Source organism: Globicephala melas, chromosome 12, assembly GCF_963455315.2.
Source record: "Globicephala melas chromosome 12, mGloMel1.2, whole genome shotgun sequence".
Classification (NCBI taxonomy): domain Eukaryota; kingdom Metazoa; phylum Chordata; class Mammalia; order Artiodactyla; family Delphinidae; genus Globicephala; species Globicephala melas.
The window spans coordinates 59,768,031-59,891,153 of record NC_083325.1 but is presented as its reverse complement, the minus strand read 5'-3'; the positions used below and the strand labels follow the sequence as shown (position 1 = coordinate 59,891,153).

Below are 123,123 nucleotides of genomic sequence, written 5' to 3'. Positions count from 1 at the left end.
GGTTTCTTCTTTCCAAGGAGCTTAATCCAGTTGAGGAAAAAAGAACTTACTGATACTGCTTTTCTCCATAGACAAAATAACAATGACCACCACCCTCCAAGATTCATCATGTTTTTTCTCTTCAGGAAGCAAAGGGTGTAAAATTAAGTACGTATGGTTTGGAAGGATAGATGCACGTTTCACAAGTATCATCCCCATAAAAGGGATTCAGAAGAATGTCTACCAGGATGTTGATATGTGTTTTCATCTCATCCTCCTCACAACCCTGAGAGGTAGGTATTATCTCCATTTTATAGATGAAGAAGGTGAGGCTCAGCTGTTACCTAAGCGTTTGCCCAAGTTCACAAAGCTTGGAAGTGGTGGTGCTGGGAACAAAGTTCCGTTTTAACTCCAAGGTCCATCTCCTTTTCCTGGAGTTGAAATTCAAGTATTCTTCCAGTTCTAGGTTACATAAGTGTTTACGGAGTCTTCACGTTTTGTGTTTGGGAAATCTAAACTATGCCATTTTAGATGACCTTTCTTGCTTGCTCTGTCAGTAGCTATAGACCCATTTTCCTCCACAATGACCGTGTTGTTTGCCATATAAACGTATTTGTCAGAAAGCTTAAAAATAACTTATTTAAATAACAGCCCAAATTACTCCCATGCCCCACCAAAAAAAAAAAAAAAAAAAAAAAATCGTTACGGACAAGCTTCAGGAAGTAGTTATCAGACAGACTATTGGCCAAATAGAGCCAGCAGATGGAGACTCAAGACAAGCAAAACTGAGTACAAATTTTCTATGCTACTTGCTTCTTTTCATATTTGATTCTCTCACCAATCCTGTGAGAGGGCAGGAATTGTCATAAAAAGTAAGGAAACTGTTAGCAGAGATCCAAGGTCTAGTGCTCTCTCCTCAAAACCCCTCTTACCCTCAGAAGGGTCAAAGCAACCATGTGAGCATTAAAGAATTACTTAATGGCCTAGAATGTCAGTTATATGAAAAAAATATATCACGTACAGGGTAATTCTATTTTTGTGTAAAATAAAAATTGAGTATGTTTTATGCAGTATAGTGACGTGTCAATAAGCACAGGGAAAGATTTCCACAGCACACACACCAAATATACGGTTACCTCTGGGGTGTATCAAAAGGACCGGAAGATTTTCACTTCTTGCCTCATGTGACTTGTGTTTTTAATGTAGTATTATGGGTAATTTTCACCTTGTTTCAGTATTAACAGAATCTTTTTTCTCCACATTTAGTACTTTTCAGAATGCAGCTAAGACAGAGCTTTGAGTTAGGAATGTTACTCATCTGTGTCTGAAACCTTCCACTGACTCAAACCCTTGGAGGTGTGGAGTTGCAGAATGCTGGTTTGCAAGCCTGAGATACCTGAGACACCTTTTTTGATAAAGTGGTTTCCTACCACACGACTGTTGTACAAAAAGTGCTAATGTATATTTAAGTGCTTGACTGAGCTATGCAAAGGCTATGATCCCCTCTTCTCCTAAGCTTTTTTACAATCTTTAGGCACTTTTGACCTGGTCAACTGCTAGCTTTGGCACTGAAGAATCGAAAACGTCACAAACCTAAAGAGAACATGATAGGAGCTGTATCGCACTCAAGTATGTCAAGGGTAGATCAATTCTTCAGCCTAAATTCCAGCAAACTGCAAATCTGGAGAGAAAAATTCCTAGGATCTGATAGAAGACTTAGGTAGAGAAGGTGGCATTTCTCTGTCCTGCTTGGGAAAGCTCTAATGTAGCTTTGTTTGCCCAAAAGCCAAGTGGAAGGATTCTCTCTGACAGAGGCTCCAGACTGAATCCAAGTAAGACAGTCATTTGATTAGTAAACTCTGGCCAAGTAAGATGGCTGCCTGGAACAGCTGCCAGCTCTCCAAGCTGGTTCTCACCATCACCCCACAACCAGGACACAAATGGAAAAACATTTAGGTGCACAGATCAATTATGGTCAAAGTACGGGAAAATTCAAGCCAGGAATGAAGCTGCTGAAACCTAAAAGTGTGTGCAACAGACCCAAGCAACCCGCACTAGCAGAGAAGCAGCTCATCAGAAAGCTTTCCGTAAGGCCGTTTGACCTCAGTGGACCACTAACAGCAACGTCAGTGTTTTCTGAAATTTCATGGTATATTTTAATAGGTTCTTAACCAAGTTAAGACCAAAAAACAATTTTTTTAATCCCACAATAATGAAACAATGTAACTAACACCAGCAGCACTCACGCCTACAGCAAGGTCAAGTCCCTAGTAGCTAGCCCAATTGTGGGAGTAAAATAACTAAAGGAAGCCCTGCTCAAAGTTCATCGAAAATATAACCCTCAAAAATTAAATACTGCTCTTCACCTTCACAAGTAGAATACGTTCAGTGAAGCAAGGATGACTAGCTATCTTCATGAGAGACATACAAGGCATACTCAATAGTAGGGTCACAAATGACTGTCCCTTCCACAAAAGTAAATTATTTATGTCTTAATTAGGAAGATAGACTGTTTGTTATTGGGTTTCTTTTTTAAAAACCTACCTTATAATATAAATTACTAAAAAATTATACCACAGAAAATATACTAACACAAAACTTATTTCAGCAAACAGTTTTGAGTTTGTCTTTATTCCCTTTTATTGCTTCCTGTGTAGCAATATTCAGAGTCTTCCAGCTGAAACCAAAGTACTTTCTTAGAATCCTTTATAGAATTGTATCTTTGGGGAAAACACTCTTTCCAACAAGAAATACTAAGAAATCCAATGGTTTAGATTTCACAGCACTTTTGCTTAAAAATAAATAAATAACCAACCTGTCTTTAATTTCAGAAGAATTGCTATTATACAACAAACTTTTTATTTTTTCCATTCATAAAAACAGTCTACGGCATTCATAAAACAGGGTGGTAAAAGAAATAAAAAGAGACACATTTCAGGTGGATTCTGTTTAAGAACAGATGAGTTGGTAGCAGTTTAATACAGATGGAAACAAATACAATCCATATAAAAACAGGATCTGAAGCAGGAGGCGGATATATCAACCAAAGTAAATTTAGAGCTTTCGGCCATGCAACTCAACATCTGAGTTCTCTTCACTTAAAAACCAAACTAGACGCTTTAATAGGTGTTCATAGAGAAGGCTACAAAAGTATTACAGAATGTTAGCCTTACGTACACCACAAAAAAGAGAGAAACAAAATTAATAAATCCCCTAGGCTAATCACAACAAGTTTTCCCTAACAGAGACAGACACAGAAAAATAACTTTTTACAAGCTTAGATTCGAGGTATGAGGTACGATACCTTACAGCTCTCACTTGGGTGTTTCCCACTCATGCTCTTTTCAGTATAAACAAATAGGTTTATGTAATGGAATACATATTTGAAGAATTCCTTAAAAAAAAAAAATCACAAGTTCCATTTTATATATACAAATTTTTAATTATGTACTGAAAATAAATTACAGGAAGGAACTTTAAAATGCAACAGAGGACAAAGTCACAATAAACATTCCCATTGAATTCCCCTGGGGGGAGGGGGTGGGGGGAGGGTGGTGAGACTGCAGTGCTCAAGAAGATAAATATCACAAATATATCAAAAACTTCAAATTGTCTATGCATTCACACACTGACATGAGCCACAAACATTCCTTCACAGGGACTGTACTCATTAGCCTACCACAGAACCAGATTTTGTCATAAACTACAAAACTTTTAATACAAAATCGTATTTATATATTTATAATTCATATACATGCCCTACCTGTGATTTTAGAAAATAAAAGCTACACACTGTATAGACACTCTTAACTCATAGCTGTAGGCAACATTTTTGGATGGAATTTCTCCCCCAATAAATTAACGGCATATTTTATGTACATGAAGGCTAAACTGCATAAAGACAGTTCAGTTTCCCAGATATGCATCTCCTTTTAGGGCAGGTTTATAAATTTAAAAAGGCAAGACAAATGTACACCTCAGAATCACTTTCTTAGCTACAAGAGTTGTCATGTAATTTCTGTGAAGTTTCTGATACATGCATTTATGTAATACTGGTATTGAAGGCAGTAAAGCAATATATACTTTTAATGTCGTGGCTCAATAAAGGCTTCATTGTCATTCCAATCTGATTCTTGATACAGTGATTCATAACTTCTCTAAAAATTAAAATTTCAATGGGACACTGTGTTAAAGAGACTCTAAATAGATTTCTTAAAATATTTCCCTGAAATATCCTTTACATAAGACAAATTTCACTAACATTAGATTAAGTAAAAAGGGGAAAAAAAGAATTAAACATGGTACAAGTGTGCATGAAAACTAATGCTCCTCAGCCAGTCTTCATGCCTTAGGAGCCATGAACAGAATGCTTAAAACCAACAAACAATTTCACACTCTGTGGCAGCCATCTGTGAAGCCAGTTATCTAAACTACTTCTACAGTTGATTGTAAACTTTGGTTTATTTTTATTTGAGTTCTCATTGTACAGCAAGCATGAAAAAAAGAAAGAGTGGAGTCCATGAGGAGATGAACTGTCAGTCTGTCTTTAATCTGGCATGATGAGACACCTGGTCAGTCAGGCCTGCTTTGATAGAGTTTGTTACAGACTGCCTTATGTTTTCCTCCATCAAATTATCACCCAGGGGCTTCAATACCTGTGGTATGAGAAATGTGCAAAACAAATAAAAACATGAGGTAAAAAAAGAGTTACATATAAAAATATATAAAAATTCAATTCAAAGCAATGAAGAAAATAACCAGGAATGTGGGAAATAAAAAGGTGCTTCTCCCAAAAAAAGTTATGATGCTACAAATAATGCAGTTAGACATTTTATAATGCAACAAAAATTACTTTCCTCCTATTCAAACCATTTACAATTCCTATGAGATGGATGTGCAATTCCATACCCTATATGCAGCATCAAATCTGGTATGTATACAGCATTTATGCAGACCGGCCCAGACGGTCCTGCTTATTGTCCTACATGTGTAAGTGTGAACACTTCGGATAGAGAAAAAAGTTAAAAATACTGTCTAATTTTTCTTCTTGTTATTGTTGGATGACAGTCTCTGTCGCTGTGCTGATGAAAGAGCACGATGAACCATTCGACGTCTAGTAACTTCAAACAGTTTGGAAAACACCTAAAACATGGAGTGATTCGTTAGGAGAATGACTCAGAGTGCCTTGAAGTTAAAGAACTTAAGACTACAAGAATTTGAGACTTTGTAGGTTTCTCACCTTCCTGGGACTCCTCTGAAGCAAAAGAAAAGAGAAATGCAAAAAAATTTAGACAAGTGTTGACACAGCACAGATCTTCTGACTAGTGATCATCTTACCTCAACTATACTGAAAATAATTTTACACACTTTAGATTCTTCCATTCACTTGTTTTGTAATAATGGCACTTCTAAACTCCTAGAATCAATGCTGCATGGGAGATGAGTGCTTTTCAAAAGAAGACAATGTACAACTATCGAAATTCATGTTGCACAAAATTAGTAATGGTCCAACATTTTTAAAGTAGGTAATATTTTAAGTGACATTGTGATAGCTTTTTTTTTTTTTGAGGTTGTGATAGCTTTTAATCCATCTTCGGTCAGAAGATATCAAAGGAATATAAAGAATGAGATTATTTTTGATATAAAAATTTAAATTTTACAAATATCCAGACACAAGCTTCCAAATCAGATCTGAATAAATAGAGCATTTCTATAAAGAAGAAATATAAAATCCAAATTAATATAGTGGGTCACTGTATAAAATAATAATGACATTATTAATAGAAAAGTCAACATCCAATCAACTTCAGTCTTTGAATTTAAAGCCAAACCAACATGGACCTGCATATCTTAGATCTTCAAATAAGCCCAATACTTCATCAGCCCAGAAATGGTATCTGAAAACACCTTTTATAACTGTCCATCGGTAATAACTGTAGTTTTCATTCTGGTCCTTGACATGATGCTCAAGTATTTCACGATGATCATTTTAATGACAACATCCTTAAATGAAATTTTCTGAACACAGGCAATTCCAGACAACAGTTGGCTGATATACAACAAGGCTTTCCTTAGTAGATACTTGTCAGGCCCAACTTTGAATTCTGGTTTGAGGTAAAAAATCATGATTTGAATTCTGGTTGAGATAACGGATTATGATTAAGAAAAGCTGGTTCTCTGTTTGTGGTGCTTTGCTTTGTTCATTAGTATTTCCACAGTATAGAGGTCAAACAAAGTTTCTTTGATGTAAAGAATTCCCTATAAGATTGTTCCTTGTAGTACATCAGTAAATCACTACTAACTTCATGGAAGGCAATGAAGACACAATATTTTTCCTGGAATATAAGCATGCCTTGGTTCTTGCCAATATTAGTAAGAAACTTCTTTTGCTTTCCTAAAGCAAAAGAATTACACTTCCAAACTTCTTTCCTTACCTTCATAACTCTTGCACTAATTATATTTTCTTTTCTTAAAAAAAAAATCCTTAAAGACTCTGGCCCTGCCCACTTGTCTAGTATAATCAGGCCTATGACTAAGAATCTATCCAAAGGATATTACAGATGTAAGCCAACCAAAGCACACTATAATTACAACTTTAAAGGGGAAAAAAAACCAGTTCATACTTTATATTCAAATTATGCATCTAAACAAAAAGGAAACTATCCTTTTACCATTCTCCAGATAAAGGAAAAGTAGGTGTGCAAATACTGGGGGTGGGGAATGGGGGACTGGAAGGAGGGGTGGGGAGTCACAGGGATAAGATTAGTCACTGAAAAACCAAAAGACAGATACCAACCTGTTCCCATAGTGTTTCAGCAATCTGATCAATCATTGTTCCAATTTCTCTGAACTCCCCAGAGTATTTAACATATGCCCAAGTACAAAGAGACGTCAGTGCTAACCCCATGACAAGGTTACACAAGACGGCTATAGAGTTTAGGCCAACGAAGCCAGTCAGTCCTGAGATTATATACATAGCAAACATGACTGCAAATAGTGTGGCAGGGGTACGAGCAGCATAGAAGATATTTTTGCCATCATTGTGCTTTATAAAATTTGCATAGGTTTCTTCTATTTCAGCCTCAAGCTGGTCCTGATAACGACGGCAGAATTCATCTCCACCCATTTTTTTTACTGAACAGAACTGTTTAATTGCCACTTCCTTGAGATTCAGGTGTCTTCGCTCCAGATCTGAAGGTGCAATGTAAGGCTTGTCCCCACCACATACCTGTAAAGGCAGGGTTACATTAGGACAGATTACATGCTGGAAATAATTCACACTTGAAAGAAATTCCCTGATCATAATTTTTAATCTCAAAAAGTCAAACCACCTACATGGTTTAGTTTTACATCTGTTCATAATACTTCACACATTATCATAACCTACTTATTTCTTATATGTTTAACTGACTCAAGCAAAATAAACTTTCCAAAATTAATTATATTGGTATTAATTATATACCAATAAAGACAAAAAGAATTACACTGCAATCTGTACCTGACTTCACCTGACCCAGCAATACACCAAAAGAGTACAAAAGACTGCTGGCAAGAAAGTGGGTAAAAGATAACATAAAAAAGGTACTTTAATGTTTGAGTTAGCAAGCTTAGCAAAGAAGCTGCTATTGCCCTTAAGCTGATGTTGCTTGCGTCAGAAGCTACTAATAACAGCACTCTGAATCATGTGTCGGAAAATATTTCAGTGTGGTCTATGTAATAACTTACTACCCATATCCTGCACTCTAACCATGGGAATTATATTCTTAGTTTATTTCCAGCAGAGATGATAAAGGGAAATTTGGGAATGATGTAACATGACAATGTAAAAGGAGCACAAATTGGTTCAATTATTTTAAATATAAAAATCTTCTATCTTACTCTAGTGTCAAATTTAGATTTTAGTTACAAACCTGCTCCATACTTTTGCAATAGATCTCTCTTGCTCCTGCTACTGCAGCAAGATTATTAGCTTCAGCTGTTGCCTAAGAAATAAAATAAAATGTGCCAATTTTATGTGAAATACCTGATAACTATAAATTCTGATTAAGACAATAAATTATGTACAATGACCAAGTCTGAAAATGAATCAGAGAAAATATTATCAACTTCCAGTTTCCCTTTCTAATTGAAGGAAACACCAGTATAAAGGACATAATAATTGCTTCTAATAGGACTACCTGCTTAATCTTGTTTTGCTTAGGTTTGTTAAAGTGGGTTTGTAGAAAATACCACATATGCCCAGGAAATTATAGAAAATTAAACATATACAACCCTAAAATGTGTCAAGTTCCCAGGTGCAAAGAATCAAGAATTACTCATATGGTCCTCTCTCTCATAATCAGTATTACACACAAGATACATTTTTAAATCCACAAAACTGCTTATTGGATGGGTTTTATGAAAAAACAGTTTAATCCACTATAAAACTGAGAAACTGCCCAAAGTAGCAAATTTTTTAAAAAATGAATTAGGTTGGGCTTCCCTGGTGGCGCAGTGGTTAAGAGTCCGCCTGCCAATGCAGGGGACACGGGTTCGAGCCTTGGTCTGGGAAGATCCCACATGCCACGGACCAACTAGGCCCGTGAGCCACAACTACTTAGCCTGCGCGTCTGGAGCCTGTGCTCCACAACAAGAGAGGCCACGATAGTGAGAGGCCCGTGCACCGCGATGAAGAGTGGTCTTCGCTTGCCACAACTAGAGAAAGCCCTCGCACAGAAACGAAGACCCAACACAGCCAAAAATAAATAAATAAATTAATTAATTTAAAAAAAATGAATTAGGTTAAAATAACATTGTCCCTAAAGAACACCTTTTTTAAAAAAATAAAAACAAAATCTATATTCACTAGAACCAGACGTGAATCATTAACATCAAGAGAAAATAAGCCTTATTTCAAACAACATTCATTGTCGAAGACTCAGAAAGCAGAAGCAAGGCTCTTGGTTTGGCAAGGCCCATATGAAGCTATCTTCTGAAGCAGAAATTCTCCTACACTTTTTGAGCAACTGAAGAGAAGGCACCGAGGACCCTCACTTCTGGTGTGCAAGGTGTGCAACCTGTAGTTACAAAAACCCATTAAAACTTCAGGACCCATGCCTTAAGTATCTAAAATGTATTCGCATGGAAAGAAACACTACCCCATTTCCAGCATTTATCTCTAAAGCAAAGATTTTTTTTTCTCCTTCGTAAATAAATGTATGTACAACACACACACTACCTGAAGCATGGACTTTGGATGTGGAAGTTCCTCTCCTTGATAAATTTTAATGTAAGCCTAAAAATACAGAAGACTCATTATATTCATAGGTTATGCAAGTTGGCTCCACATCCCCAAAGAAAGAAAAATCATTAAATAGAAAAATGATTCACACTATTATAAGAAAAGTCTAGGCTTTAAAAATCATATACTCTCATTCCAACAGAGTTAACCCTATTCTCAACATTATTAAGTGTGTATGTTGCTAAATAATATCCTAGAGAAATGTCTCTAAATATAACTCCAACTTGGCATAAAAATTATGTCTCATATTTAAAAGTTATATATAAAATGCCATCTACTTTATGAAAAGAAATCCATAATTCTCCCCTAATGCCAACATTTCAAATAAATATGTAAGAAAATATTTTAACTCAGTATTTTACTTTGACCAGCTTAAAATATACTTCAGTTCAAGGGAAAAAAAATTACTGAATTTGTGGTTTAAGAGTAAGAAAGAAAGATGAACGTTTTTAAGTAAGTTCTATATAGGAATCTTTCACCTCAACTTTCTACTGACTCTAAATTAATTCATAACTGAACAAAGATAGTATGAAAGTGATCAAGTGTCCATTAAATAATACAAAAATACACTCTTAGTTAACTGTATTTCCCTTCTGTCTATTTACAACTACAATGAATAAATACAAACCTCTACAATAGTCTTGCTCTGGCAAGCAAGCTATAAAGACTAGAGAACAGGGCTTCCCTGGTGGCGCAGTGGTTGAGAGTCCGCCTGCCGATGCAGGGGACACGGGTTTGTGCCCCAGTCCGGGAAGATCCCACATGCCACGGAGCAGCTGGGCCCGTGAGCCACAGCCACTAAGCCTGCGCATCCGGAGACTGTGCCCCGCAGCGGGAGAGGCCACAACGGTGAGAGGCCCGCGTACCGCAAAAAAAAAAAAAAAAAAAAAAAAAAAAGACTAGAGAACAGCAGAGGGGGAAAAAAAATCTATGCAAAATTTACTTGAGCTCAAACCCAGTCTGGATACTTTCAGCTGCTCTTATCAAGGCCCAGACTCTGAGAGAAGGCTTTTGCGAGAACTCAGGATACAGAATTATGCTCCCAATACCTATTATCATTCTCAAATGATAGAGTGGTATTGTAATATTATGGTGAATGGTTCTTCTTTCCATATCAGAGCTGGAGAAAAAGTAGGATAACTCTACAAAGAATAAAATCACTGTCTAGAAGATACATGTTGTCTGCTACAATCTTAAATATTCTTAAATACTGATACATCCAATTCAAGGCAAAAAAATATAAATTTTACTTTTTTGCTTTAAAATAAAGGTAAGAAATTTCTTGTACATACAAATGAGTTTTAAGTCAGCTATATTTCTAACTTAGACAAAGCCATTTAATGTAAGAATTTTCCTACCTTAAAGTATTCTACAAGATCTCTACAAGTGACTTTAGATCCACTTATCTCTTTTTCTACCAAATTTTCTGGGGCAAGCAGCAATGGAACCAGATTTCGAAGCTCTCGTTTAAACTCTTCATCAATATCTAGTGGACATGAAATTAGTCAATATGTTAGTAAAAAAAAAAAAAAGTAAAGTCCCCATTGGTAAGAGTTAATAAAATTCTATTTCATAAATTAAAAATATGCTACGTAAGTGTAGATTCATTTCAAAAAACTCATCCAAACACATCACACTGGCACATCTCCTAGGAAAAAATATAACCACCCCTCCACTCTACTACCCCACTTCCGTCATCTCCCAATAATTCTTTCAGCCCAAATAACAAATAAAACTGTGGCCTACCAGAACAAATTCCACATCAAGTATTTTAACTAAACTATCCTTTCCAAATGGCAAGCAATTCATGAAATTGTATTAAATTTTAATACTAAATTTTGTTTCTCCAGCCATACTGTTAAAAGTTTTGTCAATCCTCAAGCCTTTTGCCATCATGCTCAAAATAATCCTAAAACATACACAAAAAATTACACCATCACCCCCGAACAGACTTAAATCTAATTACATCAATATAATATATTGGTGATGCTTTTTAGCAGAGTGCAATCAGATGAAATACTGAAATGTTCTTAGCCTTCAGTATTTTTAGGACATCAGTGCTGAGCAACAGACCACCTTATAAAATGTTAATCAATATGCCAGGTGTTTGCAAGAAACCAATACATTACAATCACACCATTAATAATGCATTAAAACGTCCTCCAGTATAAAAGAAAAAATTTAAGGAACCATGTATTTTTTTTAACTTTCAGCCTCTAAAACTTAAGTTCTGATTTTAGCAAGAATGGGAATTCCCACCTTTCAATCTCCCATCAAAACTAGGATTAGTTGCAACTTTAAGACCAGGATGTGGCAAAAGGAAGCAACCAAGATTTGAGAAACAATTGTGAATGTGCTTCCTTACATTCTGTAGCTCTTCATGTTGATTTTGTTTTACCTGGGGACAGAAGGAGACAAGGTGAAGGTGCAAACAAGAGAAAAACACATTTTTTTAAGAAAACACACATACGTACTCACATGCACGCACATTAACTCAGATGCTAGTCTAGGTGTGTGTTTCTTGACAATAAAATTTTACTAAAGACCCATTTCTAACCATTTGATAAGACCCCACTCTGTCTTAAACCAAAAAAGACTTTTTTTTTCCCATGTTAGCTGCCAAGGATATGAATAAATACAAATAATAATTAATCATAATATCTAACACCAGAACAACAGATGTGGTTGTGATTTATAAACCAGTAAATAAATTAAGAATTTGCCTTTAAAGTACTTATAATGGCAAAGAGAAAAACAAAGTACTAATTTGCCTACGAATAAAAAGATCAGCCCCTGAGCAAAACAACAGATAAGGCGAAAAGCTCCAATGCAGTCCAAAGAGCCTTAAAAATTTATTAGGATTTTGGCACTTACTCCAAATGATTATTTATGATTTATGCTAGTTTACCAGTGTTTTGCAGAAGAGAGACTGCTATGTATTTTCTGGAAGGAAATCCTAATGTTAGATTTTTAATAACTACTTATCCCAATATAACTCACATATTCTCCCAAACTCGTCTCAAAAACCATTCTAAAAAACATGCACCATTCGTAATCAACAAAATCTGGAAACTACCTAAATCTCCATCAAAAGTAGAATGGAAAACCTGTTGCCTGTTCATACAATGGAAGACTGCATAGCAATGAGAATAAGTGAACTAAACTACATGCAACAATGTGGATTAATCTCAGAAATGTAATACTGGGCAAAAGAAGCTGGACACAAAAGAATACATACTGTATATGATTCCTTTCATAAAAAGTCCAAAAACCAAGCCTGTTGGAGGTCAAAAGAGTAATGAAGGGTTTGGCGGGGGGGGGGGGGGTGGGGGTGGGGGGGGGTGGGAGTTAGTGGATACAGGCAGTTGCTTCTGGGTGGTTACATGGCTATGTTCAATTTGTACAAACTCCTCAAGCTGCACACTTACGATCTGAGTACTTTTCTGTATGGCTTCAATAATATATTTAAAAACCTCCTTATCTTTGAAGTACATAATTCTGAATTTAGTTAATATGCCTGATGTGCTGTGGGTTAATTTCTTCTGAACAAACCAGAGAAAACGCTGATGAATGAAATTATCTCTGACAAGTCTAGAAATGCCTTTCAAATAATCCAAGAAATGAGGAGTTGGTTTTGATCTTATTTTAGGATTAAGAAAAATTACATTATACCCTAAGTCTTTGAATGTGGCTGCGAAATTAAATGCATTTTTTCATAGGAAACAAACAAAATTTTATTACCCCAAAGAGCTAAACCTCCTACTTATGAATAAAGGTATTTTTATGTATCTTTTGTGGACGTCAGTAGGTAGGTAGTATCTGACCTGAGGGTTTCCCAAAGTACTTCCATGTTATTTCCAGGAATGACTTGGTGTGGCATTTGCACAGGCCAGGCCAGGAGCTTGGACTTTTGGGTCCTACTCCCAGTTATCAATAATCAGTTAAGTGACCAAAGGCAAGTCACTTTTCTGGGTCCCAGTTTTGTGTGTGTGTGTGTGTGTGTGTGTGTAAAGGCTATACTAGATAATGTTTAAGATCCCTTTTTTCTCTATATGCTGCCACTCTACGAGATAGTATCCTTGGAAAGAGAGTCTCACATCATCTGTGCTCAATGCATCCACACTAGATTATCCAGCCTGTCCCAAATGCTCAGAAGCTCAGCTGGGCCAGAAAGAGAAATGCATGCAACCTGAGCAGATCAAAAAGTTAGTCTACTTCAAACTTTTATCCTTTGAATATTGATTTACTGAAGGGGCAGTTGGCTCTGGAGAGAAATATCCATTCCTTAACTTGTACTTGAGGGCATTTCTATTGTCCTCTTTCACAGGAGTGCTACCAATTTACTTCTCATCAATTATGTATGCAGTTATCTGGGTTAACTTGGGATACTCAATTTGTTCCAATGACACTCAGAGGTTGGTAGTCTAAGCAGCAGTCCAGACAGTCCACACCTTCACCTGGGGCTTGGTGCTTATGCTCTCTTCTCTAAGAAATGGGGGCTTACCTGCAATCTCTTTTCAAGGAATTGTTTTCCACCTTCCAAACCATATGAATGTTCATAAGGATAACTCCAGTCTCGAATCAAAAACATTAGTGTCTACAGAAAGAAGGGGAAAAAATTGAAATCATTTCTTATAAAACTTTACCAAAAATTACTACTTTAATAACTGAAGCACCCCTTACTCCCCAAAAACAATCCTTATCAAAAGTTATAGTAACCAAATGGCTTAATACTACTCATAGTTATAACAAGAGCCTACATAAGCCAACAATACTCCCAGCTCCTATACCAAGAAACTACCTCCATCTGAGAACCTCACTGTGTATAAGAGTCACCACAAGCAATAATACAGGATATTTTAAAAAGAAACAAAAGACATTATCAGGGTATACAGATCATAATTTTAAGTCAAGATTGTGTAACTAGAAGACCAACTAACCTAATTCTAGACCAATTAGTTCTTTTCATAGAATTTTTAATTCCTATATGCGTAAGTTCCTCAACTCAGCACTACTGACACTTCGGGTCAGATAATTCTTAGCTGTGCATGGCTGTCCTACATTTTGTAGGATGTTGAACAGCATGTCTGGCCTCTATAAACTAGATGCCAATGGCATGAACTTCCTCCCCAAAACTGTGACAACCAAAAATGTCTCCAGACACTGGTAAATGCCCTCTGGGTGGCAAAATTACCCCAGTTCAGAAAAACTGATAGAGGCCAAATAGAGTATATTTCATCATATACACAAAATAACACCATAACCTGCCCAAATATTTCATAAAAGTGATCACCTGAGCCAGACAAGACTGAGGCAGAATCAATGTAACCCACTAACAGAATCACCAGTGATGCTATCACACAGGAAGGACTTCACACACTGATGAGCAAACAGGGTGGAGTCATTCTCACCTACTATAACACAACTAACCAAATAGTACAATGTCCACTTACAAATTACACTTGTTTCAAAAAAGAATCTATCTGAAATTAGCTCTGCTTTTTTAAAAATCTCTAATGATAAGACTCCACAGAAGCAAGCAGAGCATATGCTTCTCAAATCAAGGTTAATTTCTGACTTAATATTCTGTACCTAGCATTTAAAAGTAATGAAAAAACACATGGGGGAGAGATATAATAAATTCTGAAACTCTTCTATTTGAAACAAAAATAAAGAATAATAGGTCTAACCTCAACTTGTAATATACCACACACACACACACACACACACGTACAACCAATAACATTTTCTAGTAGTTTATCACATATAAAAGAAATTTACATGACTATCTCAAGTTTTGGAAGTAATATCCAGTTAAAAGAAATGTTATTAACCTTTTAAGTAAAAGTATTAAGAACCAGTCTATATTCATTTGTTCTATTTCCTATCCTGTAAGCTGCTACTGATAAGATGGTGATGACATTACCATAAATTAGTTTCAATTCCACTAGATCTGTTGCTAAAAATGAGTTTCGCATAATGTCCTCATATCTCCAGAGATACAAGATGATAGCTTTTCATAGATAAAATTTTTTTTAATGATAAAATATTTATTTACCTGAAATGGCTTCTGGTAGATTTCTTCCATTGCAAGTCTGCCGTATTCTGTAAATAACTATTAAATCAAATTATTTAAAATAATGCCCCCGAAAAGGTTGAAAGAAGACCTCTGTAAAGCTATTCTATATCAGACGACTAGATGTCAGAGCCTTTAAAATCATTTGAAAGCCAAGCATTTAATTTTTTAAGACTGCATATACTTTAAAATTTCTTCTAGTTAAGAAGTCGTACATCTGTGTAAAACCATATAATAGTCAATCTTCTTACAATATTACAGGTTCTTGGTGTAAAGTCACAACAAAGTGGGAATTAAACTTTCAACACTTTGGCATACATTCTTTGAGACATACATACTTGCAAGTGTTGAAGATCATCTTCTTGAATATTTTGAGACAAATTATACACCTGTTAAAACAAATTTTTGTTTTTATTAGTGTTTTACTTTGAATACCCAGCTGTGTATAACTTTACTTGTGGAAACGAAGGCTATTTTACACCTGAGCACAAATGAATGACTCAGTCACTATCTTAACCAGTGGTCCATGAAAAGAAATTTCTTTTTTCCTAACAGTTAGGATAAAACATTAAGGGGGAAGCAGCGGTGGTAAACTGTGTAAAAATCATGAATATACACATATGGGGCCAAGAAGGCAGCAGACATTAAAAAAAAAAAAAAAGTATATTACATAGTAAGTTTCTTTAATGTTATGACATGATTTTTTTTTTAAGTGAAGAGTTCCCCCAACTACCCAACTGTTTTTCTAAGTCAATGAACGTGAAGGGCATAGTTCTATTGGTTTGGCCAAAAAGTTCGTTCGGGTTTTTCTCTGTAAGATGTTACAGAAAACCCAAACGAACTTTTTGGCCAACCCAATACAAAGATAAATTCCTCCCTGGAGCATTCATAGTATATAGTTTATGGTTTATTCAGTGGGTGCCTCAACTAACTTGACTGTAATATTATGGTTATCGTTTTACTTAAGCAAAGTCAGTCTAAATAACTTAACATGAACATTTTACCCCCCCACCCACCCACACAGTAGGTAACACTCTTCCACTTTCCAAGGCCCACAGACCAGAGCTGGTAACGCAAACTTCACTACTCTCAAGAAACAGTAATTGGAGAAAAGATTCGCTAGGTCCAATCCTTCTGAGTCAGGTCTTTAAAAGATGACCTGGACCACCAAAGGACAAAAGAGGATGTCCATAGTTGTCACCTCTGCTAGGAAATAACTTATATCTAAGAAAATAGGGTTACTCCAAATATAGAACAATTTGTTCTAACAGCAAATAAGTGATAATCTAACTTAATCACTTGGAGGTCAAGAATATAAACAGCCAATATAGCCTGGCAAACCTAAAATGATATTCTCAGTTGACTAATTCCAAACAGGTTCTTAAAAAGTAATTAATGATGAGGTGATTAAACTCTAGATTTAAACTTAAAAACTAAAAGAATAACCAACCTATTCTCACTCATATGGGCCTTAGCTTTTAGAAAATAGGACCAGATCCCTACATTGTCAGGGCCAGGTTGTAAATAGCAAACAGAAAAGATTTGTTTATTGTAGATCATTAGTACTTAGCATATTGTGTTGTACTTAATAGATGCTCAGTAATTATTTTTTGAAAGAATAAATGACAAAGGGATCAATTTGTTATTGATCCATCAGCCAGATAACTTATGTAAGGAAGGAGAGAAATCTAGCCTCAAGAATCAGGAAAGAAGCAATAATAAAAACTAATTTTAGGGACTTCCCTGGTGGTCCCTGTGGTTAAGACTCTGCATTCCTGGGACTTCCCTGGTGGCGCAGTTGTTAAGAATCCACCTGCCAACGCAGGAGACACAGGTTTGAGCCCTGGTCCGGGAAGATCCCACATGCCACGGAGCAACTAAGCCCGTGTGCCACAACTACTGAGCCTGCGCTCTAGAGCCCGTGCTCTGCAACGAGAAGCCAGAGAAAGAGAAGCCCGCGCACCACAACGAAGAATAGCCCCCACTCGCTGCAACTAGAGAAAAGCCCACGCACAGCAACACAGCCATAAATAAATAAATTTTAAAAAAGACTCCACACTTCCAATGCATGCAGGCATGGGTTCAATCCCTGGTTGGGAAACTAAGATCCCATATGTCGCACGATTCGGCCTTAAAAAAGAAAAAAAAAATTAATCTTCTTGATTATTTAGTTTACAAACCGCTTTCTTATGCATTATCTCATTTGTATCTCATTTCTGACTGCACGCAAAACCACATGTGAGATAGGCAAGATGGGCAAAATCTTTGTTTTACGATAAGAAAGTGGCTGAATGGCTTTACGTGGTTGTCCAAAACCAGTTCTCTTGCTATCATAAAGTTGAATAAACAAGAGAACACCATGGTATAAGTTTTAGGACAGAGAACTTATAATTTAATGCAAGCCACAGAGCCAGCTAATCTGAAGGGCTATAATGCGATAATATAAATACAAAGATGTGGCTTCTGCTCGCCTCAAGAAAATGGCAGTTGTGCTGCCCTGCAAGATCAGAGAAAAAGAGGTGGGACAAACTGAAAAAAAGAGACTCTGAGAGTCCCCAATAACATCACTTAGTTTGTAGTGACAGATATTCCCATCCCTATAATAAAAAGAAGCCACTTCTCTTTTATCTCATAATAATTCCAAAACTTGTTTCCACTCTGACAGCTAGATACTTCAAATTGAGGAAGAAAGGAAATGGGAACTTTAATAGAAACTGGTCACACATTCCAGATATTAATGGAAAGCACAAAAATTCCAAGACACTGTGACGGTATCACCTATAATCTACCATCCATAAGAAATATTTATCTCAGGAGAAGCACATACTTTTTAAAATATTTGCAAACATACATCTTGATACATCACCAGCTGGATCTAACCACCATACTTCAATAATTCATTTTTCAGCCAGAGAAGTATCAACCACAGATGAGCTCAGGAAACAGAAAGTAAAGAAATAAAAAATGACCTGTGGTGGTTTAATTCAGTGCAATTAGTCTAAATTATACAGAAAAGAGATGGCCTAGCTTGAAGAGACTAGAACTTGATAGAACACCAAACATAACTCTAGGGTACAGCATAAGTGAAAAAACAGAAAGGATTTCACCCCTTTCTAAATGAAACAGATGCTTTAAGTCCTTAGTTTATTATATAAACATCATTAAGGTTTCCTAAATAAGAATTATTATGCCTCTACCTCCATTAGCTCAAATAATCATGTACTAGTTGTCATACATATTGAGTAGAAAACTAAATTTAATTACTTGGTTTTGTTGTTTGTTTGGTTGGTTCAGCCAAAAAATAAAGAAACACCCTATACTTTACTGTATATGACTGAATTCAATTGAATTCAATATCAACTGAATATCCTTGAATTCAATTAAGGATATCATGCAATAATATATATTCCTTTAAAAAGAAAAAAGCACAGATGCTATGATGAAATACCAAAGGGATTGGCTATTGGTTCACTGTTTCCCTGGTAAGCACTAAAAGTATGAAATTTCACATTGTAAGCCAGAACAGCAAGCATAGAAATGTAAGTGACCAATACTAAATGTAAATAGTTTCTCTGATTTTAATCCTTTTTTTCCCTTCAATCAAAAGGCATTTTGAGGAAGAGCAAAGGTATTAGGATTGTCTGACCTGATCATACCGCGTCATCTCTGTATCTCACCTGGACAGAGCTAGTCATAGTGCTCAGAGCAAACACTGTTGCACAATCTTTGATAGTTGACTGGCTATCAAAGGCACCCTGGGTATCCATTAGCAGCACAGCCACCTAGGAATTTAAAAGTTTAAAATACTAAGTAAAAAATTCACCAATAGTGACTATAAAAGTCAAATATAAAATGGTTAATATCAAAATCAGTAATTAAGTCAAGAAAAGTCCTCTAACTTAAGTATCTCACACATTTTGACATAATAATCCACATATGTTAAAGTTATCAGATATTAATAGTTCTGTGTTGTTTTGATCAAGAAAGAATATGGAAGAAAAAAACCTAGTTTTTTTAGTTAAAAACTATATATATATATATATATTTTTTACTATATATAGTAAAAAACTATAAAGAGAATCTCACTTTTGTTCCATTAGGTCTGTCGATCACAAACACTTCATTCCAGACTTGTATGCCTGTAGTTTCTCTTTCGCAACCACCTCTCCATGTAAAGCCAGTCAATGGTTCATTGCTTCCACCAATCCAACTTTGAGAATCCTGTTAAAGTTAAGAATAAATAGAAAATAAAACACACAAAAATAAGAACTCAAAAGGAATATAAGAAATCACCCACTCTTCACAACACTGTAAATCAACTACACTTCAATAAAAATTAAAAAAAAAATCAGCCATTCATTTTATAGATGAGGAAGGTACATCCAGGGAGATAAAATATACTGTAACATTACCCAAGTAGTTACAAAAACAGCCCCAAATCCCATCTAGGGCGTTTTGACTAAGAGAGACGTGGTCTTCCCCCAAACCTGAACCTTCTTGAATAGCTCACATTTTCATACTCTAGGCTTCTAGATAAGTGGGGTCACACCCACTTCCCCATTTTGGAAAGATTTCCTATGTTTAAAAATCATAAAAAATAGATACTAGCTATTTCGATACCTCCTTGTACAAAACTAAGTTCCAGACAGAATGGCTGTCAAAACAGCATTGCTCTCTTAGAATAGCTTATACTAAAATGTTTTCACACTGCCTTAATTTTCTCTTTAAAAAATATCAACTTTAAAAATAACCACAAGACTTGTTTGAAACCTGATTCAAACAATCCAGCTACATAACTCTTTTTCGAAACCAAAAGGGAAATCTGAATCCAGACTGGGTATTATATTAGATGGTGTTAAGTTGGGGTAAAGATGATTGCTTGGTGTGATAATGGTTTTGTGGTTGTATTAATAATAATAATAAAGTCCTTAACTGTTAAATATTCGAGTATTTATGGTGAAAGAATATGCTTAGCATTTGCTTTAAAATATTTCAGAAAAAAAAAAAAAAAGAGTAAAAGGGCAGAGAGAAAAACAGATGAAACAAGACCAGCAAAATGTTGATAGGTACACTGGGGTTCATTATACTCTAGTATTTTGGGATATATTTAAATTTTTCCATAATCAAATGTTTTAACGTACCTCACAGGGCTAGACTGTTATAATTAAATATCATAAAATTATATTAAAGTTACTATACCATAAGGTAATTTATCTAGAAAATTAAATCTGGAATATAATAAATGAGTTAACTTTGACATATATTAAGAGCCCTAGGGACTTCCCTGGTGGCACAGTGGTTAAGGTGCAGAGCAACTAAGCCCATGTGCCACAACTACTGAGCCTGTGCTCTAGACCAGCGAGCCGCAACTTCTGAAGGCTGCATGCCTAGAGCCCGTGCTCCACAAGAGAAGCCACCGCAACGAGAAGCCCGTGCACCACAACGAAGAGTAGCCCCCGCTCGCCAAAACTAGAGAAAGCCCGCGTGCAGCAACCAAGACCCAACACAGCCAAAAATAAATAAATAAAATAAATAATTTTTTTAAAAGAGCCCTATACTTTAAGTATACTTAAAGCCCACATACCCTTTTCTCAAAGTACCTCCCCCCACAGGAAAAATTCCTTTGTTTCAGAAATATTTCTAATAAGCTTTACTATATAGTCCAAAACAGATATCAAAGCTCAAATTAGGGGTGGAAAAAAGATGGGTATGGTAGGCTCAATGAGGGATGAAGCAATTTATGAAAACGAGATACAAGGTGGGGGGAAAAAAGTGTTGTCCAGACGATCACTACCTAATGTGAAGATCCGTCTTAAACTTCAAACCATCTATAATTATTATTATCCCACAAAACTCCCATCCCCAGTAGGTTACCAATCCTATTAACCACAAAATTCTCTTGGATTCTCTTCTTCACTTTCAGTATCTTCAGCTTTTGACCCTCATCCCTCTGTTGGTCACAAGGCTGCCTGCCACATGGCACAATTCTATTCACATTATATACTATGGACTTGTGCTTCAGGAGGCACCCTTACAGGGATTATGGTCTTGCCCCTGGGCTATACTTTAGATGCCCCAAGTAGCCTGGAACCTCCCTGTCGTACTCTCAACCCACCCTTCCCATAGTCACTTAATTTTCTCAACAAGAAATGTAATCTTGCCACTGTCCTACTAAAAAGTCATCTGCGGCTCCCCATTATTTACAGGACCATCTAGAGACCTGCTGCATACAATCCACCTTTAATTTACTTTTTCTATCTCTGCTCCTGATACTACTCATAAGTTCCCCCAACACACACACACACACACACACACACACACACACACACACACACACACACACACACACACACACACACACACACACACACACACACACACACACACACACACACACACACCTCTTCCAGTTTCTACCACTCCAAAAAGGTCACTATTCCGAAATACGTATGTTGTTTAGCATCTCTATACTTTTGTTCCACCCACTGTCTGCCTAGACTGAGCCAGCTGTCAGGAAACTCCGACTTTTGTGGACTCTGAAAGCATATTACCGACACTGCAGGTGGTTATCTTTAAATAGCTTTGCACTGCAGTTCTTGTGTGAATACTGAGAGCACGGGCTGTAAACTCCATTTTTGTTTACAAAACTGTTCCTACCAAAGTGCCTTGCCCTATTCTAGGCTCTCACATGTGGCATCTCATTCCCCAACAATGTCAAAGTGGTATTTAATGAACTGATTATTTTTAAAAGGTCCAACCTACAAAAGTAACTTAAGAGAATCTACCCTATTAGAGAAATCTGTTTTTATTCTACATCTTGTTTCCCTATCTCTCCTATGAGAATGTAAGTTCCATGAAGAAAGAAAGTTTTGTCTTTTTTTTCTCTCAAAACATAGAATAGTACTCCCAGAAGAGAGAATGGTGCCTGGCTTGCAGTAGGCACTCAAAATATTTGCTCAATAAATAAATACATTAAAAATTTTAATTATTAAGCTTCAGTGTGTTCCCTTTTGAGCATGTGTAAGAGATACCTAAGAAATATGATCCTTTTAGGGACTTCCCTGGTGGTGCAGTGGTTGGGAGTCTGCCTGCCAATGCAGGGGACACAGGTTCAAGCCCTGGTCTGGGAAGACCCCACATGCCTCAGAGCAACTAAGCCCGTGCACCACAACTAGCCCGTGTGCAGCAACGAAGACCCAATGCAGCCATACATACATACATAAATACGTTTACTAAAAAAAAAAAAATATGATCCTTTTAATTATTCCTAGAAACAATTACATGAACAAGAGAGTAAAAATAAATTTTAAAAAGTATAGATGACTGATATCATAGGCTAAGATGTTTGTTAACCTTACCCTCTCCAAAGAAACTTTAAAAAGAACTGGTGTCTCATTTAAAAAATCTATTGACTATATATCATCTCTTCTTAGTTTACCCTGTAATGGAAATGTTTACTAAACTGATTAGTCAATAAAAGGACGAAAGAAAAAGTAAGTCAGAGAACCTAGCTAATTAAAATCACTAAGTTTTGATATTTCAAAACATGAAATTAAGAAGTCTTACTATTTCTCTAACATATTGAATACCGATAAATATAATATATTCATATATACTCATTCAACAAATATTTATTGAACCCCTACCATGTGCCAGCCACTGTTTTAGGTTCTAGGGATACAGCAGTGAAAAAGAACAAACATTCCTGCCCTCAAGGAGCATTCAAATGAATTCTAGAAGCAGCCTTGCTGATAACAGATACTATTTGCTGTCATAAGTTAGTAAAAGCAAACTTAAGAACTTGAAAAACAGTAATCTGATACCATTTACTACTGTAGGGACAAAACAGGCCTTAAAACTCGAAATTTCTAAAATGATTTTAATCCTCCAGTAAAATAAAAAAATCTTATTGAATAAATCTCAGTTGCAAAAGGCAATATGAAAACACCTGAACTTTAAATGTAGTCAAATATTATAGTGAATAAACATAAACTCTTGCCAAGAAGACTTACCAGTGTAATATAATTGTCAACAATAAAGAACCCGGGCTTCCCTGGTAGCACAGCGGTTAAGAAACCACCTGCCAATGCAGGGGACACAGGTTCGAGCCCTGGTCCAGGAAGATCCCACATGCCGCAGAGCAACTAAGCCCGTGAGCCACAACTACTGAGCCCGCATGCTGCAACTACTGAAGCCTGCACGCCTAGAGCCCGTGCTCTGCAACAAGGGAAGCCACCGCAATGAGAAGCCTGCACACTGCAACAAAGAGTAGTCCCCCTCGCTGCAACTAGAGAAAGCCCACGTGCATCAACGAAGACAACGAAGACCCAACACAGCCAAAAATAAAATAAACAAATAAATTTTAAAAAAATTAAAAAAAAACAATAAAGAACCCCTACCTACTCTAAATAATAAGAAACAAATTCTTATTTCACCATAGGAAAGATAACATTCTCTAGCAACAAAGTGAAACAACAGCCGGTAAACTTGAAACACAGACTTGGTGGTCCAACCAGGTCTACATGTATCAGACCATACACCCTGTTCCCAGTCTTACTGACTCCAACAATGGGCAGGCCAGAAGAATAAAGCCCCATTCAAAAGCCATAGTAACTCATCACAGCGAGGAGGAAAAGGGACAAAAAGGATGAAATTAAAGACCCAAGTAACTGTACAATGAAAGAGCAGATCCTTCCTAGTTATGAAACATTCCCCATAAAAACATAACAGATGGGACTTCCCTGGTGGTGCAATGGTTAAGAATCCGCCTGCCAACGCAGGGGACACAGGTTCGAGTCCTGGTCTGGGAAGATCCCACATGCCGCGGAGCAACTAAGCCCGTGTGTCACAACTACTGAGCCTGCGCTCTAGAGCCCATGAGCCACAACTATGGAAGGCTGTGTGCCTAGAGCCCGTGCTCCGCAACAAGGGAAGCCACCGCAATGAGAAGTCCGCGCACCGCAACGAAGAGTAGCCCCCACTCAACGCAACTAGAGAAAGCCTGCACGCACCAACAAAGACCCAACACAGCCAAAAATAAAATAAATTAAAAAAACATAACAGGGCTTCCCTGGTGGCGCAGTGGTTGAGAGTCCGCCTGCCGATGCAGGGGACATGGGTTCATGCCCCTGTCCGGGAGGATCCCACATGCCGCGGAGCGGCTGGACCCGTGAGCCATGGCCGCTGGGCCTGCGTGTCCGGAGCCTGTGCTCCGCAACGGGAGAGGCCACAACAGTGAGAGGCCCGCGTACCGCAAAAAAATAAAATAAAATAAAATAACAGATGAAAATCTTAATCTGTATAAAACTAGTACCTAATTCTGGAGATAGGTTATTAACATTGAACACACAAATCAGTGGACAGAATGAGTTAATATAAACATTCTGACCACCAAACATAATTTACAGTTTTCATTTGAATATGTAAGAATACTCTACAGGTCCTGGAACAAATTAAGCAACATTAGACTCTTAAAACAGTTTTAAAACTGTCTAACATCTTAACCACCCCCATGTCCAACTCCTCCCTTTTGGGGCTGGACAAACTGATAACATTATGACTGACCCAAGGCACTAGCTCAAACAAGGACAACTATATCAACTTAGGTACACACCAAAGAAGTGTAAATAACCTTTTTTTTAAGGCTCTGGCTAAAAGGTGACCTTGACCTGGAAGACATTATGCTAAGTAAAATAAGCCAGATATAAAATAACAAAATTGTATGATTCTACTTATATGAGGTACCTACAGTAGTCAAACTCATACAGAAAGTAGAAAAGTGGTTATCAGGGGCTGGAGGAAGGGGAAGAATGAGGAGTTTAATGTGTACAGAGTTTCAGTTTGGGAAGGAAAAAGTTCTGGAGATGCACTGGTGATGATGATTGTACAATAATATGAATATACTTAATGCCACTAAACTGTACACTTAAAAATGATTAAAATGGTAAACTTTGTTATGCATTTTTTAACCACAGTTTTTTTTAAGTGTACTTGAGTGCTACTAGAACAGAAAGGCGAAACACCTCTAGTTATTAAATTAAGGTTTGGCATGGAGATTTGACTTCACAGTCTTCCACTGGACTTCCAGCCTCAGTGCTCCCACATATAAAGCTAATGTAAAAAGCACAGTGGCCTCACAACAAGAAAAAAGTTCAATACGAAAATCAACAAACTTTCTTTCTTAGATCAGAGAATTGAGGTCACAGGGCAAATTGCACACCAAAATCTGAGAGACAGGCAAATACAAAGAACCACAAGCTGAGGTCAGTTACCAAGGAGCAGAAGCTGCTGGAGCAACTGGAAGAAACACTTAAATGGTAATTTGGACAAACTGCTGGAAGCTACGAGTAGACTAGCTTGAGACCTAAGACCTCTCATGGAGGTTCAGGCTTCATAGGCCCCCACTTTCTTGGGTTTTACCTCAAGGAGCTCCCTGAGGTTTTCTTTTTTTTTTTGGCCATGGCACACAGCTTGCAGGATCTTAGTTCCCTGAGCAGGGACTGAACTTGGGCCACAGCAGTGATAGCACTGAGTCCTAACCACTGGACTGCCAGGGAATTCCCTGCAACCATTTTCAAATACAATCAGGAAAGTAAGCACTGATAGCAGTCCTCATTAACAAAGGCCTGCCCTCCAAGACAAACTACCTTATCAGAGCTTTATCTAAGCCTGGAAAGGGCAATTCATCAACTCCAGCCCCCTCTATCCTTCCTGTCTCAAGTAAGGGGAGAAAAAAAATTGTTAAGGCTAAGAAACACTTCTGAAGGTCACAGCCCAGGGACTCAGGCCCACTTACAAAACTGAGATTTAATCATAAAATGATATAGCTTTCCTCTCCCACACCTTACCACCACATCAACCAGGCTCCACTACGATGACAGTGGATTACAAATGAGAGAGCTGCAAGACACATTCTATTTAAGGAGTTCTTAGAGAAACCCAAGGATAATGGGGGAGGGGGAGAAAACTGAAGTCTCTGGGACCTAAACCAGCAGAAAACATTAAACACATCTCTGAGCTAAAGTTAGATTAACATAACACCTCACACTAAAAACTTAACTGTCAGTTCCTATTTTCTGATATTTCATGCCTAACTTTCAACAAAAAAATTACAAGCCATGCCAAAAGGTAAGGAAAAACAGACTGACGAGACAAAGCAACCATCAGAACCAAACTCAGATATGATGCAGATTTTGAAATATGAGGTAGTAAATTTAAAATAACTAGAATTAATATCTTATGGGCTCTAATGAGAAAAGTAGAAAATGTGCAAAAACAAGTAATGTAAGCAGAGAGATGGAAACTCAAAGAATTAAAAGAAAATGGTACATATAAAAAACACTGTAGTAGAAGTAAAGAATGCCTTTAATATACTTATCCACAGACTGGACACAGCCAAGGAAAGAATCAGTGAACATGAATATATATCAATAGAAACTTCCCAAATTGAAATGCATAGACAAAAAAGGATAAGAATAACAGAACAGACCACTCAAGGACTGTGGGACAACTGCAAAAGGTGTAATATAGGTGTAATGGAAATACCAGAAGGAGAAGGGAGAAAAGCATAAAAGAAACATCAGAAGTAATAATGGCTGAGAATTTTCTAAAATTAATGACAGATACTAAAAAACAGATCCAATAAAGTCAGAGAACACCAAATAGGATAAATACCAAAAGATCTATACCAGGCATATCACAGTCTAACTGCAAAATAACAAAGACAAAAAGGAAATCCTGAAAGAAAACAGAGACAAAAAACACTTTACCTGTAGAAGAACAAGGAAGGATAAGAATCACTTTGGACTTCTCACACACAAACAGGAAGAGAATAGAGTGAAATATTTCAAGTGCTGAAAGAAAAAAGCCACCAACCTAGAATTCTGTATCCAGCAAAGTTATCCTACAAAAGTGAAGGAGAAATAGTCTTCCTTAGACAAAAACTGAGGGAGATTGTCACCAGTACACCTGCCTTGAAAGAAGTGTTCAAAGTTCTTCCAAGGGAAAGAAAATAATATAGGTCAGAAACTCAGACATATATATAAAAGAATGTCAAAGAAAGACAAGAAAGTAAATCTTTTATTCTTCTTTCTCTTAATTCATCTAATAGACAACTATGTGTATGAAGTGCTAATAGCAACAATGTATTGGGTGATTATGGTACATAACACAGAGGAAATTAACAACATCATAAGGCACAGGAGGGAGGAATTGGGAATACTCTGTCATAATGTACCTGCTCTACCCATGAAGCAGTATAGTAATATTCTAAAGCAGACTTAGACTAGTTGTAAATGTATATTGCAAACTCCAGGCAACCAGTTTTTTTTTTAATGTTTAGAGAAGTATAATAGATATACTAAGGAAGAACAGAATGTAGAATCATATAAAATAGTCAATTAAAGCTAGAGAAGGCAGAAAAAAATAAAAAACAAACAAGTACAACAAATAGAAAATTACAAACATAAGAAATAACAATCCAATCCTATCAAAAATCACTTTAGATGTGCATGATTGAAATAAACCAATTAAATGACAGAAACTGTCACTGTGGATTAAAAAAAAAGACCCAAATATTTGTTGTCCACAAAAAACCCAGTTTAAACATAAAGAAAAGGAATGGAGGAAGATATACCATACTGACACTAATCAAACAAAAGCTAGAGTAGCTATACTAATTTCCGACCAAGCTGACTTAAGGACAAGGAAATTACCAGGATAAAGAGTGGTATTACATAATAATAAAGGGGTCAGTTCTCCAGAAAAACTTAACAGTTATCTTTAATGTGTATGCACTTAACAACAAAGCATCAAAATACGTGAGGCAAGAACTGAACTGCAAGAAGAAACAAGACAAGTCCACTATTACACTTGGAGACTTCAACACCCCTCCATCAGTAATTGACAGGCCCAGAAGACAGAATATCAGTAAGGATATAGCTGAACTGAACAGCACCAACAATCAGGTGGATCTAATTGACATTATATTGGGTTGGCCAAAAGGTTCATTTGGTTTTTTCCATAAGATGGCTCTAGTAGTGCTTAGTTGTCTTTAACTTCATTCGAAACAATTTTGTTAGATTGTATTGTGACAGCTGTCATACCAGCATGCCTTTAAAAAAAATTTATCAAAGTTGGTGAATTTTTGTGTAGCCATTTTAATACGGAAGATGGAAGAAAAAAAGCCACATTTTTGGCATGTTATGCTTTATTACTTCAAGAAACGTTAAGAATGTAACCAAAACGCAAAAAAAGATTTGTGCAGTGTATGGAGAAGGTGCTGTGACTGATCCGACGTGTCAAAAGTGGTTTGCGAAGTTTCATGCTGGAGATTTCTCTCTGGATGCTCCACGTTCGGGTAGACCAGCTGAAGTTGATAGGGGTCGAATTGAGACATTAATTGAGAACCATCAACGTTATACCACGCAGGAGATAGCCGACATACTCAAAATATCCAAATCAAGCAATGAAAATCATTGGCACCACCCTAGTTATGTTCATCTCTTTGATGTTTACGTTCCACATAAGAAGCAAAAAAAACCTTCTTGACCATATTTCTGACGTGATTCTCTACTTAAACATAAGGAAAATGTTCCATTTATAAAACAAATTGTGACAGGTGATGAAAAGTGGATACTGTACAATAATGTGGAACAGAAGACATTGTGGGGCAAGCGAAATGAACCACCAACAACCACACCAAACACCATTCTTCATCCAAAGAAGGTGATGTTGTGTATATGGTGGGATTGGAAGAGAGTCCTCTATTATGAGCTCCTTCCGGAAAACCAAACGAAAATTCCAAAAAGTACTGCTCCCAATTAGACCAAATGAAAGCAGCACTCGACAAAAAGCATCCGGAATTAGTCAACAGAAAATGCATACTTTTCCATCAGTATAACCAAGACCGCGTGTTTCTTTGACGACCAGGGAAAAACTGTTACAGCTTGCCTGGGAGGTTCTGATTCATCCGCCGTATTCACCAGACATTGCACCTTCGGATTTCCATTTATTTTGGTCTTTACAAAATTCTCTTAATGGAAAAAATTTCAATTCCCTGGAAGACTGTAAAAGGCACCTGGAACAGTTCTTCTTTGCTCAAAAAGATAAAACGTTTTGGGTGGATGGAATTATGAAGTTGCCTGAAAAATGGCAGAAGGTAGTGGAACAAAACGGGGAATACGCTGTTCAATAAAGTTCCTGGTGAAAATGAAAAATGTGTCTTTTATTTTTACTTAAAAACCGAAGGGACTTTTTGGCCAACCCAATAGAATCCTTCATCCAACAACAACAGAATACACATTCCTCTCAAACTCATACAGAACATTCCCCAAAATAGGACATATACTGGGCCTTAAAACACACCTTAAAATAAATTTTAAAGAACAGATCACACAAAGTATGCTCTCAGACCACAACTGAATTAAGCTAGAAACCAGTAATAGAAAATAGCTGGAAAGCCCCATAATACTTGGAGTTTACACAACACACTTCTAAATAACACACGGGTCAAAAAAGTCTCAACAGAAATTTTAAACTATTTTGAACTAAATGAAAATGAAAATACAACCCATGAAAATATGTGAAATGCAGTGAAAGCAACAGTTACAAGGAGAATTTATAGCATTGGGTGCATATATTAGGAAAAAAGATCTAAAATCAATCATCTAAACTTCTACCTTAGGAAACTAGATATAACCTAAAGAAGCAGAATAAAAATACAGCAGACACCAATAAAGCTGAACACAAGAAAACAGGATAACAACACAACAGGGAAAAAAAATTAATGGAACCAAAGCTGGTCCTTTGAAAAGATCAATAAAATTGATTTGACAGAGAAAAGACAAATAATAATATCAGAAATCAAAGAGGAGTCAAAACTACTAATTTCATGGACATTAGAAAGATAGTAAAAGAATATTAAGAACAATTCTATGCCCACAATTTTGATAACTTAGTTGAAACGGACCAATTATTTGAAAGACACAACCTACCAAACCCACACGAGAAAAAAATGGATCATCTGAATAGACCTGTATCTACTAAAGAAATTTAATCAATAATTAATAACCTTCAAAAGAGAATGAACCAAATTCAGACAGTTTCACTGGTAAGTTCTACCAAACATTTAAGAAAGAAATGATGCCAGTTCTCTCTAAGCTCTTCCAGGAAATAGAAGCAGAGGGAACACTTCCTAACTCATTCTATGAGGCCAGTGTTATCTTAATACCAAAACCAAATAGAGACATAACAAGAAAGGAAAACTAAAGATCAATATATCTCATGAACATAGATATAAAAACACTCAACAAAATATTAGCAAATTAAATCCAACATTGTATAAAAAGAATTATACACCACAACTAACTATTCCAGGGACACAAGGCTAACTCAACATTCAAAAAATTAATAATGTGATCCATCACATCAACAGGCTAAAGAAAAATCATATGATCACATCAACAGATGCAGAAAAAGCATCTGAAAAAATCCAACATCCACTCATGATTAAGAAAACAAAAACCCTCTCAGCATGCTAGAAACAGAACTTCCTGAACTTGATTGAAAAACATATACAGAACTATTCTACAGCTAACAACATACATAGTGTGAAAACCTAGATGCTTCTCCCTAAAGATTAGGAAAGAGATAAGGATATTTGCTCTTATCACTTTGTACTCAACACTGTACTGCAGACTCTAGCCAGGAAAATTAGCTAAGAAAGAGAGAGATAAGAGGTACTCAGATTGGAAAGGAAAAAGGAAAACTGTATTTACAGGTGACATGATCTTATATATAGAAAACATTAAAAAGTCCACTAAAAAACTATTGGAACGGGGACTTCCTTGGGGTGCAGTGGTTAAGAATCCACCTGCCAATGCAGGGACACAGGTTTGAGCCCTGGTCGAGGACGACCCCACATGCTGCGGAGCAACTAAGCCCGCACGCCTAGAGCCCGTGCTCCGCAACAAGAGAAGCCACCGCAATGAGAAACCTGCGCACCGCAACAAAGAGTAGCCCCTGCTCGAGGCAACTAGAGAAAGCCCGTACACAGCAACGAAGACAAAACGCAGCCAAAAATAAATAAATTTAAATAAATAAATAAATAAAAATTGTTCACTTAAAATGATTAAAAAAAAACTATTGGAATGAATAAATGAGTTGAACAAGGTTGCAGGATACAAGACCAATATAAAACAATTGTCTTTCTGTAAACTTGCAACAAACAATCTGAAAATGAAATTAAGAAAACAATTCTGGGGGGCTTCCCTGGTGGCACAGTGGTTGAGAGTCCGCCTGCCGATGCAGGGGACGCAGGTTCGTGCCCCGGTCCAGGAAGATCCCACATGCTGCGGAGCGGCTGGGCCCGTGAGCGATGGCCGCTGGGCCTGCGCGTCCGGAGCCTGTGCTCCGCAACGGGAGAGGCCACAACAGTGAGAGGCCCACGTACCGCAAAAATAAAAAAGGAAAATAAAAAAAAAAAAAGAAAACAATTCTGGGGCTTCCCTGGTGGCACAGTGGTTGAGAGTCCGCCTGCCAATGCAGGGGACACGGGTTCGTGCCCCGATCCGGGAGGATCCCACATGCCGCGGAGTGGCTGGGTCCGTGAGCCATGGCCGCTGAGCCTGCGCGTCCGGAGCCTGTGCTCCGCAATGGGAGAGGCCAAAACAGTGAGAGGCCCGCGTATCGCAAAAAAAAAAAAAGAAAGAAAGAAAGAAAGAAAACAATTCTGTTTATAACATCAACAAAAAATGAATAAATTTAACAAAAGAAGTGTAAAACATACTCTGCAAACTACAAAACATTTTTGGAAGAAATTAAAGAAGATCCACATAAATGGAAAAACATCCCATGTTCAAAGATTGAAATGCTTAATATTAAGATGGCAACACTACCCAAACTGACCTTTTAGATTCAATCCAATCACCAACAGAATCCCAGCTAACCTCCCATAGAAACTGATAGGCTAAGTCCAAATATCATACGGAATTGCAAGAGACCTAGAACAGACAATCTTGAAAAAAGAACAAAATAAGAGAACTCACTTCCTGTTTTGAAAACTTACTACAAAGCAAAGGTAATCAAGACAGTCTAGTACTGGCATGAGAACAGACATACAGACCAATGCAACAGAACTGAGGGTTCAGAAATAAAGCCACATGTCTATGGCCAACTAGCTGTCAACAAGGGTGCCAAGATCATTCAATGGGGAAAGAATAGCCTTTCTAACAAACGGTGCTGGGACAACTGGACAGGCATATAAAAAAAAATGAAGCTGAACCCTTACCTCATACCATTATCATTCATTATTATATATTAATGTATTATATATAATTAGTGAATATATGTTATATTAACATATTCATAGAATTATAGCATTATTCATAAGCCAAAAGGTGGAAAGAACCCAAATGCCCACTAACGATGAGGGGATAAATAAAATGTGATATATGTATACAATAGAATATTATTCAGTCTTGGGCTTCCTGGTGGCACAGTGGTTAAGAATCCGCCTGCCAATGCAGGGGACACGGGTTCGAGCCCTGGTCCGGGAAGATCCCACATGCCAGAGCAACTAAGCCCGTGCACCACAACTACTGAGCCCATGTGCCACAACTACTGAAGCCCACACGCCTAGAGCCCGTGCTCCACAACAAGAGGAACCACTGCAATGAGAAGCCCACGCACCACAACAAAGAGTAGTCCCCACTCGCCACAACTAGAGAAAGCCCACACACAGCAATGAAGAGCCAACGCTGCCAAAAATAAATAAATAAAATAAATTTATCTTAAAAATAAATAACCGATTAATTCGAACATGACATGAAGGAATTTTATTCTAGAAAAACTTTTAATTCACTTCTCAAGTTTACAAAAGACTGATTTCTTTCCTTCTATATTTCAAGCAAAACCAACCTATTTTCATAATACAAGTAGCAGCTTAAGGAAAAAAAAAACCTGTGTAGGAAGCTATTTACTTTGCAAGAAAATGAGACCTAAAAATCAGAATTTCCCCTGTAATTTGGAAATGTTTGGTAACAATCTCAGAATATTCTTGGTTTTAAGAACTTAGCTACTGAAGTTTTTGTTTTTATCCAACAGAAAAGAGCTCACATTCAGCTTTGTTATGATTCCTTTACTAACTAATCAAAATTAAAACACATACCTATTTCTAAATCATGAAGTAAAATATTTACATTTGGCTCCTTTAGTGAACTGCTTTACATAAATTGACTCAAGTCAATACCGGAGACATACGAAATCAGTACAGTAGGTCCTCCCGATGTGAAACCCACAGATACAGTGGGCTGACTGTACTACGCCATTTTATATAAGGAACCTGGACATCCAGGGATTTTGGCATCCATTGGAGGTCTTGGAATCAATAGCCCCCCCAATCCCGCCCCCACTCTGGGATACCTAGGGACGACTGTATAAAGCCACTGTTATCTCCCACCTTCTTCAACTACCATCCCATCTTTGCAGGCATATAGGTTAATGAAATATTCCAAAACTATCCCACTGTTTTTTCTCCTTTACTTTCATCTCCTAGGAAAAGCATGACCCACCACTAAGTCAGTATAAGTAGAAGCCTGTTATTCCTCCAAATCAAACACTGTTTAATGTGATTTTCAATTGACAGAATAAGATTATTTACATCAGGAATCCTATATGGAAACTTTATGAATGAAAATTAATAAAGACATTTAGATTAGAAACCACTAACTAGGTGTGTAGCCTGAGGTCCTCCTTACCATTCTGTGGCTTCAGTATCTTACCCACAAAGGAGGAAATTCTATTAGTTCAGAGATTACAAATATACAACACATGTGGGCTGCTACTCGCCCTCTGAACAGCCACTACTAATTGATAAGAGATCAAATAAGAAATGGCACCTAAGGTGAAACTTGCTAGACAAGTGATCTAAGCTTCCTTCCCCTTCTAACATTCTGTCTGTGACCTACTTGGAATCAAATACATTTGCAGTGAACAGCTCAGACACAGATAGAAACAATATACACAAGCTAACTTAAGGAGTCAGAGCCTCAAAATACAGAAATTCTTTATCATCTTTAAATGTACAGACTTTCTTTTTTTAAAGAATAAGTCACAAAAAAAAAGAATAAGTCACTATTTATACATTTCTCTATTTCAGATGTAAATTGCTGGAAAATAATCAAGTCTAAGTGGAAAAACCTTAAAATACTATATCTTTCTCAATTTCCAACTTGTGTCAAATAGTGTTCTTTATCATGAACTACATTCTTGATACTCAGGCATGCTTGAACATGCCTGAAGAGATCCCTATGGAAAGAATATTGAAAAGCTTCCTGAAAATCAACTAGGAATGTTTGCCTTATTACTTATCTCAAGTAGGATGCATATCCAGTTACAGATTTACACAGAACACGTAAAGGTGAACACCCTGACAGATGTTTAGACAATTACATAATTCTGTCAAAGTGTTATTTCTAGCACCTTCATGTGGCCTTCTGAATGTCTAAAGCCTACTCCTATAAAGCCCTTCCCCTTAAGTGCTCCACTACAAATTTCCAATTCCTCCTTCTTGGTTCCTATCAAACTCTCATTCCCTCAGCCCAACTTTCAACTGTTAGAAAACTACTCTGACTCAAGCGGGAAAAAAAAATTTTTTTTCTTGCTTTTGTTCAGGGGAGAAAGTCAAAGTCAGGGAGGGGAGGGAAATAATTGTCTGGTACCATCAAAAAGTGAAAATGTGTAGAGAAAGGGTGATTCATCAGTCAAAATAGAAAATAAGTTCTTACTATGGGCCAATTATCGTGCCAGGCATGGGAGATATGGTAACCAAGATAAAGCCCACTCCTGACAGTAAACTAGCCAGGAAAAATAAGTAACTAAAGTAGTATCAATGAAACATAGGACCTGTGCCATATGGTCATAACACAGCCTTAGAAACCAAGGAAGGCTTCCTATGAAAAAAGATTAGCCAACAGTACAGCAACATTTGAGAGATAACACGACATACTCGAGGAACTGCAAAAACTATAGTATACCTGACATACAGAGACAAGGGATGAGGCTCAGAGATCATGGAAGACCATGGAAGTCACTTTAAGGAACTGAACCTTATCTCAAAAAGTAAGTCTCTGAAGGAGACTTATTTGAGGAGCATAAGTATACCTTTACAGAAGTCTCTATCAGCCTACTTCACCCACTGTTGTAAAGGCGACTGAGAAGGGGAAGGAAATAACAAAAAGCGAGAGACTGAACGGTGCTTCAGAGACTTTAGAGTATACTCAGACATCTTAGGTTAGAGCTACAATGCTTGGAACACAGGTGCTCAACCATATGCCTCAGTATGTACTACATGCAAAAAGGAATTATGGAGATGAAGAAGAATCAAGAGCTCAAACAAACTTACATTACTGTCTTAACTGAGAAGTCTTATCAAGAACTGTATTTTCGTAAAATTAAAGATACAGCTCTTACTGTTTTTTGTCTACTATTTTTAAACAATATTGGTTGGTAATTTTTGTTTTTAACTCAGTTCAATTTAAAAGACACTATTCACCTTGTTATACATATATCTAAGCATGAAGTCCAGTAGAAATGATTTCCCTTTACGAAAAGCTCCTGCCACGGATACCACTACTACGTTAAGATCTCGTATGTGCTCCTGTAGCAATATCTGCTCCAAAGCTTCTTCATCAAGCTCAAAGTTATGGTCATCTTCATGTGCAAGAACAATCTGTACTGGACATGGTTTCTTCATAACCTCATCAGAGTTTACTAGGTCATCATCTTCATAATTCTCACCTAGAGTTAAAAAAGAGAGAAACAGGTTACCTTAATTCCTGCATTCTAAACTTTTCCTAAAGGATCACAATGAAAGCAAAATTTCAAATAACTTCTCCTCCATTACAGGTCATTTGGAAATAGTTACAAAAAGTGATGCTCAAACACACACTGGATTTCTCACTCCCTCTATAATAGGACCAAGAATACCAGTCAGTTTCTTACTATATAGAGAGATAAGCAGGAATACTAAGTAAGGCCTCTATCTCAATCAGGTCTTAACAGCTACACGTGCGCAACAGCTGTTCTGAACACTGTGTGATTCTATAAACAACTTTTGCTACTGTATGCACATGCAAACCAGATGTAGTGAGTGGAAAATCAATTTCACCTAATAATTCAGATTCCAATTTCCCTATAGGCATCACCTGGAAATTACTCCAAGTTACAAAGATTAAAATATACATATAAATTGTAAACATTATTTTTCATTCTGAAACTTCAAGGGTTAAGGTCCTAAGAAATTTCCAAAAATGACACATGATAAAGCTAATGGTTCCCTAATTTAATAAGAGTTACCTAAAAGGATAGCATTCCTTAGTAAAACAAAGCACAGGATTAATGTTTTAGTGGAAGACATAAGAAGAACAGTCAACGAGGTGCAGAGATTCATCTGTCTCTAGGGCCCTTTTTCACCAAACACCACAGACACCCCTTCAAAATTATATAGCTCCTAAAAAACAGCTATATAAACTCGTTTGTTCACCCAGCACACCAAAAGAAGTTAACCTTTGCAGAAGAACTTTACTGAATAGTGATGAAGAAATAACTATAGAATATGTAACAGGTGAGAGAGTTTTTTAAAGTTTAGGTTTGTGTTTTGTTTTCTGGTTTTTGTTTGCTTGTTTGTGGTACACGGGCCTCTCACTGTTGTGGCCTCTCCTGTTGCGGAGCACAGGCTCCGGACGCGCAGGCTCAGCGGCCATGGCTCACGGGGCCAGCCACTTCGCGGCATGTGGGATCCTCCCGGACCAGGGCACGAACCCGTGTCCCCTGCATCGGCAGGCGGACTCTCAACCACTGCGCCACCAGGGAAGCCCTGTTTGTTTGTTTTTAAACCCACTTAATAGCTAGTTTCAGAGACTATGTACCTTGTCTGCCTTTCTTCCCTATCAATTGCTTGATCCCACTAGCAACACTCCTGGGGATCTTATCCTCTCCCACATCAACATTTTTAAGACTCTCCCCTTGAGATTGTCTACTAAGTGCCAGTTTCCAATCTAAGGAGACATACGGTATCTACCGTGTTCAATGCAATGACAGCCCCTCCTCACCGAGGAGACAGCCAGTCCACTGAGGAGTGGCACATTATTAGTGCACCAATACCTTATCCACACAAACACTATTCTCAGCACGAAGATTATATACTTACATTAATGAATTTTTAATTTCTTTACAGAAAGAAACATCTAGCTTATTTGATTTGCAAAGACTATTAGAGTCTTTACCTTCACATCACAAGGCACATTTAACTGTACAAAGCAAAATCAACACTATTTCAAAAGCTGTTGCAAACAGTAACAATATAATGTAATATAAAGAGCAGTCAGTTTCAAAGGAGAATTTTTTAAAGTAAAAGCAAACAGTATTTAATTAAAAAGGATATTATCACTGCTTGTTTCAATGCTATACAGATATAGCCAGGTATGCTATTTGAATGCACAAAAAGTAAACCTTCCAGGAAAAGTACAACATAGTTAAATTCCAATTTAATATATTACCAAACAGTATGCAAATTGTGTGATTAAAACCTTCCAAACCTATTAGTGGTTAAGAATGAACCAGGAGGGGCTTCCCTGGTGGTACAGTGGTTGAGAATCCGCCTGCCAGTGCAGGGGACATGGGTTCGATTCCCAGTCCGGGAAGATCCCGCATGCCGCAGAGCAGCTAAGCCTGTGTGCCACAACTACTAAGCCTGTGCTCTAGAGCCCACAAGCCACAACTACTGAGCCCACGTGCCACAACTACTGAAGCCCGCGGGCCTAGAGCCCGTGCTCCGCAACAAGAGAAGCCACCGCAATGAGAAGCCCGCGCGCTGCAACGAAGAGTAGCCCTCGCTCGCCGCAACCAGAGAAAAGCCCGCATGTAGCAATGAAGACCCAACGCTGCCAGAAGCAATAAATAAATAAAATAATAAAATAAATAAATTTTTTAAAAAAAGAATGAACCAAGAAGCAAAACGGCCTAGATGCGTGTCATTTAACTTCTCTATGCCTGCTTCCTCATCTGTAACATGGGGATAATAATAGCACCTACCACATTAAGTTGTCATCAGGATTAAATGATTTGAAATATGCTTGATACATCGTAAGCATTACAGGTGCTTGTCATTAAGGTGACAGTAATTCTAAAATAATCAATCCTACAGAAAAGCTTTTATTTACACCTTAAAATGCTAAAACTCTACAGTGACCTTCAATTGACCTGTGTAGCTGTGTAACAACATCACCATCTACCCATTTGCAGGCACAAACCTGAGGGCTGTCCATGATACATCCCTCCTTTTCCTTACCCCTAAATCTAACCAATAACGAAGGTCTTAAATTTGTCTTCATTCAAAATCTTCTGATACCATCCCTATTCTCATCATCACCACCATCTTATCTCACTTAAGGTGGTATCGAACTGGTCTCCCTTCTTGCCCCCTCCTCCAAACCAATCCTCACAGAGTAGAAACTGAATAATACGGTTAAATGTAAATGTGATTAAGTTACTCTCCTTAAAAATCACTGCTACAGAGCATTAACAACTAAAATCCTACATGTGCCTCATAAAATCCTGTACTCACTGCCAAATCTCTCCTGCCCCATTTGGTGCTATTTTCCCCTGTGTAAACTACCAATAGACAAGCTAACCTTTTTTCAGATCCTTATGCTATTAAGCTCTTTCTAGACCCTTATTTCACCCATGATATTTCTCTGCCTGGAATACTCTTTCCCATGTTGTTCCCCTAATTAATTCCTTAAATCTCAGTTTAAACGTCATGTTCTCAGGAATATCTTCCTCCAAGGTTCCTAACCAAATTCAGTCCTCCTACACTCCCCCAATTTTAATCCACCCATCATTTGAATATTTATGTAAGTACTTATTTATTACATGTCTCCCCTCCTAGACTGCCAATCCTCTGCTTAAAACCCTCAATTAGTTCCCCATCATAACCAGAAAATAGAGGGGAAAAAAAAAATCTTCTACATCCCTTACCATAGTCTCCCCAGTTCTGTGTGATCTGGCCCCTGCAATCTGCCCTTCTTGCTGTTCCTTGAACAGGCCAAACCTGTTTCCCACCCCAGAATCTTTGTCCTGTGTTCTCCCCTGTCTGGAACGCTCTGTCCCTAGAAATTTACGTGGCTTGCTTCTCCATCATCTAGGTCTCAGTGCGAATGTTAATCTCCTCCATGTGGCTTTCCTCAACCACTCAGTCTAAATTACAGACCCCTCTCCATCACTTTAACAAAACAGGGTTTTTTCCCACAGCCCTTTCCAGTATTTAAAATAACTTTTTTCATTTGTTTACATGTGTGCCTTATATCTCCCCCTCCATAGAAAATATGTGCCACAAAAATAAGGATCCCAGTCACCCTACTGACCACTCTCTTAGTACTTAGAACACGCTTGGCACCTAGCAGGTGCTTAATAAATATTTCTTGAATGAATGAAATTTACATATTTTACTCAGGAGTTTTACACATGTCCCTACCTGTTTTATAAGCAAATTTGACATTCACATAATTAGTTTGGGGAAATACTGCTAGCAACTCAAGAGTAGTATATTTATCACAAAATTACAATTAAAAGTATGAAATTCTACCAAGTAACACATTTTAATTAAAAAGAACTCAAAATTAATAAGTGCTAAAGTATCATAATGACCAAATTTGGAGATTGCTGATTTTGTTAAAACCAACAAGTAGTCTTATTCTTAATGTAAAGAAAGCATTAGTTGGTTTCTTAAAAATAAAAATAAACCATTTGGCAGGAAATCTTTGCTACCTTAAAATTTCACCTAAATTAATTGACTACAGTGGCCAGTTTTCTTTTATTAGCACGAATCAAGATAGATACTGCAGATATACAGGCAGCATATTTGTCACTACTTCTAGTCAACAGACCTCTAAAGGGAAGTGTAGCGAATATGTTTCACAGGTATCATGGAGTACAATGACATGATTCAGCTAAATTTACTCCCCCATCATAATTTCCCTACTAAATTTGGACGAACTACAGATAAAGTACTTCATTCATCAAACACTGATACAGGCCACCATATAAAAGAGAATTATATGCAAATTTCTTTAGAATACCTATAAATATTAATACTCTGTGATCACCTACAATTGGAAGTCTTTTTAAATTTAGCACTAAGATCTTAAACTGAAATTAAATTCTATGTAGAGAACAGTGATTTTATTTCCACTCTTTAATGCCAAGAGATTGCTGGAAAAAGAGATTTCAGCCCTCCAACAGATTTTCCTAATTCACTGTTCCAAGTCAGTTCTCCCCGACGTGGATCTTTCAGGGTCAAAGCTGAAAGACACATACAGACAATCAACTCAAATATTTCTCCATACCTTAACACTAAGTATACTTAACCTATTTACCACAAGGCCTACAAAAAGACACCGTCTTGGTAAAAAAGTGGGGAAAGAGAGATGACTAGGTGGAACACAAGAGTATTTTTAGGGCCATGAAACTATTCTCTATGATGCTAATGGTAGAGCTGTATCATCATACATTTGTCAAAACCCATAGAATATACAACCCCCAAAGTGAACCCTAATGTAAACTACACACTTTGGGTGATAATCAGGTGTCAATGAAAGTTCACTGATTGTGACAAGTGTACCACTCTGGTGTGGGATGCTGACAGGGTGAGAGGCTGCAGGTGTGTGAGGACCGGGGGGGGGGGGGGGCAGGGGTTGGGGGGTGCGCATGCATGTGGTCAGACTCTACTTTGTGCTCAATTTTGCTGTGAACTTAAAACGGCTCTAAAAAATAAGTCTATTAAAAAAAAGAAAAAGACACCTGTCTTTTTTTATTGCTATTTAATCATACTTTATCTTAATTCATACATTCAGCACACATTCCAAAAGGAAAATTTACACTTCAGGACCAATCTAGGTATATTTGCAAACTTCAATCTTAATCATAAACTATGACAATAAAAAGGTGCTACAAATCTGCATTACAATGTTACTAACATTAGATTACATCAACCCAAAACTAAACTTGTAGAAAGAGAAACAAAAGTATTTCACTTTTATTATTCACATTCCAAATAAAAACTTGTAACAAATTTTTATGGATAGTAGCCTGGACTCAGTGCACTCAGTCTATCTATAAAAATTAGCTATTCAGTGCTTCCCTGGTGGCGCAGTGGCTGAGAGTCTGCCTGCCGATGCAGGGGACACGGGTTCGTGCCCCGGTCCAGGAAGATCCCACATGCCGCGGAGCGGCTGGGCCCATGGGCCGTGGCCGCTGAGCCTGCGCGTCCGGAGCCTGTGCTCTGCAACGGGAGAGGCCACGGCAGTGAGAGGCCTGCGTACCGCAAAAAAACAAAACAAAACAAAACAAAAAAAATTAGCTATTCAACAAAAGCAAAGTGATATTTTGATGTCTGGTACTTGGACCTCAACATTTATACTCCATAACAAAATGAAAATAGTATCTAAGTATTCAAAAGTTTAATCCAGCACATATTTTAAAAAGCCTTAAAAAGGTTATACCATGGTAAACCTATTTGTAGATATTTATTATAAGAAACAAAGATGCTAACACAGATATATAAGTTGGTTTATCAGTGTTATTTATGGTAGTGAAAATTAATGTTAAATGTCTTTTTTAATATTTATTTATTTGGCTGTGCTGGGTCTCAGTTGTGGCATGTGGGATCTTCACTGCAGCATACGGGATCTTTTTTTTTTTTTTTTTTAGTGGTAGCATGTGGGATCTAGTTCCCTGACCAGGGATAGAACCCAGGGCCCCTGCATTGGGAGTGCAGAGTCTTAACCACTGGACCACCAGGGAAGTCCCTAATGTTAAACTTCTTAAAACTGGAAATTGGCCTAATATATTTTTTTAAATAAATTTATTTATTTTTGGCTGCATTGGGTCTTCACTGATGAGCGCGGGCTTTCTCTAGTTGCAGTGAGCAGGGGCTACTCTTCATTGCGGTGTGTGGGATTCTCATTGCGTTAGCTTCTCTTGTTGCAGAGCATGGGCTCTAGGTGTGCGGGATTCAGCAGCTGTGGCCCACGGGCTCAGTAGTTGTGGCCCACGGGCTCTAGAGCGCAAGCTCAGTAGTTGTGGCGCACGGGCTTAGTTGCTCCGCGGCATGAGGGATCTTGCCGGAGCACGGCTCAAACCCATGTCCCCTGCATTGGCAGGCGGATTCTTAACCACTGCACCACCAGGGAAGTCCCGGCCTAATATCTTAACTACATGTTGACATATTATGCAGCTTTAAACCACATACACACATTTAAAAAATCAAAGACAGTCTTCAACTCAGTATAAAATAAGTGGGGAAACGGCAAATCACAAAGTAGTACAAATCTTCCCCAATTCTGTTTTGCCTTGTTTTTAAAAACACAGGTACACTTGGGAGTTGGGGGGGAGAGAGAAACAACATTTGAGGCTTGTTCTTCCAGTCATTAGAGTAACTGCTACCAGACTGGTCCTCTGCCACAAACTATAAATCTAAACAAAATATACGAGGCACCTTTTTACAAGCACTGGACAACAGGCAGAAGAGAGTAATCCTTGAGAAAAGGTCACACACACACACGCCTCCCATCCACTGCCACACTCTGCTAAGAACAATTTCCTAAACAGCGTGGGGAACCAAAGCACAAGCAAAGATCTGAGTTCAGGACTACTAAAAGCAGTTGGAAGCTGTGCAGCAGGACAGAGAAAAAGGAACTATGCAGAGGTAGAGCCCAGAAGTCCTTGGCCAAGGGCGATAAGCTTCACAGGTGCAGAGGAACACACTATGCAAGGCTTACCAAAAAGCAGCAACTACAGGGTTGTAAGAGGAACAGAGATACCAGAAGTCAAACAGTACTGGGACACTGTGGCATTTTGGCCCAGCCATGATGAACAGATGAACACTTCAGGCATCAAGCTGAAACACCAGAAAGGCCACATCTACAAATCAAAAACGATGTTCTAGAGTAAGGCCTACTGAAGATCCACCCAAACAAAGCCTAATACTAAGACTTGAAAAGAGGGGCGACAGTTTGGAGATTTAGTGCCCCCCAAGTTAGGAGGATTGCCTCTAAGCTTCCCACAGATCCACACTAAAAAGTATAAAGCCAAGCCTCCAAAAGCTCAAGAGCAATTAGTAACTGAACTGCAAGTAACAACAAAAACTAGATAACAGAATCCAGAATCTCCACACTGTGTAACATAAAGTATATGAACAGAAATTATTAGAAATGCAAAGAAAGAAGAAAATGTGGCCCACAGTAAAGAAAAAAAAGCAGTTGATAGGGCTTCCCTGGTGGCACAGTGGTTGAGAGTCTGCCTGCCGATGCAGGGGACACGGGTTCATGCCCAGGTCCTGGAAGATCCCACATGCCGCGGAGCAGCTGGGCCCGTGAGCCATGGCTGCTGAGCCTGTGCATCCGGAGCCTGTGCTCCGCAACGGGAGAGGCCACAACAGTGAGAGGCCCACATACCACAACAAAATAAAAAAGCAGTTGATAGAAAGCAATCCTGGGACTTCCCTGGTGGTGCGTCGTTAAGAATCCGCCTGCCAACGCAGGGTACAAGGGTTCAATCCCTGATCTGGGAAGATCCCACATTCTGCGGAGCAACTAAGCCCATGCACCACAACTACTGAGCCTGAGCTCTAGAGCCTGCAAGCCACAACTACTGAGCCTGCGTGCCACAACTACTGAAGCCCACGTGCCTAGAGCTTGTGTTCCACAACAAGAGAAGCCACTGCAATGAGAAGCTCGCGCACCAAAGAGTTGCCCCCACTCACCACAACTACAGAAAGTCTGCGCACAGCAACGAATACACACACAGCCATAAATAAATATATAGATAGATAGACAAATAAATAAATAAATGCAATCCTGCAATGGCCCAGATGTTCAACTTAGCAGATAAAAGCTTTTAAGAAGACATTATAAATATGTTCAAGGATTTAAAGGAAAATAAGTTCTTAATAAGTGAATACTTAGGAAGCCTCAGCCAATAAACTGACTACTAAAAAACGAATATTCTAGAACTGAAAAGTAGAATAATTAAAATGAAATATTCACTGGATAGACTTAACAGCAGATTGTAAACAGCAGAACAAAGGGTCAGTGAACTTGAAATCAGACCAAAGTTCTCTAATTCAAAGAAGAAAAAAAAAAAAGAATGAAGAAAAACTAACAGAGTCTCAGGGACCTGTAGAGCTACATCCAATATGCAGTTAGAGTCCCAGAAGGAGAACAAAGAGAAAAAATACTGAAAAAATATTTGAAGATATAATAGTCAAAATGTTACTAAATTTGATGACAGAGACTTACAGATCCAAGAAGCTCAGCAAACCTCAAGCAGGGTAAACACAAAGAAAACCACATCAGTCAGACTGCTAAAAACCAAAGGTAAAGGGAAAATTTTTAAAGAAGTGGTGTGATGGGGACTTCCCTGGTGGCGCAGTGGTTAAGAATCCACCTGCCAATGCAGGAGACATGGGTTCGAGCCCTGGTCTGGGAAGATCCCACATGCCGCGAAGCAACTAAGTCCATGCACCACAACTACTGAGGCTGCGCTCTAGAGCCTGCGAGCCACAACTACTGAGCCCGCATGCTGCAACTACTGAAGCCCGCGCACCTAGAGCCCGTACTCCGCAACAAGAGAAGCCACCGCAATGAGAAGCCCGTGCACCAAAGAGTAGCCCCCACTCGCTGCAACTAGAGAAAGCTCAGGCACAGCAACGAAGACCCAATGCAGCCAAAAATAAATAAATAAATTTATATTTTTTAAAAAAAGTGGTGTGGTGGAGGGAATAATTCAAATGACTGCTTCTCATCAGAAGCAATGGAAGCCAGAAGACAATAAAATGATATCCTTAGAGTGCTTAAAGAAAAAAAAGAATGTCAACTCAGACTTGTATATTCAGTGAAAGTATTATTGAAAAATGAAAGCAAAATAAAGACAATGAGCAAAAGAGCTAAGCAAATTTGTCACCAGCAATTGTGTACTACATGAGATGCTAAATGATGTTCTTCATTCTTCAGGCTGAAAAGAAATGATACCAAATGGAAAGCCTCTTCATTCCCTCCTATAGTATGCAAAGTAGTAAATAAATGGGTACAAAAATAAAAGACTGGTTGTTTCCCCCAAGTAATTTCCTTAAAAGATAACTGATCATTTAGAAGAAAAATAATAGATTGTAAGGTGGGGTTTTTAAAAATTAAGACAAATGTTGTGGGACAAGTAATTAAATTCATTCTAAGGTTATTATGATTTTGAAGTGGAAAGTGGTAAAAACACTGATTCTAAATGGACTTTGATACATTAAAGATACATACTGTTAGCTCTAGAGCAATAACTAAAAAAATAAAGAGGTATAGCTAAATAAGCCAATGAGGAACCAAAATGAAATATTAAAAAATATCCAATTAACCCAAAGAAAAAACAAGACAAAAGGAACAAATGGAAAAAAAACAGGAAGATGGCAAACTTAAACCCAACTAAATCAATGATTACATTAAATGTAAATACACTAAACATTCAAAAAAGACAGAGATTGTCAGACTGGATAACAGAAGCAAAACTATATATTGGGGCTTCCCTGGTGGCGCAGTGGTTGAGAGTCCGCCTGCCGATGCAGGGGACGCGGGTTTGTGCCCCGGTCCGGGAGGATCCCACATGCCGCGGAGTGGCTGGACCCGTGAGCCGTGGCCGCTGGGCCTGCGCTTCGCTGCGGGAGAGGCCACAGCGGTGAGAGGCCCGCGTACTGCAAAAAAAAACAAAAACAAAAACAAAAACAACCCTACATACTGTGTATAGTAGGGGTACTTTTTTTTTTTTTTTTTTTTGCGGTATGCGGGCCTCGCACAACGTTGTGGCCTCTCCCGTTGTGGAGCACAGGCTCCGGATGCGCAGGCTCAGCGGCCACGGCTCACGGGCCCAGCCACTCTGCGGCATGTGGGATCCTCCCGGACCGGGGCACAAACCCGCGTCCCCTGCATCGGCAGGCGGACTCTCAACCACTGCGCCACCAGGGAAGTCTGAGCAGGGGCACTTTTAATATAAAGACAGAGACAGGTTGAAAGTAAAAGGTAGGAAAAAAGATACATATGCAAATAACCATAGGAAAAATGGTGCTGCTATATGAATGTCAAAGTAGACTTCAAGAGTAAAAGTACTTCTAGATATAAAATGGGTCAACATCAGAAAAACATAATAACCCTAAATAAGAGATTTAAAATACATGAAGCAAAAATTCAGACAATTAAAGAGAAAAATAGACAAATGCATAATCATACTTGGAGATATTAACAACCCTCTCTCAGTAACTGCTATAAGGAGACAAAAAATTACCACTAAGACTATAGAACAGATAGCCCTGTCCACATGATAGATAAGCCACATGTAACTTAGTTTTCCTTAGTCACTAAAAAGTAAAAAGAAGAAAACAATTTTAATATTAGTTTATTTATTAACCCAATATATCCAACATACTCTCATTTGGACTCAAAATCAGTATTTTAAAATTAAGATATTTACATTCTTCTTTCATACTGTCTTTGAAATGTACTGTGTATTTACACTTACAGCACCTTTCAATTCAGACACTAAATGCTTATCAAAAACACATGATCACTTAGATTTCATAAAATTTACAACTGAAGAGGTAGATTCACATACACAAGTTGTTCCAAACATACTTAAGTTTTCCAATAATTGAATCAAACACCTAAAAATCATTTTCCATTGATATGTGCATCCATACTGACAAAATTACTTCTGTTTTTTAAATATAAACTAAAAATAAATTTAAAATTAATTTAATTAATTTATTTTTGGCTGCATTGGGTCTTTGTTGCTGCGCACGGGCTTGTTGTGGCGAGTGGGGGCTACTCTTCATTGCGGTGCACGGGCTTCTCATTGCGGTGACTTCTCTTGCTGCGGAGCGCAGGCTCTAGGCACGCCGACTTCAGTAGTTGTGGCGCATGGGCTTAGCTGCTCCGCGGCATGTGGGATCTTCCTGGACCAGGGATCGAACCTGTGTCCCCTGCATTGGCAGATGGATTCTCAACCACTGCGCCACCAGGGAAGGCCCCATTTTGCTTTAACATGCATATAATTGACCGAGGCTGACCATTTTTCCATGTATAATGTTTGTTTCCTCTTGTATGAACTGTCTATTCATAATCTAGGCAGCTTTAAGAAAACAAAGAGTGTAGTCCCTTTAGTCCCAGAAGTCCCTTTAATTCTATAGTAGCAAATTATTAAATGCTTAAACAGTGAATTTTGCAGATAGTTTTCAAAAAAAATGATGTGCTGCTTGCATATTTTAGAGTACAGTGGGGTACCTTGTATACAATACATAATTTAATGCTGGAAACTAATCAAAAAGGTTTACAGTTCCTATATATTTGCTTACATAATATATCTATGATATACTTCTTAGAGAATGCTCAGTCAGGAACATTTTGTTTAAGTTTAACATTATAAAGCAAATTGTGTTTTTCCTATAGGAATAATGTGGTTCTCTCAACCGAATGGGGGTAAAAAAGCTGGAACTGCCTATAAACACAACAGATAGCAAAACTGGTTAAAGCCCCATTGCTGCCTCTCTTATAAGCACAAACAGGCAAAGCCTCAAATTGAAATGGCTTTACTTTCAATAACCCTACCCTGCTTTCATGACCTTTATTACAATTAAGATTCCCACAATAAAGGTCAAAATTCAAATTTATAACTATAAACACTATGACCAACTCGAAATTAAGGATCATTGGCTAATGAGCTGACATTAATAATCGAGCAAAAAAATCTGGAGTCAGTGCTTAGCACAAAAAAATGTATTCTGCTCTCTACTTTTTTTATATTTTCTTCAAATTTTGGAATTTTCCTTTAACTATGATCTCAAAAAAAAAGTATATCATCAAAAGTCAAAAAAATTTTAAGTAAAAAAATTATCACTCTAGAAATAAAGCATGGCATTTTAAATCTAGAGAAGTGAGGAATAAAAGAGTACGGGTTATATTCCAGGTTGAATCTATCATGTTCAACGAAGTACAGTTGTGAAAGACAAGAAAATATAACTGAAAGAAGCACAGATCTCTAGGTCAATACAATTATCAGTCATTTTTGTTAAAAGGAACAGATTGATTAACAATGTGGGAAAACTCTGATAGAATGTATGTATCAGCAAATCCATAAAACTCTGAACCAAAGAGAACATTTTCTTAAAGGCACTATGTACAGTCTTCAAAATGCTTAAAAACTGGGTAAGTTAGCTGTCAAAGGAATAGGTTTTTAGCTTCAAAGATGATTTGAGAGGTTTAGAAAGAAAATTGATCAGCACTGAAAATTCAGTGGGAACTGTTAAATGCCATTACAGATGGACTGAAAAATTTTCCAGTAATGTTACCTGGAAGTTAAGAAGGAATTCACTATTTGAAATCACTATCAACAAAACAAAGTTTTTCAGGAAGTGAATGTATAAGTAAAGCCAAGAGACAGCAATGCATAGTTTCAAGGCAAACTTGACCTAATTGTTAGAACCTCACTCAAAATAGTTCAGCAACAAGGCACTTTCAAAGTGGAAAAAGCAAGGAATCACTGAAGACAGCATTTGCTATTCAAAGTTTTAAAGTATCACCAAGCAAAATATGAACCAGATGATAATAACTTTGGATATAAGGTCTTTGGAATATTGTAGACCTCTTAAACTTGCTAAAGCAAATTCTACCAGGGAAAGAGGGTCTCCTGACTTGCATTTTTATCTTGCTCTTAAGAAGAGGCTCTAGGGAATTCCCTGGTGCTTCAGTGGTTAGGACTCCGAGCTTCCACTGCAGGGGGCACAGGTTCAACCTGGTCAGGGAACCAAGATCCCACAAGCCCTGTGGCATGGCCCAAAAAAAAAAAAAAGTCAATCAATTAATTCAGCCAATCTAGTTCAAGAAAAAAAAAAGTCCTTAAAAGGTTGTGTTAGTATTAAGTATATATTCATTACTAAGTAATAATATATTTATATTTATGCTAGATATCTAATTTATGCTCAATAAATGCCTGAAATTATCTTGTCCAATTTTCTCTTCATTTATTTTCAAGATCAAGCATGATATAGAATGAAATAGATCCCCTAAAACAAAACTCAATTAGAATCAATGCAAACTTACAGGAACTAATGATCTGACTTAACACTGTTTACCCAGGAACCAATTAAGTAGTAAGGTCTAAGGTCATGCATAAAGAGAATCCAGGTGGTCTTCACTCCCTAGAAATGGGGACTTCAAAAAGGCAGCAATGCACAATGACTACTAAGACTACTGAGCGAAAAGCTGATGGGATAGATTATAATGGCTAGATTAACGCCTAACCTCCTCAATCAGTCTTAACATTACAAAGAGACAAACCAAAAGTTTTGTGGCTCCTGATGTGATGCGTCAGGAAGCACAAGACACCATCAAAGATGTATGTCTGAGGAAAAATTTTTAAAAACATGAAACTGATCAAGCCTCTAGATCTAACTATGGGAAAGGAAAGATAAGAGACACGTTCACCACCACCACCACCACCACAGAGATGGAGTCAGAAAACTCTAGAACATAGGAAATTCCACTGGACAAACAAACCTGGACAAATAAATTGCAAGAGCAAAGGGGGGAAAGCAGGTAAAAAAGGGGAGAAAGAGACTCAAGAGCCGTATCAACCAAATGCAGTGTGTGGGCCTTGTTCAAGAAAATCAACTATTAACAAATTTGAAACAATCAGGGAAATATGAAGTCTGGATATTTGGTATTAAGGAATTATTTTTCTAGCATGATAATAGTACCACGGCTATGTTTTTTAAAAATCTTTAATCTTTTAAAGACACAAAACATTCATACAATCTGTTGTTTGCTTCAAAATAGTCTGGTAGGGAGGCTGGCTATGGAAAATAGATAAAACAAAGTGGCCATTATATTGATAATTGTTTAATTTGGGAGTTGTATATACACAGGTTCTTTATGTTGTTCTCTTTACTTCTGTACATATTTGAAAATTCCATAAGAGTAAGTGTGTGTTTTTTTTTTAAAGTGGTGAAGCTAACAAAGGCTTTATTAGGAAATGTAGATCTAAGTTCGAAAGATAGAGATACAGGTTACAGCTATTAGAAGCGAGAAAAAGTCTCTCAAATATTCTAGAACACTGCTTCTCAATCTTCCTTCTGCTTCCACAGCATTTTAGTGATTGGGAGGGGCAGGAGGGTGCTGTGAAGGAGCAAAACAAAATGTTTTCAAAATATACAAGGTCAAGTGACTATAAAATTCTGAACCCACCCCATCACTCCCCTCACCCCACTTCTCCAGAAATACAGTTCTAAACACATATCAATTCTTGCCTCCTAAAAGCTGGAAGAAAAAACCCTATTCTAAGAAATGTATTACTAGCTGGCTAACTAAAAGAATATACTCAGTCTTTAGAAAGGAGAACTGAAAAGAATCAGGTTTAAAATCAAATGCATTAAACCCCTAAAAAGAAAACTTTAGGCCCAGATGGCTTCACTGGAAATTTGGTGAACTACCAACCATTTAAGAATGAAATTATACAAATTCTACACAGACTTTTACAGAAAAAAAAGGAAAGGAACATTTTCCAACTCATTTTATGAAGCCAATATAATTATCCCAATATCAAAACCAGACAAAGACATTACAAGAAAACAAAACTACCGACCAACATCCCTCATGAATAGACATAAAAACCCTTAATCAAAATCCAGTATTCAGAATACATAAAGAACTCTTACAACTCAATAAGAACAATTTTTAAATGGGCAAGAGATGCTTCAAAGAAGATACGTGAATGATCAATAAGCACACGAAAATATACTCACACCATTAGATGCTAAGGAAATACAAATTAATACCACAATGATATACCACTACATACTCACTGAAATAGCTAAAATTTACAAGACTGACAAAAATAGAATTGGTGGGAAACAACTAGCACTCACATGTATTTCTGGTGAGAGTATAAAACGATACAATCAGTTGAAAAAAACTTTCTGGCAATACATTATATAAAGTTAAACACATACCATACAACCAGCAATCACGCTCCTAGGTACTTAAAAGAGAAATTAAACATATGACAACAAATAACTCAAACACATATGTCTGTATATTGGAGAAGGGGACATTTTTTAACTCCTACAAGAGTTTTAAGTTTTAAGCATCAAGAGACTATGCATACACTCCGTAGAATGTCAAGAAATTTTAGAACATTCAAATTCTAGTACAGATGCTTGAAAATTAGCCTCAATAGAGCTGGAAGAACTGAGGCCCGGATATTGCCCCACACCACCAAGGTGACCCAGCAGATCTGTGACAATGTGCCTGCTGTGAGCCACAATAGTGCTTGAGTCTCAGCCAGTCTTCCCAGCGTAAACATGGCTGCTGCTTCCCTTTCCACCTTCTAAATCTCGAATACCTTTCTCTTTCAGCCAATTCCAACTCAAATCATTCAAGGAAACATGTTTCTGGCTCAGCTGATCTCACACAACCCCAAGTCACCATAGTAAGTAGCAGACGTTACAAAATCCTATAATCCATACAGTCATAAATGTGTATTTCTTTGAAGCTCATTGATTCCAGATAAACCTGGGTACTAATTTAGACTTTACCTCCAGCCAGCATGTCAACTTTAGGAAGTCACTTAAACACCTTGACTTTAAGATATTGCACTGGCTAATTAAGGACATTTCAATGATATCTCTAAATTGCTTTCCAACTCCATTATGTCCTGACTCTAAGATCTACCTTCTTATTTTTTAATTTAAAAGAACTGAGTAAAGAAAATTCAACCAATAAACATGATCTTTGATCGTTGTGCATACCTGTATGTTAGTTCTAAATGTATGAAGTTTTACAATACTTATTTTTTAGAGATACATACTGAACTCTTTGTGGAGGAAGACATGATGTGTGGGATTTGCTTCAAAATAATAAGGGAAAGAAGGAAGTGCCAGGGAAGAAAGGGAGTAAACTGAAACACAATAGGCCACAGGGACTTCCCTGGTGGTCCAGTGGTTAAGACTCCACACTTGCACTGCACGGGGAGCAGGTTTGATCCCTGATCGGGAACTAAGATCCTACATGCCACACAGTGCGACCAGAATAAACAACAACCAAAAAGAGGCAAAACAATATAAAAGGTGAATTCTAAAGGGCTTCCCTGGTGGTGCAGTGGTTAAGAATCCGCCTGCCAACGCTGGGGATGTGGGTTCGAGCCCTGATCCAGGAAGTTCCCACATTCCATGGAGCAACTAAGCCCGTGCACCACAACTATTGAGCCTGCACTCTAGAGCCTGTGAGCCACAACTACTGAGCACACATGCCACAACTCCTGAAGCCCGCGAGCCTAGAGCCCGTGCTCCGCAAGAAGAGAAGCCACCGCAGTGAGAAGCCGTGCACCACAACAAAGAGTAGCCCCTGCTCACCACAACTAGAGAATTCCTGCGCACAGCAACGAAGACCCAATACAGCCAAAAATAAATTTAAAAAAATCAATAGGCCATAAATTAATAATTGCTGAAGTTCATAATTGTTGAATGTGGGTAATGGGTTCATTACACTATTCTCTCTACTTCTGTGTTTGAAATTCTACATAGTAAAGTGTTTATAAAAAAAAAATTAGCCTCAATACTTAAAATTAAATCTAATATATCACTCACAGGGGCTTCAGAGATTATGCAGCCAGATTCACTCTTTTTAAAGATAAGGAAAACACAAGACTAGACCACTGTTTGGAGGGAGAACTGGGCGTGGTCTTATTAATTTAATGTTATTTCCTCTACATTAGTGCTTCTCAAACTTTTAAAATGCATATGAATCACCCGGGGATCTTGTTAAAATGAATATTCTGATTCAGGAAATGTGGGATGGAGCCTGAAACTGCATTTCTAAATAACTTCATGGTGATGCCAATGTCCTCTGTCCTCTGAACAGAGTACCAAGGATCATGATATTTTACAGGTATTTAGTACATAAAGATCGTTCAGTTTATTTTACTTCATGTAGTTTCTAGTGATGCTACTGTTTTCACTGAAGGAAAAAAAAGTTTTCAAGCTAAACTATAATCCTCCATTTTTCCTAGGAGACTGCTAATACTCTGACAAAACTAACCACTCCAGTCGAAGTACTGTGGATTCTATATAAAGTGAAAAGAGGCAGTGTACATAGACATCCCTACTTTAAGAATATAAATGTACAGATTTGGTCTGGAGTCATCATCGGTCACCTGGGTGAGCTTTTAATAGCAGGCTTCCCTCTCCCTGCCCAAAAAGATGCCACCTGGAATAAGAATACTGACAAAGACACAAACTTGGACTTCAAAAAAATTTAAGGAGAGAAGCAGCTACTACAAGAAAGGGTTTAACTATTTGCTCCTATAAAATAATGTTATTAATAACTTATAAAGTTAAATTTCTCTCATATAAAACTGGAACTATGATGCAAACTGCAAAAATAAAAACTATAAAGACTCCAGAAGACCTACTAATAATGTCAGATATCAGATACTTTCCCCCATCAGCTTTGCCCACTTGACCAACAAGACCATCCTGAATAACCAAGCTTTAAAAATACGTTTAAAGATCATATAATGTAGTTCATATTTCCTTCCTCCATTACTATCAAATCAGGAGATAAACAAAAAGTTGTTTTCCTATAAGATTCAAACATTTTTCACTTGAAATCTACTCTGTTTCCACAGTAACCAGCACTGATGTCACAGAATCTTTGCTGTTCCCATTTAAAAAATACTGAAGAAAAAAATGCATTTATCTAAACAGATGAAGAAAATTGTAAAATAGATTACAAAATATTTTTCCCAAAGTTTATCATCAAGTATTAACCAGCTCTTAAAGCATACATTTAAATAAGAAGTAAGTATACTCCATAGAATAAATAATGGCTCAGGAGACTCTAAGCAACAAGACAGAAATTCAGAAAAATTATATTTAGGTTCTGCAACTTAGAGTCCTCAGTAAGGTTCTTCTCTATTTTCTTCTAAAGGAAAGACTTGCAGAAAATCTCACCCAAGTCACCCAAAGGGTCCGACATCTTTTGTACCTTTTTTCAAAGGGTGGGGAGACACACTCTTGTTCTGTGGTCCAGATTTTTAAAGAATTAGAGTACACAATACTGAAACTTTTTAAATTTAATTTTTAGACAAGTTATTTATATGCTAGAGGAATTCCTACACAAATGCACAGAAGAGACAAGGTTCCTTGTTCACTGAAGTATTGTTTGTAACTGCAAAAAAAAAAAATTGGAACCTAAATATCCACAGATAAATAAACCATGAAATAGAGAATTAAAATTAATGAATACGATTAAATGTGTACACATAGATAAAACTCAAAACCAATGTTGAATGAAAAAACAAATCAAGCCACAAATACATAGTTTGAGCCACTTTCTAAAAATTTTTAAATATAGCACTATACCACATATTGTTTATGGAAAAAAATAAATATATATATTATAGGACTATTAAAAAATCAGGAAACATACATACTAACTTCAAGATAGGTGTATATCTAAGGAGGGAGGGAAGAGGAAAAAAGATGTCAGGAGAACACTAACTGTACAGTAACATTTTATTTCTTTTAAAAAAAAGGATTCAAAACAAATATGGCAAATATTATGTATTAGATCTATGCAATGGGCACTTGGGCATCTATTATATTTTCCTCTGTCATTTTTGTAAGTTTGAAATACATTACAATTGTTTCTAATGAAGTATTTTAAGTTGCTTAAGAATTTACTTCCATAGGAAAGGAACTTATTTATTGAATGACTCTATAACTTTATGCTGGGCACTGTGAAAGGAATCCTCTCAACAACACTGTGACTTAGGAATTATCCCCATTTCAGAGAAGAAATTCAAAGAAGTTTAAAAAAAAAATTCTTCCAAGATTCTACAGCTAAAAAGTAGTAAAGGAATCAAGATTTCTATTTAAGTCTTTTTATTAAGCCCATGCTGTTTCCTCTATACCAAACTGCCTTTCAACGTTACAGGATAATTCTTATAAAGATCAATCTTTGTTCCTCAGTGGTATAGCCATAGAAAGAAGATGCAAATCAGTCCATATTTTTAAATGATGCTTATCACTTAAAGTAAATCCCTGATATTAGCTCATCTATTCTTATGAGTTAAAAATAACAAGTACAGATTATGTATGGGTTTAAAGGGTTTGGTTTTGTTTGGGAAAGGTGGACTGATAAGCATCCTGTATTTGAGATTTTAAGGTCTGGATTAAACTGGATTTCTGGACAAAAACTAGAGTAACCAAAATAATCAAAACTACAAAAATACATAACTATTCCTTGACATAGCAACAGGAAAAAAAAATGTTTGCTACAGAATAGTTGATTCATCTGAAATTTAATTATACATGGGTCTGAAACCAAGTTATACTGTCAATATTTAATAAGCTCCAGCCACACCGTAAAACAGTTAGTCCCATGCACTAAAGCTTAAAAGAACCACCTGGGTGGCTTGTTTGGAATACAGGCTCTTGATTCTCATCTCCAAAGTTGATTCAGCTCAGATATGGAGTCCAGGAATCTACATCTGTAACAAGCACCAAGGCAATTCTGATGCAGGGGTGAAAGGACTAGAGGTGGGGATGCATAAGCCTTTATTCCTTCAATATTCACTGAACACCTATAACATGGTTCTAAGAACTGCAGATTCGGTATCAAACAAAATAAACAACAAAGAAAATCCTTCCCTTAGGAATTTATTACATCCAAAAGGTGAGGAGATAGAAAACAAATATATGACATCAGCTGGTGTTAAGTGCTACAGAGAAAAATAAAACAAGTTAAGGGAAATGAAAGCCGGGGTTGCCATTTTACAAAAGAACATTCAGGCAAGCCTTCTCTAATAAGGAAACATTTGAACAGAGAACTGAAAGAAGTGGCTATCTGGGAGAAGAGGTGAAAACATTATTAGGAACTTTCTCATTCCTTGAAATAATTTATTGTATGAAATAATTTTAGGTGTTGTTCCTTTTACTATAGAAGAGAGAAAAACACTTAGAGTGCTTACTCTATACTAATGACTATATAATCCTCAAAATCACTTTGTGGGATTAGCTAAGAGTTTCCTTATTTGTATAAAGGAGGACACTGAGGTTTAGATTAAGCAGTTTGCTTAAACAAAATTTAACATTTTGTAAGTAATCGGATCACGACGTACACCCAGGTCTTTGTAATTGTCAGATCCATCATTTTCCAATTATGCACGTTCGTTAAACTCAGAAGTGAATTCTTATGTGCTCAAGATTTTTAGAGAGCTTAAAAAAGTTAACAAAAATACAGTTTGTTTAAAAACAGAGAAGTTTATTTCACATCTTTATAACAAATCTTGGCAACAGCTATTTTTCTCTTTATTTTTTCCAAAAATCTCCTTGTCAAAACTTAATGATTTATAGTCAGCAAATCATTTATACAGTCCCCCAACATTTGGGAAACAATTTTTTCTTCATAAGCTATGTAGAAGGGCAGGTTTTAAAATTGCAGACTTTTAAAACATAAGATGCAATAAAATTATACTTTCCCATATTTAGTAAGATATGCATATATATGTAAATAAATGTGCAACTCGTTTCATATTCACTGATTCCAACAAGGCTCAGTACACCTATACAATGTGTCATGAATTGAGGAAGGTTCCCCACCGTACCTACTTCAAACTAGTAATCAGAGAGCAAGGCACTATGCTAGATACTAAAGTAGTACAATTTGCTACTAATAGTCCTTACTCTCAAAGTTCTGACACAAACAAGTATAAAAGGACAGTACAAAGAAAAAGAGCTATATTGGATTATTTAAACTAGGGTTATCAGTGAAGACACCCTGGAGAAGGCTGTATCCATGAGACTCAGATTAAGCTAACCTTAAAAGTTTAGGCTAAGAATGCTAGGCATTATCCTGAGGAGAGCCATGGAAAATTCTGAAGCAGAGTGATAGGATCAAAGCTGTGCTGCAGAGATAAACTGAAAGTGATGAGTGAGTAAGAAGTATAATGAGAGTCTAAAAACAGGGAAATCAGATATAAGGCAAATGGAAGAGCCTGAATGTAAGGTGAAAAGCCCAAAGTCAAGATGTGACAGTAAAAATAGAAAGCGATGCATGCAAGAGCTAGCTAGTTCTTCAACATCCTTCTTTGGAGTAGGCAACAGATAACACTAAATTATTCCGTATACATTCTATTTTCTATAGGCCTTTATAAAGCGACAATGTACTAAATTTCCACTTCCAAAAGTATTGTTGGTATTGACTCCAAGGTTTTGTAACACAGCTATCGGGAATCCAACAAAACCAGAGTACATACGTTGCCTCGATTTAGGCAAATAGTTTAACCATTCTCTTTGTGGCCCCCAAATTAACTCTGTAGTAAGTTAAAAGATATTAAACTCATAGAAGAGCTATTGAAATTTGGGATAACCAGTTAACAAAGGAGTTATTTTTTAAAAAAATACATACAAGTTTAAATTTAGAATAGCGTTTTCATGACAAATCTCAAATAGGTATCTGCCAAGACTCTGGAAATAAGACACTAAGTTCCACTTTGCTCCAGCTCTCAACCTCAAATGACTTGTTACAGCTGCAGTTTAAAAAAAAAGGAAAGAAAAGTAGAGCATATACTCAAATCCCAACCTTGGCTCAATACAGGCAAAATTCCTACTAAGAGAGCAGTTGTAAAAAAGAAATAGTGCCAAAAAGAGACAAATAAACATCCTTCCAGCTAGATAAAATGTGACTAATTTGAAAAAAACAAATGGGATAAGAGAGTCAGAGGTTCTCACTATACTCTCCTTTTGTCCTTTCCTAAGTTTGGCAATTTTAGAGTACGTGTCAGGACTCCTTGTGGCGGAGAAATACACATGCTCAAAAATAGGGGCAGGGAACACACATCTTTACAGTTTTTAGTCACATTTGGGGGACTATTCAGTTTTTCTAGGAATTATTCAGTTATTTAAATCAATTCTTTGCTCTACTTGGCTACAGGAAGACTCATATTCCTTTTTTTAGTAAACATGCTCTAACACATTTGATTTTTCAATTGTTTCATCTAATTGCTTTCAAATACTTTTTAAGCAACCCTTTTAGAAATATTCTTAGAAAGCAGGAACAAGGGCTTTAACTAAAGCCTCCCAACATACTGCCTATCTTTCTATCTTCAAACAAGTGGTATATCCTACAAACTCTGCTAAGACCCACCCATTCTTCAAGGATTGATAAGCCCAACCTCCCCCATGAAGTCTTGCTCAACAATATTAACACACATTACTTTCTACTTCTGAAATTATAAACTTAATGATAAACTTTACTCACAAATATGCATAAGGTCTATCTGATCTCCCATCTACATAAAAGCTTAGAAACAGGGATCTGTTCTACACTTTTCTACGTAGGTATTAATTACAAGCAACAGAGAAGAAGCCCTTTTACAAGGTAGGTGCTCAATACAGCAACATAACATCAAGGGGACAAAAAAGGTAGTTCTTTGTCCAAGTATGGTCCTCCATCTGCCTGTCCTACTCCATCTCTTTACTCCCAAAAGAAAACTAATCTCAGCCCCTTCACGTTCTCCTTTACCCTTGAGAAGGAATAACTTCCTTTGTACGCTCAATACACGTCAGGTGTTTTAAGACATTATCTTTTAACCTTAAATTTCTAAAGTAGATTTTTTTGTTAAGGAAGCCAAAGCTTGGTGGTGGTGGTGACTTGAACCCAGCTCCTCAGCTTGGAAACTTCTACCACACTACTGGGCACTGAAGCAGATGCCCATACTCTGGCATTATAAAGAGACAGTAATAAATATTCAACATCTCACAAAGAATTTAAAACAATAAAAACAGAAAAAGAGAAAAGAAACTCCCAACAGCATACCTAAATATTCAAAAGAGACTAGCACTAAGTTAATAAGTTGAGAGTTGCCAATTTATTTAAGAAAAACACCCATATGGAACCATTTTAAATATTTTTTAAAACAAACTATTCTATTTTTTATATACTAGTATACTATTTTTAAAATAATAAATATAATAATATACCATTTTTAAACCATACTATTCATATGTTTGTTAAAAAACAGACATAAAAAAGAATTTCTTGTATACAAAAGAGTTTTCACAAAGATAAGAGAAACACTGAGAGCTGGTCAAAGAATACAAAAATGCAATTTAAAAAAGAATTCACGTTCAATTACCATATTAAAATTTCAACATCAACTGTAATTGAAGAAATGCAAATGAAACAAACAGTGAGATCCCCATTTTTCCTATGTGTTGGCATTTATTTTTAATTAACACCCACTTGTGAACAAGCACAAATCTAACCTTAATGGAGACAGAATAAATGGATACAACCTTTTTGAATGGATTTGCTGATGCGTGTCTTCAATTTTGAAAATGTACAGGCCATCTGACCCAGAAATCTACTTTTAAGACCTTACCCTATAGGTCAAGGTTTATCTATAAAGATGCTTAGCTAGCATTATTCACGAGAAACAATTCCATAACCAAAAGGAAGATTAGTTAAGTAGTAGAATAATGCCATTTAAAAAATCATGTTGTAGAGATTTAATCATATAGAGAAATACAATATGAAATGAAAAAGTAAATTACAAAATTACAGTAAGATCCTAATCTAGGAAAAATTAAACTATGCATTTTAAAAAGGATGTATACTAAAATGTTAGCAGTGGTTACCACTAGTTGGTATGATTTCTACTCTCTTCTTTTTTCCTTTATTTGTATTTTCCAAAGTGTCTACAAAGATTTACTGCTTTTGGAATTAAATTTTAAACTTTTATAACAAAGCATAAATTACCATATTACTCAATTAGGTTAAGAGCTGTGATCACAAGTCCTGTTAAATCACAAGTTTAGCTGTAACTTAAAAGGCAGTAAATTTCTGTCTTAATATCCAGTTGTAAGACATTTGTTATCTGGTACATTGCTCAACCTTCACAAGGACTTTTAGCCTACTTCAGAATTTTTTGAGAAACTATATCCAAGTGTATGCAATAAAAAGCTTCTTGACTCTAAACAAAAATTCCACATAGCCTGCTCACATTGTCAAATCTATCTTAAAATTAAAGGGCTATAAAACAGCATTTTCTGATGATTAATAACTGTTTTTGTCAAAAAAACTAAGAGGGGTGATTTTCATGTCAAAATTTCTCTCCAACTTATCATTCAAAATTCAACTTCTCCCCCACCATTTCAATAAAAGTGAACTTAATCCAGCTTTTAATATCTCATAAACCCATTCATTCAAATACAAAAAGAGCAGCTCGCTGAATGTGCCAATTTCACCCCCTTTACAGAGTTTCTTTGTAGAAGGCTTTAAAGTTTCTAAAGTGCCTTCATAGATTATTATCTATTTAATAACCCAAAAAAAGACCTACAAGCTTGCTAGGGTAGATATTAACCATCAGGAAGGAAAAAATGTTATTCCATTCTGAAGGCCATAGGAAGTTTACAGTACTCAAAATTAAGTCTTTAGTTAAAATAAGTATGTTCTTATCACATGAAGGGGAAAAAAAGCTTTTTATGGGATTCACGATTAGTGTGGTTTCAAGTCAATCACTTTTTTAGGCATTCTTGTGCATAAGAGAGGTAAATTAGATTTTGTACCTTTACTGTTTGAAAACCCAATGTGCTCTACTGGAAAACTGCCATGACCTTAACTAAGAAATTAATTCACATTGAATCCCGTAACTGAAAGACTATTTTGCCACATGATTAAATGATTCTCTAAAATGAAAGTTTATTAAAATAAAGATAGCTGAGAAGCATGAATGCTTGTTTTTATCTTATAAAAACTGAACAAAACGGGCTTCCCTGGTGGTGCAGTGGTTGAGAATCTGCCTGCTAATGCAGGGGACACGGGTTCGAGCCCTGGTCTGGGAGGATCCCACATGCCGCGGAGCAGCTAGGCCTGTGAGCCACAACTACTGAGCCTGCACGTCTGGAGCCTGTGCTCCGCAACAAGAGAGGCCACGATAGTGAGAGACCCCCGCACCGCGATGAAGAGTGGCCCCCACTTGCCACAACTAGAGAAAGCCCTCGCACAGAAACTAAGACCCAACACAGCAAAAAATAATTAATTAATTAACTCCTACCCCCAACATCTTCTTTAAAAAAAAAAAAAACTGAACAGAGACCTTTTAAATCACTTATTTTAAAAATTAAATGTTTAGTTCAAAATCTCTTAAATAACCACATATTATAGTAATAAGTACCATCAAATAGAATGTTTGCCATTGGGTTAAGCATTTTAATCACATTTAATACGATAACTCTAGTCATGAACATGTTATCAGCATTTTACAGATAAAGTTAAAAATTTACCCACCATCCTCACCCACATTAAACCTTTGTCTATATTATAGGGAAAAAAAATTAGAAGAGACTTTCTGATTGCAAATATATATATATATATATAAAATAGAACAAGTAGTCAAACTGGCACATTCTTACATATATATTACTGTGTCTTACACACAGCTCTACAATTTACAAAACACTTGTACCCTATCACCTCATTTGTTCCCCCTACAGCCCTTATGGGATTATCATCACTACTGTATGTGAGGGGTTTCAAGCTCAAAGAGTTTAAACCAAGTCACTCAGCTTTTGATTCCTCATTCTTTTTCCACTACACGATCTTGATTCCCTGTGATTAAAGAAACACTACCCCCACAATCAGAGTATTACACAATAAACAGGTAAAATGTGCTACAGAGCCTAGATAAATAACATCACTTACACATTTCCCCAAGTTATTAGTTACTGCTTATTTTGATGCCAATCACAGAAATACAAGTTATACAAATAATTTTATTAAACTGGTACCTTAGCAAGGAAATCCCCTAGATTCTACTTGTATTGCCCAGATTAACCCCAAAGCCTACTTTATTAATTCTTCTACTTCCTTCTACAGTATCCGTCTTTTGCCTTCCTACTTTAAAATTTCCCACTCCACTTAGTGACCTGCCCTATCTTTACTTTTTAACTGTCCCATCTTCTCATTAGTATGATTTCAGACTTCATTCAACAAAGTTTTACCCAGTCATCTCTAATGATATGTAATAATTTGCAATGAAGAAAAGCCCCTACCCTCCTCCAAGCCTGGTGAGGAGCAGTAAGAGTACCTCTGAGTAGTTTCTGTGACTGTAGACCAGTCACAATCACTCCCTTCAATGGGAATAACTTAATTCCCTCACAGGAAGGTTTTAAGAATAAAATCAAAGCAAGGTGTTTAAAGTGCTTTATAAAGCACTTTATAAAGTGCTTTATAAAGTCAGTATTATCCTACTGACATATTTTCAGGTTGGTCTTTTTTTCTGGATATCCACTTTTAAAGCTATGAAGAAAACCCTCAATAGTTCTTCTGTATTATGGGTGGTGAAAAAGAGTAAAGGATAGGAAGAAACTTACATGAGTAATGAATTAATTGGGGGATCAAGTTTAGTTATTCTATATTCACATCTCTCTTCCTTAAGTTAAATAATACCCAAGAGAGTAAACAATACAACCCTAAAATGGCTAGACAATCAGAATATGTTTACACTTAAAAAAAAAAAAAAAAGAAAAACTGTTTCCCTGCACCCATTCTGGAAAAAAACTCCTTCTGTAAAGCTATAAATCACTATTACAAAAAAGTTTAACTTCTATTCTCATCCCTTACATTTCTGGCTCTTTGACAGCCTGCCAAACAGTTTTGCTTACAACCCTGTGTGTCAAAAAGCTCTTCCAATTGAGCATAAACAACTTTTTAAAATGTATCTTACTACTAGGTCTCACAATTTTAAATATGTCTTGAACTCCAGCATCAAACTACATGACAGTCCTCCAGGTATACTCTTAGCAGCTGCTTAATAGCAGATGAATGGAAAAGACACAATTTTGGAAACAGTCTAACAATTTCAAGAAAGTTACTTTCACTTGTGAATACTCAAAAACTTTATCCTAAAGGTAAAACACAGAGGTAAACTAAAAATGAATCCAAAAATAAGTGCCTTGGACTTAAGGCCAGAATCTCATTTTAACTCATGGTTTATTTGCCCTATAATAAGTACCTCTTTACTGTAAGGAAGCTCTTTCTTCCCCAAATAAAGGATTTCAAAACACTTTACTAAATACTTAATCACATCCACAGATTCTTAGCATCCGACAAAGTCATTAGAATAGTTCATAAGTGCTTTATAAAGGTCTTACAATATAACCCTAGAAAGCGTAAGCACTTCTCTTTAAGAGACACAAAGCATCTTCCTAAGACTAAACTACTAGAGTGGCACCTGACTCACCCCAACTCAACTCTTATGACTTTATCCAGAAAGCAGAGGGAGACAAAGAGTTTCTACAGCCAAAATCAGATGAGTCCCTACTCATTCACAGCCTGTTTGCTCTTACTTTAAACACAAATCTCAAAAAGTTCACTTGGTTTTTAATGTATTAATGGGTGACTCAGAGCAAATGAGCAGGGAGAGGGACTATTTTAGGCAGTCGTTTGATAGGAATGGCTATCAAGTGAAGGACTAACTCCACACACACACACACAAGACAAAAACCTGTGAGTAGCAGACGGAGCATTTAATAAATGATGACCCCTATTTATCAAGTCTTAAGAATAGCATCTCGAGGCTTCCCCGGTGGCGCAGTAGTTAAGAATCTGCTTGCCAATGCAGGGGACATGGGTTTGAGTCCTGGTCCGGGACGATCCCACATGCCACAGAGCAACTAAGCCTGTGCGCCACAACTACTGAGGCTGCGCTCTAGAGCCCGTGCTCCACAACGAGAGAAGCCACCGCAATGAGAAGCCCACCACCACAATGAAGAGTAGCCCCCCTCGCCGCAACTAGAGAAAGCCCACACGCAGCAACAAAGACCCAACTCGGCCAATAAATTAATTAATTAATTTTTTTAAAAAAAGAATAGCATCTCTTCTCACTGTGCCACAGCCTAAAAACGATGTTCATAACCCTGAGTCATAAAGCAATGCTTTTCCTAATAAGGCAAACACGTAAAACGCTTTGAAACTACATCTAAAACGGCATAAGTAGGTAAGTAAATAAATACGCACAACCCTCCCTCTCCAGGGTCCAAAAGAGCTAAATTAACCAATCCATCAGCATTCCAGAACAACTTATTACTTGAGAATTCCAACCAGAATAGGTCTACGGCAAACCTCTCTCCTCTGGCAGCATTTTCTTCTGTGTAAACAGTTCTGTCAAGTGCTTTGGTTGGCAAGCAATAATAAAATCAGCTTTATTTCCTGTTCTTTTTCCCTTAGCAAAACTTACAGTTTGTCATCACCTCTGACATACGTTCCACACGTCCAAGGTCTACCATGAATGACGAAGTACATTTCACATAAACTTTTCTTTTAAAGTGAGTCTTTTATCAAAATGTTTTACATTTTACCTCACAAAACCTTTATCAGACTGTGGAGAGAAATTTGAAAAACACAGTTCATACTTAGTATAGTTAATAAACTCTTATCTATGCCATGGCCATACTTACCTAACCGTAGGCTTTTACTATTTATAAGCCTTGGAAAAACTTTATGTCTTTAAGTAACATCAAAATTCTCAATCAGGATTTCAGGCGTTCAATTCACACCACAGTGAAGGATCAAATGCTAAACTCCTAAAGATAGGGCGTTGTGAGTGAGAGGGACACACAACACTCCGCCGCCAAGGCAAATGCGTCTTCCAGGGGGCAGGGGCGCTCCTTGTACACGTACAGTAGGAGCTCACATTCAGCAAAACCGGGGAGCGAAGGATCAGGTGACTTCACACCACCGACACTTTCAGTCCGATCGGGCCTTACTGTGATCTCAATATTAGTAAACCGCTCATAACCCCAGTTTTGACAATTAAATCTGAACTTGCATCCTAAACACGCGCTATCCGCATGAATGGGTTCGGCAACCGAGGGTCCCCGGAATCCGAGCCCCCAGACACAACCCTGGCCTGCGGACCGCGGTTCCCTCCTGGAAGGGTGTCTGGAGAACCTTCCAACCTGGCAGCGAGGTGTCTCCTCCCCCCGCGAGCTGCGCGTCCTCCTCCTCTGCTGGGCCCATCACGACCTGGTTAACCCTTCCTCCCTTTCCGCGCGAAGGACAGAGAACAGCGAGTGCCGGCCGGGTGACAGGTCGCCCGGAGCTCCCTAGGACCTCCCCGCGCCGCCGCCAACCTCCCCGCGCCCCGGGTCTGCGACCCCTGCTCCAGGCCGCCCCCTCTGGGGGGAAGGACGCCGCTACAGCCACGCGGCGGGCGGGAAGGCAGGGGGCCGGGCCGGGCGCAGACGCGCGCGCCGCCCGTGCACCCGACAGCTGCGGGAGCCGCGGCCGGAGGACCGCCCTTTCAGGCCGCGCGCCGCGGGAGCTCGGGGGCGCGGCGGGGGCTAGGCGCGGCGGCCAGACGCGGCGGCTGGAGGAGAGCCGAGCCAGCGGCGGACGACGACCCCACAGCCTGCGGCCGGTGCCAGCGAGCCCGAGCGGCCCGCGCCCTCTCCCCACCCGGGCCCTGCAGCCTACACCTCGCCGGCCCGTACCTAGGAGGGTTGTGGACGAGACGTGGTTAACCCCGGTGTTTGGGTCGCTGGTTCGCCTCCGGCGCCGCAGCCCCTCGTGCGACTGCTGCCTCCGCGCTGCCTCGTCCCCCTCCGCCATCTTGTACCGATTTAAAATTAACTCCCCACTGACGTCAAACGCCGCCGCCGCTTTATCAACCTCCCGGGAGCCGGCGGGGCGCCGGCGGGTCCTAGTGCCGCCCTCACCAGGGCCTCCTTTTCCTCACCACGCCCTCCCTCGTCCCGCCCCTCGGCGCCCTCGCTCCGCCTCCGCCCTGCTTGCCTTGCAGCCTGCCGCTCAGTTTTCCCAGGCTTCCACCTTGGGGAGAAATTGGGCGGCGCCCCCACCGCAATCGTCTCACACTCCTACCGCCGTAAGCCCAGGACCACACCTCCTTAGCTCTGAGCGTGTCTGTGTAAAAACCGAAGGGCTCTCCAGAGAACCAAGTCCCTCCTTCCCAATCGAGTAACCCAATTCTCTTTGCAGCTCTTCTCCATAATCGTTGACTCGTGCACTGCACGTGAGGTTGCTTTCATGCTCCTTTCCTTCTCTCCTTTTTACCTCCTCCTCTGCTATTCTCCCCCCTCCCTCCTTCGCTCCCCCCCGCCCCGCACTCCCAAGCTATTGCTGGTGCCCTGCTTTTCCTTTAGATCTTTCTTTGCACAGGTCTCTAATATTGTTTCCCATCTAGAGACCATCCTATGCTTTGTTTGGCATAGCTTCCTTCTACTTATGAGGCCCTCCTCCTGTCTTCTTACTGTGCATACCCTTCCCCTGCTGCTCCTAGCCCCTTACAGGTTCAAACCAGAAAGCACTCTAATCAGAAAATGAATTGTAGCTGGTCCTTTCCTAACTGTGATGAACCTTCCTGTGGGGATCCAGTGACATCCTATAGAAAGTTCAGGTCACTTTTAAAAATAACTATCTGCCTGTGGAAGCTTCTGTGAAACATGGCCCCTATTCTTTTGGATTTTTTCCATTATCACCAGCTGCACTAGAAATTCCTTCTCTCTGGTAAAGGCATGTGTCCAGGTGTCCAAATCGCTGCCTTGTGCAGGTCTTCTCACAGACTTTCATCCAGCATGACCTCTAGAAAAGCACTGTGTGTCACCAAAGCTTGCAAGGTGCCATTCTAGAGGGGTTTTGGGGGCTGTTTATTCATCTGTTTTCTGTATTAATGGAAAGGGATTTGGAGCTCCTCCCGGACTTCCTAAGTCCCTGCATCCTGGTTTGATGCCCCGGGACAACCTAAGCCCCAAGCCATAAGCCCTGCTTGATGATGGATTTCCTTTCATAATCTCCCTATGAGGCATCTATTTAATATTGCCACAGTCTGCTTTATGCAGGGTATCATCTAAGGTGTGAGACAAGATGCAAAGATGAGTATTTTTGCCATCAAAGAATAAACTTCCAGTTACAAGTTAACAGTTAACTTAGCCCTGAGCACACCCCATTAGGGACCCCCAGAGGGTTAAGGCTGCACTACTAGTCAAGTGACCTCCTAACCAGTGTCCGTTCCACTATCAGACAGTTTATCCCATATGCTACTACAGTGCCCTGACAGGTCCAAATCTCCTGACTCCAAGGAGTGTAAAGAAGCCAAACGCAAATACAGTCAAGAGATTGAGCGTTGTCCCATGGTCACCTCAAATCCCTATGTTTAAAAGGCCTTCCTCCATTTTCCCCCATCAGCCATCCCTCTTCAATTTCTTATCACAGTGAAACCTCAGTGTTACTGCAGACTTCTCCCTCCCTCTACACCCATCAAGTCCCAGTGAAGTCAATTCTGACTTCTAAATTTCCCTCCAGCTCATCTCCTCTCCATCCCCTCAGCTTCCCTCTTGATTCAGACCCCATTATCTCCCACTGGACTTATTACAACAACCTCCCTGCTGTTCCCCCTTCTCCTGTGGGTCCTCCACACAGACTGGCTTGAGTTTTCTTAGATGCAAATCTATTCATGTGATTTCTCTGCTCAGGATAAAGTCCAAGCTCTTCAAAATAGTTGACAAGACCTTTCATGATTTGGGCCCTACCTATGCATCAAGCCTCGTTTTTCACTACTCTGTCATTTATTCCTTTATTCTTTCATTTAACAAATGAATTTTGACACTGTTGTGTGTGCTGAACAGACAAGGACAAACAAGACAGACAAAATTGGTTTCCTTGGTTTTTGTTTCTTTCCACACCCACACAGGCCGCCCCAGCACAAAAAAGTGAGCATCCAAGAGCTCAAATATCTGTCTTGTTCAGGCTATATCTCCAGCTCCTAAGCCAGTGCCTAGTACATAACAGGGTCTCAAAAAATAGTTGTGGAATAAATGAATGAATAAACGAATGAATGAATGGGTTACAACCTGATTCTACCACTGATTCACCTAATGTTTCTAAACTTCCAGGTCCTCATTTTTATAACTATATAACAGGATTCTTATGGGATCAAATCAACATATTGAGAGCATTTTCTTGGCTCTAAAATAGCCAACATTTATGGAATGTTTACTGCTCAAAGTACTTTACATATGGTAAGTCATTTAATCCTAACAGTAATCCTAAACGGTAAATGCTAATGCTATTCTCATCTTACAGATAGAGAAACTGAGGCACCAAGTGGTGAAAAACTTGCCTAAGTGGCAGGACTGGCATTTGAAGGCAGGCAATCTGGGTCCAGAGATTATGCTCATATCCACCCTAACAGTGTTCAGCTTATAGACTGTGGCTTTTTGTCTGTTCATTTTCTTCGGTACGCGGGCCTCTCACTGTTGTGGCCTCTCCCGTTGCAGACCACAGGCTCCGGACGCGCAGGCTCAGCGGCCATGGCTCACGGGCCCAGCCGCTCCGCGGCATGTGGGATCTTCCCAGACCGGGGCACGAACCCGTGTCCCCTGCATCAGCAGGCGGACTCTCAACCACTGCCCCACCAGGGAAGCCCAGCTTATAGACTGTGAATTCCTGGAGGGCAGAATCCATAGCTTATCCACAGCCAGGTCTTTGGGATTCTGCTTTCAGTTAATGTAAATTGTATTAAAAGCTATTTCTACCAAATAAACAACTTTAAAATTTTTTAAATCCTATTAATAATTGGGCAAAGACATCCACAGGCAATTCACCAGAAAGAATTATCAAAGTGGACCTTAAACATATGAAAAAAGGTTCAGTTTTACTCATAATAAGAGAAATGCAAATTAAAACAACACTGAGACACCATTTCTCACCCGTCAGGTTGGCAAAAATTCAAAAGCTTACGATTACACTCTGTTGGCAAGGGTATGGGGGAATGCAGGCACTCTCCTACATTGCATTCTCGCTGGGAATGCAAAATGGTGTAACCCCTATGGAGAAGAACTTGGCAACATCCTACAAATTTCATTCCCATTTACACTTCGACATGCCAATCTCACTTCTGGGCATTAACTCTGAAGATACAACTCCAATAATCAAAAAAAATTTTTTTCTGCAGAAGGTTATTCACTGCAGCATTATTTGCAGTTGCAAAATATTGGAAACTATCTAAATATCCAAGTGTAGGTGATTGGTTAAGTAAACTATGATAATTACTCATGATGAGCACTTTTTAACTGTAAAGAAAGAAGAGGAAGATCTCTATGAACTGATATACAGTGATTTCCAAGAGACATTCTTAAGTGAAAAAGCCAAACTGCAAAAGAGCCTATGTAGAGCCTACCTTTTGTGTGAGAGGAATAAGAAAACATACAATATCTACTTGCCTATCCAAAAAGAAACTCGGCGAGGTTAAATAATAAAGTTAGTGGCCTCCAAGGAGTTGGGAGTGGGGGGAGTAAGACAGAAGTAACACAGAACACAGTACACCTTTTTATCTCGTGTTGACTTTTGGAAACATGTTCTACATGATAAAAAAATAAAATTAAATCAACAAGAAAGGGAAGGGGGTACTAAAACTGAAAGCAAACCAAATAAATGTTAACAGTATTTAAATGAATAACAGAACCAAACTGAAGAGGGAAGAAAAGAAAGCCAACTAATCCAAGTAACCTACAAACATAGTATTGAACTACAAATACTTCTTGGTCCTGGTCAGGGTGGAGGGAGAACAGCAAACAAGTCCTGAACTCTTTTTAGTAGGCTTGTTTTTGTAGATGTATGGGCAAAGCAATTCTGAACCTATTTTCAACATTTTATAGAAGTAAACAAATGAGTAAGTGTGTTTTATTGTTGAGAGCCAGCGTTCTTGATGGGAAAGAAGGGACATACAAATAACAAAAGGGGGAGGTAAGATAAACTACATGGGATGGATTAAATTGGAGGTATTGATACTGACCAAAGGTTTCTGAAATATGTATGAATATGTGTGTGTATGCAAGTGTAAACATTCATGTATATGTGTTGCATATGTACAGATGTGTGTATACATGCATATATTTCCTAGCTCTGTCCACAGAAAAGGCCTAAGCAAAGACACCCGGGTAGTAATGATCATACCTAGTGCCCACTCTTGATCTCTAATACTATTCCCTTCTTAAAAGAAGTGGAGTCATTGGAGAAACGGCTAGTTCCAGAGCTGGGGTAGGGTGGGTACAAGGCAAACCATGAGCATCATCTTTGTGGCAGAAATTAAGGAGGTAGTCCAAAATATGATGGAGCCTATCTCAGAGAGAATTTCTTTCTGAGTCTTCTAGGGAAGGAAAGCACAGGGTACTGGGGATATGAGATGTGACTGGAACCAACCCTAGGATCTTTTTCACCTTCATGGAAATGGTGTAAGATAGAAGGAATCTTCTCCCCTGTAAGAGCTAGAGATTTGGGTGTCTATTAATGGAAACTATTACCTTGATTTAGGGGCATCAGATGGATAGGGCAGGGTTAGAGTAGGGGAACAGGTAAACAAATATAAAACAGTGACCACCATAGAAAAGACGTGGAATATTGCTGTGGCTAAAAGATAAAATGCTCTCTGAGGATGAAAAAGGTTGTGTTAGGGGCAAACTGCATCTTTGTAGACCTTATCCTTTCAGTGATGTGTTTACTGGAAGTATAATTTAAGGTAACCACCATGTTTGCATACCATTGCTCCTTTGTGTGAAGAGATGTGCTTTTTTGTCCAAGAATGGTTGACAGAAGATGAATGAGCCATTTCCAGGAGGCTATCTGAGACCAGATCTGGGCACAGGCAGGACTGCTTCAGGGGCCAGTAGACAAAAAGAACAAAGCTGGGAAATTCCCTGGCAGCGTTGGGAGCACTAATAGCTTAATCCAATCATAGGCATCTCTTGGTGGACTTTGCAGGCTCCTCTCATTGACCTCGGGGGCAGTGGTCACTGATTGATCCCAGAAGTTGTACAGTGACTGTGGCTAACAAACCGATTTGCCACTTTGGCTTTGGCTTTCTTTGGGGTTACCATTTTGAGGGAGGGGCCAAAGAGGAAATTTTTTTGCAAGGAAGGACGGAAATCAAGGTTCTTGCTGGAGTAGCTGTGAACAAGAAGAGGGACTCTGGGGCTTCCCTGGTGGCGCAGTGGTTGAGAGTCCGCCTGCCGATGCAGGGGACACGGGTTCGTGCCCCGGTCCGGGAAGATCCCGCATGCCGCGGAGCGCCTGGGCCCGTGAGCCATGGCAGCTGAGCCTGCGCGTCCGGAGCCTGTGCTCCGCAACGGGGGAGGCCATGACGGTGAGAGGCCCGCGTGCCGCAAAAAAAAAAAAAAGAGGGACTCTGAATTATTGATTGGCAGGGAAATTTTACTTATATACAAAGCTGATATGCCAGGGTCATTGAATTACATCTTATAAAGGAGATCAAATCATGAACATCAAGGGTTCCTTGAGGTTAATACTAGTAGCACCCCGGACGTGGGTGCACGCCTCTCTGACACAGCCGTGCTGAACTCATGTTGAGAATTGTGGACATCTTGAAAGGCACTTGCTCCATATGGAACACTGTGGCCAGATGGGTTTCCATCCAGCTTGCTGCTTAATATTAGGTGTCCATTGTTCTCTGAAGCAAGGGACAGCTGTCCCTCATGAATGTGAGAGGGAAATAATGACCCTTCCAATCCATATTCATCCTCAGATGTAATTATCTGAACTGGGTACATGAGCATCAGTGTCACTTAGTGAAAAGAACACCAACTCTGGAGTTCAAACCCCAGCTATGCCACTTGGTTTTATGACCTTGAGAAAGTTAAGTAACCTCTTCGATCCTCAGTTTTCTCTGCTGTAAAGGTCTCTTCCTAGCATTTTTTCATGATGATTACAGATAATATAAAGTATTTAGCCCAGTGGCTGGCACATGGCAATAAATGATAACCATCATGATTATTACTCCAATCAAGTCTAAGAAGAAACTGAAGAATGGGAGCATAATTAAAAATGATAATACCTGTTCATAATTTCATTTAATCTATAAAATACCTCTATGAGGCAAGCATTATTGGTACCATCAGCCTTTTACAGGACAAGAAACTGGGGCTTTAAAAGGTGGCATAATTTGTTCAAGCCCACATGATTAGTAAATTGAGGAGTTGAGATCTAAATGCAGCTCTGTCTGCCTGCAGAGTCTATTTTCTTAACTGTCTAGCTCCGGATAACACATGGTCTAGGGGCTAGATGCTGGAAACGTTATAATCATAAGAACCATTTATGCTGACCACTAAGTAGCTAGAAACAGCTTCTGGATATCCAGGAAGCTGTTTCAGGTAGCTGGAGCGGAGGTAAACATCACTCAAAGTCCAACCCAAGAGACTTCCCTGGTGGTGCAGTGGTTAAGAATCCGCCTGCCAATGCAGGGGACACGGGTTCAAGCCCTGGTCCGGGAAGATCCCACATGCCACGGAGCAACTAAGCCCGTGCACCACAACTACTGAGCCTGCGCTCTAGAGCCCACGAGCCACAACTACTGAAGCCCATACGCCTAGAGCCCGTGCTCCGCAACAAGAGAAGCCACTGCAATGAGAAGCCCGTGCACCACAACGAAGAGTAGCCCCCGCTCACCACAACTAGAGAAAGCCCACGCGCAGCAACGAAGACCCAACACAGCCAAAAATATACATAAATACGTAAATAAATTTATTTTAAGAAAAGTCCTGCACAAGTGTACCCATGAGCACCATGACAAGCACTCTCCTTGATGCAATGGAAACATTACTTGCTGATCGACTTCTATGGAATTCAAGGGTGTCTTGTGGTCACTAAATTAGTCTAGTAGTGGGAGTAACAAAAATCCCAATTCGTGAACTGAACTTGCTTGAGAACATTTTGAGAAGTAGATAGTGATTGGTTGTTTTTTTTTTTTTTTTTTGCAGTACGCAGGCCTCTCACTGCTGTGGCCTCTCCCGTTGCAGAGCACAGGCTCCGGACGCGCAGGCTCAGCGTCCATGGCTCACGGGCCCAGCCACTCCGCGGCATGCGGGATCTTCCGGGACCGGGGCACGAACTCGTGTCCCCCGCATCGGCAGGCGGACTCTCAACCGCTGCGCCACCAGGGAAGCCCAGTTAGATCAATTTTGGTACATAGATACAATGGAATATCAACACATGGAATATGCAGCTATTACAATTTTATGGTGGAAGAAAAAGCAGTGGCCTGCAAAAATGTTCACAATATACTGTTTCATTAAAAAGCAGGCTATAGGGCTTCCCTGTTGTAACGTACTTAAGCCTTGGGTTCACTGCCACCAGTGTAGTTTCATCATCATATTTTGACTGTTAAAGCTGCACCTCACCTCAAACACTTCCCCCCAGCCCAGTGCCATTTCTCCACACCCCCAGTCTTCTTGAGGTCTGTCTTCAGGTATAAACACTCAGAAAGTGAGTTCCTTCTTTCTTTTCCCATGACAGTTCCTTGCTCAAGCTGATATATCTGCAGGTGATCCCACTGCCACCTGATCTGACTGGCGAATATTTATCTTTCAAGCTTGTCCTGATCACCCTCTAAGAAGGTGAGCTATTATAAGCCATAATGAAATGATTGTTATTTTAACATTCAGTTTTGGGGTAATTTGTTATAAAGCAATAGATAACCAGACCACATGCACAGAGTGTACTACCGATGTGTGAACATGAACATATATACATAGAAAAGTATAAACTAATATAATACATAACAATAATAAACATTGAATTCAGGACAGTGGTTATCACTCTGGTATAGTTACGTGTTTGTTTTTGCTGTCTAGAGCAGTGGGTTTGTTTTTTTTAATAGATCTTTGTTGGAGTATAATTGCTTCACAATACTGTGTTAGTTTCTGTTGTACAACAAAGTGAATCAGCCATATGCATACATATATCCCCATATCCCCTCCCTCTTGAGCCTCCCTCCCACCCTCCCTATCCCACCCCTCTAGGTCTTAGCAAAGCACTGAGCTGATCTCCCTGTGCTATGCGGCTGCTTCCCACTAGGTAACTGTTTTACATTAGGTAGTGTATATATGTCGATGCTACTCTCACTTCGCCCCAGCTTCCTCCCCCTCCACGGTGTCCTCAAGTCCATTCTCTATGTCTGCGTCTTTATTCCTGTCCTGCCACTAAGTTCATCAGTACCATTTTTTTTTTTTAGATTCCATATATACGTGTTAGCATACGGTATTTGTTTTTCTCTTTCTGACTTACTTCACTCAGCATGACAGACTCTAAGTCCATCCACCTCACTACAAATAACTCAATTTCATTTCTTTTTATGGCTGAGTAATATTCCATTGTATATATGTGCCACACCTTCTTTATCCATTCATCCGTCGATGGACATTTAAGTTAGAGCAGTGGTTCTTAATTTGTTGTTGTTGTTTTGTTTTATTTGACAGTGATACAGATAACAAGTAGCGTTCATTTACAGGTCGTGTTCCCGTAGGCATGCACAAATATCCCCTGTTGGCCACTGTCAATTAGACTACTGGCTGTGCAACTCCCGACAGGAGCAGATCCAGGATCTGTGGGGTCTAAAGCATCTACAAATTTGGGGAACTTCTTTAAGAAAACAAATTATGAATCAAAAGTAGATTTGAAAGTAAATATTTAGAATAAGAAAAGAAATCCCCAGAAATCACGAATTTTATAAAGTTAACATTCCACAAATGTACAGAAAATTTATATTTTTATTGATTAAGCTCATGGCATACATCTCATACTTTTTTTCTGACTTTTTTGGCTGCATGGTCTTTGATTGGCTTTTCATATTATGTGAATTGGGATACTTTCTGAAGAGAAAATAAAGACAATTTAGTTTTTCCTCCAACATAGTTAATAAAATTTTCATTTATTGATAGCTTAGAAAAGTCTCTTTTAGCTTCATAACATTTTATTATTGATATGTAAATTTTTAGGATTATTGTCAAATTTGGGAAAATCTCTATCAGGTCTCTTTCAAGTAGGAGCTTCAGATTTCAGGGCATATCAAGTTTTCTTTTCAGTGACTAATCTCACATACTCTTTGAATTGAAAATGCATGGGGCGTTTATAATTGTATGTGCTGCATTTCGCAGTAGAGGCTTAACAGGAGAGAAATTCCATTTTTCATCATCACCGATGAGTACAAAATCCTCTTTTTACATTTTTACCCATCTAGTGGTTGGAAGAATCTTCCAGAGGCTACTTTCTGGCTACATACTTTTCAAACATTATTTTCCCTCCACTCCCCACATATACACTGTCGACACTTTTACTCCTGACCTTGCACATGTTCCTATCTCCTCTGAGTCTGAGAGCAGGAAGAGAGACAAAGGGGACATGTGATCTGGTCTGCCCCGCTAGGGCTTATATCAGGAAGTCGATGTTAAACAGAAAGCAGAGAGAGTTTGTGCCCTCTCCCCCATTTAGTACTCAGGGAGCAAACTGCTCCACTAAGTGTCCTTGCTCCTTCAAGAAATGGTCATAGCAGATTAAAAACGATGGTGCGGGACTTCCCTGGGGGTCCAGTGGTTAAGACTCCACGCTGCCATTGCAGGGGGCTCAGGTTTGATCCCTGGTCAGAGAAGAAGATCCTGCAGGCCGAGTGGTACAGCCAAAAAAATAAAAAATAAAAACGATGGTGCACGGAGGTTAAGTGGAAACAGGCCTTATTTATCCCTTCTGAGATCCCCTTGGCTGGGGCCTAGAGGCCACCACATACACCATGGAGGACTAGGAAGGTAGCTGATTTGGCAACCAGAGGTCATCGTTGTGAGTACAGAGTGTTCACCCTAAGCTAGGAGTCAGATGGATGTTGTAGGCGAGATTCATACAGGTATGCCACTCCAAGGTGCCCTGAACCAGCAAAAAAGAGCACTGGGTCCTGGACACACCAAAGAACAAAGCACAGGCAGGTCAGCTCCAGCTCCGCAGATGAGTGCAAGGTGCCTAGGGACCAGACTAGCCAAGCCACCTCACAGCAGAGTCCAGCAAGGCCCCGAACAAGACCACTGGGATCCAGATGTGTATCTGGGACCCTCCCCTTGCCAAGTGGGCAACCGAATAAGCTCTCCACTCTGTCTGCAACCCTCTGTGTTCCTTTAGCTAGTGCTTTAGGAGCAAGTAGAAACAATGGAACCTAACATACTAGAATTGGATTTTCAAGTCACAGGGGAAGATCCCTGGAATCCTCTACTAAGACTTATAAGAGCACAAGGAAAAAAATTTTTTTCTATTTCTTTAATTTTGTATCTATATGAGATGATAGATGTTCACTAAACTTATTGTGACAATCATTTCATGATGTCTGTAAGTCAAATCATTATGCTGTACATCTTAAACTTATACAGTGATGTATGTCAATTATATCTCAATAAAATTGGAAGAAAAAAATAAAGTGCATTTCTTGTACACAGCACAAAAAAAAGTAACATTTATCAGGTACTTGTATATGTCTGGTAATTCATGTTACCATAATAAGTATATTTATATTATATTACTTTTCATTTTTAGTTAAGTTTCACAGTAACTCCAAAGCAGAGGTACTATTACTATTTCCATTTTATACCAAGAAGCCTGAAGCCAAGAGAAATTAAATAATTTGCCCAAGGTTACCCAGCTTATAAAATAGTGGAGCTAGGCTTTGAACCCACTGGTAGAACTCAGGAGTTCACACTTGGAACTACTAAATTCTGTTCTCCTGTAGCAACTTGAGGAATTCCAGGTGTATGATACCACCAGCTCCTTGGGGTTGGCCTGACTATCCCCCACTACATGTCACCACGTGACATCAATGGCAGATCTCAGAATATAAGATTCCTGCTCCAATGTATCAGGTGTAGTCTGCTTCTCAAATCCAGAGCCCAGACTGCTTTGGAGGAGGGTCCCCTGTTGCTGGAGAAGAACTACACATCAGCTGTCACCACCCTGTGGATACCACACTGGGGCATGCTGGCAGTGGCTGACCACGTCTTCCATTCCAGAAGCCTATGGTGCCTTTTAAAGACACGCTCACTTCCAGCACAACCATGTTTTAATCCATGGAAATTCATCCTTAAAAATAACCACACTTGCTAAGGATAACCCAGAAACTGGAGCAGCAAGGGGTCGAGATTGCGATTCTGACTCCGTGATAAGAACCCTTGAAAACATATTTAACCTTTATGGACTTTCATTTCCACCAAACTGAAGGGGGTGCAACATACTACTATCATTTATAGGCTGGTTAATTTGTTTTTTCTTGAGCAAGTATTCGTGTTCAGGGTTCTTCTCTGCCCAGCCTTGCCACCTCCTCCAACACTCATCAGCATCTGCTTTCTTCAGAGCTCTTGAGGACAAAGCCATATCCTTGCTGGCAGAGAGAGCTAGGATCTGTGCCAAGCCTGCAGACTACTGATGCTCCTAGAGCCTCTGGTCTACTGGGTACCATGGCTGAAAGATGCCATACAGAGACAGCGAGATCAGCCTCCAACCAGCCCTGCTATGCTTTGCTCTAAGCAGTTCTGCGTGTGCCTGAAGATTCCCAAAGTCTTTCCTGAAGGGAGACTTTGCAGTTTTCTCCTCCCACCTCTTGCTGCCTCAAAGTCCCATGAAGCCATTTCCTCAGTTTCTGGTCTCATCCCTCTAACCAAGGTCTCCAGCAGCTTCCAAGAAGACAGGCAGGGAGCAGATGCTGTGCCTCTCCTCTACCTCCTGCCTCTCAGGCCCTACTCTCAACTAATCCGACCTGTCCTCCCATCAAGGGCACTGGATATTTGACCAACCCAGCACAAAACGATGCACATTAGTGATGACAATGGGTGCAAAGCTGAAAAGGATTTGAAGGAGAAATACTGTCCTCACTAACTGTATTTTGGCCCCAGCTCTGTACGGCAAAATTGTCCTGTAACAGATGTTAAAAATAAACACACTTAGGAATTTCAGCATGGATTAGATACTTTCCTCCTGTTCTTGTTTTACTGATACAGAACCAAAAAAGGGTATGTCCATCTGGGAAATATCATTTAAAAATTTTAGATCATGGACGTATTTAAATCTGGAGGTCATGACCAAAAGCACCCTGGATTCCATGCTGGGACTCTCTCCTTGAATACATTCATGTTTTCTTTTATTTCATCCTTCACTGATGATGACTGATAGGATTTATCAAATTCAGGTCAATGGAAAAAACCATGGGAAGCTCACCATGACTGGAGGTAGGGTACTCGTTCTTTACAAGATAAGCAGGTTATTTCCCACAATAAAACTTGTAGTTGTAGAAGAGAACACAAAGCCTCTCAGTGTAATACTTTAACAAGGAAAATGATTACAGAGTGGTTTTAGTATCTTTCATGATGCTTACTTGAGGCCTGAGGAGCTGGTAGTCACTCTGGGGGGAGGTTAAGTAGTATGTGCAGAAGACTAATACACGGCTATTTTCCAAATTAAGTCAGGAGAAATTCCACATGCACACACAGATGCTTTGGGGAGAGTGGAAGGAAAATAACGGGCCTCTGGTGAAGAGAAAGGAAAAGGGATATTAGCGGATAAAAGAGCTAGTTGTAAGCAGTCAAGAATGGGAAAGTGAGGCTAAGAGGAAGTTAGACTTATAAAGGTGAGAAAAAGCCCATTGTGGTCAAGAGCGAAGAAGGAGAAATTAGGCAACAAAAATTCAGGAACCAGAAAAGAAAAGAGAGAGTATAAGTGGGATATACTGGAGTCCCTCGTGAGTCTGGTCGATCTGCACCTGCTCACTAAATGATGGTGTTCCCAAGCCCCACAAGCAAGGAAATGAAGAATAAGGTCTTGGTTTCTAGTCTATCCTCTCCAACATCCACCAAAGCAATCTGGCCAGCTATTCTCTCTTGGGTGGCAGAGGAAAGGAGAAGGATGCAGACCCCAAAGGTGGGAAGGAAATATAAAGGACAACAGGCAGCAAATATCTTAATAAGAGAGACTTGGGAGGTGCTGCTGGGGAAACACGGAGAGAGGAGTGCAGGATCTACAGTGAGCTAGGATCTGGGAGACAGCCTCAGGGCGGCTTGCAAATGGAGATCGCAGCCAAAAGGCAACTTCCTAGGCTCATTGATCCTTTGATCATTTTTAGATCATTTGCAGTTCAATGAGTGAGGGGGATTTAAATCTAGGACAAAAATTTCCCTTAGGCTTTCTCTCTATCTCAATGCTCAGAATTGCTACCCGTGCTGATTTCTCAAACTAATCTCTGACAAGGAAAATGGATTTACCATGACTGGTTTGTTGTAATTAAGATCCATCCTGCTTTGGGCTGGGAGCAGATTTCTCTGAAGCCCATAAATTGCCGGATACCTGAACAAAGTTGGGATATTGTTAGCAAGGATGAAAGGAGGCGTGGTCAATGGAGAAGCAGTTCTGTCTGTCATAGATCAGAACATGGGGCATGACTTCCAAATACACCCTGACCAGCAGCTCCTCCTCTTCTGCTCCAACAATCCACTTGCCACAAGGAAAATAAACTTAGCCCCACACCCCCCAAATTTGGGCATAACTGAAGTAATGAAGCTAGGAGCAGCCTGGAAGCCCTGAGACTCACTCAAGAAGTCTACAATTACCAGAGAAATTAATGTAGTCATAGGCAGCTTATATTGAAACGTGCCACCAATTGAGAAGCGTAAGTTACACCACTGATGGTGACAAAGAACCTTCCAATTCTCAGTAAGTACCAGTTATGTGCTGTTCCTATTCAGCCCTTGACATGGCATGTTTATAGAGTTCTTGGCTTTCTACAAGACCCTGCCGTGTGGTTGAAAATCCTGTTTATCTTATTGTCACACGTATCCTTATAATACAGATCTTCTTCCACTCACGATGGAACAAATCCATGATAAACCCATAAACCTATCTTAAGTTGAAAGTATCATTAAATTGTAAAGGCATTTAATACACCTAACCTACAGAACATCATCGCTTAGCCTAGCCTCCCTTAAACGTGCTCAGAATCCTTATATCAGCCTACAGTCGGGCAGAATCATCTAACGCAAAGCCTATTTTATAAGAAAGTGCTGAATATTCATATAATTTATTAAATACTGGAAGTGAAAAATAGAATGGTTGCCTGGGAACAGAACAGTTGTAAGTGTATCGGTTGTTTACCCTCATGATGGTGTGGCGTCTTGCGGGGTGCAGCTCACTGCCACTACCCAGCATCACTGAGAGAGGACGGTACTGCACATCACTAGCCCAGGAAAAGATCAAAATTCAAAGTACGGTTTCTACTGAATGCATACCACTTTCACACCATCATAAAGTCGAAAAATCATTAAGTCGAAACATCACAAGTCAGGGACCATCTATATAGTCCTCTACAACTTGAAGTGACTTGAATAAGTTGGGTTTTTCCCACCAGAAAATCAGTTTAACCTGGAGGCTGAGGCTTGGGAACTGGATAAGACCTGCAGATTTGTTTTGTTTGTTACACAGTTGGCCTGCAAAATGATTTTTTTAAATTTTGAATTAATTATAAACATTGGAAAAATCAGCAAATTACACACTTTTTAAAAAAAATCTGGATTTCAGGCTTTTCTTGAAAAATCAGAAGATCTGGCCCCCTGGGCCAGCCTACCTACATAGTCACCATTGTCTGGTGCTGACTAGTGTATCCCCCCTTTGGAAGAGAAATAGATTCTCCAGCTCGCTACAAACCCCACTTCATATTCATGCTGCCTGCTTGATCTACCCCAAGCATTTGAACTTATGGCACCTGGCTACCTAACAAATATACCCATGGAGTAACCTAATGGACCTGAATTTAATAAACCCAAGAGTCAGAGCCAGTTCAATCTGAGATTGAAAAGCAAATACATACACGAAGGGAGAAACATATATGTATGTGACATGTGATCTCCTATCAGGAGATTTGAGACATGAGGCCCATCCCCAGAGGAAAAACATTCTGAAACTCATAGCCCCCCTCCCTCTCCCCACAAATCTTGGGAAGCTGCCCAGCCCGGATAAGAGAGAGTCAAACAGCCCATTGTTTTTGAGTCTAGTCTACAACAATCGCTGTGTCGTGGGAGGCCCCAGAGCACTAGATCTGATTACCTGCTGATCATGATTGCAGATTGCAGAACAAGCCTGTTCCCATTAGTGACTGTATACAATTACAATCTGATATGCTTTGGGGATCTTACCACAATATTCTTTTCAGGGATTTCTCATTTCTGCCACCATCCCCCAGACACAAGCACACACACTCTCTACCTTGATATGCCTGACAGCAGGGGGCCCAGATGGAGTCTGGAAAACTGGCTTAGTTTGATCAGCGCGCTATATATGTTTCTCAAGATCCATCTTTTCTTCCTTCTTTCATCCCCCCTTCATGACCACGCCCTTTAAAACCCATCTTCCCAATGAGAGAGTCCAAAACTGAAAGAAAGGGGGTGGAGGGTGGATATTTCCACCAATTGTTTTCAATAAGTGCCTAATTCCAAACTCAATCAGAACAGTTAAAATGTACTAACGTGACATCTCAGGATCTCAGTCAGAAAGAGCTAATATTCGGTATGAACAAAAATGTGCGTAATGTGACACACTGCTGCGTGTTGAAACAGAAAACCGAGTACGGATCCTTCAGCTGATGAGATGACAGAAACAGTTCTTAACAATTAGGACAGATTTTTTTTTAAATCAGCAAAAAAAGGAACTAAGTATCCTAGAGATTACTGTGGCCTTTGGAGAAATTTCTTTCAAACTGGATGCAGCCATAGGGAAATCAGGTTAGTGTAATAAGATCAGACATTTTGAGTCCAAAGCACCCCTTCAAGCATGGAAGGGCACAAACAATGCTCTCTCCTGACAGCCCCGGGTAAGACAGTCTTCTGTCTGTTCCGCTTTCTAGTGGACTTAGGTACATGCCTCCGGAAAATCCTGTTGAAAATAGAGGGGCTCATTCTACCTAAAAAGTTTTAGCGCTTGGAATGCAGGCTCTAGAGGAACATGAAGGAATTGGACATTTTCTAGAATTCCTTTCTCTTGGTCCTTTTATCACCCTAGGAAAGTGGAGTGACTAGGCAGGGAACCATGAACAGAGAGACATTGGTGGGTCTGCCTCCATCACTTAGTTCAGCTCAATTCAATCAGAATTTACTGGGTGCCTACTCTGTACCCAGCACTGTGCTAAGGCTATAACAACTATGAAAGGAGCCTGTGACAAAGCCCTTGACCTCCAGAACTTGTCATCTTTTGGGTGGGCTGAACCTATACACATGAAGGAATTAGGGAACAACACAAGAATATAACTGAGCATTAAAATTGATCTAAAGTAGTAAATCAACTATACACCAGTTAAAAAAATTTTTTTTGATCCAATGTCTACCTAATCTCAGGTTCCTTATCTACCATTTCACAAATGTATTTACAAAATTATAACAAATTTAATTAATTATAATTTAAATATATTAAAATCCATCATAGGTCACATTCTAGCAGAGCCAAAATTAGAAGATAGATAACACCAACTGTTAAGAAGAACATGGGGACTTCCCTGGTGGCGCAGTGGCTAAGACTCCGTGCCCCCAACACCGGGGGCCCGGGTTCAATCCCGGGCCAGGGAACTAGATCCCATATGCATGCTGCAACTAACAGTTCACATGCCACAATTAAGGAGCCCACGTGCAGCAACTAAGACCCAGCACAACCAAATAAATAAATAAATATTTTTTAAAAAAAGAAGAACATGGATCATTTGGACATCTCATACTTCAACGATGGGAGAATAAGTTGGTAAAACCACTTTGGAAAACTCTTTGCCTATATCTACGAATATATCTTATGATCCAGCAGTTCTACTTCTGGATTTATGTGCACGTGAAATCCATACATATTTTCTCCAAAAGACATGTATAAGAGTGGTCACAGCAGCACTGTTTATAATAGCCCCAAACTGGAAACAACTCAAATGACCATCAGTAGTAGAATATATGTGCAGCACAGTCAGGCAAGCAACTATTATAGACCAGTGAGAAAAAACAAACTACAACCGTATGCAATAATATGGATGAGTCTTACCAACATGATGTGGAACAAAAGAAGCCAGACAGAAAAAGATGACTACATACTATATGATTCCATTTGTTTAAAGTTCAAAAGCAAGTAAAACTAATCTATTGTGGTGGAACTCAGGGCAGTGGTTACCCTTATTCCATTCCGGGAGAGTAGTTATTGAGATGAAAGCCAGGAGGAGGATGCTGGGGTACTGGTAATGATCTATATCTTGATCTGGGAGCTGATTACATGAGTGTGTTCACTTTGTACAAATTCATTGCACTCTATGTGATTTGCACATTTTTGTATGTAATTTGTCAATTAAAAACTCCATACAAGGGTCTCATCAAGTATCACAAATGCATCAACATTTTCCTAAAGATTTCTATCAGTGGAGAAGTAAAGCCCAAAAGAGTTGTAGAAATTGACTTTCAGTAGTCTCTGACAAGGACCAGGAATTTCAGGATTCTGAACTCCCTGTTCTGTCACTGATTCTCCAGACAGTTTTAGGAAAACATTACTTCCAATGCCTCTGTTTTAAAAAACAGCAAGGTTGGCTTTCATTCTTCATTCACCATCTAATAGATTTACCTTTATGGGTGAGATATGTGAAATTGCCCAGCAGTCAGTACTTTTGACAATAAATGAAAATTCAAGTCCCTCATCATTTTCATGATAGGTAACAAAATTCTACTGCATCTAAGGGATGTATTGTTATTGTCCAAACTTAATCATTATCACTACATAATAATTGTGCTGATTCTCTGCTGAACCCACAGGTGAAGACTGGGCTGTCTGCCATGAACCTTTATGTGGAAGCCAAATCCTTTGCTCCTTCCCTCTCAGAGGAGTGGGGAGAGGTGTCCTCTCATTCCATACATGGATAGATTCTTTGGTTCTGAGGGGCCAGGAGAAGTAACAAGTCTTAGGAATGTAAGCCTAAGAGTTGGTTTTGATGGAAAGAGACCTTGTGCTATCACTTAATAGCTAGAAAATTTTAGACAAGTCGTCTCACCTCTCTAAATTTCAATTTACTCCTCTTTAATTTGGGGCCGTATCAATCCCTCTCCTACTTACCTCCTTGGGTTGTTTTGAGGTGGAAGTGAGATCACGTATTTAAAATTTTTTTGGAAACGAGAAAGTGCTATACAAAGTATTATAATTATGGGAAAATGCTCGCAGTAAACTCTGTTGGGTTCTTTTTAAAATGAGTGTCTATGTGAACCACTGCAGGATATAGCACAGTGAACAAGACAAACAAGGTCCCCGCTATCAAGCAGCTCATGTGGGGGGAGAGGACAGACAGGAAAACGGCAAACAAAAAGATAAGATGACTTTGATTAGTAAAAAAAAAAACAAAATGCTATGAAGAAAATAAAACAAAGCCGTGTAATAGAGAGTGACTAGGAGGTTTCTTATTTGTTGATCAGGGAAGGCTTCTCTGAGATGGTGGCATTTAAGCTGCGTCCTGAATGTGACAAAGAAGTTCTGGGGAGTGTTCCAGGCAGAGGGAACAGTAGATGCAAAGGTGCTGAGATGGGAGGGAGCTTGACAGTCTGAGGACCAGAGCGAGAGCCAGTGTGGCTGGAGCTGGAAGAGAGGCTCGAGATGGTCAGAGGGCGGGCAGGGACTTCACCACAGAAGACGTGGTGAGGGCGCGTCCCCTAGGGAAAGGGTGTAGGTAGAAAAGAGGGCACAGGACCAAGCGCTGTTTATAGCAGAGGAAGAACTGGCAGCAAAAGACTTTCCTCCCAGGGAAATAGCTGTGAAATCATAAAATCAGGCCTTCCTTCTGCCTTGCACAATTTAGGACAAACACCACGCAGGTTCCAGAGGTGGCGTCACTAAGAAGCTGATGAGTATAAGCTTCAGGGCGCCTCACTTGTACCAGGCTCTTCCAAAGCCCTGGGAGGCACCCTGGCGTATTTGCCATCAAATTTTATACTCTTTTTCTTTAAAAGATCTCCCCAAATCTTCCCCTACCACTGAATGCATCCAAATGCCATGGCAAACTTCTAGAATCAGAGCTGCAGCAACAAGTCAGGACCCTGAGGGTTGGAACTCTGTCTCCCTTGATTGCCTCAGGGTCCCCCGTCCAGTCCCGGAAGTCTGAGATGCTATTTCGCCTCTCTTTTCCTTACGAGGCCCTGGAGCCAGCCTTTCCAGAGTCTGGCCTCACTTAGCCTTTCTAGCCCGGTTCCCTGTGGCTTCTCCCAGCCGCCTCCTTCCTCCACCTCCACAGCCTTCCCCGAGCCTGTGCGAAGCTCTACCAACTTATCCCTCTTCCAGTCTCACGCGGGTCCTCTCCTGGCTCCGTCTCTTTGCACGTGCTCTTCCTCGTGCCTTGAAGGCTCTTTCCTCTCTCCTCCTGTCACGCTCTTGCTGAATGTTCATGCTCTGTAAAGCATCATGGTTCAGCTTTAAAGCTGTAAAGCACGAGGGTTCAGTCACGTCTTGTCCCCCTCCTCTGACTGCTGCTCCCAGGACACCGTGTGTATCACTCGATGAAGGAAGGCACCGATCTCACATAGTGGGGCTCTCATTTCCACGTCTGTCCTCCCCCGGATGCCCACCCTACACTGCAAGGGTGGATTCCTTGAGAACATATTCTGTTCATCTCCCGCTTTCCCCTGCCCATCCCAGGACCCGGTACAACATCAAGTGGTGAATCAGTGGATGGCAACTTCCCAAATTCTTGGCAGGAGAGAACACGAGGGTTTGAGGAAACTTCTAGTTTTGCCAACAGACCTCTAAGCATGTAACACATTTATTTCATTTCATTTCATTTTTTTTATAGACGCATGCATCCCAGCAAGCCCAATATCTAGTACATACTAGGTGCTCCATAAGTGGTTATGGACCGCTTGGTTGTGCACTTACTCTCGCAGGCGAGGCTGTGGGCACTCAGCACCCCTGCTCCTGGGAGGAGCCCACACTCCAGTGCCAGGTGGAGCACGACAATCATTCTAAACAAAAATAAGTAATAAGATCATCTCAGTGGTAAGTGCAATGAAGACCATTTTAAAAGGACTACAGATCGGGAAAGGGAGCTAGCTTGGAGAGGGCGTAAGGGATGACCTCTCTTGAGGTGTAAATGATAAATGAATCTTGTCCTTGGGGAAACTGTCTGCTTCTCTAAGGGGGTCTGGCTTGGTGAGAGCTTGTTCTCCTGGAAGTTTTTCCTGACGTCCTGCAAAAGGAACAAAGCTTTCTTTTCCAGAGCAGTCACTGGCCATTCGTCAGGCCACTGGATTGCCGAGCTGGCCTCAGTGTTTACTAAACAAACCAATGTGATTATCCTGTCAAGATCTGAAAGAGAAAGACAAAAAAACTTAGCACAAATACAAGGCCACCTATTCAATTAAAGCTGCAAACCAGGGCAGCGAAAAGGCTGAATATAAAACAGTCAGGGAGAGTTTTCATAAGAGTGAGTTACATAACTTGAGACTTGCTTGAGACTCGAACAAAGGCGTTCCTATCTCAAGGTTAGAGAAAGGGATTAAGACTAGGGGCAGCTTCCAAGCACTTTTCCTATATACTTTCTGCCAACAATGAAGCTCAGCGCTGGGAACTAGGGGTGACAGAGGCTACACAGCTAGCCATTCCCGGGGGTTAATTAGGGCATCTTCTGGGCAAGTCATGGTTCCCCCGTGGTGGTATAAGTATGGGGTTTCAAAATCTTTACCATTCCACAGTTACTATAGGACTGGACCTGCTGACGTCCAGGCTGTGGCCACTTCCCCTCCACCACACTACCTGCACCTTCTGACACCTCCATGGGCCCGCGGTCTGCAATCGATGGCTGAGGTGACAACTGGGTGTGCCCCCTGCCCCCAACAAACGACACTAGCCCCCAACCTGCCCACCTGAAGCCTTCTCCTTCCTCCCTTTCCTTTCTCTTCTCCTTCTCTCTTCTTTCTCCTCCTTCCCTTCCCCTGGCTATGTCCTCAACCCGCTGGTGGCACAGAGGCACCTTAGCCATTGCTTTCTCTTCTTTTTTTTTTTTGCGGTACACGGGCCTCTCACTGTTGTGGCCTCTCCTGTTGCAGAGCACAGGCTCCAGACACGCAGGCTCAGCGGCCATGGCTCACGGGCCCAGCCACTCCGTGGCATGTGGGATCTTCCCGGACCGGAGCACGAACCCGTGTCCCCTGCATCGGCAGGCGGACTCTCAACCACTGCACCACCAGGGAAGCCCTGCTTTCTCTTCTTGGTGGCGCTGGAAGGCAGTGTTGTCTGGAAACAAAATGTTTCTTTCTCTTTCAGCCTCCTCTTCTCTCTTCCGGTCCAAGCCTTGCCCCACCTAGTGGCCCTTCCTCTGCCCCCCAGCCTTCCCCCACAACCTCCTCAATTATCAGTACAGTACTAGAAAACCAGTCAGGTTTAAGGCAGAACCCTCCCCAAGATAACTGCATTTCAATAGGGCACTCTTTAACACCCAACAGCTTTCAACAAGAAACAGAGTCGTGACAGTGGACACATTTAACAGATAAATACTCAGAGACTGGGCTGTCCTGACCTCCCTTAGATGATAGCTTAGAGGCAGCCCAGTCTCTGTCCTGCTGCTCGAAGGGCAATCAGAGCTACCCAATGGCCCGCACCACGTCCTTCAGAGACCAGTAATCCCATCCTGGGGTCCATCACCTGCCCTGGCCAGACTCTTCCTTTAGTGGAAGCTATATTTGCCATGCTGTAATCCGAGGTCATGTCTTCCGGTGTGATTCTCCTTGGGGACATACAACACTGGTCAGCTCAGAAATCCTGACTTACACAAAGAGAAAAGGGCTACTTCTGAGCCACCTGTGCCAGTAGGTGGGTGGCTTAGTGCTTTAAATCCAGCAGAATGGTCCAAGCTGGTTCTATGGACAATGAAGTGCTTCTTTGTCTCAGGGACCTGCCGGACCAGGTTACAGTAGGAGGCAGGCTCTGGCAGGATTGGTAGTTTCCCAGGGGTGCTGGGAATTACACAATCTCTTGCTGGATGGACAGGCCGAACTGGCAGGCTCCCTGGAATGGAATGAGGTCTTGGGAAAGAGCTTTTTCCCTGCAACTCTGCCAGCATCCCTAATCATTCTGGCTCTAGATTTGGGGGCTTTAAACGACAAAATGATAGGTCTGAAATTTACTTTGCCACTCCAGAGAAAATTGTAAGACTCCCCGTAGGCTTCAGAATTTTAGAAGAGTTAGTTTTGAATAACGGGCTTTTCCAAAATCCTGCCACACCAGCGAAGCGCACCGGAGAGAATGACAACTTGCATTTCTGAGGGACCAGGTCCCGCGCTGCCCTTTTCCTCTTTACTGAGCAGTGGCCGTCTTAGATTTGCATCAAAACAAAGGATACAAGCCCCAAACTGGGTGGCTGTTGCTGGGTTGTTTTGCATTTTTCCATCATCTGATTTAGAAAGCACTAAGACCTTTCTCGTTCCTTTTGGTTCTCTCCAAGTGGAATGGTCTTTTAGGTCCAGCATATTTTGAAATAAGTAATGGGGTCAGAGAGAGCATGTGTTTAAATTTCTAGTGCTGCTTTTAGAACAATCAGAGGATGAAATCTTCCCAGGGTGCCCAGTGTTCCCAGAGGGCAAACCCATACTGTGAGTCAGCCAGGAAGAAGGGATGGTTAAAACAGGGAGAGGGCTGCTTCTCCAGCAACATCTGAGCGCGGCGCCTGATGGCTTCTGATGGCACTTCTGAAAACTGCCATTCACCTCTACTGAGTGCAGCCACAGGAAAGCGCCACAGAATATCTCCATGGTGTCTCTTGCGTGAATGTCATTGAAGACACGGTGTATTCATCGTGCAAGACCCTCTTTTTGAGGATCCTCAGGACAAATTTCATTCTGGTCCTAATACTGAGGATAGATAGAACCATAATGCTACCTTATGGGGTTTCTTGCAAACAGTCTTCAGAACCCAGGTATATATCCTGCATGGATCCTGCATCTGTGGTTTATCAGGCTGCTCTGGGGAGAAACTGCCTGCGACTCTCAAATCGCAGGGGACACCTCCCATGGACAGCCAACCCAGACCCAGGGCTTCAGGAAACCTGACCTTAGCCCAAACATATCCCTGGATCTGAGTTTTTGTGGATATATCATTCATTAAATAACAAATAGTTACTTGACAAATATCTATAGAGCACCTACTATGTGTCAAAGGATATGGCCATGAACATGACAGGCAAAATTCCTTATTCTCATAGAGTTTGCAATTTGGTTGATTTATCCAGCTGGATCCACTTGAATTTATAGATACACCGATGAAATTAACAGGCAGCTAAGGTGGAAACCTCAGAAAAAGACGAGAGGAGCAAAATAACAACAACAGAAAGCTGATCTGAGCCAGAGTGAATAAGAAAGACACTTAGAGGAAGTGAAAGAATTATATTTCTATTTGCTGTGTGATCTCGAGCAAGTGACTTAAACTTTCCGAGTCTCAGTTTCTGCATCTAAAAAATGATGACGCCGCAAAGGCTTATCATGAGAAATAAGTGAGATAATATTGATTAAGCTCTTAACACATATGGATAAAGCCCGTGAATGTGCTCCATAAACACTGGCTCCCCCCCCCCTAATATTATCCAAGGAGTGCTGAGAGGAAAGGGGCCCTTTGCATGGTATTTTGGCCACATGGCCGATTTCAGTCCTACCCGTGGTAGACATGGAAAGGTGGGGAGGAGTGAGATGGCCATTCTATAGGGACCACGCCCGTGATGTCACCCAAAGCCCTATTATTTCCAGTACACTCACACTTCAATTATTTCTAATCACAATCCCTCTTTTGAGGTAAGAAGGTAACTTCCATTGTCCTTTCCATTTACTGATGAGAGCAGTTTCCATCTTACTGATCTTGGCCAATGTTAGAGAATTTTAGCACAGACAGAAAGTCCAGACCTTCTAACTTGCATCCCCTGTTTGTGTGTTATTTCTTTCAAAGGAAGGAAAAAAATCAATTTGCGTTCCTTTGTACTTTTTAGGCAGGAGCAAGCAGTGTCACATGCCATGGACAAAAGTCTGAACGGTGCACATTCTAATTTTGGAGTTCTTTGCAACTGGCTTTCGTTATTACTTCTATAAAGTTCCTAGTCAAAATGCCGCATTAAATGTAACATCTAAGGGACTGTTGGTTGCAGCCCTGGGACGCACAAAAAGGAAAGTTAGGAAGATTCCAAAAAGATATGGTTCCCTCTTTGGCTCCCATCTCAGCCTCAGTGAATAGCCCACTTCTTTAAATATTTATTTTTTATTTATTTGGCTGCAGCGGGTCTTAGTTGCGGCACTTGGGATCTTCGCTGTGGCATGCAGGCTTCTTAGTCGCAGCATGCGGGATGCGGGATCTAGTTCCCCAACCAGGGATCGAACCCGGGCCCCCTGTCTTGGGAGTGTGAAGTCTTAGCCACTGGACCAGCAGGAAAGTCCCAGAATGGCCCACTTCTATTTCAAGGGGTTGATCTTCAATATACAATCTGGGCGAGGAAAATCACATTTTGAATCCACAAGATACTAAAATCCCAGGACCTTGAAAACCCAGTCTCCTCAACTTCTGTGCTTCATCATACCCACTAACCCCCACCCCCACTCATTTCTCCATCCCTCCCACACCTTAGTGGTCCTGAAGAACCTTCTCCAAGGCCAAGCAGAGAGAAGCTCTGCAAACAGAGTGGTGAGTGAGAAAAAATATCCACATGCCCCACCCCTATCCCCATCCCCCCAGGAGCTGAGGGACACTTAAAAGAAACGGCCTTACTGCATGCAAACCAGGAAAGGCTAGAAGATGAGGGAGAAACAGCATGCCACCAGTAATTTCTACTCACGTAAGACGAGTAGGCCAGTGACATAAATAGGAGAGGGACAAGTTTCAAGCCCTCATGCCTTTATTCTCCATAGACCTTATGAGCTGATCATGGCCTGTCCTCTGTTAGCAAACAGGCCAACCAAGTGCTGGCCTCTCAGCTGGCTGAGTTCGGGCCGGGTACCTTAGAGCAGAGGACTCAAGGAACCCAAAACATCCACTGTCTTACTGGGGCCTGAAGCTTGGAGCAATTCCTTCCAGTTAATGTGCTGGAAGGCAAAATTCAGGGCGCCAGGTCTGGATACCCTTGGCAAGCACTTGTCAGAGCTCTCGAGCAGGGATCTGAGCCTAGTTGTCAAGTGCACAGGAAAGGAGAAAACCAGTCCCAGGAAACAGGCCTCTAAGTTCTCCAATTTTACACTATTTCTGCTCATCCGGTGGCTCTGAGTTCGGTGTGAGCGTTGTGCTGTGTCCTGTACTTCTGGTCTACTAGATATTATACAAGACAGTTCTGTGGCCTAATCTGTAGCCCATAGGAGCTGCAAAACCTCCCAAGTGTGCGCCACCTTATATATTGTCCTGCCTATATGCCCTTGTAGATGTACCCAGGCTTATTTCACCTAGAAAGATTATGTTATAAAAACTTCTGGGAAATCTCAAAGAGTATTATCACGTGGACCTAGGTGATCTTATAATTGCTATACACATTGCTTTTTGAATGCAGAATGTATATTGAATATTTTTTTCACATCCAAAGCTCTGAAAGTTAGTCTCTATTTGTTAGCATGCTTTAACTATCATGTATTCTAATTAAGTGTGAATCTGACCTGAATCTGATTCCCTTGATATTACCCTAACCAAAGATCGTGAAAAATATTCTAGCCCCCATGAAATGAGTGTCTACTATGTACAGGTCAGTAAATGTCTCAGGTACTTTACATACATCATTTCATTTCATCTTCACAGAAGACTTGTAGTATTATCTCCAGTTTACAGATATCAAATCTAAAAGGCGGAAAGTATAAGTAACATCCAAGAGTACAGTTGCAAGTGGTAGAACCCAAATGCAAACTCAGATACGTCTGATTCCAAATGCAGTGATAGGACATACTGCTTCGCCTGAGTAGGAACAGCCAGGACATGGAAATTCCTTCAACCTCGCTTTCTCCACGTAAATACTGAAAAGAACTCGTGAAGTCTTCCTTCTGAAAAAGGCTCATGGTGTCCACAAGATGATCCTACTCTACTCCACACTAGTGAGGCCTCATCTGTGGTGTTGTGAACACTTGTAAGAGCCACAATTTAATAGGGATACCAGCGAGGGAAGTTGACAAGTCTAGGCAGGTCTGAAAAATGCAAGAGACTATTGAAGGGTAATCAGCCTGTTAGAAAAAGGCAAGATGGGGAATAGGAGAGAAAGTCTAACAACTGTGTTGTAATATTTGAAAAGCTGTCATGCAGAAAAAGAATTGAATTTTGTTCATTCATTCATTTAGTCATCTATTCATCCAACAAACATTTCTCACACACCAATCACATGCCAGGCACTGAGCTAGGGGATGGGCAACAGTGAGAGACAAGCCAAATATACCTACACAGTGTAGCAAGGAAGACAGATTTTAAAGAAATCATTGCAAGTATAACAATTTGCATGGTAGTAAAGGGAGATGACAAGGAGTCTGGGTCTTAGTCCTGAGTAAGACAGAATGAGTCTTCATGGGTAGAAATATCAGCGGGTAGAAGTGAAAGGGAGGCAGATTCCGGGGCAGAATAAGAAGAGCTGTCCTGAGCTCCCAACAATGAGGCAGCATCATGAAGAAGTGAGTCCCTGTCACTGGGAGGGCTCAACTGGAGGCTGGATGACCACCTGACAGAAACACTCCACAAGGGATGCCCACACAGGGTAGGAGGTTAGCTCTACCAGCTCAGATTCTCAAGTCCTGTAGTCTTGGCCCTCACCCCCAACAGAGTGAATAAAAGCTCTCTGAAAGAAGGGCTTTTTCACACTTTCAGGGGATTGGTGGTCCCCTCAGACCCACTGCTGATGAAATCCTGGATGAAGGAAAACTCATTGGGCATAAAATGTAGCATCCAGGACGTGGAGTTAGCTGAGCCTATTGGCTACAGTTTTGGGACAGAGACGATGTTTTTAGGAACCTACTCTATCATTGCTCTGAACCAAAATTCAAGAGCCCCTCCCCCCTTACTTCTCTTAATCTTCTCAGCCTTGCCTCTTAAGAACCACTGAGTGTTCATCAACTATTCATTCTGGTTGAGTGATAAGGAGGAATCCTCTTGTCTTCTGTGATAAAGCCTGTTTTCTGCTTCCCCAATTGGGTAAGTAGCCACAAGCCAGGCAGATTTATCAATTTATTATTCATGCCAATTTTGAAGCTTACAACTTAGAATCAAACTAGGGAGCTCTACTATTATACAAACCTAGCTAGCCAGTGTGGAAACCTCAGGAGAGAAATATATATATATATACACACACATATATATATATATATATATACACATATATATATGTGTATATATATATATATATATATCTCCCCTTTTACCAAATTATTCAAGTTGGCATCATCTCATTTCACAGATCAATTGCCCATTTAATCATAATGCCTTGTAGTCACATGACATTGCAGGGAGAGCTTACAAAGCATGTTCTCATTTGGTATCTCTTCACCCTCTGAGTAGTCCTCTGCAATGGGCTTGGCTGGTGCTATCACAGCAGGCTCTGGACTATGAGTCAGAAGGATGGGCTCTGGCTCCAACCGCTTCCTTGATTGATGTACTTAGGCAATTTCACTTAAGCTCTAAACTTTAAGTTTTCCTTTCTGCACAAAGGAGCTTAAACACCTAGAGACAGATGAAGCCAACGAAGCTTTAGATTTAGGACATGCCACTTGCACAGGCTGTGAACCTAATTTTGAATTCAGTTTTGTGTCCTTTTTCTTTTTTTAAATAAATAAATAAATTTACTTATTTATTTATTTATTTATTGGCTGTGTTGGGTCTTTGTTGCTGCGTGCGGGCTTTTCTCTAGTTGCGGCGAGCGGGGGTTACTCTTCCTTGCGTTGCGTCGTCTTCTCATTGCAGTGGCTTCTCTTTGTTGCGGAACACAGGCTCTAGGCGCACGGGCTTCAGTAGTTGTGGCACGTGGGCTCAGTAGCTGTGGCTCGCGGGCTCTAGAGCACAGGCTCAGTAGTTGTGGCACACGGGCTTAGTTGCTCCGCAGCATGTGGGATCTTCCCAGAACAGGGCTCAAACCCATGTCCCCTGCATTGGCAGGCGGATTCTTAACCACTGCGCCCCCAGGGAAGTCCTGTGTCCTTTTTCTTTAAAAGGGATCCCCAAATTGTAATAAGCTTCAGGACCCACAAAACCTAGATCAGTCTCCTAATAATAGCTGCTCAGTCTATTACCAGAAAGCAGGACTACGACAAGCATCTCTACAACTTCAGCTTTGTCAAATGGCCCTTATTGATCACCATTCATCCCTGTGTAGTCAGTGGGCTCTGTTGGTGCCCTGCTGGATGGCTGCAAAGGCTCACAGCTTCCCCTTCTCTAGAGAACTGCCCTCCACTGCATAGGAGCCCCTCGTCCTGGAGGCTGTTCCACCACCCTCAAGCAGGGCAGCGAACCAATGTCTGAGTGATGGAGAGTGGCCCCCTCCCTGTAACAAAAGGCTGCAGTCCTGTCTCAGGGTAGGACCAGCTCTGTGGTGCAATCCATGCTTCTTCTTCTTCTTTTCCTTTTCTTTCTTTTTTTTTTTAATTGAGGTAGTTGATTTACAGTATCATATAAGTTTCAGGTATGGAACACAGTGATTCATAATTTTTTTGTTTGTTTGTTTTTTGCGGTACGCGGGCCTCTCACTGTTGTGGCCTCTCCCGTTGCGGAGCACAGGCTCCGGACGCGCAGGCTCAGCGGCCATGGCTCACGGGCCCAGCCGCTCCGCGGCATGTGGGATCTTCCCGGACCGGGGCACGAACCCGTGTCCCCTGCATTGGCAGGCGGAGATTCACAATTTTTAAATCTATGCTTCTTTGACTGAAGCTTGACTCCAGCTGAGATATCTTTGCTTAGCTTCTCCCTCTGTCTTATTCAGCTTCTCTCACACCCTTTCTCCTAGAGCATTGCCCCACCAAGACATGCACACCTGAACCCCTGCCTGGGGCTTGGCTTCCAGGGTACCTGACCTAAGACACAGAGTGATAAGAAAAGTGTCATTTCTTTCCTATCTCAAAACCTGTCTGGTCCACTTTCAAACACAGTCAAAAAGCCATGAGCCTCCAAGACCCACTGCAGCTGATGCTCAGGTGACTGCAGAGATGTGATCCCATGACCAACATCCTGGCATGAGGCCCAACCTGGGCCCTGAGCAAAGTCCACAGATTAAGAGCCGTATGTACCTTTGGAATTAGGCAGTGGGAGAGTGAAGTACTGAGTACTTCACTGAGTACTTGGTAAAACCCTACACTGTGACCATATCACCCTTAGAATCTTCTCTAAAACATTTGCTTTGGATGTTAGAAAAGAAACCAAGAGATGAGAAAAGAATGACTGGTAGCATCGTGTCTCTCTTGATCATTTTCTTGACACTTTTTCCTGCAGGAGATTTATAACTAGCTCTTTGATCCCAGCTGAATAGAAGAAGGATCCGGACTCTCCAGTGTTGTCTGTCATTTTAGAGAGAGACACAGTTTAGGAGTAAAGAGATTTACAGCCTGTTTCCGTCTCATCTCTGACTTGGTTTGTGACTTGAATGGAATTCGTCATCACCTTTCAGCACTCCCACGTGTGGCGTGGAGCTTTACTTACACATCCCACAAAGAGCAAAGAGTCTCTGAGGAGAATCATCATTATAACCACATGTGGCCCATGCGTCTGTCTCTCCTCTGCCATAATTTCTGACTCCAGTTCCCTCTCCAGCTCCCTACTGGGTCCAGGGCCCATCCCTGAACCTTGGTTCCCCTGGCTGTGGCCCTGTTCATTCTGGTCTCTTCCCCAGGACAAATGGACCCTTGGATAAACACATTGGATACACACAGGGCACCCGAACTCTCCTTAGAAATGCCACCCTGTGCTCTGCCTGCTCCACCCAGATAGAATCCCCTACCCACCAGCCCAGCCTGGAGCAGACTCAGCCTCACTCCCCAAGCTTAGTGGCTTGGACCGTAGATTCTGCTCCTGGTGGGGATAGGTCTGCAGCCATCTCCCCCCACCCCCCAGCTAGTTCCCCTCCACCCTCAACTTAACATCAGTTGTAAGTCTTTCCCTCCTCCCCTTTGGGAGTCTACAGTGTGTACAATGACAGTTTTTAATACCTTTCTCTAAAACTATCAGCAAAGACAAGAAAGGCACAAGATAAAAGGCTCAAAAGAAATATGAAGCATGTACTTTAAAATTTTTCATCCTTCAAAGGAAGAATCAAAGATAATTAAAATATTAGTGAAGGGCACATAGGTAAATAAGAATTATATTTGCATATTCTTTAAATTATAAATTAGTGTGTTGCCCCTGAACAGGGGGAGAAAAAAGCTTTCTACTTCAACAACCTAGCTTATTGAAATGAGAAAGTTTGGAGAACCCTGAAAGCCTGTCAAAGCTGCACGTTGTAAGCACTACGCGTATCATTGATGATTTTATATTGTATAAACTCCGTTGAGATGGTGGGTGATCCTCAAATAAGCACAAAGAAGATAACAGGCTATTAGGCCAAACAAAAGATGGCTTTTGTTATTCACCTAACAGTTTGCAGATATGGCATGGGATGGTTGTTTCTCTGCTGGGCCAGGCAGGAGTGGACTGTGGGTGGCTGAGCGAGGGGATGGAATGCCCCTCAAAGTGTTGTTTCTGGAGCAGAGGAGAGTGATCCTGGAGGCTTCATCCTGAGACCTAACGTCCCCCACCGATGCCAAGCCAGGCTGGTTGGAAACCAAGTGGCAGCTGGTGATAAGTAGCTTCAGGACCTTGGATTGGACACTTGGGAGGCAAACTAGAAAGACAGAGGTTAAGTGCAGAGACAGGAAATTGTCTACTTGGGAGAGGAGCTGGGGCACCTTTCGACAAAGCCATTGTAGCCTCGACACACGGCCAAGGAGGGAGCCATTTAGGCATCAAGTGGGTCTGGATCATTTCTCTTCCTCCTGGAATCGTAACTCAATCTACTTATGTCTAAAATTCACCAATCTTGCAACTCCAAGGAGGGGCACACCCCAAAACTTAGAATATCTAAGCATCTGGAACAGGGATTCACACTTTGTTTTCTTTCATGGGAAGTCTCTACTTTTTGGGGGGCTGCCGCACTGCGCAACTTGTGGGATCTTAGTTCCCCAACCGGGGATTGAACCAAGTCCTAACCACTGGACCGCCAGGGAATTCCCTACTTTTTTTATCTTGACCGTAAAGTAATGTGGTTGACTATTTGGGCCGAGTCTGGTAAATAAAGCAGGTAAGTATCATTTGGGACTCAAAATCATGCAGCCTCTCTGATGTGAGCACACGGTGATTAAGCTGACAGAGGTGGAACCAGCATAAAAGAAACAGGAGACCAGGGTCCAGGGTCCTGGCTTTTCCACTGACTGCCTCCTGTGGAATTAAGGAAAGTCACTTCATCTCAATTCCTTCAGCTTTAAATGTAAATGATAAAGTGTTCTTTAAAATAGTAAATAAACCAGAAACTGATCTGCCAGTGTAAGGTACTGTTAGGCATACATTGACCAATTTCCCAAGAATGAGCCTCAAAGATATTATATTGAGCAAAAATTGCACCTTTCTTTGATGATTCAGAAGGTATTTCAGCAAGTGCTTCAGGCTCATTATAAACATTCTTTACCATTACACCATAAATCTGTGAAAATACCAGTTAACAGAAAGTTCCATTTGATAGAATGGTATGTAAGCCAACTTCTGAATAATACTGTGTTGTTTTCAAATTGACACACCATGGAAAGACCTAATGAGTTTATCACCAAAACAGTGTTAAGGTTTCACAAATTAAATGCAGACTTAGGGCTGGAAAGCTTCATTCCAGCTCTGTCAGTTTAATCACCGTGTATGAGTCCCCAGTGGGTTTAAAGGGATGGTATTAGGCATTACACTGTATGGTCAGTGATTCACATGCAAATCATTGTTTTCGGGCAGGAAAATCAAACATTTGGGCAACAAGCCTTGTAAGATTCTCAGTGACAGGGAGGTTAGGCAGCCTTGGTGATTAGGCTCATCGAAAGAGAATTTTAAAGGCTTTCATCACCAGCAAGTCTGAAAATTCCTGTTTACCACAGTCACACAGAAACTGCATTCTAGGGAAAACATCTGTCTTCCTCCAGACTTTCTGGAAACCATATACTGTGGTGACCATTACTTCATGAAGAAGTGGTGTGCGAGCTGAACAAAAGTTGTCTCACCAAAGCCATGAACTGAGTCTCATCTAAATCCATCCACTGTTAGGAGATTCCATTTGTAATTTTGCTCTGAGGCAGAACCAGAAAGAAAAGGTGGAAGCCTGTTCTTGGTGCAAGGGCTGTGCGTTAAAATCTCTAGAGAAATAAAACCAGGTGTGGTAGTGGCAGAAGGACAGAAGATTTGATGTACGAGTGACTCAAACCAGGAAAGGACTGGAAATGAGATCGAGAAATAAGAATCAGGCTGCGGGGGGGAAGGAGAAGCTACTGGAGGGACTTTGAGAGTGAAGGTGACTCCCATGCAATGTTGAGAGAAGCTTTGTAAATGCTTTCTCATTTTTGACACGAAGACAAAAAAGCATCATTAGTGATGAAAGAGGTAATTAACAGGTGTGAGAGAAGCAGCATAAGAATAGCAGCAGTGAGAGAACACGCCTTTCCACCAGTTCCCAAAAGGTACAACCCAAGCTAGAGCCTTGCTTCTCAAGGGAGGTCCATGGGGTTGCAGCATTGGCCTCACCCCGAGCGTGTTAGAACACGCAGACTCTCGGGTCCCACCCCAGACCTACTGAATCAGAATCTGCATATTGATAGAATTCCTAGGGAACTGGATGCACAGTAAATTGAGCCCTCGTTTTTTTAGAGCCCTTGCAACCTCATCTCCTCCTTTTCTTTGTTCTCCTTCTTTTCCTTCTTCTCCCCTTCACCTTTCATCATCTTCTTCCTCAAATTCCCAGAACAAGTTACATGTGAAAGTCGGTATCTACTTGTCTATTTTGTCCTAATTCAAATATGTAAATACATCTCTACTTGGTCCTCATTCAAATCACAAACCAGCCTCAATCCATAAACATGTGAACAAAACAGTTACACTGGGCCCCAAGAGAAAGAGCAAACAACAGCCCTCCCCGACAAGATCTATATGTGTGTTAGACAGAGCCTAACACACATAGAGCCTTAAGTGTGCACAGTACTTTGTGTGGGAACATGCCAAGGAGACACTACAATCCCTGACCTTTAAAAAATATTTTTCTTTTTCTCTCATAGCCCCAGGGAATAGCCAGGGTGGGGACGGAATTATGAAATCTTTGTACCAAAATGTATGAAATGAATAGAAGGAAGCCATAGGTATTTGTTAGGGCCTCCGGTCCTCTCTAAGAAGACAGGCAAGACTTTTCCAAACAATATGCATGATCTTTGCTGTGTGTGGTAGCAAGCCCTCGGTTAACTGAAGGAGGCTCAACCACACACACACACACACACACACACACACACACACACACACACAAAACAGAGAAAGGTAATTTTAAAGGCATTTTGGACAAAAATATCCATTTATTTATTAGTTTTAATATAGTTATTTATTTTTGACTGAGTTGGGTCTTTGTTGCTGTGCGTGGGCTTTCTCTACTTGTGGCGAGCGGGGGCTACTCTTCCTTGCGGTGCGCAGGCTTCTCATTGCAGTGGCTTCTTTTGTTGCAGAGCACGGGCTCTAGGCACGTGGGCTTCAGTAGTTGTGGCACTCAGGCTCAGTAGTTGTGGCATGTGGGCTCTAGAGCGCAGGCTCAGTAGTTGTGGGGAACGGGCTTAGCTGCTCCATGGCATATGGGATCTTCCCAGACCAGGGATCGAACCCGTGTGCCCTGCATTGGCAGGTGGATTCTTAACCACTGCGCCACCAGGGAAGCCCCAAAAATATCCATTTAGAAAGGAAATTTATAAAAAAGGAACAATATTTCATGATACTTGTAAGAAAACAGGTAACAAAAATATGGAACCATATGATAAAATATTATGTAGCCACTCAAATCAGGATTTCAACATCTAGTGCAAAACATTAATAGTAAGTGGCGAAGCAGGATACGAAACTTTTATACTCACCATCATTCCACCTTTATGTAAATTTTTAAAGGGGAACTAAGTAAACCGAAATGTTGGTAGTCTGTATCTCTAAAATTGATAATGTGAGTGATTTAAATGTTATTCTTTGTACTTTTCTGTACTTTCCATATACAAGTAGTACACGTACTTTTCTAAATAGTCACATTTGTTTTGGGAAAAGTTCTTTCTTAACCCCACTAATTCTCCCTTTCTCTCTACTGCCTTACCCAAGTCCACTTAATTATCCCTCCTAATCCAGAAAAGATTTGGTTCAGAAGCATGGTGATTCTCTCCACTTGAAAACTCATGCTGGCTCTACACACTAAGAAGAGAGTAAAGCAGAGTTGGAAGAAGTCAGAATGAGGAAATTTAACAACTTCCCAAATCCTCCTATATCAGCCCTTTGATGTGAGACTTCCAGACTTCATTTCAGAGTGTTTTGAATTCCCAAACACACCCATTATTGCTTGATATGGAAATGCATTCTAAAGTCCAAAAACATGGTTTCTGCACTACCCAAAAGCTCGAGAGTGGAAAGGATTATGAAGACCATCTAGTTCACTAATTCTCAGTTTTGGTGCACGTTAGAATCACCTAGAGAGCTTGAAAAACAAATAATGCTAGGGTCCTACCCTCGGAGATTCTGATTTTACGGGTCCAGAGCGTGCCCTAGGCATCTGGGTTTTCTTTTTTTTTTTTAATTTATTTTATTTATTTATTTTGGCTGTGTTGGGTCTTGGTTTCTGTGCGTGGGCTTTCTCTAGTTGCGGTGAGCGGGGGCTACTCTTCGTTGCGGTGCGCGGGCTTCTCACTGCAGTGGCTTCTCTTGTTGCAGAGCACAGGCTCTAGGCGTAGTTGTGGCACGCAGGCTTCAGTAGGTCAAATTAAGCAGATTGCTGCCGTGGGAACAGCAAAGGGAACCCTCGCACAGCTACTAGCTGGGGGTTCCTGGGCAAGGCACCCTCTGCTGCAGCTCATCTATGGAATCTGTAATTTAGGAGACTGGGAACTGAGGAAGAAGACAGACGCTAAAGCCTCTGAGATTTCTGACTTAGGAAAGAAGTGAGAGAGCAGGCACGTGGTCCAGAGGGATCTACTTGGCAGAAAAGAGCAGAACACACAGATGGCTGCTCATCGCTCCGGCTCATCGGACACCCTGGACACCGGAGCAGAGCTAACGCCTCAGAATTGCCCTTAAACACCTCAGTCCTAATTTTCTCATATGAAAAGGGATCTTAATCACCAAATGGTTCTAAGCCTGACTACACATTAGCATCACGAGGGGGCTTTAAAAACACCGGGTGCCTGAGCCCCACCTTGGGAGGTTCTATTTAATTAGTCAGGTCCGGCCATCAGCGCTTTTTAAAACTCCTCAGCGGGTTCTAATGTGTTGTCACGCTTGAGAACCCCACAGTAGGTGAGATCTAAGATTCCACCTCTGACATCCTATGATCCTCTGAGAAACAACAGGTAACCATTTTTTGACTTGGCTTCTCCAGACAGAACGCCGTTCAAGTGCTCCCATTAAAATGACTGTGAGTTTCAAAAAGGTTAAAGGTTTTTAATTAAGTCCTTGGGCCCCTGGCAGAAGGGGGTTGAGCAAGAGACAACCATGATGACAGGGTTAATGAGTAAATTTTCAAAAAGAAACTGCTACAGGGGCTCACGGCCACAGTGGCAGCCGAAGTCCAAATTAAGTTGCTTCACGTGCTCAGGAGCCAGTGGGCCTGACCTTGGACCATGGCCATGCCGCCCTAATGGTTATGCAGTTACTCAGCTCCCCCCAAAGTGGACGCGAGGCCTTGGGTAATCAGCCGGCAACCTCAGCTCAACCTCCTGCGAGGACACCAATGCCAACTAAACTAGAGGTCGCCTGAGCCTGCTGAGGGTGGCAGCCAGCCTGGCTTCCAGGAGTGGTAAGTGAACAGTAGACTCTGCTGTGCAGCGGCTGTTAGGGCCTCAGTAAACTGGTCACAGGCTGGCACACGGTGACCGAAAGGTGCACGGGAGGCTGGGCAACGGTGGATTGCAGGACCAAAGTCCCAGGGCAGAGGTACAGACGTACCTCACAGTAGACAGTCCCGATAGAGGTGCCCAGTGGCTCTTATCCAGAACAGAAACATGCTTTGCGTTCCCTTCCTACTTTTTATTACTCTCCTCTGGACTCGCCACGTGTACTGTGGACGCTGAGTGCAGTGAACACCGGCTGATGATTTTGAAGAGACTGCCTCCTCTGAGAATGCCATGAGAAGCTTTCTGGGGGCCTAAGGGGGCAGTTCTCAACTCCAGCTGGCTTTAGCTGGTCTGGAGTAGGGTCTGGGCATCAGTATATTTTTCAAGCTCCCCAGATGATTCGAATGTGCAGTCAGTGGTTAGGACTCCGAGCTTACACTACCGAGGACCAAGGTTCCATCCCTGGCTGGGGAATTAATATCCCACGAGGGGTGCAGGGCGGCCAAAAAAAAAAAAATTAACATCTAATGTGCAGTCAAGGGTGAGAAGAACTGGGCTAAGCCTTGCTTGGCCAGTTTTCAGAAATCACCTACTGATGCCTATTAAACCTAATGCTTTTCAGTCACCCATTCACTCACCAACACTGATGGTAGTTGGTTCCAGGGATATAAAGATGAATGAGATCCAGTCCCTGCCTTGAGGGAGCACACAGCCTAGTAGGGGAGATAGACACATAAATGTAATTGTATAACAGAAGTTGGTCATGGACTTTGTATTAGTTAATTACTAGGCCCCAAAAGGCACCCCAATCTGTGGGTGAGGGTCAGGCTCCCTCCACTGTCAAGCATGCTGGGAAGAGGCAGAAGCTAACATATCCAAGGAGAGCTTGGAAGGAGGGCCTGGGACAGGGAAAGGCAGGAACTCCCTGGCCTTTCTGGGCTTACTCTCTAGAGCCTGTATCCCAAGGAGTCTGGGAAACAGGTACAGTCAGAGTTACTCTACTGAACAGCTCCAGTGGGTGCCATTCGTGTTGTGTTTCATGAAAACACTGCCTGCTAGAGCTGTGCACTGAGCTGGTCTTGCCAGTGGTGGTGAGGGAAGCTGGCTCTGAGCAGGGAGCCCACGAGGGGAAGGCTGGGAGGTCTCTCTGCCAGTTGACAAGGAAGCCCCCATAAGGAAACATGAGAACAGATCTGGGCCTGTGGGCTCTGAGAGCCAACATGTCTAGAAGCCAGGAGGAGGGCTGTCTATTTTCCTTCCCATTCTCCCAGAGCTTTCAGCGAAGTAGTACTAAGGACAGGCCACCCTGTGGGCTAGCATGGTACCCAGCACCAGCATCCCCTGGGGCCAGGGCAGTTGTGGCTTCCCCAGAACTGCAGGAGGAGATACTGCAGAATAGGCAGTGACCCAGGGTGATGGTCCCATGACACCTCACCTGAAGACCCACTGAAGAGACTGGGTGGAAGGGGACCCAGGAAGGTGACTTGAGGTCCTGCCACCATCCTGGTGAGGCTGGGCAGCCAGTGGGCTTTGACTTTAAATATTCATGTGACCTCATCTGTGCCCATAACCTAGTGAGGCTGGGGAAGTGTGGAAATGGGTTGGGGACATTCAAGTGACAGTTAAGTACTGCATGAGATAATAAAGGACTGTGTATGAGCAAGGAGAAGCCCCAAGGAGAATGGTATCCCTGGGCAAAGGGTCAGGAGAGTCAGGGAAAGCCTCTCAGCAACACGCTCTGAGTTGGGTCTTAAAGGATGAATGGACCCCAGCCAAGCAGACTGAGAGAAGCAATCCAGGGACAGCATGCACAGGGCATGAGGCCAGAGCCTTCTGTGGCTTGGACCTAGACAGGCAGGTGGGGCCTCACTGGGATGGAAGCTAAGCGTACGCCCGCTTAGCAGTGTGGACCTTGTCTTGCAGTGGATGAGGACGCCCAAAGAATTCTAATCAGGATCCTGATGTAACGTGAGAGGTGGAAAATCTGTCCAGCAGCCGTGGGGCCCTGTGCCAGGTTAGGCGGAAGACTCTGAGAAACGTCCCTTGCCGCCTGTGCCACATCCCGCTTTCGGAGGAAAGAGGAAGAGAAGTGGGTGTCTGCTGACTCGCCGGCCAGCCGCTGTTTCTCCACAGCTGACAGAGGGGTTGGTCGTGGCCTCTAGTGCCCTCTCCTCTGCTCACTACCATCAAACAAAGGATGGGGCTTCCCTGGTGGTGCAGTGGTTGAGAGTCCGTCTGCCGATGCAGGGGACACAGGTTCGTGCCCCGGTCCGGGAAGATTCCACATGCCGCGGAGCGGCTGGGCCCGTGAGCCATGGCCGCTGAGCCTGCGCGTCCAGAGCCTGTGCTCCGCAACGGGAGAGGCCGCAACAGTGAGAGGCCCGCGTACCGCAAAAAAAAAAAAAAAAAAAACCCACAAAAAACATAGGATGGCTTTCAATTTCCAGGCAGTGCAGAAACCTCGCCTTCCTTCCCTCTGATGCATCTTATAAACTACCTATCTCTACAGTCAAGGGTAAAACAAAAGCAGCTAAGCTTTGAACATCAGGGGTCTGCTTCGCACATGGGGAGTGAGGGGCCGGCTGAGTGAGTTCCTCATCCACCTCCCACCAGCGCACTCTGACTTTCCTTTGATGGTCAAACCCAATTCTCCAGACCTCCAGAGTGACTCCCATCACTGTCTGGGTCAACCTGCTGCCTCCTTCCCCACAAGAAAGCAGCACGGAGGCCCTGGGTTTGTTGATTCAACAACCATTTCTGTACTTTATTTGCTCAGATCAGGAAAAGACAAAAAACAAACTAAACTCTTTGAGACACAGATGTAGAGAACAAACGTATGGACACCAAGGGGGGGAAGTGGCAGGGGGTGGGGGTGGGCTGAATTGGGCAATTGGGATTGACATGTATACACTGATGTGTATAAAATGGATTACTAATAAGGACCTGCTGTATAAAAAAATAAATTAAATTAAATTCAAAAAAAAAATTTTGAAAACTCCTAAAAAAAACCAACAAAAACTAAACTCTGACTATGGAAAGACACAGACACCATGCTGGATAAAGTGAATGTCAGTGAGAAGCATTATTTATTCAACCGTCTTGATTAGTGGGTGCCAGACAGCTATTAGAACAAAACTCATGCTCTGGGGCAACTGTGTCTATTTATGTCATGGTGAGCCTCCACAGAGAGCCCAGATAAATGCCTGTGATCTTCACCCACACGAGCCAAATATTTGGATAAATAAAGATGTTGTATGAAATCCCCTATCTGTCACTTTTACACAAATTGACATATAATGGAACGCTACTTGATTGTGTTCCATTTCATGGCTGCACGGCTTCCATGGCCAAGAAAAGGGGAAGGAGGGGCTTCCTGGGACTAGGGATCCGTCGAAGAATCTGTCTGCTTAACCTGCTGCCCTCCTCTTTGCCTTCTCTGTGTGCACCCACCAGGTCCTCCCCCAAGTCCATGGGTCCTTGTCCATTAGGTAACCTAATCCTGAGTGGGTACTACAATTGTCCACCTGCAACCAGTGTTTTAATCTAAACAGACCTATAGGGAATTCCCTAGAGGTCCAGAGGTTAGGACTCCGTGCTTTCACTGCCGAGGGCCCTGGTTTGATCCCTGGTTGGGGAATTAAGATCCCACAAGCCGAGAGGTGTGGCCAAAACAAACAAACAAAAACAGACCTATATACACAGGTCAGCGTACATCAGTCAAAGGGAGTCTTGGGCACACCAGTCCCACTGGCAGCCACTTTCTTAGATTGTCTACCTTTGCTCCATTTTGGTGTCACATCTTTTCTGAGACCCTTTGGGTTTTGTGTCTTGTTCCTGGATCCCTGGAGAATATGATCTAATTCAGTTCCCTTGCTTTGACTGCCAGCACTGGACTTGCACTAACCCCGAAGCTCCCCTGGGAACACACCCCAGCCTACAGACACCAGTGAGCCCCTTGCTGGGCAAGTTCTAGTTTCCCACATGGAGGGCTGGACAAAAATGGAAAGTAAGTCAATTGTTACAACCAGAAAGGGCAGCTACTGAGCCCTCCTTACAATCCCACCTCATTCAGATATCCAGCTACAACACAGAGAACCAAAAGTAGCCAAGCTCTTTCACCAGTCAGGCTACATAGACTAAGGAGCCCCACTAAGGTAAACCCTCTTTTTGAAAACCAGCTGCAAACATGGCATAAACATGTCCTCTTGCTGAGAGTTTCCCTACTCACCTGTTTGAACCTTTATGTGTAGTTGCCCACACTGAGGTGGTCTTACCACCTAGTGGTCACTTTTTATCTCCCCCAAATCATTCTCCTTTTGAAACTAGGGGCCAATTACTATTCAGAGAATTTGGGATGAAGTTGATGAATTAGTTAGGACCAACTCAAACTAGCTTAAATGAAGAACAGCGTGTATTAGAAGGATACTGGGGGCATTTATAGGATCCAAGGAAGAATCAAAGAATCTAATCTTAAGAAAGGCTGGGATGCAGCTGAGCCTCAGAAACAACTAAAACCAAGGACCCTGTCTCTGCCCATCTCTGCTTCTTCCTACAGGAGATCAAGTTCCTATTCCTCTCTGAAGTCCAGCTCTCACCTCATGGTAGAAAACCTGGCCACCAACAGCTCCTAACTATTTCATCTCCTGGCCTCCTCCACTGGAGAGAGGACCTCCATCCCACTCCCTTCTGGTCTGCCATCCTAAATCTTCAGAAGATCATCAGTCCATTTTGTAACATGGCTGCTTCCACTACAGGCCTTTGATGGGGTTGGGGGCACGGCATGGCACAGCATGGCACAATCGCCCCCGCAGAAAAAGGGAACTGCCACAATTGATTAGAAGAAGTGAGGATTATCACCTCAACTTGTTCCTGAGCTCTACCAATCCCAGCCCCATCTAGCAAAATAATAATTTCTCTGTTGTGTCTCAGCTACATCAAGAGATAGAGGCTGCAGTGTGTTTTAGATAAGCCACTGTGGAATCCTTACCACTTATTGGCTTGTAATACAGAGGATCCCTTTTCTATCACTATGCGATGGAGAAAAAAATTGGAGCTGCCCAGTCTGAAGAGTCCCTGTGTCTTAGACAAAGAGCTTGTTTTGTATTCTGGATGAGGCCAATCCTCGACAAAAGGCAATGGATAGAGAGGTTAAGCTCATTGGTTCTGAAGTTAATCAAGGGCTGAGTCCAAATGCCTGCTCCAACATGTACAGCTATGCAAGCCACAGTGTCAGTTTTACCATCTACAAATGAGGATGGTTGATATCCACCGCCTGGTGCTGGTGTGACGATTTGAGACAGTGCATGAAGAACACGTAGCACGACACCTGGCATGCAGAAGGCTTGTCATGACGCTGGATAGACTCGGTCTTCAGTGATATTCTCTGTCCCTTTCTGATGTCGTCTTCATTCCCCCTCTGGCCACTCCCCAGGGTACGCAGGGCTCTGCCTCCAAGCTTGCTCCCTATCTACTCTTCCTATGTATGATTTTCAGAGGTATCTTTATGAAATATACATCCCCCCCCCAATTTAAAATCCTGCATGACTCATTAAAACAGTCTAGCCAAAGTTAAACTCTTTAGCATGGACCCCAAGGCCACGCTCAGTTTGGACCCTACCTACCTCTCCCACCTCACTTTGTCTACTCTAAGCTCTCACCAAGCTAGACCACTTGCTATTGCCCAGATCTGCCATGCTTTTTCACAGAAATGCATGTCCACACATGCTGTCCCCTCTTCCGGCAGTGCCTTTCCCCTGGCTGTCACCAACTAGCCTAGCTAACCAGTTTTCAAGATTTGTGTGATCAGGAGATTCCTGGAAACTTTTGCTGACCCCAGCTTCCATTCTGAATTAGATGTGCTTCGCCTGGCTCCCTTTATGCCCATGTGTGCCTCTATCGAAGTCCTTATCACACTGCATTTCCTCATTTGTCTTTGCTACTAAATCCTGAGTTTCTTGAGGGCAAGACTACATTTCCAGCACCAAGCACAGAGCCTGGCATAAAACAGATGTTCAATAAAGTTTGATTGCTAAAACACCAATGACGTATTTGTGAAACCATGTGCACTGGACGGAATGAAGATGAAACATACAGTCCTTTTCTCCAGGTGGCTAAGTGAGCCAGCTAAGCATACAACCCATGACCTTGGCCATAACAATCCAATTGGCACATCTAGCTGCTCCACAGGAAACAAAATCCAGCATCATGTATAAAATAGTGGATTTTAAAGCTGGAAACCTACTTGTAAAGTCCCTATGTCCTGTGATCTTGGTCGAAATGCTTAATTTTGTTTTCCTTGCCTACAAACAGAGTTTATAACTCTGTAGAGAATAAATGAGACAATGCCTATAAAATGTAAAAGTATCATTCAAATTCTTCCTGACATTCTCATGATCACTTTCAGAAGATGCTGAATATCCCCACCTCTAAGCAAAAGTTAGTCCTCGCTCCTAAATATCAAATCATTGTCTGTTATAAGATAATGCTGGGCATCATATGTGTTTGTCTCATGTTTGGGTATTGCATCTCAAGTGGAGACCTGGGTGTACCTTTTACACCCCTCATGACTTTTAGACTTTACAGTGTTCACTGGAGCCTGATTGCGGCCCAGCACTGTCCTTAGGGGCCATGCTGTGGGATCAGGTCACAAGTAAAACTCCTATATTGAGCTCTTCCTGGTATAGCCAACAAAAACAACCCTCAGTGGGCTTCCCTGGTGGTGCAGTGGTTGAGAGTCCGCCTGCCGATGCAGGGGACACGGGTTTGTGCCCCGGTCCAGGAGGATCCCACATGCCGCGGAGCGGCTGGGCCCGTGAGCCATGGCCGCTGAGCCTGCGCGTCCGGAGCCTGTGCTCCGCAACGGGAGAGGCCACAACAGTGAGGGGCCTGCGTACCGCCAAAAAAAAAAAAAACCCTCAGATAAGATGTAACCTGTCCTGACACAGATTTCTACCCTTTCACAGGTCACCCTCTAGTGAGATGAGTAATAAAAGGAAAACCTGAAATTAACCATGAGAATAAGCTGTGCTTTATTCTTCTGTAAGTATTATGTATTGGGTTTTAACAATACATGTATTAAACATTGCTAAGCCTATTTCTGCTTATAATTATTAATAAGTTGCAGAGGGACTCATGATAATTGTCATCTGGGAATACCACTCAGAGAGTGCACAACTCTTAAGAAGGTGAACTAGGACTTCCCTGGTGGCGCAGTGGTTAAGAATCCACCTGCCAATGCAGGGGACATGGGTTTGAGTCCTGTTCCTGCAAGATCCCACATGCCACAGAGCAACTAAACCTGTGCGCCACAACTACTGAGACTTTGAGCCACAACTACTGAAGCCCGTGTGCCCTAGAGCCTGTGCTCTGCAACAAGAGAAGCCACCAAAATGAGAAGCCTGCACACTGCAACAAAGAACAGCCCCTGCTCGCCACAACTAGAGAAAGCCTGCGTGCAGCAACAAAGACCCAATGTAAAATAAAAAACAAACAATAAATTAATTAAAAAAAATTTAGGAGCACATATCTTAATAAAAAAAAAAGAAGGTGAACTAATTCCTAAGGTCAGGTGATGTTGAGCAGGGATGTCAAAGTATGCAGTATAGAAAATAATGAATAAGGTAACCACGAACAACAAGGCCATAAATTCATCTAAGGGGTCTGAATGAGCCCAGGAAGAAAGAACCACAGCCTCATTAGGATTTGCACATTTCTAAACTTCGTTCTGTTACTGATGGTGCAATTTGTGGTTAGCGTCCCCTAGGTAACCAGCATATGGCACCCAGGGTGTCAACCTGGGGCACAATGGAAGTCAGCAAGCCTTTGTTCATTGCATAAACATTTAGGAAGCACTCACTGAACACCTGGCACAGTAGCAGGTCTATTAAGTTCCTGGCCCCAAGAAGGAGGTAACTGTGCACGTCAGTATAATAAGGGCAGTTCCAAGTCTGCACAGAGTACCAGGAGAACCCAGAGAAAGGAGTGGCTAGTTCTTCCTGGGAGCATCGGAAAGGGTATCTTTAAGGGCATGGCTTTTAAGCTAAGTCTTAGAAAGCTCCTCTGGCTGAGAAGTGAGGAAAGGGCATTCCAGGTGAAAGAGAAAAGCTAGCGCTGTTGAATCTCTGCTTGCCTGGAGCCAGAGTGGGCCCCTCCAGGGCGTGGGGCAGGCAAGCTGGCCATGAACCTCGAAGTCAAGCTTACTACAGAGTGGGGAGAGCCAGGGAGGAGTGCCAGCCAAGTCCTTTAGAGAGTCGGGAGGTCATCACCGACAAAGTCCAGATCGGTTGGCAGCAGAGGCAAAGGGTCAGAAGCTGGCAAAACAGGAAGAGAGAGGAGACCTAGAAAAGAAGCAGGCTCCTGTTTATTGGTGGCAGCCCCTTAGTGGGTTGGTCTGGTTTACAAGTGCGGGACCAGAACAGACAAGTTTCCAGGCACAGGGGTGGGTGTTTGGGGAACAGTAAGTACCCAGCAGAACAGGAGCATGTGTTCTTAGGGAAGTGAAGAGGCAGAAGGACAGCCCAGAAAGTGGGGCAGGAGCCAATCATGGCGGGCTTTCCCTGTTAGCTAAGGAATTTGGGTTTCATCTTGTAGTCAATTGGAAAATATTATGGTATTTTACGCTGGGGAGTGACACAGAATACCATTTTAGAAAGATCACTTGGGCAGCACTGTGGAAGACAACAGCCTTTCTTGAAGGGTAGCAAACACCTACCCGTTTCAGAACACCCTGGATGCTGCTTTAAAATGAATAAGCATCATCTTAGCTGCGCCCTAGACCTACTGAATTTGAATTCAATGGAGAGACCTAGGAATCTGCATTCCTGGTCATTTGGGGGCACACTAGAGTCTGCAAGCAGTCGCCTGGGCAAGAGAAGACAGGGCCCATACTGAAGAGGAGACTGGTAAAGAAACATGTAAGCAAACACCCTGTCACACAAAGTAGCTGCCCAATAATATTTATGGGATGGGTAAATGAATGAATGCAATATAAACAGGGATTGATGGGACGCAGAGAAGTCAACTCCAAAGTATAAGGTAGAACCATATAACACAGCTATTTTTATGGGTCAAAACAGGATGAATATTGGCAATTCATACAGCTCAATTTAATGGTGAAATCAATAAAAGCTATGTCCTTATCATTTAAGTTTGTTTCTATCAGTGTAGTAGTATGTCACTCATTCTTTGAAACCAGTGGAGACTCCAAGGGGAGACTAGAAGGGCTTTAGTTCCCTTCTGTAATCTCTAGGACAATCTGGAAAGGATTCGAGGGATTTGGGGCTGATCAAAGAAAGCTATGACCACTAGAGGCATTAATATGCAAGCTGTACAGCAGAAATTAACAAAACATTGTAAATCAACTATATTTCAATAAAATAAATATTAAAAAAAAATTTTTTTAAAGGGATTTCTCGGGCTTCCCTGCTGGCGCAGTGGTTGAGAGTCCGTCTGCCGATGCAGGGGACATGGGTTCGAGCCCTGGTCTGGGAAGAACCCACATGCCGTGGAGTGGCTGGGCCCGTGAGCCATGGCCGCTGAGCCTGTGCGTCTGGAGCCTGTGCTCCGCAACGTGAGAGGCCACAACAGTGAGAGGCCGGCGTACCGCAAAAAAAAAAAAAAAAAAAGGCTTTCTCTGGTGGTTCAGTGGTTAAGACTCCACACTTGCAGTGCAGGGGGCCCAGGTTCGATACCTGGTTGGGGAACTAAGATCCCCCATGCCAAGCAGCACGACCAAAAATAAAAATAAAAATTTTTAATTAAAAATTTAAAAAAATAAAAAAGCAACAGTGCTGAAAAAAAAAAAAAGCTTTACTGAACAGTGCCTGGACAGGGTTGCATGAGAGGGGAAGACTCTCCAGAAGCTTATGGTGAGGGGGCCACCACCCATAAGAGGAGGGCATGGTGGGGGGGAGTCCGAGAGGGGGCATACACAGCTAGGCGATGTCTCTCAGCAGCACGGTGGGGAGTCTCTGGATCGGAGAACTCCAGAGGGCCTTACCACCTTGGGTGGTCATGTAACCACAAGGCTCTATCTTATTAATGGCCGGCAGATGCTAGATGATATGCAAAGCAGACAGGCTCTAAACGGCTTAACTAACTGCTTGTTTGGGTTTTTGGGGGGTTTTTTTGCCACGTGGTTTGCAGGACCTTAGTTCCTGGCCCAGGGATCCATCCCGGGCCCCTGGAATTGGAAGTGCAGAGTCCTAACTACTGGACAGCCAGGGAATACCCTGTTTGGGCTATTCTTAAAATATCTGGACGTGTAAAAATTTTTTTTTTTTTTTTTTTCTGTACGCGGGCCTCTCACTGTTGTGGCCTCTCCCGTTGCGGAGCACAGGCTCCGGACGCGCAGGCTCAGCGGCCATGGCTCACGGGCCCAGCCACTCCGTGGCATGTGGGATCTTCCCGGACCGGGGCACGAATCCGTGCCCCTGCATCGGCAGGTGGACTCTCAACCACTGCGCCACCAGGGAAGCCCTGGACGTGTAAAAATTTGAATCTGGTGCCGGCTAGCTTTTGAGCTAAGGGGTCCAGGCTGCAGTGAATAAACTATCTAGGGGCCAACACACAGAGGTCTTCTTTGGCTCATTTACATAACACAGTCCTGGCCTGAATGACCTCGGCTCCATTCTTCCCACTTCCCCACCTGCTCTGTATGGCAGGAAGGCTTCCATGTCACTGACTGACAGCTGGGTTTGGCCAATGGGAAGCACTGGCAGAAGACTGGAAGACAAAAGAAAAGGAGAAGCTAGGGTATTTCTCACCACTTTTCTGTCTTGGGCTGCGTCAACAGCAGTGGCCACTTTTGTATTTGAGGTGACCCCTGCCTGCGGGCTCTGAGAATTCACCTCCTCCCTTCCACAGTCCCTCCAGGCTAAGGATGGTAGTGACATCCAACTCTTGCTAATTTTCCAGTTGTCTCCTTGCCCTCTGGTTGGTTTCTCAGTCTCATCCATCACCTGTATAACCAATTCCCTCCATTCAATTCCCTCTGTAAACACTCTGGGTGATTTCTGACTTCCTGCTTGCACCCTGCTAGATACAATTTCTTAGTTCTCCCCAGGCCTCCAAATCATGATAAAAATAGGGAGGGTCTTTAATAGAGACAACTGATATTTTCACAATGTGAATGAAGACATCTGTTAAAAAAAAAAAATTGTTTCTCTTTTTATCTATCTAAAGAACATGATCTAAGGTATAGGGTGTTAGCATCCTCAAGATAAGGCCCCCAGCCTGCCTACCCTGCCTTCCATCCACACGTAAGCCCTCGTGTGTTGCAATCCTGCAGCCACCCTCTTCACAGCAACCATTGTGTTGTGAGGCAGCCCATCATCAAAGTGGCCCGTGATCTCATACTTTGGCAATGCAGAGGGGAGAAGGGTGAGGCCGCCTCCAATCTAGCAAAGAGAAAGTTGTGATTCTGAGTGGGAGCTCAGCTCTTCCAGAATATAGAACATCAACAGTTAGGAATCTGACTCTCCTCGGAGAAGTCTCTGACTCCTAAAATTGGCCAGCCTCACTTAGTTATCCAAGATCCACTTTCACAGGTTCTTCCTGAGACAAACGGTAAAATCACCTGTGGTCCCACAGCCCAGAGATCGCTCCTGCTAACGCTTTGGAATATCTCATTCCAGATTTTTCCCCTGTAAGTATATAATGGTTCTTTTACTTCAATAGGAAATTGTTCTAGAATCTGATTTTTTTCACTTAGAATATTGTAAACATTTTCCCTGATCTATTAAAACTCTTCTGCATTATCTTTTTTTTTTGGACATGGATTCATTATCACTTTTAATGAGGCATGGTTTTCTAGACGATATGGATGTCTTGCCATTTTATTTGCCAGTCCACTTGAACTTCCACCATTCCCCTGGAATAAACAATGTTCTGACAAACATTCTCGTTGTGCACACCCTTCATAGTGTCTTCAGTACAAATGCCTAGAAGTGGAATTTCTTGAGCAGAAAGTGTGCACATTGTAATATTTATGGCAATTTTGTCAAACAGCTACAGGGAGGTTTATGTTTTGCTTTGTTTTAGTTGCTTTTTAAGATTTGGGTTTTTTCATATAACATCAATGCTAGTAAGATACGGAAAAAAAAAAACACCTAAATTATAATTTCTGGAACGCAAGGATCTGGCTATGTTCATCTCCGTATCCCTCATAATGTCTGCCTACCACAGTGCAATAAATGTTGAATTTGAAAGAAAGATTCACAAGAGCATATTCAACCTCAATGAAATATTTTCGTAAAATAAGGGCAGACCAAGCTCTACAATGCTTAGTCCAGTGGTTCTTACCTTGACTGCACATTAGAATCACCTAGGGAAATTTTCACAAGTCCTGGACCCCCAGGTTATAGGAACCTGGACCCCGACCCTAGACCAATTACATCAGAATCTGGGAAGATCCTGGGAAGGGGGGATGGGTAGTTCCAGCATCAGTATATTTTCAAAGCTCCCCAGAGAATTCTAACATGAAACCAGGGCTAGGAGCTGATAATCCTTAAAAATGACAGATAACTGAAAAAGAAAAAGTGTTTTTGTTCCTTTTCCTTAATCATCATGAAGAATATAAAATAATAGAAATGAGAAAACTCAGCAATTTGGAGACCATATGTACCCAAGGCTGACTTGATGGTATTTAATCCAAGAGAGCCAGTTTAGTATCTTTTAAAGGCGGTGTGTTTTCCCCTGCACCCAAAATGCCAAGCTTTCAGGAAACCCCTATCTTTTCGTTATCCCTATATGGAAACCAGGACACAACAGATGGCAGGATCATGGATTGTACTGCTTTTCTTTGCGAGACATCAAATTCATATTGACTGCAGAGACAGGCTGACATGATTTATTTCAAATGAAAATGGAGGCATCATGGGCTCTGTCTTTGCTCATTACTGAAAGACAGAGTCTCATGTGTGATCAGGACACACTAAATTGCTGATGACAGAAACTGTTCGCCGGGGCTGCAAGAGGCTGCCCTTGTTTTCAGTGACTACATATCGGAGAATCTCCACATGCCCAACCCAGCAGCCCAAATATCACAGCAGTGAAGTTTACCACCCAGAGTCCCGCTTCTCCAGGTCAGTCAGCAAAATACAAGGGAAGCACCACTTCTATTTATTTTTCACTGTTAACACTTTAATTATATACTCCTCCATGTGCTCTCAGAAGGGCAGCTTGACATTTTGAAAAGAAAACGCGGTAGGTACAGCCCATTCATCTTGAAAGAAACCATCTCCAGTGACATGAAAGCAGCCCCAGTTCGGGGCTCTCCACGATCCCTCTTCAGCTTGGCAGTGTGAAGTCGTAGGGAGCCTGGGAACTGCTCCCGGCTTCTCACGGAGGCTGGCTAACAGAAAACCCTAGCCTGGTGGGAGAGGGAGGGCAGAAAGAGAAATAGTCCAGGGCAGATCAGGAAAGATGCTCATTTCCCCCACCCATCAGGTCTTTACCTGATGGTAAAGCAGAGCCTAGCAACGGCCAGGAGTACTCCCCACACCCAGCACCCCCTTGCCCGCACCTCCCCACCCAGGTCAGTGATGTGGAATGGGCCTTAGAAATCGGGCTTGGGGGACTTCCCTGGTGGTGCAGTGGTTAAGAATACGCCTACCAATGCAGGGGACACAGGTTCGAGCCCTGGTCCAGGAAGATCCCACATGCTGTGGAGCAGTTAAGCCCGTGCGCCACAACTACTGAGCCTGCACTCTAGAGCCCGCGAGCCACAACTACTGAGCCCACGTGCCACAACTACTGAAGCCCACGCGGCCAAGAGCCCGTGCTCCACAACAAGAGAAGCCACTGCAATGAGAAGCCTGCGCACTGCAATGAAGAGTAGCCCCCGCTCGCCGCAACCAGAGAAAGCCCTCGCACAGCAACGAAGATCCAACACAGCTTAAAAAAAAATGAGAGAGAAAGAGAGAGAGAAATTGGGCTCAGGACTCCCAATTTACGGATGAGAAAATGAGGCCAGAGGAATAACCCATTTGCCCAAGATCCTGCAGTGACTCAGTGGCAGAGCCTAGGATTCAGGTCCCCTGATTCTCAGATTCCTCTGCTTTGCCTCCCCAGTAGTTCTCAAGCTTGGCTTCATATTAGAATCACCTAGGAGCTTTTTTTAAAAAAATTATTGGGACTTCCCTGGTGGTCCAGTGGTTAAGACCCTGCGCTCCCAATGCAGGGGCCCAGGTTCAATCCCTGCTCAGGGAACTAGATCCCGCATGCATGCTGCAACTAAAAGAGCCCGCATGCCGCAACTAAGACCCAGAGCAGCCAAAATAAATACATAAATATATTTTTTAAATTATTTGTTAGTTTTAATTGAAGTATAGTTGATTTACAATGTTGTGTTAGTTTCAGGTGTACAGCAAAGCAATTCAGTTATACATACACAGATTTTTTTTTCAGATTCTTTTCCCTTATAGGTTATTACAATATATTGGGTGTAGTTGCCTGTGCTATACAGTAGGCCCTTGTTGGTTATCTATTTTATATATAGTAGTATATATATATGTTAATCCCAAACTCCTAATTTACCCTTCCCTCCCTCATCTGGGAGCTTTAAAACAAACAAACCTGCCCAGCCCCACCCCCTAGAGATCCTGGTTTCATTGGCCTGGGGTGGGGCCTGGATGTGGGTATTTTTACAGTTGCCCAGGTGATGGGTGTGTGCTGCCAGGACTGAGAGCCCCTGCACCCCAGCCTAGCTTGACTTAACTGTCTGTTCCATTTTGTTCCATGATGAGCCCAGCCCCTGCTAGGGGCCGGAGCAGGGAAAATGAGTCAAGATTTCGGTTCCTGCCCTAAAGCTGCTCAGCATGTGGCAGAAGAGCCTACTGTGAAAAGCTCATGCCAGCAGCAGAGTGATAAGAGTAACACTATAAATATAAATAAGTGATCGCAGTGGTCAACTCTGTATGGGAAGGTTGAGGGAGGTGGTATTTGAGTCCACATTTAAAGGATGAATAAGTTGAATAAGATGAATGAGTTGCTAAGAGGACTAGATGCAGAAGGGTTTTCCAGGGAGAGGGAACAGCACTTGCAAAGCCCCGGAGGTATGAAACAACACAGCATATTTGTAGTTGGTGTATCTATTTAATAAAACAGGGTGTGAGAGCAGTGGATACAGGAGGTAGGCAGGGCCTGGATCCCAAAGGGCCCTGTGATATAAGCCATTCTAAGGGTTGGGGACGATCCTGAAATGATGGTGAACCACTGAGATACGGCATGCAGAAAAATGACAAAATACAACCTGAATTTTAGGAAAACCACCCTAATGGTGGTGTGGATAATGAATTAGAAGAAGCAGCTAGATGCGGGGAGACTAGTTGAGAGGGGAGGCAAAGAGATGATGAGGGTCTAAATGAACCAGGCAGTGGCCACAAGGACTACAGGCTGACGACAGACAGGACCTGAATTCTGAACTTTGCCCCTGATGCATTGCATTTAGAAGATGGAATTGATCGGATGAAGCGGTTGGTTGGCCAACGAGTGAGAAGGTCTGACCCCAACCTAACTTCTCCCTATTCCTCTTCATATACTCTGACCTGAACTCCCACCCCACTTCCTTTGATTCTGCTGGTCCCGCAACCTAGGATACCAATCCCTCCTCCATCTCCAAATGTCATGTAGGATATATCCTGTAGGTCTCAAATCAATGCTAATTCCTTTGAAAATCTGGTTTCTGAAGGAAGGAAGGAAGGAGTGGGGTTCAGCAAGTTCATTCTACATGTTCCCAAGGGTAGGTCACTGCATCTGGCCTCCTGAGAAGTCTGCCTTCTCATCTGCACGGTACCCTTCAAACCTCTGCTGAAACTCACCTATTCTGGGAAGGTGTCCTTGGCACCTGCAGACATGGGTTGTGTCCCCATAGCACTTTTGCATTCCTCTGTCAGTATTTAGAGAATTGTTCCATGTTGTCAGCCATTATTGCTTTAGACATGTGTCTTCTAGGGTAAACAAGCTCTTTTGCTCTTTTGAAAAACGGGGGCACTGTCTTCTTATTCCGTCTCCTGTCCTAACACAGTCACAGAAAAAATATATTTGATAAAAGTTCGTCAAATGAATGAATGTCAAAGGCCAAATTTGTGAATTGCAGGAAGTGTCCTATAATGATGATGATGATGATGGGATTCTGCAATCCCTCCCCAGAATAGGGCACCTCAGAATTCTGCATCATTTGGAGCCCAAGGGTGGAGTATTATACTGAGGAATTACACCCATGTAATTTAAACCAGTCTGAGGACCACTGGGAAGACTCTCTAAGACCACCACAAGGCTGGGAACTGTACTTTGAGAACTGCTTCTAGGGCATTCTCTCAGCAGAGCCTTTAGCCATGCAGAGTGAAAGGCAGAGAGAAAACTGTCCTGCCCAGGAAAAATGAGTCTTATCCTTGTCATCCAGGCAATTCTCCCAGCCTCCTCAGGTAACTCACATCTTCCAGAAGCACCTCTTCCTCTAGGAATCTTGTGCCTTCACTGGGTATTATAAAGAAACTTCTGGGCTTCCCTGGTGGCACAGTGGTTAAGAAACCGTCTGCCAATGCAGGAGACACGGGTTCGAGCCCTGGTCTGGGAAGATCCCACATGCCGCAGCGCAACTAAGTCCGTGTGCCGCCAACTACTGAGCCCACGTGCCACAACTACTGAAGTCCCCGTGCCTAGAGCCCATGCACTGCAGCAAGAGAAGCCACCCCAACGAGAAGCCTGCCCACCACAACAAAGAGTAGCCCCCACTTGCTGCAACCAAAGAAAAGCCTGCGTTCAGCAACGAAGACCCGACGCAGCTAAAAATAAAATAAATAAAATAAATAAATAAATAAAAAGAAACTTCACGGGCTTCCCTGGTGGCGCAGTGGTTGAGAGTCTGCCTGCTGATGCAGGGGACACAGGTTCGTGCCCCGGTCCGGGAGGATCCCACATGCCGCGGAGCGGCTAGGCCCGTGAGCCATGGCCGCTGAGCCTGCGCGTCCGGAGCCTGTGCTCCACAACGGGAGAGGCCACAACAGTGAGAGGCCCGCGTACTGCAAAAAAAAAAAGAAACTTCTGATTGACTGATACACTGAAGGTATGCACCCGTGGTTGCTATCTTAAATCCTCCCACAGGGTTATCTTTTTAAAGCGCTGGAAGATTCACAGGAATTTCAGATGCTACAGCAACTTAAAGGGGAAAACACTAGGCCTCAGCAGTGTACCCCAGCTCCCCTGCCATGAGGGAGGTATACTGGAGAGTCATTCCAGCACCCCTCGAGCCACCCATTAGAGCAAGGAAGTCCAAATCTTGAGTCTGAGCTGGTGACTGAAGGAAGAGACCTGGAATTAGCACAGCAGTCAGAATCCTGTTTGAGGGCAGCATTGCTGAAACTAAAAGGAATAATTTTATCTGGAGCAGCCTCTCTGCACACTTTTTCCCCTGTGGCAGTTGTGGTGTTCAGGTTAAGGCTATGTATACTGGGGCTGGGGTGGAGCGCGGGGTAGAGAGAATGATGGGAAAGAGGAAGGGAGGGAAGACCTCCTCCTGGGCACTTGCAGATGTGGGAGATTTCCCAGGTGCTCTGCTGCTGAATGCAGGAAAAGGAGCACCTTCCAAACAGGCTGCATTCCTCCCTGGGAATCTGAGGGCATGTTGTAACCACTTAGTGGAATTCCCCCTGAGGCTTTGGCTCTGCAGGAAATTCCTGGCTGCTTTCCAGGAGATGCAATTGCTGCAGAAGGAGATAACACAGGTTGCACAAGGGCAGGGCAGGTATGGCTGGCCCAGCTCTTCATCTCTCCCAGGCAAGTCCAGACTGGAGGGCCTTGCTTTAGGACTGCAGCTCTGCTTGGAAATGAGATCTGGAGGAAAGTCCCAGAAAAGAAAGAAAGCCTCTCTTCCTGGGAGACCGTCAGCTTTAAATCACCAGTGGAATTTAAAGGCCCAGCCTGACACCCTTGAAGCAGCTGCAAATAAAGGGTGAGTGCAGTGAGATCCTGCTGAAAAAGATCCTGTGAAACAGAAGTTACTCAAAATGAAGAACACAACGTCTGTGTCCCAAGTGTTTCTATAGCGCCTGTTGCTCGGATGGGTGTATGTGTTCTCTCCAGGATAATGCCTGGAAGCCTCCAGAATGTGTTCTCCATCAGGCTGCCTGATCTGATACTATTCTTTTTTTTTTTTTTTGCTGTATGCGGGACTCTCACTGTTGTGGCCTCTCCCGCTGCGGAGCGCAGGCTCCGGACGCGCAGGCTCAGCGGCCATGGCTCACGGTCCCAGCCGCTCCGTGGCATGTGGGATCTTCCCGGACCAGGGCACAAACCCACGTCCCCTGCATCGGCAGGCGGACTCTCAACCACTGCGCCACCAGGGAAGCCCCTGATACTATTCGTTAAGGCAAGATTCTTTCTGCCCTCGACCTTAAATTCTACCTCTAGCATTACTGGATTGAGTCCTCAATACAGATCATTTGAATTTTTAGCGAAAAACACTGCTTTACAACCAAGGGCTGGTTAATAGCTAAACACAGCTCTGGGGTTTGATGGACTGGTTCCTGTTTTGCTTTGCCTGTTTTGCTCTGTCTTTGTTCTTGTTTTTCCAGAAATATATGCCCACCGACCCCTAGAACAGATGTGCTGACCTGGACAACGTAACAACCACACCCAAGTTCCAACGCTATTAATGTACATGTCTCCGAAGGGTAACTACCCTCAGCACGCCTGCAGCCACTTCCTACTTCACTTCTTGTATAAATCCTGACTAAAACTTGGGGAGTGGGGAATTGGTTCTTTCGGACAGGAGTCCACCTTTTCCCCACGTTGCAGGCTTCCTCAAAATAAAGCTACTTTTCCTTTACCCAACACTTGTCTCTCAGTATTGGCTTCTTGAGCGGGAATAGCCAAGCCTGGGTTTGGTAACAACATCAGCCATGTCTCCAGACTGTACTTCTTCCTCTCTGACTTTAGAAGGAGGTTCTAACCTCCATCTCTCCAGATCTAGCTGGAGAATTTTCCTCCTCAACATGAAGTTCTTGCAGACTCCAGTTCCAGAACATTCAGAATCCACCTAAAGCCGCCCCTGGGGGCTGCCCCCAGGGTGGAGTTTGGTAGATCTTAGTGTAACAGGGAAGAGCTAAATTGGACTCCACCTTGGATCTGTTTCTTTGACTTTAACCTTTGCTTTTCATTGCTTTTGTTGTTATAATCATACATAATGGCCTGCCTGGGGAAATGCTGCCCTTCTGCCTGAATGTTAAACTAAAGTGCCTTTGTTCAGCTCACCCGGAAACAATCCGACCCTGCCCACCTGTGAATGGCTGCAGAAAAGAAGAAATTAACACGTCCCCTCCTATTTTGCAAGATAAATGGCCTTTTTACTTTACTTCCTCACCTCCTCTCCCTCTCTGTTCTATAAAAGAAACTGGCATCCAGATCCCTATAAGATGGTTTTTTGGGGGACCCTAGTCTACCATCTTCTCGGTCTGCCGACTTTCCAAATCAAGTCGTTACTCCTTGCCTCAGCACCTCGTCTCCCGAGTTATTGGCCTGTGAGCAGAGCGAGCTTGGACTCGATAACACCAGGCCCCATCTAGCAGCTCTCCCTTTCCTAGGGCACGGTCCACCCAACAGAAAGACCATTTTCCAAACAGTCTTGAAGCTTCCCCCAAGGGTCTCCTTCTGAATTGATTGGTCAACATTAACTAAATACCCATTATGTGCCAGGCACTTTACTAGGCATCAGAAATACAAAAAGAGTAAGACTAGAGAGAGGAAATAGCAAACCAGAAGGTCCTTTTTTCTACTGAGAGTGGAGAACTGACCATAAAGTACTATACTGGCCCTATGAGACAGGTTTAACTTAGAAGCTCTCAAATTATTTACAATATCAGATTTTTCTAGGCCTCATTTCCCACCTTCACTGCAGCCAGTCTTATAGGTGTGGCCCCAGGGACAACTAAGCCAAACTCCATTGCAATTTTCCTCCTAGCACAATACACATCTGTGCTAGGGGAGAGACTAGGAGGCAGGGAAGGCCTGGTCAGCCTGTGCATTCCACCTGCCACTGGCAGTGCCACCACTGAAACCTAGCAGGACCCTGTGGGGCTCCTGGGCACAGAAGCCTTTCTGTCCCCCCTTTCTTCACTCCAGCCTCCATGACCTTCCCTGAGTTCAAAGGGCAGATTTGAACTGTGGCTAATCAGGTAAGGGAAGGGATGCAAGACAAGGGAGGGGCAGTCAGGAAACAATAGTGCAGCCTGGGGGCAGGGTCCCGGTTCGCCTCAAGGGATACACATAACAATGTCTGTAAGTTCTTTAAAATGGCTGCATTCGTCATACCAGAGAAAGATCACCTGAGGTTACATTAAAGGAACCAGAGAAGGTCACCAAGAAGATCACCTGAGACCAGATTACAGGAGTGGAGGCCCTTCACATACCGTAATTTTATCAGCAACCCCACCCTTGAACTGTTGCTATAAAACTCATCAAATCCTCCTGGGTTGGTACATACAATTTTTCGGGACAGGAGCCCACTGTGTCCCCCTTTGCCTGGCAAAGCAATAAGGCTATTCTTTTCTATTTCACCCAGAACTCTGTCTCTGAGATGGGAATCGGCACCGGTGCACAGAGGTCAAGCTTTCGGCATCACCATCTTGATTTGTTCATATGCCCAAAGCCTACATCTGCAGTCTTCCTGGTCTGCCCTCTCCCTGCAGAAGGGGTTAGGAATAACAACGGTGCTAAAACCAGCCTGAGGGTCTTGGCCCACTT

The 123,123-nt window shown here is 41.3% G+C and overlaps 1 protein-coding gene across 6 annotated transcripts; it reads right to left on the bottom strand.

Annotated features, from left to right (window-relative positions):
- Positions 1-3,369: 3,369 nt before the first annotated feature.
- Positions 3,370-66,112, bottom strand: ATL2 (atlastin GTPase 2). Of its 6 annotated transcripts, XR_009566135.1 has the most exons (15): positions 65,977-66,110; positions 35,887-36,131; positions 19,422-19,556; positions 19,013-19,117; positions 15,674-15,724; positions 15,318-15,374; positions 13,764-13,856; positions 11,519-11,657; positions 10,618-10,745; positions 9,197-9,253; positions 7,890-7,961; positions 6,776-7,207; positions 5,219-5,233; positions 4,888-5,121; positions 4,505-4,634 (listed from the first exon to the last, which is right to left on the bottom strand). XR_009566135.1 is itself a non-coding variant. In XM_030857900.2 (14 exons), exons 1-14 carry the CDS (start codon positions 66,092-66,094, stop codon positions 5,014-5,016), a joined length of 1,755 nt encoding a protein of 584 aa, XP_030713760.2. In that variant the 5' UTR covers positions 66,095-66,110; the 3' UTR covers positions 3,370-5,013. The 6 variants fall into 6 exon arrangements, 5 of the variants coding, with proteins under 5 accessions (XP_030713760.2, XP_060165206.1, XP_060165207.1 ...); XM_030857900.2 differs by having other exon boundaries at positions 3,370-5,121; XM_060309223.1 differs by lacking the exon at positions 65,977-66,110 and adding an exon at positions 65,443-65,580 and having other exon boundaries at positions 3,370-5,121.
- Between the last annotated feature and the right edge of the window lie 57,011 nt (positions 66,113-123,123).

Coding starts and splice junctions, on each gene's coding strand:
- ATL2 (XM_030857900.2), bottom strand. CDS start 66,094: ATGGCGGAGGGGGACGAGGCAGCGCGGAGGCAGCAGTCGCACGAGGGG. Junction 19,118..19,421: donor ACAGACCTAATGGAACAAAA/GTGAGATTCTCT, acceptor TTAAATTCCTAG/GTGGCTGTGCTGCTAATGGA. Junction 11,658..13,763: donor TCCTTGAAAAGAGATTGCAG/GTAAGCCCCCAT, acceptor TTCTGTCCCCAG/GTAAAACAAAATCAACATGA.